The 144,179-nt window shown below is 42.4% G+C and overlaps 1 protein-coding gene and 1 long non-coding RNA gene across 2 annotated transcripts; one reads left to right on the forward strand and one right to left on the reverse strand.

Moving 5' to 3' along the window:
• Nucleotides 1-43,212: 43,212 nt before the first annotated feature.
• LOC120517259 lies at nt 43,213-49,982 on the reverse strand. The gene is made up of 3 exons (XR_005631003.1): nt 49,935-49,982; nt 48,605-48,776; nt 43,213-43,269 (listed from the first exon to the last, which is right to left on the reverse strand). It is a non-coding gene; the product is annotated as an uncharacterized LOC120517259 (long non-coding RNA).
• LOC120517257 (beta-1,4 N-acetylgalactosaminyltransferase 2-like) lies at nt 43,684-120,930 on the forward strand. The gene is made up of 12 exons (XM_039739458.1): nt 43,684-44,724; nt 62,354-62,488; nt 75,522-75,581; nt 77,087-77,206; nt 79,734-79,840; nt 84,599-84,636; nt 90,892-91,072; nt 99,465-99,551; nt 109,348-109,535; nt 111,523-111,666; nt 117,388-117,610; nt 120,218-120,930. Exons 1-12 carry the CDS (start codon nt 44,702-44,704, stop codon nt 120,415-120,417), a joined length of 1,506 nt encoding a protein of 501 aa, XP_039595392.1. The 5' UTR covers nt 43,684-44,701; the 3' UTR covers nt 120,418-120,930.
• The last annotated feature ends 23,249 nt before the right edge of the window (nt 120,931-144,179 follow it).

Raw genomic sequence — 144,179 nt, forward strand, 5'->3', positions numbered from 1 at the left:
TGTCGCCAAAGTGAAAGCGCCAAGAAAAGAGAAACTCACTTAACATGAGGCGAGCAAATCAGCAAAACGAAATCTCTCACTCGCTCAGCCGCTAATGCTAATACACAGCCGATGTGACTAATTGTTTGAAGTGCCAGAATCCAGCATGGCCTTACAGTGCTAGTACATTTTATAACGTGTTTGAAACCATAGATACAAATACGCACTGAAGTTATGTTATGTGTCTGGCATTCTGCAAATGTATAAATATGGGCACCTGAAAAGTAACGACTGATTCATAAAATATACCTCAAGCATGGCCATGAGAAAAATCGCGTTTTGTTTATTTGAAATTATCGTATGATCCGAAAAATTTAGGGAGGCTGTGAAAGAAGAACTCATGTCTTAACTTTAGATTAAAAATGATTTAAATGTCATCAGAACTTCCAACGTCAAAATTATAAATGACAAATGAAATCAGAAATTTATAAGCATTACTCAGGTGTTAATGTGACAGCAAAATAAATGCCAAAGTAACAACAAAACATGTAGTACTTGATAAGACATGAAGTTTTATTATTAATGTTTCGGTGAGAGTCCTTTTTAAAAAGTCAGGACCCATCGGGATTTCACAAATCTGATATCATCTCTTCATGGTGATTTATGGAGCCTGTTACTGATCTAAACGCAGGTCCTTCCTGGATGGGAAGCAAAAATGCGCTGCTCAAAAAAATGAAGGGAACACTTCAATCAGACATCGGATCTTGAAGAATAAAATATTCAAGTGGAAAATCTTTACTGAGTAAATGCGGTGTCCTTTGTTGAGAACAAAATGAGGTGACAATGGTCAATGGAAGCCAAAATGAAAAATTGAAAGTATAGGCTGATCCAACATGCATGAATTTCAGCACGGCAACTCCTAATGGTGTCTCAGGAGTGTGTATGACCGCCATGTGCCTGTATGGACCCCGATAAAGTCTGCTGTTGCTCCTGATGAGACGGCAAATGGTGTCCTGACAGATTTCCCTGCAGACCTACATCAGGGCATCAATGGACAGTCCGTGGCACTACTTGGTGGCATCAGATGCACTGATACTTAATGCTCCAGAGGTTCTCAGTTGGATTCAGGCAGGGGGGAATATGCAGGCCAGACAATGGCATCAATGTCTTCGTCACCTAGAAGCTGCCAACACACTCTGGTCTTATGAAGCCGGGCCTTGTCCTTCACAAGGAGGAACCCAGAGCCCACTGCACCAGCGTAAGGACTAACAATGGCTAAGCGGATTTCATCTCAGTACCTAACAGCAGTCAGGGGAGTGTTACCTAGCACATAGAGGTCTATGTGACCCTTCAAGGATGCGCCTCCCCAGACCATCACTGACCCACCACCAAACCGGTCATGCTGGATGATGTTGCAGGATGCATAACGTTCACCATGGTGTCTCCACGTCTGTCACATGTGCTCAGTGTGAACCTGCTCTCATCTGTGAAGATGACATGGCACCAATGCCAATCAAGCTGCATGGTGATGGGCTGTGGGCACCCATCTCAATAGAGGACTACAGGCCCTCATGCCACCCTCATGGAGTCTATTTGTGACAGTTTGGTCAGAAACATGCACACCAGTAGCCCCTTGGAGTTCATTTGGGTCTTCTCTGGCAGTGCCCCTCCTGTTCCTCCTTGCACAAATGAGCAGATACCAGTCCTACTGCTGAGCTGATGCTCTTTTATGGCCCTGATCAGCTCTCCTTGTGTAACGGCCCATCCCCTGGTATCTCCTCCATGATCTTGAGGCTGTGCTTGGAGACATGGCAAACCTTCTTGTGATGGCACATTATGGATGTGCCATCATAGAGGAGCTGGACTACCTGTGCAACCTGAATGGGCTGCAGAAATGGCCTCATGCTGCTGGTAGTGACAAAGGCTCTAGCAAAACCCAAAACTAGAGACGAATCAGTTGGGAAGGATAAGGAGTGAGCAATTCTCTGTGGCCACCATTCCCTTTTTAGGGGAAGTCTTGCTGTTGTTTTTCCAGGTCACCTGTTGTCACTTTCATTTGCACCGAAGCAGGTGGCGATGATTCATAATCAATTCTGCTCATTGAAGATTCAGTGACTTGGTGATGAACTGTTATGATTAAGCGTTCCCTTCAATCTAAATGAAATGAGAGTTGAAAAAACACAACTTAAAGCTGACAGAGGTGCCAGTCAACCACAGGGCACACATTCAAGTGAAAACCTGATGCTTCCTCTAAACAGTAATCAAACAATAAGTGGAAATTCTAGACTTGCACAATATCAGGAAGTATTAAAAAAAAATAGCACTGCCTCCAGTTCACCCTGGTAATGCCAGAACGTCCTGTTATCCCAGCTCAACAACAACATTTATTTCTTTAGCATATTCCATGCATGAGAGGGAACTCAAAGTGCTTTAGAAGATAACAAAGAAAACAAACCAAAAACAAAGTAAAACGAGACATAAATAACAATGAAAAGATAAAAATGTGTGTAAGCCGCCCTAATTCTGGGTGTTCATAAGAAACATGAGGATTTACTCCATGAGGTAGTCAAAATGTTCTCGATTTTAATAGAAATGAGTCCTTATCACCTTCTGATGGAGGTCCAAAGAGGGCTAGATTATGAATAAAGGATCAAGAAGCAAAAATAACCTCATATTCATAATCACTGACCATGAAATAGTCCAAAACGACACCCCCACGTGCCTGTGTTTGAAAGTTGTCACTTGTCATCCTCTGATAATCCCTGCCCATGAAAAGTTATGAGTTACAAAGAGTCACACGCTTGTGCTTTGTGCTTAACACTAGAATTACCAGAGCCTAAGGGAAAACTCATAAATCCGGCCCACCAAATGTATGTGTGTACTGTATAATATTAACAATAAGAGCAGGTCCCTACTGAAAACGGCAAATATATGAGACAGTGAGGATCGAACCAGGGACTCTTCATTACAAGTCAGCAAATCTTATTGCTACGCCACAGAAGCTGTTGTATCATCCTTGAACCTTTTGTGAAAGTGTTTATTTGATCTTTGGACTAAAGACTTCACACATTCCATAGTTTATGCCTACATTGTGTAACATTTATTACTAAAATATGAAAAAGTTTCTGTTTTAACAATGTGTTTACACAGATTACTGTAGCAACGGAACACACAAGAAATGCATGTGTTCCAAGTAATGATCTATTATTTCCACTCTAAAACTCCAGCACTTCACTCCCAGATAATCAATAAGGCATGAGCTGGGAGAACTTTGTGAACGTTCTGCGACGGTGGGGGGATGGAATAGCAGGCTGCTTGCTCCTTGTCTTAATTGGCACATTTACAGGACAAAAGACGCTGACAGAGAGGTGCGAACGGATTTAAGGTGGGCCGGATTTACGAGTTTTCTCGTAGGCTCTGGTAATTCTACAGTAGTGTTAAAGGCTCAGATAATGGTAATTTCCTGTTGGGACACAAGAGGGCACTGAAGGCTAACATTTTATCTCTACCTATCGCTCCAATGTTGTCTTTAATTAGTTATGTTAGTGAATTAATGGTGTTATTGGATGAGAACTACCCATCTTTCAACACTGATAAAACAGGGATGTTAATTATTGGAGGGAATGACACTGATCACAATAATATATTGTCATCATTTAACTCAGTTGGAATCATCATTAATTTTACTAAATCAGCCTGCAATCTTGGAGTTATCTTTGATTCTAGCATGCAATTTAAATTGCACATTACAAAATTGTCCAAATCATGTTTCTTCCATCTTAAACATGTTGGGAAATTAAGGTGTTCTCTAAATAAGTGGGATTCTGAGAAATTAATTGCATGCGTTTATTTCTAGTAGGATTGACTACTGCAATGCAGCGTTCACTGGATGTTCAAACTGTTGTTTGTACAGCTTCCAGTTAATCCAAAATGCTGCTGCAAGAATTATTACAAGAACAAGAAAATACGAACACATCACTCCAGTTCTTAAATCCTGGTTACGTTTAGAGCAGATTTCAAATCCTCTTCTTAACATTTAAAGTCTTAAATGGCAGAGGTCTGGCTTACTTGTCTGAACTTATCATGACATATAAACCAGAGGACACATTAAGATTGCAAGATCCTGATCTGCTTGTGATTCCAAGGATTAATAAAATAACAGTGGGAGGTCGAGCTTTTAGTAAAAGGACCCCTAAACTGTGGAGTGGTCTGCCTGCTCCTATAAGAGATGCCCCTTCGGTCTCCCGGCTGAAGACTCACGACTTCAGTTTAGCACACCTTGACTAGAGCTGCTGATTAACTGTACAGACTGCATCTCTGTTGTTAGTCATTAGCACAAAAACATAAGTAACACGATAGTTGTAATTTGTTACTCTCCTCACCTATTCTGTTTCTCTTCTCGGTACTCAAATGTGGTACTTGGTGCCAATGCCCACCTGCCAAGTTGTTTTGCCTGTCTAAGGTAAAGTCATCTCTGATGAAGGATCACAGGAATCGTCGGGTAGAGGGGTCCTTTCATTAGATTGGCTGGCCCAGCGCTGCCTCAGCTGTGGAATGGCCAATGGGGGAGGCAGCTTGATGGCTGAGGTCTCCAGGACTCTGAAAAAATCCAAATCGTATTATGTGATATCATCTGCTTATGAATTCTGCTCTGTACTTGCAATATTTTAATTGCACTATTATATTGTATTGAGGATTACTTGTGTTCTGTTCTTTGTATTTTATTGTATTGACCCATCTTTTTTGACACCCACTGCATGCCCATCCTACCTGAAAAGGGGTCTTTCTTTGAACTGCCTTTCCCAAGGTTTATTTCTTTTTTTTTTCCCCTGCAAGGGTTTTTCTTTGTCTTCTTAGAGAGTCAAGGCTGTGGGGCTGTCAAAAGGCAGGGCCTGTTAAAGCCCATTGTGGCTCTTGGGTGATTTTGGGCTACACAAAAATAAATTGTCATCTTCTTCTTTCAGCTGCTCCAGTTAGGCGTTGCCACAGTGGATCATCTTCTTCCATACCTTTCTGTCCTCGTCATCTTGTTCTGTTACACCCACCACCTTCATGTCCTCTCTCACAACCTCCTCTTAGGCTTTCCTCTTTTTCTCTTCCCTGGCAGCTCTATCCTTAGCATCCTTCCACCAATATACTCAGCATCTCTCCTCTGCACATGTCCACACCAACGCAATCTCGCCTCTCCCAACCGTCCAACTTGAGCTGACTCTCTAATGTCCTCATGTCCTCATTTCTAATCCTGTCCATCCTCGTCACACCCAATGCAAATCTTAGCATCTTTAACTCTGCCACCTCCAGCTCTGTGTCCTGTTTTCATCTCCAACCCATATAACATAGCTTGTCTCACTACCGTCCGGTAGACCTTCCCTTTCACTCTTGCTGATACCCGTCTGTCACAAATCACTCCTGACACTCTTCTCCACCCACTCCACCCTGCCTACACTCTCTTCTTCACTTCTCTTCCACACTCCCCATTACTCTGTTGTTCCCAAGTATTTAAATTCCTCCACCTTCGCCAAATCTACTCCTTGCATCCTCACCACTGACCTCCCTCTCATTCACACACATGTATTCTGTCGTGGTGGTCCTACTGAGCTTCATTCCTCTCCTCTCCTCTCATATCTCCACCTCTCCAGAGTCTCCTCAACCTGCTCCCTACTCTTGCTACAGATCACAATGTCATCAGCAAACATCACAGTCTACGGGGAGTCCTGTCTAATCTCGTCTGCCAACCTATCCATCACCATTGGAGATAAGAAAGTGCTCAGAGCCGATCCCTGATGTAATCCCACCTCCGTCACTCCTACCGCAGATCTCACCACGGTCACACTACCCTCATACATATCCTGTACAACTCTTATGTACTTTTCTTCCTTGCCTGACTTCCTCATACAATACCACAGCTCCTCTCAGTCACCCTGTCATTTGCTTTCTTCAGGTCCACAAAGACACAATGCAACTCCTTCTGGCCTTCTCTCTACTTCTCCATCAACATCATCAGAGCAAACTTCACATTTGTGGTGCCGTTTCTTGGCATGACACCATACTGCTGCTCACTAATCCTCACCTCACTTGTTAACCGAGCTTCCACTACTCTTTATGCATCTAAAATCTGGAATAGCTTGCCAATAGGAATTTGTCTGGCTAATAGGTTGGAGCACTTTAAAACACTGCTGAAAACACATTACTTTAACATGGCTTTCTCATAGCTTCATTTTAGTTTAATCCTGATGCTCTGTATACAGTAATCCCTCCTCGGTCGCGGGGGTTGCGTTCCAGAACCCGCAATAGGTGAAAATCCACGAAGTAGAAACCATATGTTTGTATAGTTATTTTAATATATTTTAAGCCCTTATAAACTCTCCCACCCTGTTAACATTATTAGAGCCCTCTAGACCTGAAATAACACCCTTTAGCCAAACGTTTAAACTGTGCTCCATGACAAGACAGAGATGACAGGTCTTTCTCACAATTAAAAGAATGCAAACATATCTTATCTTCAAAGGAGCGCCGTCAGGAGCAGAGAATGTCAGAGAGATAGAGAGAGCGTGACAGAAAAACAAACAATCAAAAAATCAATATGTGCCTTCAAGTATACAGAAGCACTGCGATAAAGCGCCATTTTGTAGAGGAGCCTCCGTGTCCTCTGTGCAAACAGCCCCTCTGCTCACACCCCCTCCGTCAGGCAGAGAGAGTGAGAAAGACAGAGAGAAGCAAACAAGCACCGCGCGGGAAGCATATCTTATAGCATTGAGGAGTTTTAGTTAATATGTAATACATGCTCTGATTGGGTAGCTTCTAAGCCAACCGCCAATAGCGTCCCTTGTATGAAATCAACTGGGCAATCAAACTGAGGAAGAATGTAACCTAAATTAAAAGACCCATTGTCCGCAGAAAGCGGCGAACCAGCGAAAAATCTGTGATATATGTTTAGATGTGCTTACATTTAAAATCCGCGATAGAGTGAAACCGCGAAAGTCGAAGCGCGATATAGCGAGGGATCACTGTATTCAATTAATTATCATTATTATTCATGGTGGCTCCAAAATCTGTACTTACCCCTACTCTCTCTTCTGTTCTTTTTCCGGTTTTCTGGGGTGGCGACCTGCGCCACCACCACCTGATCAAAGCACCGTGATGTCCCTACATTGACGGATTAAAGGCCAGAAGTCCACATGACTGTCATCATCAAATCCTTCCATGAGAACCCTGAACACCATGAGGGCTGATTGTGAGGTCATTGATGTTAGGTAGAATGCCTAGAGGGGCCTGGGTGGTCTCATGGCCTCAGACCCCCTGCAGATTTTATTTTTTTCTCCAGCAATCTGGAGTTTTTTTTTTTTTGTTTTTTATGTCCTCCCTGGCCATCGGACCTTACTTTTTTTCTATGTTAATTAGTATTCCCTTATTCTAATTTTTATTTTGTCTTTATTCTCTCTCTTCATCATGTAAAGCACTTTGAGCTGCATACTTTGTATGAAAATGTGCTATAGAAATAAATGTTGTATTTGTTGTTTCCCATAACTTCATGCTGTGGCTCATCAATTTTATTCCCTGTAGTTACTGCAGTCCTGCACATCCCCCTTATTCTTAAATATCAGCCCACCAGTACATTTCTTCTTCACTCCTCTGGCATCCTCTCACTTTCCAAGATTCCATTAAGCAATCTGGTTAAAAGCTCCACTGCCATCTCTCCTGAACACCTCCATGCTTCCATGGGCATGTCATCTGGACCAATGCCCTTTCCATTTTATATCCTCTTTATCGCTGTCCTTACTTCCTCCTTGCTAATCCGTTGCACTTCCTGATTCACTATCTCCACATCATCCAACCTCTTCTATCTCTCGTTCTCTTCATTTATCAGCCTCTCAAAATACTCTTTCAATCTGCTCAACACACTCTCCTCGCTTGTGAGAACGTTTCCATATTTATCCTTTATCACCCTAACCTGCTGCACATCTTTCCCAGCTCGACCCCTCTCTGTAGCCCACTGGTCCTTTTCTCCCTCTTTAGTGTCCAACCTCTCATACAACTCATCACACGCCTTTTTCTTTAGCCTTCGCCACCTCTCTCTTCACCTTGCGCCTTATCTCCTTGTACTCTTGTCTACTTTCTGCATCTCTCTGACTATCCCACTTCTTCTTCGCCATCCTCTTCCTCTGTATACTCTCCTGTATTTCCTCATTCCACCACCAGGTTTCCTTTTCCTCCTTCCTCTGTCCAGATGTCACACCCAGCGCCCTTCTTGCTGTCACCCTTACTACATTTGCTGTAGTTTCCCAGCTGTCTGGTGACTCTTCACTGCCACCCAGTGCCCGTCTCACCTCCTCCCTAAACTCAACCTTGCAGAATTCCTTTTTCAACTTCCACCATTTGATCCTTGGCTCTGCCCTCACTCTTTTCCTCTTCTTGATCTCCAACGTCATCCTACAGACCACCATCCTATGCTGCTTAACTACACTCTCCCCTGCCACCACTTTGCAGTCTTCAATCTCCTTCAGATCAGCTCTTCTGCATAGGATGTTATCTACCTGTGTGCATCTTCCTCCACTCTTATACGCAACCCTATGGTCCTCCCTCTTCTTAAAATACGTATTCACCACAGCCATGTCCATCCTTTTTGCAAAATCCACTATCCTCTGACCTTCTTCGTTCCTCTCCTTGACACCATACCTTCCCATCACCTCCTCGTCTCCTCTGTTCCCTTCACCAACATGTCCATTGAAATCCGCTCCAATCACCACTTTCTGTCCCTTGGGTACACTGTTCATCACTTCATCCAACTCACTCCAAAAATCTTCTTTCTCACCCACTGCACACCCAACTTGCGGGGCACATGCACTAACAACATTCACCATCACACCTCCAATTTCCAGCTTCATAATCATCACTCTGATAAGAGTAATTCCTTATCAACAGGAGACTCGCGTCTGCAACAATGTTTTCCTTTTCTTTTAACGCATTTATAACTCACATTTTCTTTACATTATCCGGGGTTTTCCTACAGCTCTTCACGGATGTTTGTGTTCCTTCTTACAAAAGTAATAAACACAATGAAAAGGAAACACCCAGTTATGTCTGTCCTGCAACTATAAAACGAAAACTCACAGGCGGTGGGAGTGAATTTAATTGGCTTCAAGACATTACAGTGCTAATAAAGCAAAACTATTTTCCACTGTTAAACTGCCATGGAAAAACAAAGAACATGTTTTTGTATTATAATGTGATTATAAAAATGGAACTCCCAAATGAAGCCTTTAAAGGAGTAAAAATACCCATAGTAGGATTCAGACTAATTGTCTGTTTTTGCACTGAATAACAATATCCTACACTGAAATGTTTTTTGTGAGATTTTTATTTAGAAGCACTAAAATTAAAATGTTTTTTCTTGGTTTTTAAAGCTGAAATTGTTGTGCATGGGGGCTTAAAAAGGGGATTTACAGCGTGCATAAGTATTCAGACCCCTTTTGTTGACTGCCTCTTGTTCTCTCTCCAACAATAAAGACTTTTTTGGGTCAGTATGGTCCAGTTGTTCAAACTGATTCTGGTCCATTCCTTCCAGCAGGTTTTCTCCATGTTGTTCAGCTCAAGTGGGCGACACTTGTACACCCCAATTTTTTAAATTGCATCACAGGTTGCATTATTGGAACTTCCCCGTTTGAACTTGGTTTGGCCTTGTGCTCTTTTGCTTGTATTTTCTTCTTACATACTTTGTTAAGGAAAAAATGTCTTTTCACATGACCTTTGGGGCACAGAGCACAGGGTCAGCCATTATACAATGCCAGGTCCGTGGCAAAGTGGGATTTTTTCAGAAAAGTTTAGTCCCAGATTGTGCAGGTGTGTATGAGCAGGCGACACTCCGGGGTTCACTGGGGGGCTTCACTGATCGCCCACTCGCATGCAAATGTGAGCAGATCAGCCAGGTGCCTCATTGACACCTCGGAGTGAGCAGAGGGTCACACCTGCACCCGATCAGCCAGGATATGACAGAAGGGAGAACAACAGAGAGACATGGAAAAAAGGGGCCGCAAGTGAAAACATGGCATCGGGCATCTGAGCGGTCGGCAGCCCCTAGGGAAGAGCAAGTGATTGGCGTTCCAGAGGTGGATCATCCCCACTGAAATTGGATGGAGGAGCGGATACGATGGTAGAGGTGCCCTCCTAGGGATCCCTAAGATGGTGGGTGGTGGAGGGACAGTCGGCTCAGAGCATCATGACGGACGCTGTAGGATGTTGTGACCATGGCTGCTGGTCTCCCCGCTGGGTACAAAATCCAGGCAGGGTGATTCGGGGAGACAAAGAGTGGAAGGTGCACTGGGCTCAGGAAGGATAAGTAAAATTACCCAATTATTGTATGGTTTTATTCCGTTTGTAATCTTCCGATTATTTATTTGATTTTAACTCACGGATGTCACTGATGCTATGGATCATTTATTTTAATTATTTAACAGATGGAGCACAGCACTTTTTGAACCCTTTTCACTGGTTTTAATAAAAGCACTGACACTTTTACACCAACCCCATGCTGAATATGTGTGTCCCCATTTGTCCGGCTCATCGAAGGTTACGGGTTCAAGAGGTTCCTGGAAGCCCCAGGGGATTGTGGGTCCGTTCCGGACTGTCAAACACACCTGGAGCAAGTTTCAGGTTAAGGGCCTTGCTCAAGCTTCTGGCAGTAATGGGATTTGAATCATTCCAGATACCAGTGCTGATCCATAGCCACAGAGCCACCACTCTGACTCCATTCTTCCGTCTAGTTTAACCAGATGTCAAGTCAAGCCAAGTGAGTTTGTCGTCACAACACCCATACAGCACATTGCGACATACAGTGGCATGAAATAAGGTTCACTAGGACTGCGGTGCAGCATATAAACAACACAAGACAGGTGCATGACAGGTAATTAACTATGTTATACTATAAATAAAATATAAAAAGTAAGTGAATAGACAGTAATAGTTTAAAATACTGTAAAGAGGAGACAAGGGAATGTCAAAGTGCTGAGGCACCACCCTGATGACCACATATAATTAGAATAGCTGAAAGCATGACATCTGCTCAACAAGCTGCGGATGCATCTTTTCAGATGAGAGCTCAAAACTGAACTGATCTAAAAATGGCTGAACTTCTGGTCCTATGGGTTCCAGGCAGGAAGAGGTGGGTCCAGCAGTGTGGACAACAGAAGTGACATCCATGATGGAACAGCCATCAATCTTCCATTCTGCATAGGGAGGGAGGGAGAGAGGGAGGAAGAAGGCAATAGACCACAGCGCCATCCCCTGGATCGGTGGGTAATTACCAACACTGCAACCCCCTAAGCTGACTCCCAAGCTCACATGCGTGACAATAATAATAAATAAATAATAACACAACAAAGTTACTACATATAAGTAAACTACTAGGAGCAGATCTGAGAGTGTAGGGGCAGCACAGAGCTCAGAGTCCACAAAGCCAAGGTGTAGAAGCTGGCAGAACTGGTTTTGGATCAAACTAAATAAGGAGAAGTCAGAAATCTTAGTGATTTGCAAAAATGGATATTAATGAGGGTATCAGAAATAAACTTAGATAGATAGCTACTTTATTCATTCATCCATCCATTATCCAACCCGCTATATCCTAACTACAGAGTCACGGGGGGTCTGCCGGAGCCAATTCCATCCCACACAGGGCGCAAGGTACAAACCGGATTCCAAAAAAGTTGGGACACTAAACAAATTGTGAATAAAAACTGAATGCAATGATGTGGAGATGGCAAATGTCAATATTTTATTTGTAATAGAACGTAGATGACAGATCAAACATTTAATCCGAGTAAATGTATCATTTTAAAGGAAAAATATGTTGATTCAAAATTTCACGGTGTCAACAAATCCCAAAAAGTTGGGACAAGTAGCAATAAGAGGCTGGAAAAAGTAAGTTTGAGCATAACGAAGAGCTGGAAGACCAATTAACATTAATTATGTCAATTGGCAACATGATTGGGTATAAAAAGAGCTTCTCAGAGTGGCAGTGTCTCTCAGAAGCCAAGATGGGGAGAGGATCACCAATTCCCACAATGTTGCGCAGAAAGATAGTGGAGCAATATCAGAAAGGTGTTACCCAACGTAAAATTGAAAAGACTTTGCATCTATCATCATCAACTGTGCATAACATCATCCGAAGATTCAGAGAATCTGGAACAATCTCTGTGCGTAAGGGTCAAGGCCGTAAAACCATACTGGATGCCCGTGATCTCCGGGCCCTTAAACGACACTGCACCACAAACAGGAATGCTACTGTAAAGGAAATCACAGAATGGGCTCAGGAATACTTCCAGAAACCATTGTCAGTGAACACAATCCACCGTGCCATCCGCCGTTGCCAGCTGAAACTCTACAGTGCAAAGAAGAAGCCATTTCTAAGCAAGATCCACAAGCTCAGGCGTTGTCACTGGGCCAGGGATCATTTAAAATGGAGTGTGGCAAAATGGAAGACTGTTCTGTGGTCAGACGAGTCATGATTTGAAGTTCTTTTTGGAAATCTGGGACGCCATGTCATCCGGACCAAAGAGGACAAGGACAACCCAAGTTGTTATCAACGCTCAGTTCAGAAGCCTGCATCTCTGATGGTATGGGGTTGCATGAGTGCGTGTGGCATGGGCAGCTTGCATGTCTGGAAAGGCACCATCAATGCAGAAAAATATATTCAGGTTCTAGAACAACATATGCTCCCATCCAGACGTCATCTCTTTCAGGGAAGACCCTGCATTTTTCAACAAGATAATGCCAGACCACATTCTGCATCAATCACAACATCATGGCTGCGTAGGAGAAGGATCCGGGTACTGAAATGGCCAGTCTGCAGTCCAGATCTTTCACCTATAGAGAACATTTGGCACATCATAAAGAGGAAGGTGCGACAAAGAAGGCCCAAGACGATTGAACAGTTAGAGGCCTGTATTAGACAAGAATGGGAGAGCATTCCTATTTCTAAACTTGAGAAACTGGTCTCCTCGGTCCCCAGATGTCTGTTGAGTGTTGTAAGAAGAAGGGGAGATGCCACACAGTGGTGAAAATGGCCTTGTCCCAACTTTTTGGGGATTTGTTGACACCATGAAATTCTGAATCAACATATTTTTCCCTTAAAATGATACATTTTCTCAGTTTAAACTTTTGTTCCGTGATTTATGTTCTATTCTGAATAAAATATTAGAAGTTGGCACCTCCACATCATTGCATTCAGTTTTTATTCACGATTTGTATAGTGTCCCAACGTTTTTGGAATCCGGTTTGTAGAAAAAAAAACCCAGGCAGGGCATCAGCCCACCGCAGACTTTAATTAATATTGTTTTTTATCAGTATGCTGCTGCTGGAGTATGTGAATTTCCCCTTGGGGATTAATAGAGTAATAAAAAAAAGCAGTGCAAATTAAAAAAAAAACTGCAAGGTGGAGAGTGTCAGGCAGGTATAACAGACAATAACTTTGAATAATGTTAACGTTTACCCCCCCGGGTGGAATTGAAGAGTCGCATAGTGTGGGGTCTCCTCGGTCTGTTGCTGAAGCTGCTCCTCTGTCTGGAGATGATCCTGTTCAGTGGATGCAGTGGATTCTCCATGATTGACAGGAGTCTGCTCAGCGCCCGTCGCTCTGCCACGGATGTCAAACTGTCCAGCTCTGTGCCCACAATAGAGACTGCCTTCCTCACCAGTTTGTCCAGGTGTGAGGTGTCCTTCTTCTTTATGCTGTCTACACCAGCGCGTAGAAGAGGGCGCTCGCCACAACCGTCTGATAGAACATCTGCAGCATCTTATTGCAGATGTTGAAGGACGCCAGCCTTCTAAGGAAGTATAGTCAGCTCTGTCCTCTCTTGCACAGATCATCAGTATTGGCAGTCCAGTCCAATTTATCATCCAGCTACACTCCCAGGTATTTATAGGTCTGTACCCTCTGCACAGTCACCTCTGATGATCACGGGGTCCATGAGGGGCCTGGGCCTCCTAAAATCCACCACCAGCTCCTTGGTTTTGCTGGTGTTCAGGTGTAAGTGGTTTGAGTCGCACCATTTAACAAAGTCCTTGATTAGGTTCCTATACTCCTCCTCCTGCCCACTCCTGATGCAGCCCACCATAGCAGTGTCGTCAGTGAACTTTTGCACGTGGCAGAACTCCGAGTTGTATTGGAAGTCTGATGTATGTTGGCTGAACAGGACCGGAGAAAGTCCAGTCCCCTGCGGCGCTCCTGTGCTGCTGACCACAATGTCAGACATGCAGTTCCCGAGACGCACATACTGAGGTCTGTGTGTAACGCACTCCTCTCAGGACCACCCAAAAAAAGACATCAATCGATTGCAACGTGTGCAGAATGCAGCTGCTAGAATCTCAACTAGGAAAAGCAAATCTGAGCACATCACGCCAGTCTGAGCGTCGTTACACTGGTTACCCGTACCATTTAGAATCGACTTTAAAATACTGCTAATGGTTGACAAAGCCTTCAATAATCTGCTCCATCCTTTATCTTGGATTGCCTGTCACCTTACCCTCCAAATCGTACCCTTAGATCATCAAATGAGGGTCTGCTTAGAATTCCATCCATCCACCCGTTTTCCAACCCGCTGAATCCAAACACAGGGTCATGGTGGGACTGCTGGAGCTAATCCCAGTCAACACAGGGTGCAAGGCAGGAACCAATCCCGGGCAGGGTGCCAACCCGCCGTAGGGCACACACACACGGGACAGTTTAGAATCGCCAATCCACCTAACCTGCATGTCTTTGGACTGTGGGAGGAAACCCACGCAGACACAGGGAGAACATGTTAACTCCACGCAGGGAGGACCTGGGAAGTGAACCCAGGTCTCTTAACTGTGAGGCAGCAGCACTACCCACTGCGCCACCGTGCCGCCCCCTGCTTAGAATTCCAAGATCTAAACTTAAAAGAAGTGGTGAGGTGGCCTTCTGCGTTATGCACCTAAAATCTGGAATACGAGCAGGGCACTTTAAAAAACTGATAAAAACTCGTTACTTTAACATGGCTTTCTCAGAGCTTCATTTTAGTGTAACCCTAATGTTCTGTATATGCATTGAATTATCATTTCTATCATGGCTCCACAATCTGTACTAACCCCTACTTTCTTTGCTGTTCTTTTTCTGTTTTTCTGTGTTGACGATCTGCACCACCACCACCACCACCACCACCTGATCAGGGTGCCATGCAGTCCTTACATTGATGGATTGAAGGCCAGATGTCCACATGACCAGCATCATCTAATTCTTCCACATGAAGCCTGAAAACCATTTATGTTAAGGGGCTGGGTGGTCTTGAAACCCCTGCAGATTTTGTTTTTTTTTTTTCTTCAGCCCTTTTTTTGTTTTTTCTGTCCTCCTGGCCATCGGACCTTACTTTATTCTTTGTTATTTAGTATTGTCTAATTTTATTTTTACATGCATTTATTTTTCTTTCTTCTTCTTGTAAAACACTTTGAGCTACATCATTTAAAAAAAAAAGTGCTATAAAAATAAATTTTGTCGTAGGGTGGTACCATACCTGCTGCAAGATGGAAGTCGGACAAAGAGACCATCGGAGGGGTAGGAACGGTCCTTCACAATGTAGTAGGCCTTGTGAATGCAGCGCTTTATAAAGATGTCTTTAATGGAGGGCAGGGAGGTCCCAATGATCTTTTCCACTGAGTGCACTATCTGGTCAAAGACACTGCAGTTCCTAAACCAGACGGTGATGCGGCTGGTCAGAATGCTCTCAATGGCGTCCCTGTCAAGTGGGGTGAGAATGAGGGGGAGATAGGCTTGCCATTCTTCTGCCATCCAAAGGAAGTAGAAATGCTGCTCGGCCCTCTTGGCTATGGAGGTGGTGGCAATTACTATACAGTAATTAATTAAGGTTAGCGGCCAGGGGTACATCAAGGACCAATTCCATCTCAGAGCCCTCAATGTACAGTGAGGTGTGGACAGCATGGGCCTTTGTGAAATCAACAATCATCTCTTTCATCATTTTGCTCATCTTCACCACATTAAGAGACAGATTGTTGCACTTGCAGTAATCTGCGAAACGTCATAACTCCATTCTGTCAGCTGACTCATTGCTGATGAGACCCACCGCCGTTGTGTGATCCACAATGATCGTGTTAGAGCTGTTCACAGCAATCGTGAGTCAGCAAGGTGAGAAGATGTGGGCTGAGGACACAGCTTTGGGGGGCACCAGTGCTCAGAGTGATGGTACTAGAGGTGGTATTTCCAACACAGGCAGACTGGGGTCTCCCTGTCAGAAAGTTCAGAAGTTGGGGGTCACCAGGGGTAGCTGCCTGGATTAATGATCCTTACTTTGACAGGGAAGTGCTTCTAATGGGCTTTGCCCTGGCACTGGAAGTTCTCCCGGGTCCAAGATAAAAGAAGCTACTCAACCAGGCGATTCAAAGTCGGGTGGAAGAGGACAAAGCTTGCCTGGAGGAGGGGAAGGAGAAAGACAAGAAGATAATAAGAATTGTGTTGAGTTTATGCAACTGTTTAAGCCATTTGTGCAAATAAAGCTATTATTTAAACCGTGATGTGTGTCTATGAGGTTATGCCTGATGCTTGGGTTGCTGCAATGCCCCATAATGGCCACGCTAGATTCATGGCCTATAACTTTTTCAGACTGTGTAAATGAATGCTGGAACTGAAAATCGCGGAGAAGTTATGTAATGTGACATGGCCCAAAATTGATATATAAATTAAATGTGATACATAAATGACACATAAAATCACCACAAAAAATTATAAAATTTACCAAAGTAGAACAGCCCACAACTACAATATAAAAGATGCCAGTGCGTAGCAGCAAATGTTCCAACATCGGATTAAAAAGAAACGTTAAAAAGCCTTTATCAACTCTTAAAAACAATGCATGAGGGTCTGTCTGGTCCGTTTGCTTATAACCTTATTTTGCTATTGTCATGAACTGGGAGTTTAAAGCACTAGAGCAGGGCTGTTAGACTCCAGTCCTGGAGGGCTGCAGTGGCTGCAGGTTTTCATTCTTACCATCTTCTTAATTAGTGACCACTTTTTGCTGCCGATTACGTCTTTTAATTAGCTTGACTCAGGCCCCTTATTTGTTTCTTTTTCCTTAATTAGCAGCCAAACACAAAACAGACCACCATATGACCAGCTCACCTGTGCCCATCACAAAATATCTGAAAATAAAGAAAGGTGAAGGTCTCAGTAAGGCTGATTTCTGAATCGGCTTCTCATTAAGAGATTGGTTGGAGTGAAATTGGTTGGAGTTTGAAGCCCCAGTTTAGCGGGTCATCTGTTGGCTCGTTTTCACGTCTCATTTCTGTTCTGTTGTCATTTAATGAAGAAAGGAAACAATTCAGAGGACTGAATCCTTAAAAAACAGGGCTATTAAAAGGAAGAGAAAAGGAGTTAATTAGCAGTGAAAACTGGTCACTGATTAGGAAAAAGTGTTAGAATGAAAACCTGCAGCCACTGCGGCGCTCCAGGCCTGGAGTTCGACACCCCAGCGCTAGAAAGTCCAAAAAAAAAACAAAAACGTCCACTAGATGGGGGAAATCCCATCAAAAACCCCAGCCAGACACAAAATGGGCCTCGTAGAATCTTTGTTTCCACAAACTTCCCAGGGGCTCGAAAGGGAACTCTGTGGAATTACAAAAGGCAAAAATGGAATTGCGTGTAACACAAAGGCAGTCAATCCAAAGCACACGAGTCCCAATGCAGATATTCAGATGTATACAAAAAGGAGCAAAATGGTCAAAAACCTGAAAATTCACAAAAAAAAGCACAGCAGATTGCACAAGAATTCACCAGCCCCTGAGAGCATTCACAATGAACCACCAGGGGCTGTAGAAGACCCTCCAGCTTTATACAGCAGCAGGCAGATCCTGGTAGTGATTGGCATCAATTGGGTGATTTCCCTCAAAGCCAATTGGCTGTTCCTGCTCTCTCAAAGCTCTGCAGAAGTGACCCACCCCTGGCACCGACGTTCTTCTCGTTCACTGCGGAGCCTTCTGACCACCTATCAACTACACCGACTCACACTATCGCTTGCACTCCTTGTCTTCTTTAAAGACTTTCACTCTTGATTTTCTCCCTGTTCTTTTCCTTTCTTCCTTCCTACTCTCCATCTCTCCATCCTACTCAGACTCTTTATCCTTTTGTAGGTGGATGTGCTTTATTTAAACAAGGGAACCAGTTGAGCCAATCATATTTGCATGTGGGCACTCAATCAACCAGTTTCTCCTTTGTTCACCCTGCAGCTACACAGTTTCTCGCTGGCACAAATCTGCACCCAGCAAGTCTGAGCCACGTTGTTTTTTTATTAAAAATTCCACACCACCACAAACCATGTGTGCCATGCAGGCCTGTTATTTTGATGGCATCATGCACGTAGGCTGTAGTCAAAATTGGAATTTGTGTCATTAGTCCAAAAAAAACACACACACGCACACATGCGTTGGCACACTCCACCCAAATCAGCAAACATAACTGTGAATCACTAGGACCAAGAAATTTCATAAAACATTCAAATCCAACACCTCTGGGGAGACTTAAAAATAAAATGTTGAAAGCATCTAATCCAGTTATTTCAACAGACTGCACGTTGGTGAGTTTTTAATTCCATAAACAAATAATCTCAACCATAACGCAACCCACTGTAATTATACGCTGCCCAGCTACAGTATGTTGGGCGTAATTAGCATTCAAATACTCTTAAAGGCAAAACTACCATTTAGAATAAATCCACACAAGGAAGTTAGAATATGCGACGTCTGCTTTTTAACTTTGGATTTTGTCTTGGTTTCCATATGATTGTGTTAGAAGGAAGGTTTTTTTTTTTACAATAATTACGCTTGGACTGTGATTTATAACAGAGTTTCTCGGCCTATTGGGGTCACGACCCACTTTTTCCCGTGTAGTCGAGCGCAACCCTCAGAGCAAGGTGGGGGAATCAAGCGTGATCGACAGAGCAATGACCCACTATGCAACCCGCTCTCAACCCACCACGACCCTCTACCATTAAAAACAAAAACAACTTCTGACCCACCAGCAGCCACCCATAATTATACCCATATAATAATTTTAGGGTAACATAGCATTCATCTTAAAGAAATAGCATAAAGGGTTCTTGAGGCTGATCCTCCAATTGGCTGTGAACCACCCAGTCTCACTGAGATTGCACAGGTGGTGAACCAGCTGAGGGTAGGGAAGGCTGCAGGGATCTGTGGTATCCGGGGTGAACTTCTCCAGGCTGGTGGTAAGGCTGTCCTCCTGGCATTGCAAACAATCTTTGCTTCCATTTGGGAGACTGGCATCATCACAACTGACTAGAAAACGGGACTCGTCATCCTTATCTGGAAAGGGAATGGTGATCGCCTGAACTGCAGTAACTACAGGGGGATTAACACTGCTCTCGGTGCCGGTTAAGGTCCTTGCTAGGGTCGTCCTCAATAGGATCCGTGATCATTTGCTCACCTACCAGCGACCGGAGCAGTCTGGTTTTATGCCTAAGAAATCTACCATCGACCGCATCCTGGCACAGAGGGTTCTCATGGAGCGCAAACGCGAATATCTGCAGAGTTTCTTTGCAGCCTTTATCGATTTTCATAAAGCGTTTGACTCAGTTGATTAAGCTGCCCTGTGAGACATCCTGAGGGTTTGTGGGATCCCCTCGAGGTTGCTGGATATCATGGCCGGCCTGTACACTGGTACTGTGAGTGCTGTGCAGAGTGGAGGCAGGACCTCTGTGTTTTTCCCAGTTGATTCTGGGGTTCGTCAGCGGTGTGTTCTGCTCCGACTCTGTTCAATGCTTGTATGGACTGGGTGTTGTGCAGGGTACTGGGGTCCAGCGGCTGTGGGGCATCTGTTGGTGAAGAAAGATTCACAGATCTTGACTTTGCTAACGATGCTGTGATCTTCACTAAGTCAATGGCGGCTCAGATCGGGGCGCTCGAGAGACTGAGTGAGGAGTCTGAGTGTCTGGGCTTGTGAGGGTCCTGATAAAAACCAACATCCAGGCCTTTAATGACCTCTTGGGCACGGCCATCAGCAGTGTGTCTGTCTGCAGAGAGAGTGTTGACCACGTTGAGTGGTTTACTTACCTTGACTGTGACATTCATGTCTCTGGTGACTCTTCCTATTAAGTCAGTAGACGGATTGGGAGAGCACTGGGGGGCCATGAGGTCGCTGGAAAGGAGTGTGTGGCGCTCCCGATATCTATGCAAAAGGACGAAGGTCCAAGTCTTTAGTGACCTGAGATGAAGACTGGACTCCTTCATGTGTGTCTCTCCGGAAAATCCTTGGGTACCGCTGGTTTGACTTTGTGTTGCTCACAGAGTCCCAAATGAGACACATTACCTGCACTGTGAGGGAGCGTCAGTTACAGCACTACGGCCATGTGGCGCGATTACCCGAGGGTGATCCAGCTCGTAAGATCCTCAGTGTTGGGGACCAGAATGGCTGGACCAGGCCAAGGGGTCACTCATGTAACATCTGGCTGCGGCAGATAGAGGGTCATTTCCGGAGGGTGGGACTGGACCACGTGTCTGCCTGGGGGGTTGCCAACCGGGATCCCGAGTTGTTTCATCGTGTAGTGGGTGCTGCAACGCAGTGTACCAGTGCCCGCCCCCCAACTTGAGTTGACTTGTTAGTAAATGTCAGAAACCTGTTCAGGCCCACCAGGAAACCAGATAAAGGTCAAGTGAACAACAAAATGCACACTGAAATATAACAATCAGTTTAGGAAAAATACTGAGATGGTCAAGTAAATAAAGAATGTACCAGAAGAAAGGTTGATGTAATATACAAAATGTACTGAAGGATGACTAAGAGATGACTAAGAAATGAGCAGATGTCCTATAAACTAAAATGGACACTTGCTATATGCACAGAAATTTCAAGGGTGGTGGTTCATCTCAAAGGTTTAAGAAGAACCAGAATGCAACAGACTTTTATTTTTTATATAAGTCATTTGGGTGTAAACCAACAAACCAATCAGAGCAAAATGTATGCATTGATTGACATTGTATGTAAATTCAACGGTTTATAAAATGCACCTCTATTCTTTGTTTCTCTGATCATTCAGACCATGCCGGAACTCAGCGTTTCTCAACCTTTAAGTATTTACGACCCGAGTGTTCATAACAGTTTTAATCGCGCCCCCCTAACGTTTTTTTGAAAGGAGCCCACTAATACCAATTTGCTGTTTATTAATTAATGATATATCATAGATGCATATTTTATTATACCTACTTAACTTTTATCGACATTTATCTAACTCTATATTTATTTTTCTAGTATCAGAATTTAGTTTAAGTTAATTTGCTTTGGTTTCAATAGATGGATTTTTCATATTTTTGATTCTTGTTTTCTTTTTTTCACATCTTCGCGCCCCCCCTTACTGTTACATCACACCCCCCTAAGGGAGCCCACCCCCACAGTTTGAGAACCACAGCCATAACGGAATGCTCCCTCCAAGGCATTTTGCCGATTTTTAATTAAAAGATACCATGAACAGCTTTTCTCCTTCCTGATTACTGAGTTGTCCTGTTACAGGATGTATCTACCTTTAATAAGATGTTACATTTCTACCACACAGGCCACCCAAAAGTGGGCTGTGACCGAGCGGTTGAGAAATACTGATTTATAATATAACTAGACATTAAGCCCGCTACAATAACGGGCGCTAGAACAGTAGTGCATAAACATTAGTAGGAACAGTCTGTATTAAATGGCAAGGGACCTTGTATGTGGCTGTAATATGCGTCACTGTATTGCGTGCCTTTCATTTTCTCTCTCAGTAATACTGGTTTGTATTTCCGTAAAATGCCTGTAATTTTGTCTGACAGTAATACAGTGGAACCTCGGCTCACGACCATAATTCGTTCCAAAACTCTGGTTGTAACCCGATTTAGTCGTGAACCGAAGTAATTTCCTCCATAGGATTGTATGTAAATAGAATTAATCTGTTCCAGACCGTATGAACTGTATGCAAATATTTTTTTTTAGTTTTTAAGCACAAATATAGTTAATTATACCATTGAATGCACAGCGTAATAGTAAATTAAATGTAAAAACATTGAATAACACTAAGAAAACCTTAAACAACAGAGAAAATTAACACTGCAAGAGTTTGCGCTATAGTCTTACGACCCGCTCGCTAAAAACACTTTTTTTTAATGAGTTTTAAGCACAGGGGAAAAAAATGAACATTTGAAAAATCCATAATTTAACAACCAACCAAGAAAAGTAACATTGCAACAATGCACGCGCGCGCCTGTGTGTGTGTCTCTCTCTCGCGGGCCTGTGTGTGTGTGTGTCTCTCTTAATCACGCGCCTCTGTGTCTGTGTGTGTGTGTGTCTTTCACGTCTGTGTGTCTGTCTATTTGTCTGTCACACACGCGCCTGTGTGTGTGTGTCTGTCTGTCTGTCTGTCACGCACCTTTGTCTGTGTGTCTGTCTGTCTCTCTTTCTCATGTGTGTGTGTGTGTCTCTTTCACGCCTGTGTGTGTGTGTGTGTGTGTGTGTGTGTGTGTCTCTGTCTCTTTCGCGCGCGCGTGTGTCTGTCTATTTGTCTGTCACACACACGTCCGCCTGTGTGTGTCTGTCTGTCTGTCTCATGCACGCCTGCGTGTGTGTGTCTGTCTGTCTGTCGCGCGCGTGCCTGTGTGTATGTGTGTGTCTGTCTCTCTCTCTCTCTCTCTCTCTTGTGTGTGTGTGTGTGTGTGTGTGTGTGTCTCTTTCACGCCTGTGTGTGTGTGTGTCTGTCTGTCTGTCGTGCACGCCTGTGTGTGTGTGTGTGTCTGTCTGTCTCACTGCACCTTTGTGTGCCTGTCTGTCTGTCTGACGCGCGCCAGTGTGTGTGTCTCTCTCTCTGCAGGGAATGCATAGGAAGAGACTGAACACGTGCCGTGTGGCCCCGCACATGCGCACTTCACCAGAAGACATCTGGAGTTTTATTAAAGAGGACAGCTATATTTTATGACTTTATATGCTAATTTGCTATTCTCTTATGCTAATAAAAAATGTTCCTTCTACATGATCAATGCTGTTGACGCCTCACAGAGTGGCTTCCATTTCTCTGGAAATATAATAAAATATATATAGATAAGTATTACCCACAATACCACCACACCTTCACAACATGTGAAACAATCAAACATGAGATGAGTGACAAGCCAAGATGAGAATAAGAAAGAGGGACAGAGGAAGGAATGACAGACGGGCATGAGAGTTGAAGGAACAGCAGTGCCACTTTGAAATGTTGAAGCGAAAATAATAGGCTCAAGGATGTGAAGATTTTTGGGGTGTTGTGGAAAGCGTGTCACTCGGGTGGGGTATACGAGGTATGACAATTCAATTCCCAGAATGCACTTTTAAAAAATATATACGTGGAATTGTACACTAGTGCCGCCTTCAAAGTACTCCCCCTGTGCATCTATACACGGTGACTTACAGGCATTCCCATTTCTGGAAGCAGGCCTGGAACTCATTTTCCCGAATGCTGTTGAGCAGCTGTCTCACATTCCGTTGGTATATTAGAAAATCTTTGTCCTTTCAGCAAAGCAACAGCCAGAAATCACAGGGAACTACGTTAGGTAAATAGGCATGATAATCTAATTGGGTAATTGCTGTTTTTGGCCAGAAAGTCTCTCCCAGTGAGCACATTGTCATGATGAACGATCCACTTGTCAGGCCATAATTTGAGTCTTCTTCTTCAAACAGAATCTTGTAACCTCTTCAGTACCTCTAAATAGCTTTGCTGGTTGGCTATTTAATAAATTCTTGGTGGACTATTCCCTTGTGATCGATGAAACACACCAGCATTGTCTTAAACTGTGAACACTTTTTTAGGGTGTGGTGAACCCGGAGGATTTCCATTACCATTCTCACCCATCTTTGAACCTCTTCAGCCACTCAAACACACTGGACGTTTTCACAGCATCTTCACCATGTGCCACTTGCAATAGTCCAAACGTTTCAGTAGCGCATTTGCTGAATTTCACACAAAATTTAATTTTAATACGTTGCTCTAAATTTCGATCACCTACAGTGCATCCGGAAACTATTCACAACACATCACTTTTTCCACATTTTGTTCTGTTACAGCCTTATTCCAAAATGGATTAAATTAATTTTTTCCCTCAGAATTCTACACACAACACCCCATAATGACAACGTGAAAAAAGTTTTCTTGAGGTTTTTGCAAATTTATTAAAAATAAAAAAACTGAGAGATCACATGTACATAAGTATTCACAGCCTTTGCCATGAAGCTCCAAATTGAGCTCAGGTGTATCCTGTTTCCCCTGATCATCCTTGAGATGTTTAATTAGAGTCCACCTGTGGTCAATTCAGTTGACTGGACATGATGTGGAAAGGCACACACCTGTCTATAGAAGGTCCCACAGTTGACAGTTCATGTCAGAGCACAAACCAAGCATGAAGTCAAAGGAATTGTCTGTAGACCTCCGAGACAGGATTGTCTCGAGGTACAAATCTGGGGAAGGTTACAGAAAAATGTCTGCTGCTTTGAAGGTCCCAATGAGCACAGTGGCCTCCATCATCCGTAAGTGGAAGAAGCTCAAAACCACCAGGACTCTTCCTAGAGCTGGCCAGCCATCTAAACTGAGCGATCGGGGGAGAAGGGCCTTAGTCAGGGAGCTAGGTGACCAAGAACCCGATGGTCACTCTGTCAGAGCTGCAGAGGTCCTCTGTGGAGAGAGGAGAACCTTCCAGAAGGACAATCATCTCTGCAGCAATCCACCAATCAGGCCTGTATGGTAGAGTGGCCAGACGGAAGCCACTCCTTAGTAAAAGGCACATGGCAGCCCACCTGGAGTTTTCCAAAAGGCACCTGAAGGACTCTCAGACCATGAGAAACAAAATTCTCTGGTCTGATGAGGCAAAGATTGAACTCTTTGGTGTGAACGCCAGGCGTCATGTTTGGAGGAAACCAGGCACCGGTCATCACCAGGCCAATACCATCCCTACAGTGAAGCATGGTGGTGGCAGCATCATGCTGTGGGGATGGAACTGGGAGCCTAGTCAGGATAAAGGGAAAGATGACTGCGGCAATGTACAGAGACATCCTGGATGAAAACCTGCTCCAGAGCGCTCTTGACCTCAGACTGGGGCGAAGGTTTGTCTTTCAGCAGGACAACGACCCTAAGCACACAGCCAAGATATCAAAGGAGTGGCTTCAGGACAACTCTGTGAATGTCCTTGAGTGGCCCAGCCAGAGCAGAGCCAGACTTGAATCCGATTGAACTTCTCTGGAGAGATCTTAAAATGGCTGTGCACCGACGCTTCACATCCAACTTGATGGAGCTTGAGAGGTGCCGCAAAGAGGAATGGGCGAAACTGGCCAAGGATAGGTGTGCCAAGCTTGTGGCATCATATTCAAAAAGACTTGAGGCTGGAATTGCTGCCAAAGGTACATCGACAAAGTATTGAGCAAAGGCTGTGAGTACTTATGTACATGGGATTTGTCAGTTTTTTTATTTTTAATAATTTTTTTTAAAAATCTCAAGTAAACTTTTTTCACGTTGTCATTATGGGGGTGTTGTGTGTAGAATTCTGAGGAAAAAAATGAATTTAATCAATTTTGGTATAAGGCTGTGACATAACAAAGTGTGGTAAAAGTGATGCGCTGTGAATACTTTCCGGATGCACTGTATTTTTAAGCCAAAGTGTACACGCCGATATCGATTACCTTCCCAATAGCTTACTAACACCTGTCTCTCTCTAACACGTTCAAACACGAATAGTCATGTGATTTCAATACAATTACATCACGGGTGACACTATGTGGCCATTCCGGGCATTAAATTGTCACACGTCATATGATATCCAGTTCCATGGTAGTGTTGTGTGCAAAATGCAGTTTCATTGCCCATGGACAACTGGTTGGCGCCTCATTGTGTTTTTGGGGTATGGCGGCATACGATGATACTAAATCTGTTAACAAAGAAGAGGTTATATTAAGTCTCACATGCCTCAGCAAAGAAGAATTCCTTCTTGTAACAACTTTTGAAAGTGGTCGATTACATTTCAGTCTACTGGACGTGTGAAGGACATGTTTGCTAAACTGTAAGAACACATGAAAAGTCAAAGGGCCGAGAGAGGCTACAGAGTGAAAATTTCGCTCTCCAGTCGTCGGCATTTCAAACTGGACTACTTACCAAACTCTTCATGAAAGCTCATCATATCACCCATAGCAAATAAAAATATCACATGAACGAATAATTAAAATTAAATTAGGACAGTACTCTCGATGCCAACTTACAGATCTGCACATACGAGGGTGGCAGATAAGCATACAAGCCTGGCACAACAACTTCATTGTATTTTGCCTTCAGAATAGAATCTGACTGCAGTTCAATCGATTCCATTTGGATATTCTCAGGCGCATTCTCAACGTTGTAAGAGTATGGTGACGTAAACAGTGCAAAGTTTATATTGTAAAATAAGCCGATATGCAAAAAGCCCTCTACCTACAGTAATTTTACAAACTCAAAATCACAAACATGTGTTAATAAACAACTCACCAATTCTCTCGCCCACTTCAGATCTTCAGCTGTAGTCTGCACTAACTGTTCATTACAATACAAGCACAAAATCACATAAAACGAGAGCAAAAAAACATGAAAATATGCGAGCTATTACTACTTGTGATGGTCAGTTCTGCCCAGTGGCCAGTCTCAGCAGCCCAGCCAGCAGTGTAGCCTGCCAGGCTGCAGCAGTTGCGACGTCGTGGCTCATTAACTTTGGTCAAGGCTTGTGAGTGGGAGGCAGTGTCATGCCTAGAGTATCAAGGAGCCGACGCCACAGCTGCAACTATACTAGCAAATGACGTTTCCGGTACCATAATGCCATGGGAAAATGCGTCGTTGTCAGAAGGCGGAAGTAAGAAAAGTCAATAAGTAACACCGAAGATGAAGAATGATTCCATCACAAACGATAGTAGTCATTTTCTACAAGTTTAGGATCTGTCATGCGGGCCGCACTGATTTCTGTTGCGGGCCGCGTGTTTTACACATCTGGTGTAGAGGGTAAAATGGAAGGGAGACAGGACGGTTCCCTGAGTTGGCCATTTCTGACACACAAACTGCTGTCTGTTGGTCAATTACACTGTAAAAAAATAATGTTAAATTTACAGTAAAGCACTGGCAGCGGGGTTGGCAGAATCCATCCATCCATCCATCCTCTTCCGCTTATCCGAGGTCGGGTCGCGGGGGCAGCAGCTTGAGCAGAGAGGCCCAGACTTCCCTCTCCCCGGCCACTTTTTCCAGCTCTTCCGGAACAATCCCAAGGCGTTCCCAGGCCAGCCGGGAGACATAGTCCATCCAGCGTGTCCTGGGTCTTCCCCAGGACCGTCTCCCGGTTGGACGTTCCCGGAACACCCCACCAGGGAAGCATCCAGGAGACATCCTGATCAGATGCCCGAGCCACCTCATTTGACTCCTCTCGAACCGCCACTTTATCATGGTGGAGGTGTTTGCGTGTCCCAACGATCCTAGGAGCTCTGTTGTCCGGGGCTTTATGCCACCCAAGGCAAACTGGTCCTAGGTGAGGGATGAAACAAAGAGCGGTTCAATAGACCTCCTATGACAAAAAAAAAAAAAATGTGGATGGCGTTTTCCCTCGCCCCGGACCTGGGTCACCGGGGCCCCCCTCTGGAGCCAGGCCTGGAGGTGGGGCTCGATGGCGAGCACCTGGTGGCCGGGCCTGCACCCATGGGGCTCGGCAGGGCACAGCCCGAAGAGGCAATGTGGGTCCCCCTTCTAATGGGCTCACCACCTATGGGAGGGGCCAAGGAGGTCGGGTGCAGTGTGAGTTGGGTGATGGCCGAAGGCGGGGACCTTGGTGGTCCGATCCTCGGCTACAGAAGCTGGCTCTTGGAATGGCAGAACTTCACCGTTAAAAAAAAAGGTGACGATATTTTTAGATCTATAAAAATGTTATTTTTACAATAAAAATATTCTGGCAGCTGGGTTTTCAGAATTTTAAAGTAATAATTAAGGAGACAGTATGTTTAGGTCTACGGTATAACTTTGGAGTAACTTTTCTTTACAACACATTCCAACAGAAGGGAATGTTTATCCATAACCAGAAATCCATGCACTAAAATAAATATGACAATCAATAAACCATTACAACGCATGGTCAGGATCAAACCCCAGTACGCAGTTTGCATCAGTAAAGAAACAACAATGAATAACAAGCAAGTATCATTGAATTATACACATTGAAAACAATTCAATTTTTAAGAAAGTTATGGCACATTGTCTAGTGGAGAAGTAAAGTTTGCTTTTGTGGTGTATGTTGTCCTACAGGTTTGCCAGCTTATTGGATACAACCCACCATAAATCCGTTCCAAAACCTCAAACAATCTTCAGCACGCAGGGAAAAACAAGTTGGCTAACTCTGTTGAAGTTTTTTTCCCTTCAGTTCAAATGTATGCGGATCACCAGACCAATAGGGCTTAAAAGTGGGCGTGTCCTTATGCAAATATCATAACTTTATTGTTACAGAAACAGGGCTTTGCCGTCTTACAGTTGTTTACCTTCGCTATTTCACGGCTTTACTGTGTAAAATAAACAGAGATTTGTTCAGTGTAACTATAATGTAGGATTAAACGGTATGAATCATATTTTGAAGGTCGAAAAATATTGATCTTAGAGAACTTGGCTGTAAAAAATAATGAAATGTATTGTTTAAGATATACAGGTAATTTTCAGTAGAACATAAGGTAACGTTCCTTTTTTTCAAAAAAGGTATTTTACTTTCACCATTTACAGTATTTTTACCGTTAAATTTACTGATATTTTTTTACAGTGTAGTCCATCACCCAGAAGATGGTGACAGCACTTGAGCTGTTTCCTCAGTCAGCTAGGCAGAATGGTGTTAAAAGCCCTGGAAAAATCAAAGAACATGATGCCAATTGTGGGTCCGGCTTCATCCGAGTGGGAGTAGGCTCTGTAGAGCGTGGAGATCAGAGCTTCCTCTACATCTGTATGTGTATGATTGGCAAACTGCAGAAGATACAGGTGTCCAGAAACCAGGGGCTCGGAGCTGTGCCAGGACCAGTCTCTCAAAGGTCTTCACAATGTATGAAGTCACATCGACTGGTCTAAAGTCCTTTGGATCACTGGAATGCCCTTTCATTAGCACTGGGACCACACAGGATGTTTTTCACAAGAAATTCAGGGAAATTAACGATTCTACTCAACTTTTTTTTAACTCGGTTTATTGAATTGTTAAAAGAAAACTGAGATATGCTGAACAGTTTACACTTTCATTTAGAAGGTTGTATTATTAAAAGTGGCGCTCATTTGAAAAGTGTCATTTTTAGAAAATACTGTTATTTAAGATCATTTTTCCGTTAACGACTTTATCCTTTATCTGGCGCCATGTGTCAGATAAGTAGATCAAGAGCGGTGTTTGGGGGTGGTAAGTGGGGTGACCCCCCCCCAGTCCCCACACCTAAGGAGGCCCCGCTTTTGAGGTCCGCGTGTCCCAGTTCGAGTGGATTTGTCAAGTTATATTCTCCAGTATATACAGTATATATATGAGAGGCTTCTAAGAGGAACCCTTTTAAAATCCCTCTTCAAGGTCAAATTCTGTATGTGTACGTCTTTGAAAACATTCCATAGTCCGAATATTAAGGCACACAAACACGTATTGCTAATGATAACCGGCTGGCATGGCATCAACTTGAGTTATGACTGTGACATCCTGCATATCGAGATTTAGAGTGTACTTGCAATTTGGATACTATTTCTAGAAGAGGCCCTGCTAATTTCCGCATGGCACCGCATCGCATTTCACACTGTCGTGGCACTGTCATGAATTATGAATTGCACTTTTTTAATAGATTACTTGGGCCCTGCTCGCTTTGCTCGCCAATCCCCACCCTCCGGTCTGCGCGACGTGCCAGCCACTTTGTGTCTCTGCCGCTCGCGTATGTGGATTTCACTTTCACCAAACAACAAATCTTTTAATTCTCGCGGGTACGCCTCTTCATTGGGTAGAAACACTGCTTTTCCCTGATGGCAACACGAATTAGACGAACTACAAGTCTCCGACTTAAACTTTAAAGCCGAACAATATCTACATACTTCTGTCATATCACCGATGTCCATATATTTGATCTTAGGGCTGTTCAATATAACGATATATATCGGATGACAATATGAAAACGGCTATCGCTGCACATTACGCTATCGTTTGTTTCGTGGTGTCGCAAAATAAACTGTTTACGGCAATATTTTTTTCATTGTTTTGATGGCCACCACGTGGATGCAGACACACTAGCATAGCTGATGAAGACGAGGCAACAGCAGGTAGCTCCACACAGAAGGACCTTGTTCCTAAACGAGGGGCTACCTCTGTAGTATGGAGATAGTTTGGATTTGAAGAGTCTGACACGGACCAGAAAACGGTACTGTGCAAATTATGCTGCAAACCGATCGCTACCACAGACTCCAACACGACAAACCTCTTCTACCACCTCTGCAAAAAGCACGTGAGCGAGCATGCAGATAGTTTACAACTGAGAGGCAGGCCACGTAGGATATTACAGTTGTAAAGGTACTATTTAAACGAGCATGTTAAAAGCTTGGAAGATTAATTGCTACCAAAACAATTTGCTTAAGGCATAATTTTCCCTGCAGCGTTTGCTGTCAGCGTTAATCTTGTTAAAATTACTGTAGCGTCTTCCAGACGTAATGACGATCCGAGACGGTTACTTGGTTAGTTCCCTCTTTATTAAACACAAACAAAAATGGTTGCTGTTGGCCACAACCACGCCGAACAGACAGCAATCCAAAACAAACTCTCTTAGCTAGGGGCGACAAGATCGTCGTCCACTCCACCTTTTTCACAGCGCTTTCCCCTCCCGCCTCGGCCCCATCCCTCCGGAACCTCCTTTACCTTCCACTCTATTACAGTCCATCAGAAATAACAGAGACAACAGAATAAATAACTGAGAGGGATGTAAATCACAGAACACAAACCGCAGAACAGAACTCTACAATAAAGAACAGAAAGCTACATTACGTTTACGCCACAACTGCATTAACACGGCAAATCTCCGTTAACGAGTAACCGCGGATCGCCCCGTGCTTGGGGCTGGACGGCATCAACACGCTAGCGCCGTCCAGTCCCACGCGGCGCATCAGCTGTAACTCATTAACGGAGATTTGCCACACTACGATGTGCAAATTAACATTTTACTAGAATGTAGCCTAAAAAATATTATATTTAATATTATATATTTAATATATTTTTGTCGTAAGCCTTATTGCTGCTACAGTTTGAAGTACAATGTGTACATTTGGTTTTGACAGTTAATGTTAGACTTGTATTTATTTTGTTTAAAGGGTTTATTGGCCTTATATACTTTAGTTGTTAGTGCTTTGATCCTTTTATATTTAATATATGTTGTGAGAGTTATTGCTGCTACAGTTCACATTTTGTTTATGTCAGGCATTTTATATAGCAGTATTTTATACTGGGCCTTTAGTAATTTGTTTTTGAAAAGTGTTTTATATTTGATACATTAACATTTTATGTTTACATTCTAAGTCAAACATTTGCTCAAATGTTCTAAATAAAAGAACAGAAATAATTACAAGTTGAGTACTTCTCATTTTTGATTTTTTTAATTTAAATGAAAAAAAAAGGAGTGGTGATTATATAAACTATTCACTGAATACAAAGAAAATGTACTATATCGTGATATCGGGATATGAAATGAAATATCGGGATATGAAATGAAATATCGGGATATAAGATTTTGGTCATATCGCACAGCCCTATTTGATCTCTTTTCACTGTTGTCGTGGCGAAAAATTCATCATCAGAAGGCTTTTTACCTAAAAATAAAGGCTATTAGGACTCGAGATAGACAGACAGAGTTTTAAGGCTTTATTGCAAACCACACGGACTCAACCCATTTCGGCCGAATGAGATTGAGCGACGATCATTACAGCAATTGAAGTAGTTTTTATAACAATTTCTTATCATTTTACCTCATTCAATTAGCTCATTCTGCACCTCGTTTTACTGTTCATTATTCCTCTTGGTGTCTGTTCGGCTTATTTTGATTGGTCTAAGACTGGGTGGATGGCTTCCTTTTACCACCTTTGGGCTATACAGTAATCCCACCTCAATCGCGGGGGTTGCGTTCCAGAACCCCCCGCGATAGATGAAAATCCGCAAAGTAGAAACCATGTTTGTATAGTTATTTTTATATATTTTAAGCCCTTATAAACTCTCCCACCCTGTTAACATTATTAGAGCCCTCTAGACATGAAATAACACCCTTTAGTCAAAAGTCTAAACTGTGCTCCATTACAAGACAGAGATGACAGTTCTTTCTCACAATTAAAAGAATGCAAACATATCTTATCTTCAAAAGAGCGCCGTCAGGAGCAGAGAATGTCAGAGAGAGCGCTCGCTAAGGAAAGCAAACAATCAAAAAATCAATACGTGCTTTTAAGTATACAGAAGCACCTCGATAAAGCGGCATTTTGTAGAGGAGCGTCCGTGTCCTCTGTGCAAACAGCCCCTCTGCTCACACCCCCTCCGTCAGGCAGAGAAAGTGAGAAAGATAGAGAGCAGCGATGGGTCGTTCTTGAACGATTCGTTCATTTTGAATGAATCTGTAATGTGACTCGGGAAGAACGAGTCGTCTCGTGGGAGTGATTCGTTCAGTCGCGCAAGTGCATTTGCGCAACTTCTTATAGTTTCTGTATTGGAATTGATTCACCTGTTTCGAGTCTTCGGGTTTTTAGAGTCGTTCATTCATCACGTGACAGCCCCATAAGCTTAACCTATGCAGTCTGAGCCGGAAAGAGAATTGAACGAAATAACTCGAAAAATGATTTGTTCATTTTGCTGAACGAGACTCAAAGATCCGAGTCAGTAAAATGATCCGAACTTCCCATCACTAATTATTAGAGAGAAGCAAACAAGCACCGCGCAGGAAGCATATCTTATATCATTGAGGAGTTTTAGTCAATATGTAATGCATGCTCTGATTGGGTAGCTTCTCAGCCATCCGCCAATAGCGTCCCTTGTATGAAATCAACTGGGCAATCAAACTGAGGAAGCATGTTGTTGTATTCCTCCTGTATTCCACTTTAAGAGGTATCTAATTCCGTTTAATAACCACCGGCTCACACACGGGTTCTTACTCAAAACAGCGTCCTTTTATTGTTTTACTCTCCACACTTCTTCACACACTTCTTTTCACTTATATTTCCGGTTCCCATAATACCTTTCCACATCACCTGACCTATGACATGTTAATCATGGATATGACATCCCCCCTTTACTTGGCATTAGACTTCTATTAGAAACAGTAATAAAATAGAATGAAACTGGGTTGCATGCACATCCATTAAACTAATCAGCATTACAGCTTAACCAAACATAAATTCCTTATTACACAGATAAACATTGAAAAGAGCAGATTTTTTTTTTCAAAATCATGAATAGCATTAAAGTGTTGACTTTGTCAATCTTATGCATCATATGTCAATCATTCACAAACATAGTCAGAAAGTCTACTAGGTTCTCGCTTAACTCTTTGCGGTCTAATCAGTATTTCTGCATGTCTCTGTTTATCAGAGTCCTTTTCTGTTTGCGGAGTTATCTGTTCTCTTCTCTCTTCATTAGCATCTGTGTCTGTAGATCTCTGTGTTGCCTCCTCTTCATGTAGTGTTTCGGGAATTTGTCCTTGTAATTCATATTTCTTGACAAAAGTAGTATTTCTCGTATATTGTGCTCCGTTTGGTGACTCTACTATGACTTTGTCTCCTGTTTTGCTGATGATTTTATGTGGCGTCGTACTGAATGTTGTTGAGAACTTGTCAGTCTTGTCTTGTCTCAAGAGTACAGTATCACCAACATTGACTTCTGATTGTCGTGCCCCTCTGCGCCGATCTGCATACATTTTGCTCTTTGCTTTTTTCTCTGAGTCATGATCATATAGTTCCTGATCAGCTTGCGTCTCTAAAAGTTCTGGCAGTTTTCCTCTTATCTTTCGATTAAAAAGTAATTCAGCAGGACTTTTACCAGTTGTTGCATGGACGATGCTTCTGTACACCATCACATATTTCCGCAATTCTCTTTTCCAGTCTAATCCTTCAGCTTGAGCAATCCTAATTCTTTTCATAAGTGATGCATTTTGACGTTCAACTTCTCCATTGGCTTGAGCATATTTTGGTGTGGTTTTATATGTGATTCCATTTTCATCACAGAAACGTTTGAATTGTTCTGATCTAAATTGAGGTCCGTTATCTGATTTGCATGTAATCGGTAGTCCGTGTCTGCTAAAGATTGTTTCCATGCTGTCTATGACTTTTTCTGTTGTAGTGGTAGTCAAGATATCATATTCGTAGTATCGACTGAAGTAGTCTATTATTACCAGAATGGAGTGGTTTGACGGGAGAGGTCCTAGAATATCTACTGCGATATCCCGCCAAGGTCCATCAGGTAGTTGTGTCGATCTCAGTAATTCAGGTGGATCAGGCTTAGCCACTATCTGACAACCGTGGCAGGCCTTGCAATGTCTTTCGGCTGCTCTATCCATGCCCGGCCACCATACTTTTGATCTGAGATGTTGCTTTGTTCCTACGATACCTAAATGTCCTTCATGAGCTAATACAAGTGCTCGTGCTCGTAGTACCTGGGGTAATATTATTCGTGTACTTCTCAGAACAAGATATCCAATTGTGCATAGTTCATTTGCAATAATCGCATACTGTTTGCACTTTTCAAAATGTCCAGTCTCTATAGCCTTGCGCACCTCACATAATTCTGGATCAGTGGCTGATGCTTCCTCCACTTCTCTGGTGGTCAGTGCTTTTGGAGTTGCATTCACTGCTACAAATCGTACATATTCCTCAGCTCCATGTTTGTGTTCAATATGTTTCACTGTATTTGTCAGCAGTCGTGACAACGAATCAGCAATATTATTCTTCCCTGCAATGTGGATCACTTTGAATTCATATGGTTGCAATCGAAGAACCCATCGCTCAATCCGTGCACATGGTTTGGATCGGGGACCATATACACTGTGTGCACAATTATTAGGCAAGTGAGTATTTTGACCATATCATCATTTTTAATGCATATATTCCAACTCCAAGCTGTATTAACTTGAATGCTTATTGGATTTAAGCACGTCAGGTGATGTGTATTTGTGTAATGAGGGAGGGTGTGGCCTAAGGAGATCAACACCCTATATCAAGGTGTGCAGAATTATTAGGCAGCTAGTTTTCCTCAGGCAAAATGGGCCAAAAAAGATTTAACTGACTCTGAAAAGTCAAAAATTGTAAAAAGTCTTTCAGAGGGATGCAGCACTTTTGGAATTGCTAAGATATTGGTGTGTGATCACAGAACCATCAAACATTTTGTTGCAAATAGTCAACAGGGTCGCAAGAAACGTGTTGAGAACAAAAGACGCAAATTAGCTGCCAAAGATTTGAGAAGAATCAAACGTGAAGCTACCAGGAACCCATTATCCTCCAGTACTTTCATATTCCAGAGCTGCAACCTACCTGGAGTGCCCAGAAGTACAAGGTGTTCAGTGCTCAAAGACATGGCCAAGGTAAGGAGGGCTGAAACCCAACCACCACTGAACAAGAAACATAAGTTGAAACGTCAAAACTGGGCCAAGAAATATCTGAAGACAGATTTTTTCAAAGGTTTTATGGACCGATGAGATGAGAGTGACTCTTGATGGACCAGATGGATGGACCTGTGGATCAGTAATGGGCACAGAGCTCCACTCCAACGTGGAGGTGGGGTACTGGTATGAGCTGGTATTTTTAAAGATGAGCTAGTTGGACCTTTTGCATTGAAGATGAACTCAAAATCAACTCCCAAACCTACTGCCAGTTTTTCGAAGACACTTTCTTCAAACAGTGATACAGGAAAAAGACCATGATTTTTATGCAGGCCAATGCTCCATCACTTGCATCGAAGTTCTCCACTGCGTGGCCAGCCAGTAAAGGCCTTAAAGATGAAGGAATAATGACATGGCCCCTTCCTCATCTGACCTAAACCCTATCGAGAACTTGTGGGCACTTCTTAAACGCTAGATTTACGGGGGAGAAAAACAATACACCTCTCTGAAGAGTGTCTGGGAGGCTGTAGTCACTGCTCCACAAAAAGCTGATCGTCAACAGATCAAGAAACTGACAGACTCCATGAATGGAAAGGCTTATGACTGTTATTGGAAAGAAGGGTGGCTATATTGGTCATTGATTGATTGATTGATTGATTTTGAAATGTCAGAGATGTTTCTTTGTAAATTTTGAGGTGTTTGTTTATTATTCTCACTATAACAGATGAAAAGAAACAAGTGAGATGGGAAAATTTTCATTTTTCCTTTAGTTGCATAATAAATCTGCACACTAATAATTGCCTAATACACATATGTATTCCCCTGATGATGTTCACACTCACATTTCCGTTGTGAAACATTCAGGTTTCAGGTTTATTAACATTTTGGATTGACTGATAGCATTGTGTTTGTTCCATATTAAAATGAATCCTCAAAAATACAACTTACCTAATAATTCTGCACTCCCTGTATTATCTCCAACGGCTTATGATCTGTGACTAGGTCAAATTTTCTCCCATAGATATATAGATGTAGTCTTTCGCAGGCCCATACTAAGCCTAGCGCCTCTCTCTCTGTCTGAGAATATTTGCGTTCGCAGTCAGTTAAACTGCGGCTTACATAGCACACTGGAACATTAATTCCTTTTTGGTTTTGTACTAGTACTGCACCTAATCCCACCGGACTTGCATCAACTATCACTTGTGTTGGCGCATCTTTGCTGAAGTAAGCTAGAGTTGTAGTTTTACCTAATTCTGCCTTAAGAGCATTGAAAGCTTGTTTCTGTTCTGGCCCAAATCTGAACGGTGTGTCTTTCCTTGTCAGGCGTCTCAGTGGTTCTGACATGGTTGCAAATTGTGGAATAAATCTGCTGCTATAACCCACAAGCCCAAGGAAGCTACGCACCTCAGTCGCATTCTCTGGCTCCCGTGCTTCAGTTACAGCTCGCACTCTCTCCTTTGTCGGTCCAATTCCTTTTTCCGACAATAGGATTCCCATAAAAATCAGCTTGTCCATGTTGAATTGACATTTTTCTGGGTTCAGCGTTAATCCTGTTTCTCTGAGCCTTACTATGACTGCGTGAAGTCGTCTGTCATGTGTCTCTTGGTCTTGTGGGTGTATGATTACATCGTCTGATACATTCTCGGCACCTTCAATTCCAGCTAGAGCATTAGCTATTTCATGCCGATACTGTTCACTAGCAGATGATACTCCAAATAATAGTCTTTTATATCTGTACACTCCATTATGAACTGCAAATGTGGTAATTTCACGTGATTCAGGGGTCAGCTCAAGTTGGTGGTAACCCCATTTCAGGTCTAACTTGCTGAATATGGTTGAGCCATTCATGCCCTGGAGCAGCTCATCCACAGTAGGGATTGGAAAACGTTCTCTCACTATGGCTTCGTTAGCCCGTCTCATATCTAAGCAAAGACGAACATCATTCCCTGGCTTTGGGACGATCACCACTGGATTCACCCATGGGGTAGGTCCGTTCACAGGTTCGATGATGTCTAAGTCTATTAACTCCTTTATCCTGGATTCCACTGCCCTTCTGAGGTTGAAGGGTATGCGTCCAAGTGGTTGAGCTACAGGTCTCACCTCTGGGTTAATGTGTAGCTGGACTTGTCTCGTTCTCAGCTTTCCTACTCCTTCGAACACGTTAGGGTACTGCGGTTGAAGTGCTTGTTTAATGTCGGTTAATGTGGAAATGTTGGCACCTATTTTCAAAACTCCCAAGCGCATCGCTCTTTCTTTCCCCAGTAGTGGTTCACCATTACCTCTGATTACAATGAACTCAGCCTGTTCAGTCTTATCTCCTATTGAAATTTGACATGTGAATGCACCTTTTACAGACAATGGCTGGCTGGAAGAATATGAATAAAGTTTCCTTTCTGCCTTCGGGATATAAGAATGACATTTAATATGTTCTGACTTCAGCTTTTCCCACGTGTTTTCTCCCATTACATTGTTTGTAGCACCTGAGTCAATCAACATTTTTATGTTCACTCCTCCAACACAGAAGGTAAGTCTCTCTGGCATGTCACCTTCATTATTATTAAATGCAAAATCCTCATGTGCATCGACAGTGTTTACATTTTGTTTTGTGTTTGAATCTTTTGTGCGGCACATTTTTGCATAATGGTCTTTTCCATGGCACTTGTGACATATCTGTCCACGTGCTGGGCATTTCGGATCTCGCCCTATGTGGTCAGTGTTTCCACATCTGTAGCATTTTCCATCATTTTTATTGTCTCTATTTTGTTTTCTTTTTACCTTTTCATTTCTGCATTTTTCCCCCCTTTTCTTTCTGGAAAATTCGGCTGACCGACTCTGTGGTCGCTTTTACTGTGTGTGACATGGTCGACATTTGCTCCTCGATGCTCTCACAGCGCGACGCTATTTCTAATGCACAAGCTAGCGTTAAGTTACGTCCTTCTTCCAAAAGTTTTCTGCGCACATATTCAGACGTTCCTTTACTTAAAATTGCATCCCTGATCGGATTGTCTGAGTCGTCACCGTAACCACAGTCTTTCACTACTTGCCGCAGGCGTGTGGCAAACTGCTGTACTGTCTCATCCAGCTACTGGTGTAGCTTTTGAAATGCGTGTCTCGCTAACGCTGAATTAATTTGAGGTACAAAGTATGTATTCAAAGCATCGACTGCCTTTTGGTAGTCTGTTAGCTCACTCGTGTCCGGCAAAGTTGAGAAGATATCCTGCACGTCCACTCCGGCCATATGTAGTAGAAGCGCGCGTCTCCTTTGCTTCGTAACACCGGTTGTATCTTCGTTTATTATGAGCCCTTTACCGTCCGCATATAGCTCAAACGACATCTTTTCCATCTGGAACCTAGCGTGGCTGGATCCGTGTAGCATGCGAAGTTCTGGATCCAGGATTTCTCCATACTAATTGACTAACTGATCCAACTAGTAAAATTAAAGTACTCCTCGTCGCCAATGTTGTATTCCTCCTGTATTCCACTTTAAGAGGTATCTAATTCCGTTTAATAACCACCGGCTCACACACGGGTTCTTACTCAAAACAGCGTCCTTTTATTGTTTTACTCTCCACACTTCTTCACACACTTCTTTACACTTATATTTCCGGTTCCCATAATACCTTTCCACATCACCTGACCTATGACATGTTAATCATGGATATGACACATGTAACCTAAATTAAAAGACCCACTGTCCGCAGAAAGCGGCGAACCAGCGAAAAATCCATGATATATATTTAGATGTGCTTACATTTAAAATCTGCGATAGAGTGAAGCCGCAAAAGTCAAAGCGCGATATAGCAAGGGATTACTGTACACAGAAACACACCGATCTATCCCATGGAAGTGCGCCCTGACTTACTGATATTGAAAAATAAACAGAAACACGTCAATCTATCCCATAGAAGTGCACCCCATGTCGTCCTCTCCCAGTCCTCCTCTCTGGACTCCAGCGCTTAGAGACAGACAAAACTGCCATCCATTTTCCAACCTGCTGAATCCGAACACAGGGTCACGGGGGTCTGCTGGAGCCAATCCCAGCCAACACAGGGCACAAGGCAGGAACTAATTCTGGGCAGTGTGCCAACCCACCACAGGACACACACACATACCAAGCACACACTTTAGGGACAATTTAGAATCGCCAATGCACCTAACCTGCATGTCTTTGGACACGGGGAGAACATGCAAACTCCACGCAGGGAGGACCCGTGAAGCGAACCCAGGTCTCCTAACTGCGAGGCAGCATCGCCACCCACTGCGCCACCGTGCCGCCCAAAACTGCCACATTGTATTTTTTTTTTTTTTTTAAATTCCCAGTACTTGATAGTAGAAGACATGAAGAAAACAGCTTTGCTTCTTTCCACTTTTTAACTGCGTCGAGCTGTAAACCGCATTCAGCGGCAACGGGTCGAAAGAACAAAGTGGATGCTGGGAGGCGCGGTTTAAATTTGAATCGCGTGGGATGTGTTGTTCAGACGGCAATGTGAAAATAACACCTTTAAGCCATCCACCTGTACCGTTGTTGTCTCTTATTTCTGGCGCAAATCCACATTCAACTCATTATCTACAGAACATTACGAAATACAACTCGTGTTTTCAGATGGCATCGTTTGACAGCACGGCTCCTACCGAACAGTCTAGGCTTATGCCGACATTTAAAATACCGGGACAAATCCCCCCCCCCAAAAAAAAAAATGTATTGGGGACCTTCAGGAACCGTCAACATCGACAGAAAGAGTCAGCGTACACAGAGAAAGTGAGACAGAAGCAGACCGAGAGAGAAGGCTCGCTGATCAACGTATACGACAATCACAATTGAGGGCCTCACAAACACCCGAAATACGTGCTGAACAGAATCGGATGCGACGGATGCAGTCTTCACAGGCTACAACGTCACACAGGCGTCATTTGTTTGAAACGGAAATTGCCTATGACCACGCGAAACAGAAATTATGTATGACTAGAGAATATAATACAGGAACTAATCACTTTGTTTGTGACGCCATTTTTATATCGTCTTTACGAATTGTTATTATTTGTGTGAGAGTTACTTTACTGATATTGAAAAGAAGTAAACACAAACACGCCGATCTATCCCATAGAAGTGCGCCCCGCGTCGCCCTCTCCCAGCCCACCTCTCTCGACTCTAAACCGTCCGCCGCCAGGTGCGTTCTGACTGAGAAGTTTTATTTATTCGTCCATGTCACTGTCGCGGAAACTGAAACATTGTAACTTTTTTTAAATTGCTACTACTTGATAGTAGAAGAGATGAGAAAATCGGCTTTGCGTCTTTCTACTTTTTAACGGCACCGAGCTGTAGAAGACCACCTTCAGCGGCGAAGGGTCGTGACAACAAATTGGACACTGGAAGGCGCGGAATGTCGGGCTGCTCCGTTTCTCACTTTCTTTTCGCACCGTTTGTGACACTTGGAGTGCCCCGTCGGCTCCTTGGACAGTGGAAATCTTGGCGAATGAGTGTGATCGGCGCCATCGAAGCAAAACCCTCTTTGTAAATTGCGCTTCATGACTACTTACTCTCCCTTGAGGTGAGTTCAGGTCACTAAAACCCCACAACATTCAAGGTTGCTTTTGTGATGAATTCTTTTAAGAAGATGGACGGTTTACATCTAAGAAGATGTACCGACCTCCTCATGTAAAGTTTTGGACTTGGGAATTGTTTGGACCTTCTGCCCTTTAAGCACAGAACGGCAGCGTCCACATTTCTCAGAATAATTTTTCTCTTAAATCACAGGCACGTAGTGCAACGTTGTCAGGCAGAAATTTTCAGGATCACATAGAAAATGTAATTTCTATACCACAGCGGTCGTGTAGCGCCTTTCACAAGGGATCTGCTACCGAGAGATGATCCAAATACATTTCAGCTGCTGTTAGTGCTACTTACCTGTCGTGTTATAGCGCCTTTAAAATGTACTTTACCCGAAAGCACTCCAGTACTGCTCAATGTATCTTTTAAATGTTAATGTTTTATTGTTTAATAATTTATATACTAATTTATTTTTTTTCCTTGCAGTCAGTGAGCGAAGCCACTGGGTTATCAACTAGTAAAATATAAAAAAAAAAATAAATAAATAAAAAGAGGAATAACCTTGGAGGTCACTCATCACCCTGAAAGCGGACAGTAGACGTCACGTAGTATATGTGTACCAGCTTTTAGGTAAATAGGACAAACGGTTTGCGAGCTACAGGTGATTTAAAATACTGGACAGACAAACTGACAGCCACGGTATTGCGTATTATGTAAGAAGACTAGCTGATTACCCAGTGCCTTCTCTCACTGAGTGCAAGGGAAAAAAATAAAATGTAGTATATAAATTATTAAACAGTAAAACATTAACATGTAAGAAGTAAAGATACATTGAGCACTACTGGAGTGCTTTCAGGTAAAGTACATTTTAAAGGCACTCTAACACAACAGGTAAGTAGCACTAACGGGAGCTTAAATGTATTTGGATCGTCTCTCGGTAGCTGATCCCTTGTGAAAGGCGCTACACGACCACTGCGGTATAGAAATTACATTTTCTATGTGATCCTCCAAATTTCTGCCTGACAACGTTGCACTTCGTGCCTGTGATTTAAAAGAAAACTTATTCTGAGAAATGTGGACGCTGCCGTTCCGTGCTTAACGGGCAGAAGGTCCAAACAATTCCCAAGTTCAATACTTTACATGAAGAGGTCGGTACATCTTCTTAGATGTGAACCCTACATGTTGTTAAAAGAATTCGTCACAAAAGCAACCTTGAATGTCGCGTGGTTTTAGTGACGCGAATTCACCTTAAGGGGCAGTGGGTAGTCGTGCAGCGCAATTTACAAAAAGAGTCTTGCTTCGATGGCGTCGATCACACTCATTCGTAAAGATTTCCATTCTCCCAGGAGCCGATGGGGCACTCCAAGTGCCACAAACAGTGCGAGAGGAGAAGACGCTGCCCGAAACTGCGAAGCTCTCGACCCGGTGGAGCAGCCCGACATTCCACGTCTCCCAGCGTCCACTTTGTTCTCACGACCCCTCGTCGCTGAAGGCGGTGTTATCTTTACATTGTTTACAGCGCGGCGCAGTTAAAAAGTAGAAAGACGCAAAGCCGATTTCCTCATCTCTTCTACTATCAAGTAGTGGCAATTTTAAAAAGTTACAATGTGACAGTTTACGCGACAGTCACGTGGACGAATAAATAAAACTTCTCAGTCAGAACGCACCTGGCGGCGGACGGCTCAGCGCTGGAGTCCAGAAAGGAGGGCTGGGAGAGGGCGACGCGGGGCGCACTTCTATGGGATAGATCGGCTTGTTTGTATTTATTTCTTTTCAATATCGGCAAAATAACTCTCACACAAATAACAATTCGTAAAGACGATATGAAAATGACATCCACAAACGAAGTGATCAGTTCCTGTATTATAATATGTTCCGTGGTCATACGTAATTTCCGTTTCGCGTGGTCATACGTTAATTACCGTTTCAAACGCGAACAGAATTTTATATAGATAGAGAAAATAATTGTGTGTATATATTTATATATATATATATATATAGATAGCATACAGTGTCACTGAATAAAAAGTGAATACATAAAGAAATAAGCAACAAAAAGATTTCATGCTGTCATTATTTATTTATTGGCGATAATGTGTAGGGCTACGTCACCATGCATCTGTAAAAGAAAAAAAAAAGTTTAAATATTATTTCCATGCTGGTGAGAAGTGCACAGCCAAAAAAATAACATTTACATTTTCCCCATGTATCGATATTTTGTATCTATACGTTTTATCTGAAATATTCCTCCATACGCACTCTTTCTGGAGATATGCATAGAAAAGACACAAGCACCAGGCTTCAAACAGTAGCAGTCCTGTTCAGCAACCAAACGTGAGTTAACAGCAAATATCCCGAGTTCCAGAGTCAACCTCCAAGGCAAAGTAAAGTACAGTGTTGCACGCTTAATTGCAATATCATAAAAGTAACTTCTGGAACACTAACTTTTGTCATCAGTTGCAAAATAAAACCTATTTGCGGAATGCATCATCACTAAACTGCCTTGGGTAATCGGTGTTAAAACGGGGGTTCTGCCACAAGTACACACGACTACAGTGCATCCGAGAAATGGAAAAGCATGCACAAGGGAGATTATTCAAATATGGTATTTCAACTTTTTGTGACGCGATGAAGTGTAGGGCGGTGGCTTGACAAGACGGATGCTACGGAGACGCCTAATTTACCGACGAGTAACAGTAGCGGTATTCTGTGTCCCATGCGGCTGGGTTTCCAACTTTCCTGTTGGAAGAAGAAAATGAAGAGCGGCTTAAAACGCCTGCTGTTCTCTAAGCGTCACACGTCTAAGCTCTCATTTTGAACAATCATTTATCTGATCGTTAACTTTTAGTCCGTTTTTTATTCGTAGTAAACCCGCCCATGAAAAGAGTCAGCAGCAATTTAAACATCGTCACGGCGACAGAAACCTACAATTGTCCGCTTTTCCTACTCTGTGCAAGAGAGAAGGGGGAAGAGAGGTTGGGCGCATGCGCTGATATCACGTTGCCGCACCCAGCACACGCCGAATCACCTGGATTGGGACGTGAGTGAAGCGGGAGACATCATAGCACCAAACTGAATTAGTGGGGGTTTTGTTTTTATTTCACTTTGGGTGTAGTGACAATCCTGCGACAAACCCCCAAGTTTTCCTAGTAAATTGAACCACCTGCTTGCAGGGCTGGATACAGATTAAAGTCATCCCCAGGACCACTCTGTGTGAGAAGTGCTATTAATTTGACACCACCCAAAAACGCACCCCTAAAGAATAAAGCGACGTCATGTGCTGATCGCTGAACATTGAGGAGGTTGTATAAAAAAATAAGAACAACGGGTTTAAGAGGGTTATGTTTCGAGATTTTATCGATTGATATGACACGTCAAAGAAAAGATAAGCAATGAGATGCGAAATGCTTGCAAATATCAATCAGGACAGGTGTGGCAACGTGAAGCGGAACTGCGACTCATTTACCTGTTTGAAATCTGAAGCGAACATCTTTTGTCGGTCTCTGTGAAGGACATCGAGGCTGAGGCTGTGAGGTGACACCTGAAAAGCAATGAGCTGCCTCCGAGTCTACAGGTAACTTTTTTCTTTCTTTCTTTCTTTTTTTGTTTTTATATCTCCGGATTTCAGAATTCAACAATCTGATTTCAGTTGTTACGAACCAACTCAGATTGTGTTAACTGGCATCCACAGTTTTGTAGATATTTTGTCCTTTGTTCTTTTGGCTTTGTTTGCCGATCGGTACTTTTCTATTCTCGTGACGCACGGTTCAAAATCGGACAATCTACCCCTACCCAAATCCTAAACATAACCTCACAAACCGGGTAGCAACAGTAAACTGGGCTCTAATCTTAATAAAAGAACCCTCCGGAACCGAACCCTAATATTAAAATTAATCTCTAAAATTCTAAGGCTGCAGGCACCGGGCGCTTTAATTTGCGTCACGATAAAAGTTTCTTTTATTATTATTATTATTATTATTTTTATTATTTGTCAGTTTACTTCCAAGAAACTCGGTCAGCTTGTTCATTTGGCACCAACTTTTTAATTGAAAATATTGTGTGATGGGGCGGCACGGTGGCGCAGTAGGTGGCGCTGCTGCCTCGCAATTAGGAGACCCGGGCCCTCCCTGCGTGGAGTTTGCTTGTTCTCCCCGTGTCTGCGTGGGTTTCCTCCCACAGTCCAAAGACATACAGGTTAGGTGCATTGGCAATCCTCAATTGTCCCTAATCTGGGTGTGTGCCCTGTGGTGGGCTGGTGCCCTGCCCGGGGTTTGTTTCCTGCCTTGCACCCTGTGTTGGCTGGGATTGGCTCCAGCAGACCCCCGTGACCCTGTGGTTGGGATATAGCGGGTTGGATAATGGATGGATATTGTGTAATGATTTTAAAGCAGCCGATACGGAGTAGCAATACAGGGAATTACATTTACATCACAACGTAGTGTAGTGAGTTGTCAACTTCTAGTTGTGACAGATTTAATTAATTGAAATTTCTGTCTGTCTGTCTATCTATCTACTATATAGTGCCTTTCAGCAATGCAGCTTACACCATTCCATGTAATGCATGTCCAGCAGTATACGTGGGACAAACATCTAAAACACGCATACATATGTGAATTTCCCCTTGGGATTAATAAAGTATCTATCTATCTATCTGTCTGTCTATCTATCATACACAGCGATGCCACCAGAAAGAAACACAGTCTCTGATTTACACACATTCAATTTCCACCGGACAGACGTTTAACTGGGACACTGTGAAAGTAGTAAGAGTGCCACCTGGCCGAATCGTTGCTCGCTAAGGAAAATGCCATTAACAGACACTTGGACTTGAACCCAGAATATAAAGGCTTAAAAAGAACATCTAAATAATAAAAAATAATTTATGGCCAACATCTTCCAAAGCTCACCTAATATCTCTCGCTATCTATCTTTTTATTGCAGTGTATGGATTTCAGGTAATGGTTAAACATTCACTGCTATTGTAGTGTGCTTAAGGGAAAAAAAATTGCTATAAAGTTATACTGTAGAACTAAAATATTGTCACCTTTTATACAGTGAAATTCTGGCAGCTTTTTATTTCACTGTAAATTTTACCACCATATGTATATAATTACATAATATACTAGCTGTCTCCCATGGCTCTCCCCACGTATCAGTGATTCAGGACAGTGAGGACGGCCCTGCTCGGCTCCCCACTCTTCCCGCTCCCCTCGGTCCGCAGTCTCTGTCTTGGATTAGCACGAGTATATATCGCTCCTGCAAGCAAACTATGATTCTTAGTGCAATGAGAGAAGTCGCCAAATCACCCGGAATATTGAAGCAAATTATAGAAAAAAACCCGATCTAAACCCGTTAAATAGTTCTCTAGTGAAAATGACAGACAGGCAGACTTTGGACTGTATATACTGTATTTAGAGTTGTGCTATAAGGAGTTTCACACTTTGTGAAGTCATCATTAAACAGAAGGACATTCGTTTTCCTGCAGGCATAATAATGTCTGATATTCTGGCGCATCGTGCTGGCACTGCCACCTCACAACAAGGAGGCCAGTTTTCAAGCCCCAGGTGCCCTCCTGGCATGGAGTTTGCATGTTCTCCCCGTGTACTCATGAAGCTCCTCTCACAGTCCGATGATGTACAGTTTCGGAGGACTGATGGTGCGAAGTTGGCCCCTTTGTGTTCACTAGGGATTGTACTTGCTGAATGCCCACTGCTTGCTGAGATAGGCTATAACTTCTCCATGAATAGAGCCAGACTGGGTAGCTTATTCAGGCCGGAAATCCCCAAGTCTAACCCCGGCCACGCAATATACAGTACATAAGTTTTCTTGTGCCGGCACAGGCTCAAAAAAAAACCCAACAAACGCCATTTTGCCTTGTAATTCTTAACAACGAGGAGGCAGTAGTTTCAGCTTTTACGCACACATTTCACTCTTAAATATTAATTTCAAGACAACCTCTGAGAAAGCGTGGAACACTTCACAAATAAATGAACCATGTAGTTCTATAATATTTATATCAAAACAAATGTGCAAAAAGCACTGAACCATAAAATGTAGTTGTTAAGTGGAATCCCCAGTGCAGAGATTATGTCTGCAGTTTCCACTGGGAGACCTGAATTTCCACAACCGAGCCGTCGCCAGTTATTGGATGGTGATGCCGAATGCTCTTTCACAAAGTTTGAAGTGTTGGTCAAAAAAAAAGACCACTTTGAATTTCTTCAAAAGTGTCTCCGTGCCACAAAATTCTGCCAAGCATTTTTAAAGAATGCACTTAGTAAATAAAAAAAAAAAAATGAAACATTTCATGGTAGCCTATTACTCTGTGATCATAACGCTAAGGTTTAACTGTCGGAGCGCGAGAGACACACTTTACAAGTATTAAAATGAAGTAAAAAAACATGACCCGCTCACGAACACACGTATCAGGAAATAAAGAACAACAGGTCCGTTTAAAAACAGAATCATTCCACTCGCGTTTCCTTAATGAAAAAAATTAAATAAAACATTTCGTATAACCGATTCAGTCAGCCTCTCATCCTAGCGCTAAGGTTTAAATGTCGGAGCGCGAGAGACGCACTTTAAAAAAAAAAAAAGTTACAATAAAGTAAAATACCCATTCATGAACAAACTTATGAGATAAAGAACGCCAGGTACATTTGAAAACACAAATCATTCCACTCACATACGTGTTTAATTAATAAAAAAAATTAAATAAAGCATTTCGTGTAGCTGATTAAGGGACAAATGAACAAAAAAAAAGTTAAAAATGTGACCATACGCTACACCTCATTAAAATTTGAAACAAAAATATCATCTCATTTTAGCGCTCCTGTTTAACCGTCAGAGCGCGCGCACTCTAAAAACTGCTGTTTTGAGCCAACAAAAAAAAATTAACGCAACGCTCTGCATCCAGCTTTTTAAGTTACTACAACGTCTGGTTAAAATTACGTAGAACCAACCCACAACATTGAGTAACTGGAAAAGGTTTTTCCTTCAGATCTTAAATTGCTTTTAAGCACCATCAGCTTAAAAAAAATATAGGGTTGATGTCACATAATTAAAGTTAGCAGGCAATTAGCTAAACCACATCTTGATAGTTCAAGAGCAACAACAAAACGCAGCCTAGTGATATTCCAATATGACTGTTCACCAGTAATGCACTACGCTGGGCTTTAGCTTGAATGTGTTGACTGCTGTTTAGTACCTGGCGAGCTCACTCTTGGGAGGTTAACAGATAATTCAACCTTAAACTAGGGAGGCATCCATCCAAAATATTCAGTATCAGTTGCTGGGTCACTCAAATGGCATTGCCACAGCAAGGACCGGTGATCTGCTTCTATGTGGAGAACCACTAAACTCAGCAGGACTGAAAACACTTTGCAATTAACTGTCTAAAGCATGCCAAGCAAATGTTGACTTTTAAATAAGTTTTAAATAAGAGTGTACAATCTCACCTGTGTTGCATCAAATAAAGCAGGCCATCGGTCAATGATGTCTTTAATTGCAGGGGCCTGCAAAGAGAGAAGGTTTTGCCCATTTTCTCTGCAACCACAACACAATTATCCCTCTTCATCACTTCATATAAGAGGTTCACTCTTTCCTTCTCCAAACTTCCACTTGTTTCACCTTTGAGGATAAGGTGGTAGATAATTTACTTTTTGTTTTTTTAACATTTTACAAGGGGGGCGTCGAATAAATGAACAAGACATCAAAATTGTCTTTCAAATTTAAATTTGCAAGCATATAATCATAATGAATGCATTATAACTAAAATTTAAAATAAAACATTTCTAAGGCATAGATCTAATGACTAATATGTGACTGCTTTAAAGTACACAGCCTGTCCAGGTTTGGTTTGATATTCGAGATACGACACTCTGAGCTCCTTTTGAAGTTTGTTTCTATGACGAGCGCCACTGCTGCTGCTTTTATAGTCGCGTATTTTCAATCCAGAAAGTTCGAGACGTATCGGTGTCTGTCGCGAACATTCGGGTAACAGTAGCTCAGGTGATAATACGGCGCGACTGCATCACCTTGGCAGTGTAGCCAATACCACCAAATTGAGTGAAATAATTTACTGCGTATTGGGTTATTTTCGTGATACAACTAACAGCGGCATAATTTTTGTCGAAAATACGTTCGTCTTGCGCAGATTGACTTCATCGGTGTCCTCGTTTACGAGATTTTTAAAAATGAAAACATATTTAATCTTTTCTTTACATAAAATAAATTAAATAAGAGTAAATAATTTATTCATTGTTTTGGGGATTTGAATTACTACCAAAAAACGCACAAGGATATTTAACAGTCATTAAGGCACTTTAAAAAAAAAAATTGCAAATATTTCATCGAAGTTAGCCGAACACATGCAAATCTTAGGGAACTAAAAATGATAGGACACCGCACGAGTATCAAACCTTTTGTTAGTTGTATCACGGGTTATTCTTATCTATTTTATATTATGCAGGGGGCTCAGATTTATTCCAGGTAGAAAAGAGGGGGGGCTGGCGCATAATACGAAAGTTTGAGAACCGCTGTCTTAGAGCAAAGTAAATTATTAACTTGAAATGGCTCCTCTATTACTTAGCTTTTACCTGCTCATCTGCCTAAGGTTAGTTAGACAGCCATTACATTAGCCTGCCTGACTCCGTAGCTTAACCTCCACAGACGTAAAGTAACGTTAGTCCTGTCAGCATTACGCAAATAATAATGAAGGATTACTGAGGGAGGAATTAAGTACTATTCACATTTGACAGCAATTAAAATATCTCCTATATCACTCACCGTAGTTGTTTGTTTCACTAGCAGTATGGCGTTACGATCTTGTCACAGCATGAGGGAGGAGCTTCTTGCCCACTCATGAAACGGAGAAATTAAGTAGCCATAACATTATATTAGGTTAGACGAACTTGAATATTGCTTTTCAATAAATGAAAAAAGGAATTTGAGTTTAGATTACTTTCAAGTCTAAACTAAAGTATGTACTAATAAAATTCTTTCACGTCAACACACTAAATCATGTTTTCAAATTAAAATGTTTAATAAAATCATTGAACTTGAATTTTTAACCTAATATAATGCATTTGGTTAAGTGGTGGTTAGAGGTCCCTTGAATTGCGAGACGCACGCGAGTTCAGAACTTGACATGAACAAAAACAAGAAACCCTCAAACGTTTGACCGAAAGGATTTGTGCCCACCACAGAGGAATAACGCCTGCTCGTTTTCCAGTATAATAACAATATATCATTTCACCGTTAGATAGATATGAAGTTATCTATCTATCTATCTATCTATCTATCTATCTATCTATCTATCTATCTATCTATCTATCTGGTTGCTGTGAATGCCAGGCAGCAGACCACCGAGAAAGCCCCCACTGGTTGTAAACGTCAATCTGCCTGTGACCCTTCTCTGGACAGGTTGGCTTAGAAAATGGACTGATGGATTGTTATTTGATTAGGAGAATTTTTTTTTTTTGTTTTTTTTTTGGTATGTCTTATTTATCTATCTATCTATCTATTCATTCTGTGGCATTGTGTTGCAGCAGTTCAAGTCCTGGGTGCTCATGGCATTTGCACATTCTCTCTGGGTGCTTATGGTTTTCTTTCCAAGGTCCAAAGACATGCCGGTCCAATGAATTGATTGGCCAGGAGTTGGTTCCACAATGTTTGTTTTTGCCCTGTGGTGGGCTGGCGCCCAGTCGAGGGAACATTCCTACCTTGAGCTTGATGCGTAGGCCTGCTCTGCTTAACTCTTTGAGGGCTGACTATTTTTCCAAAATAACTCTGAAAAGCACACAATGCAGTGAGTTCACCGAGAAATCAACATAAAACATCTGTTGCTACATACTGTGGTTGCTGTTGGCGCCTGTTTGGCATCTCTGGCACATGCAGGGAATCGAGGTCAAATCGACAAAGCTACTTAACTTTCCTTCAAGCAAACAGAGTTGAAATACAACATAAAGGGCAAGTTTTGTTGCAGTTTACAGCTGATTACCGTCCTCTACCCCCGAATTTCGACAAAAGTCAACATCAGCCCTGAAAGAGTTAAGCAGGCTCAAAAAATGGATGGATATTTTTGTGTGTGTCAGAATTCTTATTATTTTTTGCTTGTAATGTATTTATTATTGGGCAGCACCCGGCCTCAGTATTAGCGCTGCCGCCTTACAGTAAAGGAGGCTCTGCTGTTCCCTGCATGGACTTTGTTTGTTCTCTCCATGTCTCAGTGGGTTTCCTCTCATGGTCCTGAGAGACCAACAGGTTGGCTGAATGGCCATTGCTTATTTGGCCTATATGTGTGTGTGTGTGTGTGTGTGCGCACGCTCACCTCAGAAAGGACTGGCACTCTGTCCAAGTGTTGTTCCTGCCTTGCACCCTATGATTGCTGAGAAAGACTCCAGCTGTCCACGAGACCCTGTTCATGAGAAGTGGGAGAGAAAACTGCAGAATGGATTGTTGATTTGGGATTAATAAAGTATCTATCTATCTATGACAGGGTGAGCCAAAATGAAGTAGCACGTTTCTCAACGTCATTGAGCGAGGTAGAGGCAGCCGAGTGGGTTGGGGTTGGGGGGATCCTTTGATAGACGATCCCTTGTAGTTTTCAGTTGGCCACATGCCTTGGTCTGGTGCGCACTGTGCTTTCGCTGTCGAAGTGTTCCTCAAAATCAACAAATCCATCATCACCACGCAACACGCCTTCCGAACGCACTTCAGCATTCCTCCTGACAGTGACGTCCCAAATCAGAAAACAATTCTAAATTAAGAAGGACAGGTGCAGCATTGAACAGAAAATCTCCAGGCCGTCCTCGGATCGTACAAACGCCTGTAAACATCCAAGCTAAGGACATTTATTTGCAGTCTCCTTGATGTTCAGCGCACTTCGGCATTTCCAACACGTCTCTGATTTTGCATGAGGACCTTAATTTCCATCTATGCAAAATGATGTCAGTGGAGGAACTTGCTGAGAGAGACTGGAAGAGCCATAGAGAGAGTTGTGTGCCAACATTCTGCAAACCGTTCATCGAGATGTAATCGTCATGTGCAGTGACGAGGCTCATTTCCATTCGAATGGTTGCGTAAATAAGCATAACTTTTGCTATTGGGCTGAAACCAACCCTCGTGAACTTCATCAGAGACGCCTGCACAGTAAGCACGTATGTTACAGTTGGGTGCACTGTTGCACAATTTGGCATTGTAGGCCCTTAGTTTTTTGAGGAGGGGGGAGCAACGGTCGCCGTCACTTCAGAATGTGACATTCAAATGCCAGAGAACTGGAAGAAATGGATGTGGTGGATACCTGGAGCATACGACGTGCGTGGAGATCCATGCAAGTTTTATGGGAGATGTTTCCAGGAAAGCTGATCTCCCAGCGTGGAGACTTTGGGTGGCCTTCACGTTCGCCTGATCTTGCTCCGTGCGATTTCTGTCTCAAGTTGAAGGTCTACACACACCAACCTCAAAAACCTTGAAGCCCTCAAGGACGCCATTCGCCACAAAATCACCAGCTATTCCCCTTGAAATGGCCGAATGAGTCATGCAAGCATTCAGAAATCATCTCGAAGTGTGTATCGCTAATGATGGCCACCACCTTGAAGACATTGTGAAAAAAAATCTATTTTGTATACCCTTCCTTGTGTTATCTTCTTCATCTTCTTTCGGCTGCTCCCGTTAGGGGTCGCCACAGCGGATCATCTTCTACCATATCTTTCAGCCCTTTACATCTTGCTTTGTCAACCCCAGCACCTGCATGTCCTCTTTCAACAACAACAACATTTATTTCTATAGCACATTTTCATACAAACAGTAGCTCAAAGCGCTTTACATAATGAAGAATAGAAAAATAAAAGACACAGTAAGAAAATAAAATAAGTCAACATTAACATAGAATAAGAGTAGGGTCCAATGGCCAGGGGGGACAGAAAAAACAAAAAAACTCCAGACGGCTGGAGAAAAAAATAAAATCTGTAGGGATTCCAGACCACGAGACCACCCAGTCCCCTCTGGGCATTCTACCGAACATAAATGAAACAGTCCTCTTTGGATTTAGGGTTCTCACGGAAAGACTTGAAAATGATGGTCACGTAGACTTCTGCCTTTTAATCAATCCATCATTGTTGGAGCATCATGATGCACCACATCCATAAACCTTCTCTTAGGCCTTCCTCTTCTCCTCTTCCCTGGCAGCTCAATCCTTAGTACCTTTCTTCCAGTATACCCCTCATCTCTCCTCTGCTCATGTCCAAACCAACACACTGTCGCCTCTCTGACTTTGAGCTGACCCTCTAATGTCCTCATTTCTAATCCTGTCCATCCTCTTCACACCCAATGCAAATCGTAGCATCTTTAACTCTGCCACCTCCAGCTCTGTCTCCTGTGCCACCGTCTCCAGCCCATATAACACAGCTGGTCTCACTACCGTCCTGTAGACCTTCCCTGTCACTCTTGCTGATACCCGTCTGTCTCAAATCACTCCTGACACTCTTCTCCACCCACTCCACCTGCCTGCACTCTCTTCTTCACTTCTCTTCCTCAATCTCCATTACTCTGTACTGTTGATCCCAAGTATTTAAAGTCATCAAAAAGTATTTAAACTTATTCTTGTAGAATAAATGTTTGAAATGTGGCACTTCTTTTTGGCTCACCCTGCATTGTAATTTCAAATACAAGTCCGTCTTGTGTCTTAGTAAGGTCTTGTGTTTAAACTCCACAACCAGCAATTTGCAACCAAACCCACCAACTTCAATGTCAGCAGACACGTAATTTGTTGTTGTTTCAATACAAACAGACGTAGAGATCTGAAATAAGATTACGGCTTTGTCTGCGGTACGTAATAATGAGGTGCCAGGTTGTTTTGGAAACTTCGGCATCTGACAACCACATCCTTGTATCATTGAGTAAGAGTATTTCCATTCCCAGCCCCACATGCCTTTGAACAGTAGGAACAAAAAACTTTAAACCAGTAGATTTATTTTACCCCCATATGATGAAGATTTTTTTGAGGTTATGGAAACTGATTTATGGTGGCTTCTGTCTGAAAAGCTGGCACACCTGTAGGACGCCATACACCACAAAAGCAAACTTCACTTCTCCACCAGACAATGTGTAATAACTTCTTTAAACCTTGAATTCTTTTCAAAATATAGAAGTAACTGGAATAACATGTTTGCTCTTGGTTGTCATCTTACTGATGCAAATTCTGTGGTATTATTTGATTGTGACTTCTTTTGGTTTAATGATTGCCATTTTTATTGTAGGGTTTGGATTTCAGGTAATGGTTAAACATTCACTGCTATTGTAATGTGCTGTAAAGGAAAAACGTTTTTTGCAATAAAGTTATACTGTACAGTAGAACTATAAATGTTATCACCTTTTTTACGGTGAAATTCTAGCAGCTGTTTTTTACAATCTTTTTTATATACAGTATATATAAATATAATTACATAACGTACTAGCTGTCCCCCATGGTTCTGCCCACATAGCAGTTAAGCAGGACACAACCACATCCTTGTATCACTGAGTAAGAGGGTATCCATTGCCAGCAATGCAGGAACGAGGAAGAACTTCCCAGGGCTGTAATTTATAATGTTATGCTAGTAATGTTTTTCTATGTGCCTTATCCTGTATACTTTTTTTTATAAAAAGCACATTGAACATATAATTTGGAATTTAAGACCTGACGGGAGTGTTTTTTACATTGGGGGAAAAAAACAGAAACCCCTTCTGGAAAAAAAAGGGTTAGGTGGGTTCCAATACATGGGAATCCATTTTAGGGCAATGAGTCTCAATCTCTGTCCCGGAACCTTTTATTGGCTGCCCCCAAGTTTCTCTTATGGAATCAGAATCACATTTATTGGCCAAGTCTACTCACGTACAAGGCATCTGACTTTTTTTTTTTTCCGTGACTCTCCAGAAATTATTACAGGACAGGATTATGGTGTGGAACTAAATCAGCAGCCCCTGCTGTCAAATGGACTCCCTCAGCTGTCGCAGGACGCACATCTGCTGCTAGGCCATTTTTGTGCTGGTCTTCCATTTCCAGTTCCTTGTGATTGTGGAGCCCAGAAACATGAAGGCTTCCACAACTGATACAATATTGTGACGTGCGCAGAGGGGAATTAATGTTTATGGGGTCTTAGGTCATTGCCATATGCCAGAATGTTCTGACTGAGGCGGTACGTTGGCGCAGTGGTAGTGCAGCTGCCTCGCCATAAAGAGACCCGGGTTCACTTCTCTGGTCTTCCCTGCGTGGAGTCTGCATGTCCTCCCCGTGTCTGCATGGGTTTCCTCCCACAGTCCAAAGACATGCAGGTTAGGTCCCGAGTGAGTGAGTGAGTGTGTGTGTGCCCTGCGGTGGGCTGGCGCCCTACACAGGGTTTGTTCCTGCCTTGCGCCCTGCACTGGCTGGGATTGGCTATAATGGATGGTTGTTCTGACTGGATTGAAGGATCAGCTTCTCAGCCCCTCTTCTGAGTGTCGCATACTCCTTACTTTCCTCGGCTTTGTTGTCTCTTCCCTAATTCTGCATTCAGAATAGTCCTGCAGTCAGACAAAATGTAATGTATATACCCTGCAAATTTTTAAAATCGGAAATTTAATTTTACACTTTTAGAGGGTATATCTCGGGATCTACCAGTAACTAACACCAGTATGGTGTTGTGTCAACTCTGGTAAGTGTTGACATGTAACACTTACTGTATCTCTGCATTCTTAACAGTGAATTGGAGTTTAAGTCACCTCAATGACACAGTCAACCTTTATGAAAGGACAAGCGTCTGTGATAGATTATTAATCCCCAAGGGGAAATTCACATACAGTACTCCAGTAGCAGCATACTGATAAGAACAATAATAAAGAGTGAGAACAATGCAGTGCAAGTTAAAAAATGGAAGGAGGAGAGTACGAGGCAGATATAACAGTCTATAATCTTGTGTGGTGTTAAAGTTTACCCCCACCAGGTGGAATTAAAGAGTCGCATAGTGTGGTGGAGGAACGATCTGCTCTGACATTCCGACAGACGGCACATCACAGACCTTTGTAGGAATGTGTTGCATTTGTCATTCCAACAGATGGTGAATCACAAACAATTCGCACTGCTTTCCAATAATATCAACCTGCAGAGCTGCACGTCACCACAGGTCTGTGCCAGAAGTTTTGGGGCAGGAGTTAAAGTTAGGGGTTTGTACGGTTTGCCAGAACTATAAACGGTTAAGATTAGGGGTTAGTGTTGTTAGGGTTTAGTGTGGTTTGTGTGTCTATCAATTTGATTTGTGCCAATCTATAAACTTCTTTCACCAAACTGCTGGAGATGTGTGGTGACGACAATTCCATCCTAAAACTTGTGGTCAAAAATTGCTGGCGTAGACCTGTGGTGACGTATGGTGCTGTGGCTCTGCAGGTGGAGGGATCCCCCTGCTTTTATGAATTCCATAACAAATGGCATATAACAGAGGCATGTGCATTGCATTTTTCATTCCAACAGACGGAACATCACAAACATTTTTAAAACTGTATTTTTTTTACTACAAATGTTTGTGATGTACCATCTGTTGGAATGAAAAACACATTGCATTTTATTACAACATGCATTTCAAAATGCATCCCAATAGATGGCGCACTGCAAATGTTAACGCTGATGTCTGTGTTGATAAATTTCAACCCATCTTGTAGATGGGTAGCACAGCTAGAGGTGATATATAAGGTTTACAGCTTCACCTCTTTGGGACATCTTTCTATGAGAAAAGTCTGGATGAGAACGGGCTATCCAACCCAAAAAAGCTTGCCAGTCTTGTCCAATTAATTCTTCCAAAATAACATTAAGCCAAGTTTTGAAAGTCCTGAAAGTCCTCCTGTCTACCGCACTGCTTACTCCATGTGTCTGTGGTTCTCTGTGTGAAGGAAAACTTCCTAATGTTTGTGTGAAATTCACCCTTAAGTCTTCAACGGTGTCCATGTGTTCTTGATGACCTCATCTTAAAGTCACCATCTCGATCCACTGCATTAATTCCCTTCATCATTTTAAACACTTCACTCAGGTCTCCTCTTCATCTTTTTCTTTAACTGTAAAGGCTCAGCTCTTTTAATCTTCCCTCATAACTCATCCCCTGCAGACCTCAATCAGTCCAGCTGCTCTTCTCTGGACCTTCTCTTGTGCTGTTATGTCCTTTTTGTAGCCTGGAGACCCAAACTGCACTCAGTTCTCCAGATGAGGCCTCACCAGTATGTTATAAAGCTTGAGCAGAACCTCATGTGACTTGTACTCCACACATCAAGGCGCTATATAACCTGACATTCTGTTAGCCTTCTTACTGACTTCTGAACACTGTCTTGCAGGTAATAGCGCCGAGTCCAGTGCGACTCCTAAATTCTTCTCATGAGGTGGACTCTTGATTTTCAGACCTCCCATTGTATATTCAAATGTAACATTTTTAGCTCCTATATGTAATACTTTACATTTACTTAAAAATAAACTCCCTTGACTTGTACTCCACTCATCATGGCGCTATACTGTATAACCTAACATCCTATTAGATATTATGATCACTTCTGTCCTCTTCCTACACATAGTGGCCTGGTCACTGTCTGTGACTCCCTGGTCCGTCTCAATGGAGACCCAAACTGCACCCAGGACTCCAGATGAGGCCTCACCAGTGTGTTTGAGCAGAACCTCCTGTGACTTGTACTCCACACGTCAAGGCGCTATATAACGTGACATTCTGTTAGCCTTCTTACTGACTTCTGAACACTGTCTGCCAGTGCATAGTGTCGCGTCCACTACAACTCCTAAATTCTTCTCGTAAGGTGAACTTTAGGGTTGCAAAAATGACAGTCGACTCTGGATGGATTGATGGGTCTATCATGGGATGCCCCGTTTGAAGTTCATTCTCTCATGTGTCAATCCTGCCAGGATAGGCTCTGCTGCCCAACCACCCTGGATTAGATTATGTTGGTTTAAGAGTGTTTGATTGATGATCTGTTTGTCATTTCTTTTTTAGCTGTATAGGCAGAGTTGCCTGTAACATTGTCTAATCACTGCTTGCAACATTTTAGTGTGGTATGTTTTATTTATTCAACTATGTATTCATTTATTCCTTTTTATGTTTACAACAGATTAGAGTTCAGTTGTGGGGGTGTCACAGTTGGACCACACGTCCTCTAAAATGTCCCCAATTTAACCTCTTCATTTGTCAACAGAGACCGTACTGAGATTATTATCGTAAATTCCCCTTGGTATTAATAAACTATCCTATCTATCTATCTATCTATCTATCTATCTATCTATCTATCTATCTATCTATCTATCTATCTATCTATCTATCTATCTATCTATCTATCTATCTATCTATCTATCTATCTATCTATACAACAATCAGATAGGGGAGCGGGTACAACATTCTATTCACTCATAAACCTTAATCATAAATTTCCTGAAACGTGCTTAAAGCTGAAGCAAAGCAATCAAATATCAGTGAGGCATTTACGCCAAATGCAACCTAGATGGATAGCAGAACTTCTCAATGTGCCTAGTGGTCCAGTGAAGGCCTTCCTACGTTACGCAGTGAGATGATCGCCGTTCCCTGCAGTGGCTGGGGTAGAAACCTAACCCTAACCCTAATCTATATACATCAGACTTCCAATATGACTCGGAGTCCTGCCACGTGCAAAAGTTTGCTGATGACACTGCTATTGTGGGCTGCATCAGGAGTGGGCAGGAGGAGGAGTACAGGAAGTTAATCAAAGACTTTGTTAAATGGTGCGACTCAAACCACTTACACCTTAACACCAGCAAGACCAAGGAGCTGGTGGTGGATTTTAGGAGGCCCAGGCCCCTCATGGACCCCATGATCATCAGAGGTGACTGTGTGCAGAGGGTGCAGACCTATAAATATCTGGGAGTGCAGCTGGATGACAAATTGGACTGGACTGCCAATACTGATGCTCTATGTAAGAAAGGTCAGAGCAGACTATACTTTCTGAGAAGGTTGGCATCCTTCAACATCTGCAGTAAGATGCTGCAGATGTTCTACCAGACGGTTGTGGCGAGTGCCCTCTTCTACGCAGTGGTGTGCTGGGGTGGCAGCATAAAGATGAAAGACGCCTCACGCCTGGACAAACTTGTTAAGAAGGCAGGCTCTATTGTAGGCACGGAGCTGGACAGTTTAACATCTGTGGCAGAGTGATGGGCACTAAGCAAACTCCTGTCAATCATGAAGAATCCACTGCATCCACTGAACAGGATCATCTCCAGGCAGAGGAATAGCTTTAGTGACAGACTTTTGTCACTGTCTTGCTCCACTGACAGACTGAGGAGATCGTTCCTCCTCCACACTATGCGACTCTTCAATTCCACCCAGGGGAGTAAATGCTAATTTTAATTTTATTTTTATTTTTTTCATTTTAAATTACTATTTAATTTAATATTGTTTCTTTGTATCCGTATACTGCTGCTGGATTATGTGAATTTCCCCTTGGGATTAATAAAGTATCTATCTAATCTAATCTAATCTATCTGTTTGCTCTGGTATTGGTGTCTTTATTGTACTTCTCTATGCCATTTTAGGCCCAATGAGGCGTCAAGAGGAGGGGCCGCCACCCTGGAATAATCCAGTCCAGGTCCAAAATTGTGTCAATTCTTCCATTAGTCAATGTTTTATCTGTGACAAGAGTGCCCCAGGGCATACCTCATGCTTTTACACCTTTGACCGACGCTAACCTCAAACATTCCTCTTTACCGGTTCTAGCTGGTCTTACAATACAGCAAATCTTATAACCGAGTAAATTTCACAAGAATGACATCTGATTGGATGAATGACTTCTGAACGCTTCAGAATCACTTCTAGTATTTTAGACTCGCTGGCACGAGAAAGCCCCCACTTAAAATATACAGTTCATTGAGGTTTTTGGGGGGGTTCCCCCTATTAAGAACCAAAAAAAAAACACATTATATTGTGCAAAAAATGACATTCTTATGTTAAAGAGTAAACCAATAGGTGTCTTCAGAAAAAATGCTCCGAAGGGCTTGAAGTTGTGCAGGCCACAGCTGATCTCTAATGGGATATAAATCGGTGTGGTTCACAAAAGTTTGAATAATGGGAATTGGTTATATAACCACGTGGAGTGTTGTTTCATGCTATTTTAAGGTTGCTAATCGCAACTAGGGTGGCACGGTGATGCACTGGGTAGCATTGCTGCCTCGCAGTTAGTACACCCGGGTTCGCTTCCCGGGTCCTCCCTGCTTGGATTTCCTCCGTGTACTCCGGTTTCCTCCCACAATCCAAAGACCTGCAGGTTAAGTGCATTGGCGATCCTAAATTGTCCCTGGTGTGTGCTTGGTGTGTGTGTGTGTGCCCTGCAGTGGGCTGGCGCCTTGCCCAGGGTTTGTTTCCTGCCTTGCACCCTGTGTTGGCTGGGGTTGGCTCCAGCAGACCCCTCGTAGTTAGGATATAGCGGGTTGGATAATGAATAGATAATCGCAACTATGATCACATTTTTGATACAGTGGAACCTCGGTTTGCGAGCATAATTCGTTCTGGAAACGTGCTTGTAATCCAAAGCACTCGTATATCAAAGCGAATTTCCCAATAAGAAATAATGGAAACTTAGATAATTCTTTTCACAACCCACAAATATTTATATAAAAATGATTAATACGAGATATAAAGTAAAAATACATAAATCAAATTAACCTGCACTTTACCTTTGAACAGAATCATGGCTGGTGTGAGGAAGATAAGAGAGGGGAGGAGGAGGAAGAGGGTTATTATGTAGGGTGACTTTCATTCGAACTAACAGAATCCCTGCTATCTATTGTCTCACTGGAATATTTTTCTTTTTTTGCGACTTTAACAAGGTAAACTATCCAATGACAGTTGCTTTTGCCTGAAGAGTCACTACACTTGGACACAAAATAAAAAAAAAAAAACTTTACGCAGTGTAAGGTTTCTAAACTGTTTTGGGATTTCACCCCCAACGGGACAACACGTGGAAGAGCGTCCCGAAGCAGCCGCAGGCTCCCAGCACTGTAGCAGTTCGCCGTAAAAGTGAATCAGAAAAGGTTATGGTCCAGCTATAAGCGCCTGCCGTCGATGGGTGATGCAAGGAACGTTAGAAATGTAAGAGCACAGTATTACTTCGCCATTAACCTGGTCACGGCCCTGTCTGATTGCTGTGTCTCTGTATAGTTAGTGGCAGATCCCGCTACAATAAATAACCGTGCTGTCCCTGTTTCACGCTGAATAAAGCTGGTGTTGCTAAAATACTGAGACTCAACCTCGTGTTTTAGGGTGCAAGACAGGGACTCATAGAGTACACACAGGTGGTCACCATGCTATAATAAACAGTATATGCTCATACGGATGTTGACTATATGAGTGAGGCACGCCGACTGAGAACGAGCACGGGCGACGATTACCCACAATCCCCACGTGATGCTCAGCGGACAAAGTGTATACGGACTACTCGTATTGCAAGACCTCACTTGTTTATCAAGTTAAAATTTGTTAAAAATTTTAGCTCGTCTTGCAAAACACTCGCAGACCAAGTTGCTCGCAATCCAAGGTTTCATTGTACTGTATTTGATTCTTTACTGGTGGTCTTAGCCCTCTATGATCCAGAAGGTTGAAAATGGCAAATTTCAAACATAGGCATGTTGGGTATCGTTTTAGATTAATTTAAGGTCAGTGATACAAATATGATTTTATTTTTGATCCTTTACAAGTGATCTAGCCCCCATGGTCCTCCATCCGAGGTCGACAAATGACAAATTTCTATTAAATCGAGAATATTTACAGTTTAAATATTTAAATTAAAGTACACATTTGAATATCTCAGATATTTGACACAACTATTCATGTTCATTATGTAGTTCTAACTCAAATTAAGTTAATCCTTACATTTTATATGAAAACCCTGAATTAGGCCAGCTTACACTAACTCAGACTTTTTGCTCATTGAAGTACAATTAATCCTAAAGTTTCCGTTTTTTTTTTTCTTTCTATCACTGCTGTATTATGCGTCTAATGAATACATGCATAAGATGTGCAGCAAATAAATTATTTATAGACCGTCTCTATATCAAATGTGAAAGGTGCGGGGCAGCAGTTGACTGCTCAAAACAGATCTCCTTTATCAAATAATGGAGGTGCTATCACTCAGATAAAGCCTGGAACAAAAATTTTGATGTTTTGCTTTTTCCCATATTGTAGCCTGAAGAACGTTTTCCTGCTTTTCCTGGTCCTCTTCGTTCTTGGGATTGTCTGCATCTACTCTCATAACATACTCTACTTGGTTAAGCCTGTGGATGGCGCTGATAAATGGGCATCTCCAAGTTCTTCTGAAACGTAAGTGTGTTTGATATCAACTTTATTAACCTCCGGAGCTGTTTACACATTTGGGGCAGGATGAATTAGTGAGGGGTAATTAATGTGGCGCCATGACAGTCCTCACTATTGCAGTGTACTTTTATGTATCTCCTTCTTTGGAAAGTTCTGTCTAAATACTTCAGCCTAATTCAATTGATTCAAATGATCAACCTTTACAACATCTTCAAATGCCGATTCGATTACGGATCTTATATGACCCAATTTTAACACCTTTTTTTTTTAGGTGCCCTGAGCGTTAGATTTTTACTTTGTGCTCCTCGCCCACTATAACCAATTGTCTAGTGGGGCAGAGAAACAGCTTTAGATTCGTCAAAAATTTCAATCTCCAGTTTTCGACATATCATGGCATTTTAGGGTGCCCTGATATCGAAAACATCGATATCTCAATGATGGGTGTGTGTCAGTCTATGTGTGTGTGTCTGTGTGTCGCAGTTTCTTGAGGATGGTCCAGAGCTAAAATGGCTGTCCAAATACTTCAGCCTAATTCTATTGATTCAAATGATCAACCCTTACAACATCTCCAAACGCCGATTCGATTACGGATCTTATATGACCCAATTTTGACACTTCTTTTTAGGTGCCCTGAGCGTTAGATTTTTTGCTTTTCTCCCCTTGCCCACCATAACCGATTGTCTAGTGGGGCAGAGCAAAAGCTTTAGACTCGTCAAAAATTTCAATTTACTGCTTTCCCGACATATCTCGACATTTTAGGGTCCCTTGATACCAAAAAAACATCGATATCTCGATGATGAGTGTGTGACAGTCTGTGTGTGTGTCACAGTTTCTCGAGGATGGTGCAGAGCAAAAATGGCTGGATGGAAAAATACCAAACTCGAAACTTAAGCCTGTTATAAGATGATGATGTGCTGATTAGTTTTTGAGTCAAATCGTATAAGAGAAAGAGGCCCTCTAGAAGAACCCTCAAATACAGTAATTCTGCAATTAATTATGAATTCTTCTCATCAATTGTTATCGTAATGACATATTTTATGATCAGAAAGGTCAGCATCAGAGCGGTCAATAATTACTGAAATGTTACACAATAGTTCGAGGAACTTGGTTCCTGGGGCCCAAATGGTCATTTCCCAATTTTTTTTTTTTATCACCCAATCCTGTTTTTATGTAGCTCCCATATAGTATATGTATGGCCGACATCTTGCCGGGGGCAACAGGAGGGGACGCTCACACCAAACAATTTCTATTGGTGATTATATCCTGAGCCATTCAGTCTATTAGTTGTGTTTTGTTAAATCAGTGGCATGTACTCAAAAGGGCTCCTGATGCCAAAGGTGAAGGCCATCAAAGTTTAATGCTGACCACACGCTTTGGTGCCACCCCCCAAATTCTGTCCCCAACAATACTAGGTATCCAAGTGGGCTTTGACCAGCAACACTCCCATGTCCTAAAATATAGAAACTACAAATCTCCAGACTCTGTGGTTTATTCAATTTGTTTCTCATTTCAAAAATCTATTCTATATATATGTGGGTAAATGAAAAATTAAAGGCAATCAGTTTGAAAATAATGCAGTAGATAGAAACTGGGGCAATACAACACATTTGTGATGGCTTATGGGTAACTTGAATATGCACAGTGCAGCACTCTGCCGTTAGTCTAGTTAAAGCCAAGGTCACATGAAACATGGACGCTCCACTGTGGGATTGCACTGTTATTGATGTGCTGTCTATGTAGTGAGATTTCTTTGGGGAGAGGAAGTGAAACCTGTAGAGATTCAACAAAGGGTTTTGCTTGTGCAGATCAGTAAACTGTTGGGGTAGCCATCTTGACTGAACTTTACGGTACCCTCAAGTCATCGCACATTATGGCGTGTGCAGATCCATAGCTGATATCCAAACACAGCAACAGCGGACAACATAATCCGTCAGCCTTCTCTGATGAAGGCATTTGCCTTAGCGATGTGGGTTTGTGTGCACGATGTTGATGGCCAACCAGATCGAGCTTTGTAGGTTATACTTGTTCTTCCTGCTTTAAGCTTTTCTACTCATTCATACACTTTTTGTGAGTCCTGCTGTTCTCACTTCTTTATGGAGCCAACATCCTTCTGTGAATTTCAGCAGGTTTCACTCCTACTACCCAAAGAAATTTCACCTTGGTGTGTTGTTCCACAATGTGCAATCCCACAGCAGAGCGTCCATGTTCGTTTGAATCTGGCTTCAACTAAAGTAACAGGAGAGCACTGCACTGTGCATGCTCAGATTACCCATAAGCCTTTGTCAATGTGTTGTATTGCATCAGCTTCTGTGGATTGTGGTTACCATGTAATTTTCAAATCACATTTATTTTTTGATTTTGCGTCTGTCCATCATATAGTGCCTTTCATCTGTCTCTCTCTCTCTCTCTCTCTCTCTCTCTCTCTCTCTCTCTCTCTCTCTCTCTCAGCAATAGGGAGCCGGACTGGGCCATCCTCACTCTTGCACCAGTCTCCGTCACCATGTGTTGGAGCGCACCTTGCCTCCACTTGGCTTGCGATACCCGTTTGTTCAGCAGAAATTATCATCTACAGATTAACGTTTGACGTTTTTGAGAGGGAAAGAGATCAGAGCTACATGTGTACCTGTGCATTTGCATCACGGCCATGTGCTCTTCTCGCCACGCGGGGGACGATGAGATAAGTGTGGCCATGTTTGACATTGGAGCATACCTACCTATAGTGTGTGTATGTGTATATATATATATATATATATGTATATATGTGTATATATATATATATATGTATATATATGTATATATATATATATATATATATATATATATGTATATATGTGTATATATATATGTATATATGTGTATATATATATATATATATATATATATATATATATATATATATATATATATATATATATATATATATATATTAGCAGCTGGAGATCCACAAAGGGAGAAAATGAATCACGTATCATAAAGTAGTTTTTATTCCTGAGCTTTCAACCCCTACCAGGGGTCTTCATCAGTGGATAATTCTTAGACTTACAAGAGTCAAAGGCAATATATAGCAATACCTTACAGGGGGAGGGGGGGGGTTTGTTGGGAGTAATGATGCTGCTGTCATTCTGTAGCGATCCACAAGTGAACAAAAAACCCTACGATCGCTACAGAATGACAGCAGCATCATCATCATCACACCAGCCGACAAAGGAGGTGCAACTGTCGTTTTAGACAAAGAACAATACACCACAGCTATAGAAGAAATGCTTTCTGACACTAACACTTATCAACAGCTGAGTAAAGACCCAACGAAAACCACACGATAGAATAAACACTGCTCTGACCAAACTCCGGAATAACAACCACCTGGATGCACAGAATTATTACAAAATGAAATCCAACGATGCTATCTGCCCTGAATTTTACGGACTCCCGAAAATACATAAAACACCACTGAAATTCAGACCAGTGGTCAGCCTAATAGGCGGACCATCCTACAACTTATCAAAAAGACTTTTCCAATTACTCAAACATCTAACTTTTGATTCAGAATATTCTGTGAACAGCGCTGAGTTGGCATTACAACGCTTAAAAGATTTATCCGTGGAGGAAACCATGGTCTCTTTTGACGTTGTGTCGCTATACACCATGATACCGATTCATCTAGCCACAGAAACACTTTTAATGAAACTGGAAAGTGACCCCACTATAGAAACAAGAACTAAGCTATCGATTAAAGACATACTACACCTAATATCACTCTACCAAAAAACTCACTTTCATTTTAACGGCAAATACTATACTCAGAAAGAAGGCATGCCAATGGGATCGCCGTTATCAGGACTTCTAGCAGAACGGGTAATGCAGCGATTTGAAAACGTGGCTCTATCTCAGTTCACACCCAAAATTTGGATACGCTATGTGGACGACACATTCGTCATAATAAAAAATGATCAGCTGAATGAATTCTACAAGCACATCAACCCAATATTCCCTGCAATCCAATTCACAATGGAGAAAGAAATTAACCGACACATCAGCTTCCTGGACATCTACATTGAAAGAAGTAATGACGCCACCCTGACTACTAGTGTTTACCGTAAAGAATGCTATGCAGACAAGATATTGCACTTCGCCAGCAACCACCCGATATCTCATAAACGGAGCTGTGTTAAAACTCTATTCAGAAGAGTCCACACCCATTGTAATACGAAGGAAACAAAAATGAAAGACAGACGCTATCTCTTCCACCTTTTCATTTCAAACGGATACTCGAAAACATTCATTAAGCGAAGCCTACACAGAAGACGCCAAAAAACTCAACAAACAATTGACTCGAATCATAACCACCACTTATCACCACAATGTGTCTGAAGGTGCTGCACGCATCCTGGCCAAGTCAGGTGTCAGAATAGCACACAAACCCACGAACAATCTGCGCACGGTTCTCTTTAATGCTAAAAACAAGAAATCGACAGCAGAAACACGAAACGCAGTTTATAGCATTCCATGCAGTTCGTGCTCAGCGGTATACATAGGACAAACTTCAAAAAGAATCGCAACACGTATACAGGAACACCGCAACGCCGTCAGAAGAAAGGACGCACTGTCATTGATCTATAAGCATACTAAATCAACAGCACATACATTTATTTGGGATGATGTACAAGTAAAATTTAAAGCCAATAATAAAAGTGCCAGAGAGCTGGCTGAATCCTGGTTATCAAATGAGAACGCCATCAACAGACACTTGGACATAAATCCAGCATATACAAACTTAAGAAGAACTTATTCTTAATAAACAAGACTTTACTCCCAACAACCCCACCGTAAGGTATTGCTATATATTGCCTTTGACTCTTTTAAGTCTAAACATTATCCTCTGATGAAGACCCCTGGTAGGGGTTGAAAGCTCAGGAATAAAAACTACTTTATGATACGTGATTCATTTTCTCCCTTTGTGGATCTCCAGCTGCTAATATGCAAACCGTATCACAGACCTTCTCATATATATATATATATATATATATATATATATATATATATATATATATATATACAGTAATCCCTCGATATATCGCGCTTCGACTTTTGCGGCTTCACTCCATCCCGGATTTTAAATGTATGCATATCTAAATATATATCATGGATTTTTCGCTGGTTCGCGGATTTCTGCGGACAATGGGTCTTTTAATTTATGGTACATGCTTCCTCAGTTTGTTTGCCCAGTTGATTTCATACAAGGGACGCTATTGGCGGATGGCTTAGAAGCTACCCAATCGGAGCATATATTACGTATTAAATAAAACTCCTCAATGATATACGATATGCTTCCTGTGCGGTGCTTGGTTGTTTGTTTTTCTCTGTCTCTCTCACTCTCTCTGACGTTCTCTGCGCCTGACGGAGGGGCTGTGAGCAGAGGGGCTGTGAGCAGAGGGGCTGTTTGCCTAGAGGATACGGATGCTACTCTAAAAAATGCTGAAAGACTACCTTCACATTGTTCCCTTGTCAACCTGTCAAGTATCCAACTCTCGGGTGGGCAAAGTCAGTCCTGGAGGGCCACAGTGGTTGCAGATTTTTGTTCCAACCCAGTTGCTTAATTACAAACCAATCCTTGTCAATTTATTTAATTTCATGGCTTGCTAGTGCTTTAACTGTGCCATGTCAAGTCATTCTCATGTCCTAAAATAGATAAGTAATTCTCAGTGCTTCACTTTTTTCTCTTAACTTTCCTTCCAAGTATTTAATTAAACCCAATAATGCATGATAAATACACACACAGGTGTAAATGGTAACAAGCTAAATGGAGAAATGCTGGTCACTTTTGCCATTTGCATGTTATTACTAATTAGGAGCAATTAAAAACCAAGAATACAGTTGTTTAAGACTAAAATAAGCAATAAGGGTTCATAATCTTAACGAGCGAGACAACGAAAGTGAAGCAGACGTGTTACTGGAGCAATAAGTGCTTCTTATTAAGCAAATGGGGTTGGAACAAAAACCTGCGGCCCTCCAGGACTGAATCTGCCCACCCCTGATCCAACCCATCACAAGCAGTTTGTTATCTGAGTCTCACATATTGCCATTACAATCTTGGCAACCTGTCTGTTTTGTATTTGTATTTGTTAAGCCCCTGTGGTTCTTTTGTTGTTGCTTTAATGTTACTCAGCCATCTTCATTGCTTTCATTAATTATCTTCTGGCTTCCTTCAGTAATGTAATTAAACATTCTTTAATTTTTAATTACTGTCAGATGAGGTCATCACTTGGGGTCTGTATGAAGGTGCAGGTGACAGTTATGCCTGCTCTAAGGCCTCAGGTTTTTTTTTCCTTTGTTCACCTGCTCCCCTCAGTCTGTTGTTGCAATTTTTCTGTTGTGGTGGTGTTTGTTTGTTTGTTTGTTTATTCATTTATTTATTTATTTATTTGTTTTTACTTTTTGGCCTGGTTAAGACTTACACTTTGTTTAGATCTTGCTTTCCTTTTTTTCAAATCTATTATTATTATTATTATTATTATTTTATATGCTAGCCGAGTGATGATGAATCCACTTTCTTTTCACAAGAATCATGGACACCGGTGTCATGGACAGGGCCATCTAACACATATTATAATTATAATTATAATTGTCAAATTAAGTTTTGTATCTTTCGGGGTGTGGGAGGAAAATGGACAACAAAGTGGTGAGAACGGACCATGATTAGGTGTAGGATTTGTACCCAGGATGCTTCATACATCAGGCATCGGGGCTGAACACTTTTTTCAAAACTGCAGGCCAGTCTAAAGAAATGATGCCGACTACATAGACGTTTCATTTGTGTGAAGGTCACCAGGGTCCATTGATCGGACACTGCCAAGGTGATGAGGTAAGCTATACTGTACATACTTAATGTAACAAGTTGTGAGTGGTGACAGAAACAAGGAGATGGCCTTTTCAAGGTTGCTAGGCTCACCCACAGTGACAAAGGCCCTATATCTACAATTCTAGATCATGTGACAGCTGAGCTGCTAAGAGAGCTGGTTTGGGGACCTAATTACAAAGCCAACCAGTCCAGTCAGGTTGAAGGAGATAAAGGGATAGGACACAATGGGGTAATAATACTCAAGTTGATGAGGACAACGGCTGACAATTAGCAAGTCTGGTTAGACCTGCTCATTCTCATACAATTACAATTGTTTTGAACGCAATTTAAGTCAAAATGTAAGCAACCAAAATGAACGCACTATCCACAAATGGAACTGCATTTCTAGTAAGATGTGAAAGAGTTTATTTATCTGCAGAATCTTTCAAAACCAGAGTGTTTCAAAGTTTTTATGGCGTCAGGGTCTTCAACCTCCTTATTGGATGTCTACGTAGAAATGAAGAGAAGAGGAGGCAACCTCCTTGGGGTTTCCATCTTGTTAAAGTTTTTTTGGCACTGAGGTAAAGTAGGGTGGGGGGGGCGTCAAATTGATGATCCCCCCCCCTTAGGACTCCCAGCACTTTGATTTCTGCATATAACATCAAGGCAAGGGGGTGGGTGCCCCTTGGTGTTTCACATTTAAAACGCAGACCAAACATTAAGGGGTTTACTCCACTTAAACTCTTCTGTCCCAATTGCTGCTGTTCAAAAGTGTAGTTCTAGGTGATTTGCTGTTAACTCTTCCGCCTGTGCTGTTCTTTATTCCATTACGTTGGAGTTTTACTGGGCCGGTAAGTAAGTACAGATGTGGACAGATTTGTCGGTCCACTTCTAGCTCATTGCAAAAGTGATGACATGAAAAGTGATTGTCCCCTGTGTACCTGCGTGCCTTATAAGATGTCATCAAGTAAAGCAAATCAAGCATGCAAGGAGTGCAAGTGTTGCTTCTTCTACAGAGATCTTCTAAAATGGCCTGGACACATTTGTTGGGACCCCTAGAAAAGATTCTAAATAATTGTATTTGAGGGATTTTTTTTTTTTCAAACTGGCTGTTTTCTTGAATTCATATCACAAACGTCTCCAGTCATGCAATCGGTCATTCGGCCGATTTAAATGGAGAAGAGTCGTCACTCTGCTGTTTGTCATCATCGTGTGTCCCACACTGAACATGGACCAGAGAAAGCAAAGGAGAGAGTTGTCTGAGAAGACCTGAAAAAAATGATAGACCAGCATGTGAAAGACAAAGGCTAGAAGACCATCTTCAAACAGCTTGATGTTCCTGTGACCACAGTTTCAAATATTAGTAAGAAGAAGAAGGTCCATGAGACTGTAACCAACCTCCCTGGACATGGCCACCAAGAGGAAAATCAACCCCAGAATGGGCGGAAGGGTAGTGAGAATGACAGACGCAAAGCCAAGGGCAACTTCCAAAGAGATACCAGCTGAACTCTAAGGTCGAGATCCATCAGTGTCTGATTGCACAGTGCATCACTTTTTTAGTCACAGTGGGCTCAATAGAAGAAGACACGTGAAAATGTCATTGACAAGCCTGAATGCCTTTGGCAGACAAAACTGGAGCTTTTTAGCAAATCACATCAGCTCTATGTCCACAGACGAACAAATGAAACTTTCAAAGAAAAGGCCACCATAGCAACAGTGAAGCATGGAGGAGGCTCGGTTATGTTTTGAGGCTGCTTTGCTGCATCTGGCCCTGGTGTGTCTTGAGTCTGTGCTGGGGAACAATGAAATCTCAAGAATATCGAGACATTCTGGACTGAAACGTACTGCCCAGAGTCAGAAAGCTCTGTCTCAAATCGCAAGTCATGGACTCTTCAACAGGAGCCAAAACACCCAGGAATGGCTAAGAAGAAAACATGGAACTACTCTGAGTGGGCCTTCTGTGAGCCCTGATTTGAATCCCATCAAACATTTATGGAAAGAACTGGAACATGGAGTGTGGAAAAGACCCCCTTCAAATCTGACCCTCCTGGCACAATTTGATCAGGATTAGTGAGCCAAACTACCTGTGGACAGGTGCAGAAGTTTCATGGAGAGCTCCAAGAATCGCTTGTTGGCAGGGACTGCAAACTCTAAAGGTTTTGCAACAACATATTAGGTGAAGGGTCTCATCGTTTTTGTCCATTACATTTTTATTTGTGTAATTTATTTGAAATATTCTGTTGAATCAAAACTCAAAGTCTGATTTTTGTCGAATACAAAATAAGCAATGATAGGCGCCAATGGCTTTGGTCAGTTTTGAGTTATTTCAGAGACAATTGTGGGGTCTTCTTTTTTTGTGGAGGGGTACCAACACATTTCTTCACTGTCGGCAATGTCCGTTACCTCCATATCAGTCAGGTACTATGTGCCAGCTTACTATGGCTTGCTGTCCATTATTGATGTTGCATCGTATATCACGCCTGAACGTATGTATTCACATAGAGAGAATTCTGAACAAGCGTGTGTGTCATGCAAGTGTGTGAATTGAAGTAAACATTGGTGCGGAAAAATGAATTTGTATTAAATTGGCTTGGCTACTGCTAGCATTGAGCAGAGCACATAACACTCGGTCAGTCACCCATCGTAATCGCATCGCAGCAGTAAGATCTGAAAGAAGCCGTAGTTTTTCCAAAACAAGACATGTATTATCGTGACATTTCCCTCTACATATCCTTAACCTGTTTTCTTCAGGGATAGGTGTGCTCATCAGGTTTGTTACCAGGTTGGTCGCACCTTAAGATTAACCTACACATACACAGATACACGCATACATACAGAACTTCAACAGTGCCCACACACACACACAGCTGGTTAATCTCATGCACTTTTAACCACGCAAGTGCCTTAGGAATAACACATACAAAACTTGTCAGTCTCTTAGCACTTCAAGAGATTTACTTATTATCGGCACGAACAACATACAATGTTTTAAATATACCTCAAACCTAAATATTCGGTTTCTAGAAATACATTTAAACATACAAAAGCTCAACATCCTTGGCTATCAGCCATTTATCATCCAAGAATGCCTTACTTTACGTACTGTTCCCTACTATTGGGTGGGGCTCTCACCCTCAGCCCTTAATAAACCTCGTAGCACAGAGTGTATGGCAAACTTCCGACTGCCCCAGGTGCTCTTTAAAATATCTACAGTACTTTATTACTTCAATCACTCCAGATATGAAGACAAAGTATGTAAAATTAAAATCAGCGTGATATTTATTACACGAATAATAATACCAAATAGAACAAAGAATAATAGAAAATAAGATTGATAGTAAAGTCTGGATATAGTCTTTAGGAAAAGCTTCCAAAAAAATAAAGATATCAAGGATGAATGTCCCAGGGCAGTGTTGATCCAGCTCTCGAAGTTTTTCATGAGATGCTTTGCTGACGATCATACTGAAATGGCCGCACATTGCTGGCTCCCTCCTCTGACATCACTCTCTTCTTCTGACGCTCTTAATTTATTATAAAATTTCCATGGGAGTTTTGCAATACGTGATTGTTAGATATTCAGATTGGCTAGCTATCAATATATCAGACTCTTTAAACTATTTGAATATGTCCGTGTTCCCAAGCAATAAAGTTTTTGATGTTTTAAGAGCCTTCCTTTCCCAAACTGTAAACCAATTTAGTCCTGGTGCCCTTCCCTTCACAAGTGATTAAATCATCAATAAAGTTTGGGGCATCTCCTGAATTCCTGCTCAGTTCAAACAAATGGTACTGTGTTTGAGGAAAACTGCCCATGGAAGTGTCCTGTATTAAGTTCATCTGTTGCTTTGTCTTGAGCAAAATAAAATGAAAATATTGACAAAAAATCTGCTGATTTTGCACCTCACAATAAGACATAAGCTTGAATAAGCGTTTTCATTGAAAATGTTTCATTAATTATCTGTACTTCCATTTCATTTTCTACTTGTATTTATTTAATGTGACACACATGGTACGTCCCCTGCTCTTGGCAGCTCTTTGGAATCGGTTGACACCTCTGCAGTATTTGACCCTCGAATTAGCACATGGGTCATATAGAAATGTGTGAAAAAGTAAGTGCACCCCAAGAAATGTGTTTTCTATTTTAATATATGCGGACATTTCAATTAGAACACTCTAGATGAGAACAGGCCATTCAGCCCAACAAAGCTCGCCAGCCCTGTCCACTTGTTTCCTCCAAGAAAACATCAAGTCGAGTTTTGAAAGTCCCTAACGTCTTACTGTCTACCACACTACTTGGTTGCTTATTCCAAGTGTCTATCGTTCTTTGTGTAAAGAAAAACTTTCTAATGTTTGTGCGAAATTTACCCTTAAGTTTCCAACTGTGTCCCCGTGTTCTTGATGAGCTCATTTTAAAATACAAGTCTCGATCCACTGGACTGATTCACTTCATAATTTTAAACACTTCAATCATGTCACCTCTTAATGTTCTTTTGCTTAAACTGTAAAGGCTCAGCTCTTTCAATCTTTCCTCATAATTCAACCCCTGTAGACCTGGAATCAGCCTAGTCGCTCTTCATTTCTCTTCAATTCATTTAAACAGGATCTTTGGAGCATAAATCAATACAAAATTGACTTTGTAATAGTTTATTTAACCAAAACTGGGCAGATATATAATTTTCCTCTGCAGAAAAAGTCAGTCCACCCTTGGCTGTAATAGCTGGAATTTCCTCTTCAAGTCTGCGTTTCCTGTTTAGCGTTTCCTGACATCGACTGGCCAAACTTTTTTTTTTTTTTTCTTCCTTTCTTCTATGCATAATTCTTTCAGGTGTGTGATGTCTGAGGGGCGTCTTGCGTAACCAGACCATTTCAAATTCCTCCACAGCATCTCAATGGGATTTGGAACCGGGCTTTGACTTGGCCATTTCAGAGCCACCCCATTTCTTTCCTTTCCACCAATTCTTGGTGGATTTACTGGTATGTTTAGGGTCGTTGTTATGTTGCAAGGTCCACTTCGGTTGTGTTTCAGTCTTCTGAAACTCTATCCTCAATCACCCTCTGGTACAATGAAGAATCTCTAGTGGATTCTGTGATGGTGAGTTGCTCCAGCCTTAATGCAGCAAAGTAGCCCCAAACTAGAATATGTCCACCACCATGCTTTGCAGTTGGGATCATGCTTTTCTGGACAAACACTGTCTCTGGTTTTCTTCAAATATGTCTTCTGGTATCATAGCCAAATAATTCTGTCTTTGCCTTGTCTGTTCCAGAAGTCGTGGTTGGGTAAACTTTAGTCTTGTCCTGATGGTCTTCTGGGTTTCCTCCTAGTACACCTCACAATGTTGGTCCAATTTGAGGAGCCTCTTCCTACAGGTAGACTTGAGCAGTCTGGCGTACAAAATGACAAATGTGAGCAAAGAAAACCATTAATGACAAGAGCAACCTGAAGGTCCTGTGATGACATTCTGGACTTCTTAGAGATGTCTTTAAGCATCTTCCATTCTGGTCTTTGGGATAATTTTTTGCAGGGGTAGTCTGGTCTGGACAAGAAGGCAGCTGTTTAAAAATTCTCAACTCATGCAAGTGATCTTCCAGAAAGGGAAATGGTTAATTCCCAGTTTTTTGGAGATCTTTATAAATCCTTTCCCTGAATTCTAGGCAGATATAATCCTTTCAGTTTTGGCATGGTGATAACACACACTTCAACAACAAAGAGCAAACCAAACTAAATGTCTGAGGTTTAAATGAGATGGCTTCTGGCAAGATCCTCTCTAGTGATGCTCTGATCTTTAGCACCTGATTCTAGTTGTAGGTATTAGAGGTAGCCATAGATGTAGGAGTGCACTTACTTTCTTCATGTAGGAAATGTGCATTTGTTTATTTCAGTATACAGTGGACTATAAAATGTAACTGACATGACATTTGTGATATTATCTCACCTTTACCAATGGGTACTATTTAAATGAAGATCTCATCTTGGTATATCCAATTATATTAAAAAAAAAAAAAATCACACATTTCATGGGGGGCACTTACTTTTTCACATAACAATGACCAAGCGTGACACACTCAACTCCACGTAATCCAGATCATGGCAGGGGTGAGGGAGCCTATCCCAGCTGCACTGCGCGCAAGACAGGAAACTGCCTCTGGCATTGATGCCGTCCAGTTTATTTATTTATGTTTGTTTTTCTGTATTTTTTTTTTTAGAAATGAAGTCAAAGGAAGAGAAGATGACCTGAACTTTATTCAACCAACATTAAGAAAACGGTAAGAGGAACTGAGAATTACAAGAAACACTAACACAGTGACTTTGGCATTGACATAGAAAGCTGCTGCTTGAAACCTGACCCTTTATTTTGAGACCACAGGGGGTCGTTCCACCTCCTAGTATAGAAATCCGAAAATTACTGCACTGCGCACTTGGAATGTGTAATTTGCACTGGAAAATATGCAAAGTGCATTGGAAAACTTTTAATGTCAGTCATGTTCATGATCATTTGCAATAATCAACCAAAAAGAGAGCTGGTACTCCTCCATGATCCTGGAAGACGTTGGAGTGAGTCATGTAGGGCTATTTCTAGCGGCCCTAAAAGGTATGCCAATATTGGACCTTCCATCCCTCTTCCCAAAATGGTCCGTTTGGTCACTTAACTCGCTTATGTTATGATGTTGATGTTGGCAAACTAATAATACAACCTGGATTATTATCGGGTATCTTGCTTAGACTAATAGGTGGCACTGGTTTAGTCTGGTTCAACATGGCATTTTATTTTGGCCACTATGTCTTCTCCTTCATCCGCTGATGAAAAAATGGCAGAGAGACTTTGTTAGCTCTATTCTTGTCTTCCCTGATGTACCTCCAAGACCAGTGGGATAAGCCGACCACCTACTTCATATCAATCCTATTCAACCCCAACTCAGTCCTGCAGTCCAGCTCCCATTCTAGTTGCAGCCTGTATTCCCCCAGGGAAGCTTGCATGACCAGTAAATTTCCTCTTTGGAATTTCACTTAGCAAAGGTCTTATCTAATACTGTAAACGGACTGGCTTAAACATTGTGACTGAGTGCAGTAATGACACCTCTGAATTTTGGGGAGCCAACCGGGTCGTCCTATTTATTGTCCAGAGACAGCAAATCAAAATTAGATTAAAAAAAAATTATATTTGTAGGGGTTTGTCCCTTAAGCGGGAATGTCTTGAAAAATGAACCAAGGGAGTCGCTTTAGTGGAGCTCCATCTGATGGGTTGCTTTCACCAGTAACGACGCCTTCTTCCAGGACATCCGGGATCTTATGGGCAACTTCTCAGTATTGTGGAAGAAGAAGGAGATGGCAGTGTTAGGGGACCTGCCCCCTCTGGTTGCGATGGGTTATTACATATCTCAACCAAGCCTCCGAGGAGGAGCTCTAACGCACATGTGTGATAAGATAAAATAAAAATATAAAGACAACATTACAAAGACAATCTATAAGAGAGAGAGAGAGGTTAGGAGCATCCGCTGATACAGCGCATTGCCACAACCACCACATGACAAACCAACTCAGGATCCCAGATTAGGACCTGAGTGCAGTCATGCAATGGGTGACACCTCAGCACCACACTATAGTTCAGATGGAATGGAACACTGGGAGGTTTTTTATGGACGCTGGAGTGCCAATTCTGCCACCAACCTGCCCCCCAGGTTTTTCCCAGCAGGTTGGAGAGGCCTAAAAACCAAACCAGACCAAAATAATACCAAATTTCTGAATTATGTTTTGCCTTTTCTTCCTACAGGGTTCCCTGCACGTGCCGACAAGTACCTAAAGTGTATGATCTGCCAGCTGTCTTGAAAGAGGAAGAGAGAAGCCGCATACAAGCAAGGAGGACGGCCGAGTTTAAAAAGCATCTGTCCAGGTAAGCTGTTCTGTTTACAGTCGTCTCTCTTATTGACGTTTCTGTAATGACTTGTGTAGCACGTCCTAGTTTTGCCTTCCAAGTTTCAGCCCTGTGCCTGACAAAGGGGGGGAATGGGGGCTGTAGCCTACACCCTGGGCTAATGAATGAAGCTGCTCCTACCATTCTGTACAACCTGCAGTCCTCCATTTGTGATAGAAAGAAAAGAGGGTTATCACATCACCAAGTCTTAGCTATAGCAACATGGAGTGGCCGACACAGACGTTTTAATTCTCAATTAAAATAATCCGGGATGTAGTCCCAACAGCCAGCTTCTTGTAGCCGAGGATTGCACCCAACCTCCTTGGCCCCACTACAGGTGGTGAGCCTATGGGAAGGGGGATCCACATTGACTCTATGGGCTGTGCCCAGCCGAGCCCCATGGGTGCAGGCCTGGCCACCAGGCGCTCGGCAATCGAGCCCCACCTCCAGGCCTGGCTCCAGAGGAGTGCCTTGGTGACCTGCGTCTGGGTAAGGGAAAATGCCATCCAAATTTCTTAATCATCGTAGGAGGTTTTCTGAACCGCTCTTTGTCTCGTCCTTCACCTAGGACAGCATTTCTCAACCTTTAAGTATTTGCGACCCGAGTTTTCATAACAGTTTTAATTGCGCCCCCTAACGTTTTTTTGAAAGGAGCCCACTAATACCAATTTGTTTTTATTTAATTAATGATATATCATAGATGCAGATTTTATTATACCTACTTAACTTTTATCGACATTTATCTAACTCTACATTTATTTTTCTAGTATCAGAATGTAGTTTAAGTTCATTTGTTTTGGTTTCAATAGGACAAAAGTTTCAAAAGGGAATTAATCCAGCGGATCAAGACTGTGACTTTAAAATGAGTTCATCAAGAACACGGGGACACAGTTGGAAACTTGTGAAGTGTAAATTTCACACAAATATCAGGAAGTTTTTCCTTACACAAAGAACGATAGACACTTGGAATAAGCTACCAAGTAGTGTGGTAGACAGTAAGACGTTAGGGACTTTCAAAACTCGACTGGCGAGCTTTGTTGGGCTGAATGGCCTGTTCTCGTCCAGAGTGTTCTAATGTTCCAATAACCAGGACACTCGGGCAACTGATCACCTCCTGGACGCCTCTCTGGTGAGGTGTTCCGGGCACGTCTAACCAGGAGGAGGCCCCAGGGAAGACCCAGAACACGCTGGAGGGACTATGTCTCTCGGCTGGCCTGGGAACACCTCGGGATTCCCCCAGAAGAGCTAGTGGAAGTGGCCAGGGAGAGGGAAGTCTGGGCATCTCTGCTCAAACTGCTGCCCCCGCGACCCGATCTCGGATAAGCGGAAGAGGATGGATGGATGGAAGGGCTGTAGTGGGGGAAAATGATCTGCAACCGTAACAGGTTTTACAACACGTTTAAGACGGTGCTTGAAGTGGAGTCAAATTACTGGTGGCACTCTTATTATGGCAAGAGCAGGGAGGGGGGTCCTTCCCAGGAAAGTATAGCATGCCACCAACCTCAAGAGCTAATTTAAGGACAGAATGACAGAAAAGTCAGCAGCCGTCACCAGGGACAACTCGATGAACCAAAGACACAGCGCTACTGATGTGTGAGTGCAAAGGGTGTGTGTTTTAAAGCAAATGAACGATAATTAACTGTGTAAATGTGGGTGCTCTGAGACTATCAAAAGATAGTGTGTTAAATAAAAATGAACTTTTGTCCCGTTCCCTTCTGAGATGCTGCAACGCTTCATTTGAAATGAATAGATTCTTTTTGTGCCTCGCAACCCGTAATTAAAGTTTACATGTCTTCGCCCAAGTAATTTTGAGAGACGTATTGCAATTTCTGCTTTCATGTTTTTCTCATTTACTGTTGCGTATCTAAAACTGCATTTTGATGATTATGATCAAATGGTCTTTTAATAGAGCGGTCAAATAAATATAACGTAAACAGCTCAGGCTTGTTTTGTTCTTTCAAACTTTGATAATAAAAACTGAAACTGCTTAGTTCGGATTTTAATAAGGGATCTAAAAGGTCCAGCCGTTCAGATTATTAAACCGGCTTTGACAGGACAGTGGCTAATTTCATTCCGCGGTTTCCGCAGCTCAGGGACCAGTTGAAAAGCAAATGGAAAGTTGGGAAAGGCTGACATTTGAAGTCTAATAGCCTTTCTCCTGCTGTTAAAGCCATTTGTGTTTACCGTTGTCAGGGTTGCGTCCCACGTTTCTAGGGGCGTGGTCTCCAGGGTCCTTTCTTCTGCACTGTGTCTTATCCAATTACAGATAAAACCTTTTTGAATTCTCTTTGTGATTATTTTTCGTGTCTTGCATGGTTTTCCACTTCTTGCCTAATTACTGACTGTGATTTTTGCCTCTCATCTGGATTTCAGTCGCTTTGTTTTATTCTCATTTGTTTTTGCTGTTTACACACATTTCCCGGTTTAACACAAGTAACTAGATATCTGTTCTCCTGCTGAGTCAGGACAGGCAGCCACTTGTCTCATTGTCTTTGTCTTTCCACAGGGAAGCTTCTCCGCTGGACTCGCTTTTAGTAGCCCTGCCAAACTCTCCTCTCAGGTATCCCATCCAAGGAGTGCAAGTGACGCCCCTCCAGACCATCTCCATCCCAGGTACAATACAATAATACAATACAGTTTATTTTTGTATAGCCCAAAATCACACAGGAAGTGCCGCAATGGGCTTTAACAGGCCCTGCCTTTTGACAGCCCCCCAGCCTTGACTCTCTGAGAAGACAAGGAAAATCTCCCAAAAAAAACCTTGTAAGGAAAAATGGAAGAAACCTCGGGAAAGGCAGTTCAAAGAGAGACCCCTTTCCCGGTAGGTTGGGCGTGCAGTGGGTGTCAAAAAGTAGGGGGTCAATACAATACAAGACACAGAACAGAACAATTCCTTGAGACAGCATAATAATAAAAATTTTAGAAGTACGGTTTAACAGTAGATGATATGACATAATTAGGTTTGGATATTTTTAGAGTCCTGGAGACCTCATCCATCTAGCTGCCTCCCCATTTGGCCATGCCACGGCTGAAACGTTGCTCCGATGAAAGGACCCCTCTTTCCCATGATTCCTGTGATCCTCCATCAGGGATGACTTTACCATAGGCAGGCAAACAACTTGGCAGGTGGGCCGTGGCACCAATTGCCACATTTGGGTACCGAGAAAAGAAACAGAATAGGTGAGGGTTAGTATTCAAATATAATTATCATGTTACTTATGTTATAGTGCTAATGACTAACAACAGAGATGCAGTCTGTACAGTTAATCAGCAGCTCTAGTCAGGGTGTGCTAAACTGAAGTAGTGAGTCTTAAAAGCTGAGACCAAAGGGGCATCTCTTATAGTAGTAGGCAGACGACTCCACAGTTTAGGGGCCCTGTAACTAAAAGCTCGACCTCCCACTGTTATTTTATTAATCCTTGGAATCCTAAGCAGACCGGCATCTTGAGATCTTAATGTGCGCTCAGGTTTGTAAGTCATGATAAGTTCAGACAAGTAAGCGGACCTTGGCCATTTAATGCTTTATATGTTAAAAGGAGGATTTTGAAATCTGCCCTAAACTTAACTGGGAGCCAGTGTAAAGATTTAAGAACTGGGGTTATGTGTTCATATTTTCTTGTTCTTGTAATAATTCTTGCAGCGGCATTTTGGATTAACTGGAGGCTGAATAAAGAACAGTTTGAACAGCCAGTGAACACCGCATTGCAGTAGTCAATCCTACTAGAGATAAATGCATGAATTAATTTCTCACAATCCTGTTTATTTAGAAAGCGCCTTAATTTCCTAACATTTTTAAGATGGAAAAAACGTGTTTTGGACGACTTTGTAATATGCGCTTTAAATGACATGCTAGAGTCAAAGATAACTCCTAGATTGCGGGCTGATTCAGTAAAATTAATTGGGATTCCAACTGAGTTAAATGACGACAAAATATTGCTGTGATCAGCGTCATTCCCTCCAACAATTAACATCTCTGTTTTATCTGTATTTAAAGACAAGTAGTTCTCATTCATCCATTCCTTTAATTCACTAACACAACTAATTAAAGACAACATCGGAGAAACTTCATTTGATTTAAAAGAAAAATATAACTGGGTGTCATCTGCGTACGAGTGAAAATTAACATTATGTTTCCTAATGAGAGATCCCAGTGGAAGCCTGTAACACCAAACCATGCTAACCCTAACCCTGACGGTGGTAACCTTACAACATAGTTGCTTTCATTCAGATGTGTTATCGCCTTCAATTTACACGTGCTTCGTTTCTATTTGTCATGTGTGTTGATGAAGGCATGGTGATACGTTATGTTGAGCTCCTGCCTCGCATATCCAGCATCCTGGGTTTTAAACCTATGCCTGGTCAGTTAAACGTGTCAATTTCTCACAGTGTCGGCACATCACCAAAGGAGCAGGTTGGATTAACTGGTGATTCCAAATTGGCCAAATGTGGGGGAGTGCATCTCACACCGAGTGCTACAAGGATAGGCCCCAGCCCCACCGTTACCCTAACTGGATTAAGACAGGAGGGTTTGAGAATGTTACGCGTCTTAATGGGCATCTATTATTATTTTTGCTTTGCGCCCTGCCCCATCATAACCTTTCGTCTATGGGGGAAGATTCGTCAAAAATTTTAACTCGAGTTTTCAACGGATCTCAATGTTTTAGGGTCCTCTGATACCAAAAACATTGATATCTCGATGATGGCTGTCTGTTGCCTATTATGAGATGACGATGTGCTGAAGTTTTTGAGCCAAATCGTGCAAGAGAAAGAGGCACTTCAGAGGAGCCCTCAGATACCGCAATTCTGCAATGAATTCTGAATTCTTCTCGTCACTTGCTATCATCATGACCTATTTTATGATCAAAAAGATGAGCATCAGAACGGTCAATAATTCCTGAAATGTTATCGAATAGTTTGGGTAAATTGGTTTCTGGGCCGCAAAGCCTACTGACGCTCCTGTCCGAATTTTTTCTTTCTTTCTAATGTTCCATTTCCTTTTTTAACATTGACTACAAATATTATACATTCTGTATATAGAGTGCCTTCAGAAAGCTTTCAGACCCCCACATGTTTGACACATTTTGTTATGTCACGGTCTCATTTTTAAATTATTTAGCTTCATATTTTCATTAATAAATCAACACTGGACAATCCAGAATGACAAAGTGAAAGCACCCATTTGAGGAAGTTGTGAGAAATTTATTAAAAACAAAAACCTGAAGCTTATTGCCTAATGAGGCCACACTGGCACACTATTATGCAATTCCTAGTCATACCCTCCACAGTTTAACATGCAAGGTGAGCACAAAAACAATTTCAAACTGATGAAATTCCTGAATGCCATGTCACAATCACCACTCCGAACTGTGAGCACCCTCATGCTCTGACCCAGTCGTCTGGCCATAATAATTTGGCCCTTATCAAAGTCACTCAGGCCTTTACACCTGCCCATATCTTCTGTATTCACAGAAAGACAATGTTGTCAGTGACAGCGCCCCCTCTCATTCCTGGCTGGTAATGCTTACTACTCCCTTAGAGTCTGAAAGGTGCTACCAATGCTTATGTGTGCGAAAACAGTCATATTGGGGGAAGCGTAGCTGCACCCCAGACACAACTACACAAACACAGTCCCAGGTTCAAATACAAGGTAATTTTATTTACAACAGTCCCTTAATTGGCTTCCAAATCCTCATCTCCAGATAGCACAGTGTAACAAGAGGTTTTCCAAAGTAGTCGCGTCCACCTCTTCCAGACTCTGTGACTACTGAGGCAGAAAAAAACGGTTTCTTTTATGCTGGACCCAGGGGTACTTCTGGGGCCATACAGCTGCATGTAAGAAGCACTTCCAGGTCAGGCGGAAGCCCTTTCAACGAAGATTTAATGGTGTCCTGCAGCTCCCTCTAGTGGCACCCAAGAACCACCATAAGAGCTGACCTCTGTGACTACAATTTCCAGCATTCCCTGCAGGTATCCATATGGGAGTTCCACTATTGGGATGCTGTCATCATGTGCAATGGGGGAAGAACGTAGCACTGGGAAGTGGCCTCCCACTCTCCTTCTGAGCAGGCCTGTGTCCTGTCCTGGTCCATTCTTGTCCATTCATTATGGCTTTTCTTCCTGACGAGGAACCACTCTATATATAGGTCAATATGTCAATCCATGTCTGTTTTTCTATTACAGCCTCCCGTCCTGGCAAGGAATCTGCTTCTGTCCCGATCAAGACACTGGACCATTTAGCATGGTATCCAACTACATAGAATAGAATAATATGTCCTGCACCCACAGAACTCGCCACTCAAGGCCTTTTTCTTCAGATCTCCTGTTACTTTTTCCATCCACATCCACATGTCCCTACTGCTTCATTTTGCTTCAACCTCGTACTCTCCCAGATAGCTCTCCAACTTTTGTTGGACCTCTGATTGTATTATTTCATATTCTGTCCTTTTTTTTTTTTTTGTAACTCCACACGTCCATCTCCATCTCCACATTTTCATTTCTGCCACATCTGACTTCTTCTCCTGCATGTCCCTTTAGTGCCCAAGTCTCCACTCCACACATCATTGCTGGTTGTACCACTGTCTCAAGTGTATATTGAACTTGATAATTGCCAATACTGGTGTCATGTTTCAACCAACATGTCTCCCCTGGCTGGGGTTTAAAATGTCATTTCTTGTTGGTTTTTCAATTTTATGCAATTTATTTGTATTAACGTTTATTTCATTTATTATGCACATGTTTCTGACTGTATGTTGGAAAAGGGGAAGGGCTTTGATTATGTCCCTTGTGCCACAAGGGGTGGGGCCACCTGCCCATCACCTACAGTAATTTAAGGGAGGGGCCTCCCTGTGATTCTCTGCGGTTCATTGAATGCGCTAGGAGTGGAGAGTTGTTGTGATTTTTGCAATGCTTAGTTATTGCTTTTCGGTTTTCTCGTATATTGAACCCCTGCTCTGTTTTTGACTTCATATTGGGACTGCGATGATTGATATTTTTTGAACCTCTGCTCTGCTTTTGACCCTTTTTTTTGGGGGGGGATTTTGTATTTGATTACTATGTTATGCCTTGCCTTTTCTAGGCTTCTCCTTGTACTCTTCAGAGCTTTGGGGCTTGCATAGCCTTTGTGAAAATTAAATAATATTTTATCAATATTCTGTCATCTCAGCCCTTTTTAGTTCTTGTTGGGGTATTTTGACAGCGTTTCTCCCTTCTAGTGGGCAACTTTGGAAGTGTTTTGGCAGCTGTGCTTTCAGAACTGGAGCAGCCGCCTTTGGTTTCATGGGCGCCGGGCGCATTGTAACTAAAATATCAGCAGATTGAGTGACTAATGAGTGGTTAACTCCAGTGGTATTTCTCTTATTTTCTCACCCCCAGAACTCAGTGTGCATCCACCTTTCAGAAAACACTACAAGGTCAGTCATCTCATGCTGTTCTGTATTGCCATGAAAATATGAAGCAGATTAAATTGTTTTGCCTCTTTGTGTACACAACTTATAGAAGCTTGTCTGAAAGGACATGAGGTTAGAATTTAACAAATGTTCACTGATTGATGTTTAAGGGGGTACTCAAAATCAATCAATTTTTTTGTTCATTTATAAGTTCTTGACAACGGTGCCTGATACTTTGTAGTGCAGAGGTAATAAATGTTTAGAAATGACTGGTAATATCTATCATATAAGTTGATAATCTTATATTAATGTCTATAATTAATCTTATACACATGTATTTTAACTAATATATTTAATTTTTAAAATGGGGAGGTGCGATAAACCAGTTCTTCCATGGGTCACATTTAAGTCTGACCGGATTAAACCAGTAACCAGTCAGTCAGTCATTTTCCAACCCGCTATATCCTAACACAGGGTCACGGGGATCTGCTGTAGCCAATCCCAGCCAGCACTGGGCGCAAGGAAGAAACAAATCCCAGGCAGGGTGCCAGCCCACCGCAGGGCACACACCCACACACCAAGCACACGCTAGGGACAATTTAGGATCGCCAATGCACCTAACTAGCATGTCTTTGGACTGTGGGAGGAACCCCACACAGACACGGGGAGAACATGCAAACTCCATGCAGGGAGGACCCGGGAAGCGAACCCAGGTCTCCTTAACCAGAAAGAGCAAAAAGATGATTTGTGCCTGCAGCTGTCTGGACATTAACTGAAGCTAAAATACATGAATGGACAAGTGGTTTGTACTGACCAGCGCTGGACTGGGTGGAGTCGGGTGGAGTTGTGTTTGAGGGTGGACTGAGAAGCTGAAATAAAATAAACAGCCCCCACTAGTCCAAGAGGAGTGTCAAGGACTACAGAACTAGCATAAATTGAGTCTCTCCATCATTCCACCATCCAAAGGTGATGCTTGAGAAGAGACAACAACAACAACATTTATTTCTATAGCACATTTTTATACAAATAATGTCGCTCAAAGTGCTTTACATGATGAAGAAAGAGAAAAAAAGACACAGTAAGAATTAAAATAAGACAACACTCATTAACATAGAGTAAAAGTAAGGTCCGATGGCCAGGGAGGACAGAAAAATAAAAAAAAACTCCAGACGGTTGGAGAAAAAATAAAATCTGCAGGGGTTCCAGACCATGAGACCACCTGACCAGCCCCCTCTAGGCATTCTACCTAACATCAATGACCTCACAATCTGTCCTCATGGTATTCAGGTTTCTCATGGAAGGACTTGATGATGATGGTCATGTGGACTTCTGGCCTTTAATCCATCAATGTAGGAACATCACCTGAGACCAATCAACATACTAAGACTTACAGCCACCTGGTAATCTATGCACATTGAATATTTAAGATGAACTGCCGATTGTTCAGATCCTAATTTTTTCCCAACTTTCTTTTTACTCTGCTTATATTTTGAGCTCAATTGGAAACCTTAAGTTGAATAAAAAGTCTTCCCTTGCCTCCAGCCTCTAAATGCCCAGGGGGAAGTATTGAACTAGAGTAGCTACCAATCCTGACAGTGACCAGGCTGGTAAGCGTACACGCAGAAGGGCTAAAGATCGGATCTGGAGCTTTCTGTTCAGAGCTACATAATAAAGAGTGTTACAATCAGGGTCACCATAGGGCAGTCAGTTTCCGGATGCAATTAAGAGAGCAAACCCCACAGCAAAAGTGGATTAACAAGAAAATCGCTGAGTTAAACATCTGAATATATGCTAAAAATTACTGAAATTTCTTTGCATCCAAAATATGAAATATAAAATAACTGAAGACACAAAAAGGACAGCTGATTAAATAATAAAATCAATTTAAAGGTAAAAAAATGACTCACTGATTGTGAAACTGCTTGGAACCAAAACCCTGCAGCTACAGTGAAGTGCCAGGACTGAACTTGAGAACCACAGCTATAAAGGATGCCCAGAACCAGTGAGAATGGCAGAAGGCAATTTGGGGGCAACTGACCAACATGGGTAAACCTGGAATGTTGTTGTTAAACCAGTGATGATGATGATATGCTTGATAATGCTGCAGTGGTTACAACAACAACATTTGTTTCTAGAGCACATTTTCATACAGATGGTGTCGCTCAAAGTGCTTTACAAAATAAATAAGAAAACCGAATTATAGAACACTAATTAACATAGAATAAAAGTAAGGTCCGATGGCCAGGGAGGACAGAAAAAACAAAAATAAACTCCAGACAGCTGGAGAAAAACAATAAAATCTGCAGGGGGTTTGAGGCCACAAGACCACCCAGCCCCATCTAGGCATTCTACCTAACATCAATGACCTCGATCAGTCCTCATGGTATTCAGGGTTCACATGGAAGAACTTGATGATGACAGTCATGTGGACTTCTGGCCTTCAATCCATCAATGGTGGGACATCACGGTGCTTTGATCAGGTGGTGGTGGCACAGATCACGACCAGAGAAAACTGGAAAAATAACAGAAGAGAAAGTAGGGGTTTGTACGGATTACAGAGCCACCTGCAATGACATTGATAATTAAATGCATATATAGAGTATCTATATACATATATACAGGTGTATATATATATATATATATATATATATATATATATATATATATAATTCACTAAGGCAAGACGCCCATGGAAAGCACGCCGAAAGGGGCGTGGATTCACTAAGCCGCCAACAAGTAAGATGCCCATGGAGCACGAAGGAAGGAGCCACGCCCACCAACTCTAAGACAATTGGATACGACAACAACTCGCAGAACCACGCCCACCAACTCAGACGCAATGACACAGGAAAAACGGCGTTATTTATGTTCGTCTGTCGTAGAGTCCACATGCACCTCTGAGCCACGTTGACTGTTCAGAGACATGTTTCTCGCGGAAGTGAATCGCCATATGCAGTGTCTAAAACAGTTTGCGAGGGGTATCCCATGGGATCCTTAAAACAATCCTTTAAAACTGAGGTTAAAACCCAATGAAGGAAGCAGTCTTTAAAAACCAATAAGCCCTGTGCCTCTGTTTCATTACCGTCTCACCTGCTTCACCAGTGCAGGCCCTGCAACAGTCGAAACGCTCTGTCAGCAGCTGACCTTCTCTGTGCCTGACCGGTTCACACACAGGCAGCGCCAGAGACCGAAGGAGGCACACACAAAGGCAGCTGGTGGGCGGGTCTCCGTGAGTTTCTCTTGCGAGTGGGCACATGACCAGGCGGTGTGTATGCTTCGAGAACGAGGGTGGACACGGCAGGACTATCTAAGAACAGGCATGTTTGTCACAGATGTAAATCGCTGTATGCAGCATATAAAACAGTTTGTTTGTCGCGGATGTGAATCGCTGTATGCAGCGTGTAAAACAGTTTCCGAGAGGTTTCCCATGGTCTTACAGTTGGTGGGCGGGTCTCTGTTGGTTGCTCTTGCGAGCGGGCACATGACCAGGCAGTGTGTATGCTTCGAGTGCGAGGGTGGACGCGACAAGACCATCTAGGAAAAATCATGTCGCGGATGTGAATCGCTGTATGCAGTGTGTAAAACAGTTTGTTTGTCTCGGATGTGAATCGCTGTATGCGGCGTGTAGAACAGTTTCCGAGGGGTGTCCCATGGTCTTACAGGTTGGTGGGCGGGTCTCTGTTGGTTGCTCTTGCGAGCGGGCACATGACCAGACAGTGTGTATGCTTCGAGAGCATGGGTGGCCGCGGCAGCACCATCTAAGAAGAATCATATTTGTCGTGGATGTGAATTGCTGTATGCGGCGTGTAAAACGCTGTATTGTATGTTGCCCTCTCCAGAGTTACATCTTTTCATTCACCTACAGTCGTATCCTCAAAACCAACCCCATTTGGACAACTGTGTCTTTCAGGAAGTGTTCACCCATCAATACATAATTATGCAGCGTATGCTACGCCGCGGGTTGGCTAGTTAGGATTAAACTAAAATGAAGCTAAAAGAAAACCATGTTAAAATAATGAGTTTTTAGCAGTTTTATTAAAGTGCTCCACTGTATTAGCCTGGCGAATTTCTATCGGTCTGCTATTCCAGATTTTAGGTGCATAACCGCAGAAGGCCGCCTCACCACTTACTGTAAGTTTAGCTCTTGGAATTCTAAGCAGACCCTCATTTGAAGATCTAAGGTTACGATTTGGAGTGTAAGGTGAGAGACATTCTGAGATATAAGATGGAGCAGATTATTAAAGGCTTTGTAAACTATAAGCAGTATTTTAACGTCAATTCTAAATGACACAGGTAACCAATGTAGTGACATCCAAACTGGAGAGATGTGCTCAGATACTGCCTCAAGAGACCAGCATCCTGGGTTTGTCTGATCGTCTCATGTCTCTGTGGGGTTTCCTTCATCCACATCCCCAAAGACACCCATGCTAGGTGGGCTGGCAACTTTTCATTGGCCTCAAGTGGGTGTGCGTGAGTGGGACCTGAGACAGACTGGCACCCCCTTCTAAGGCTGATTCTTGTCTTGGGCCCAGTATTTCTAAGGTGGGCTCAGCACCGTCACTAGCTTTTTTGTGACAGTGAAAATGCTGTTTGTGCTCAAACACAAAAGCAATTGCTATACATATGTCGCATGGAAGGGCGAGTTGGGGGAGTGCGATTCAAGTCAGACGTTGGATCAAAGAGAGGTTGACCCCTTTGGAGTTTCAAGTGTGATGCAACAAAGCCATTAGATCAGTCTTCCCCCATCAACATTAGACTAGAGATTATTTGTATATATAATTCAATTAATTCACCTGTCTGGGCACCTGCATGGTACAATATGGGACTGTCGAAGATGATGTCCCGGCAAAACTTGATAAAGCAGCAGACATTTTCTGGGAAATACACAGTATGTGGAAATCACCCACGCAAACACTAAACTTGAAGATTCAACTTGGACAAGTCAATCGTTTTTCCCACCAGTGCAACAGGGTCCGTGACAGTGAAAATAGCTTGTAAACTAGATGTGCTCCATCAAAGATGCCTCCGGAGAATCCTTAAGGTCACATGTTTGGATCACATGACAAAAAAAGAAATACTGAACCAAACAAAGGTAGAGAGTCTAGAGGACCTAATGGAAGAACACAGATGCAACTTTGCAGGGTACATCTTTCGGCTGACCAAAAACCATCCCACTGAGGGACAGCAGAGGAGGGGAACGTCCCAGGAAGACTTGGAGAGCAGCACAACAACAAAACCTCCAAGCTTGCAGCATAAATTAGGAAGAAGCAAGTCATCTGGCCACGGATGGAGCCTGATGGTCATCTCTTGCAGTTCTATGCCTCACTAGGAGCAGGAGGAACTAAGGATGTCTGTGATGGTTGACAAAAATGTCACCCACCAAAGGCTCTGGAGTCCTACGTGACCAGCTACTTCACCAGTATGGTAGAGCTGACACTGGCTGGGTAGGCTTTGCCTCCCCTTGACCCTGCTTTGAATTACTGTGTATACTCGCGTATAAGTCGGGTCTTGAAACCTGGAAAATTGATCATAAAATCAGACTGCGACTTATATGCTCATTCAAAAATACTACACTTAAGTTTTTTTTATATCATCTTGCCTCCTCCAATCTCACACCAGTTTCTCAGACACATCGAATTTTGTTGCAGTAGTGCAGTTACTAACTTCTTTCGCCACTTCAACGACATTTAATTTAAAACAAGCTTCCTATTTTCTTCTGATCGAACGCTCCATCGTAGATAAGGGATGCTGTTATGATAAAGGTGTATGAGGGTGTGATGTACAAAAAAAACACAAAACAGTGCAATACATAGGAAAAAAATGGCTGTGTTCTCCATGGTTACTCTCTCAGGTGGGTTTTAGCATATCATAATCTCTTGGACCAATAGCGTGAGTTTCCCGCATTCGACTTATACGACCCACATTATAAGAGACCAGAAATTAATACGGTAAAATCAAGTCCCGACTTATCCACGGGAGAACTTAAACGCGAGTTAATACGATAAGTGTTGTTGAGAAGATTTTCTATTAAAGTTCTAGTCGTAGTTCTGTTGTGCAATTCTAACCTCATCAAGCACATGGTCACTAGCAATTTGACTTTTTGGGGAGTTTGTGAGTGTTATTTTAATTCGCTTTACCAGTATAATATTAAACTGTTTGAGGTCATGTTATTTTATTGCTTGTTACCTATTTTGTATTGTACTTCCCTGCAGAAGGGAACCATTTTATGTGTTGATAGTGAACAATTCCCAATTAACATGTCTCTTTTGTGGTTGTCAGGTGTCATTGAAAGCTAATCTGGGGATTTTTCACATCAGTTCCACAAATGAAGAAAATGAGGTGGCTGGAGATAAAGAAAGTGAAATTAACATAATGGCCTCAACGAAGGAAAAGCTGAACACCATACTGAAGAGCATCACCTACACCAGCACGGTCTACAGGGTGAACACGGCTGATCTGGGTACAGAAGCTCCAATTCCAAATCCCAAATTAGATGAGATCTTTTTCTAAGTTTTTATTTTTTGTTTTTAATTTATATTATAATTTTAATTTATAATTTATATTATAGTATATTTATATACCTCTGAAAGGTCATGTATCTCTAATGAGACAATAAAAAAAATAATTTGTTCCACGGACATTTCCGACCGTTCTCGGAGAGCACCTGCTAGTAACATGTGAAACCATCCCTGTTCTGAGTGTTCTGGTTATTAAATATCTGTCACGTTTTTTTACAGAGGTTTGGTAGCCTGTCCACGGTTTTCAATCCATATTTGACACCATCTTTTGAGATTCAGTGCTAGTTTAAAGTCACGAAAATTATTTCACACAATTTCTGATGCCACTTTGAATTCATATTGGATGTGGCCTTTGTTTTTTTTAGTCCTGTTGTTAGGATATAGCTCCTGGTTGCCGATGGTCACAATTTCTGTTGTCATTGACCTGACTGGTTTAAACTGTGGTGGTGATGACCTTTACTTTCCCAGATTGAGGATAATACAACTCTTTGTCTACATTCGTATTGCAACCCTCATTGATCAATTCCCATTTTCTTGCTCCGATGGGATTTTCCTGTCTTGACAGTTCACATTCATAAGTACACAGGACCGGGATATCTAACTATAACATGAACACATCTGTCTTCTGAAGCGGCATACATGCGCACATTGATACCTTTGTGCACGAGTCATTTGTGCCGCGAACAACATTATTTGTAAAATGACTTGTGGTGTTAAAACCAACAAAAATGGATGTGCTAGTAGATAGAGAATGCATCACTTTTGCTCTGCAAACATTTTGTCAGCATACAGGATTAGGTCAAGAAGGCAAGAAAAAAAGACAGACGGTTAGCCTTTGCTGTTTCCTCAACGATTGTGGGTACGAGAAAGGAGCCAGCAATAGTGGAACCGTGAGTGTCGTCACAGCTGTAGCTCTTGTCCTCGTCATTACTTAGGAAAACAAGGCTACCTCTCCAAAGGATTTTGCCACATAACCTCTTTACGTGCCATTTAAGATCACCACCAGCCATCCCCTTTTTCCCTCTTGTACTGCCCAAAGCTCTTCATTCATTTGTGCCCCGAAAACGTCCTTCTTCACAGTCTGCATCCTTTCTGCTTCCTTACAGCCCACTTGAGGGCCACACACACAAATATTAACTACAGCCTCGACAAGGCCCAGCTTGACACTCCTAATCCTATTATTCCTCCTATTTTCACCGACAAGACTATCCTTAAGTTCTTTGAATGTGACTATCACTACACCATTTCCCCCTTTGCGCATTTGCTCCACTGTACAACTTAAAGCCTCCTCCCAATTCTCTTGCCTCTCTTCCATCTTGTTCCCTGCACATACAACACTTACACCTTTTCTTCTTTCTATCTAATCTGCCAGCCCTCTTCCTTTCCCGGTCTTTGAGTTCATCAACAACACGGGGTCACAGTTGGAAAGCTGGACACTTGGAATAAGCTGCCAAGTAGTGTGGTTGATAGTAAAATTTTAGGGGCTTTCAAAACTTGACTTGATGTTTTTTTGAAAGAAATAAGTGGACAGGACTGGCAAGCTTTGTTGGGCTGAATGGCCTTTTCTCGTCCAGATTGTTCTAATGTTCAGATGTTCTAATTCTCCTAACATTTAGTGTCCCCACTCTTACCCTTTTCTTTCCCCTCCCCTGTCTTTCGCCAAGCCCGCCCTTGGCACAGTAGCCCAGGTTCACTTCCCATAGGGTTCGGGTAAGCCCCCTACGCATTATCTACGGGGTACGCCTTGCCACTTTCTGAAGCTGATTGGACTGATTCCATCATTAAAGTTTTATCTAAAGTTTTAGAGCTGGATGGTCCTTCCTGTTTCCAACCCTCTCTGTTTATCTGGGCTTGGGACCAGCACCAAGTTGGACTGACTTGCTCCACCTGGTGATTAGATTGTTACTTTTCAGTAAAGCTGCTTTTAGCTAATGTGGTACCCGGATGGGAGTGGTACCCAGCCGGGATGCCCAAGAAGACTGGAGGAGGGCTTGTGCCTCCTCCAGACCTCAAGGGGGCGACCACCCTGGGGGCTGCAGGTAATGACCTGGGAAGCTCGACCTTGTTGGGACCCGCGGTTACCGCCAGGGGGACCCCAATACCTGGAAGACCCTGGACCTCAGCACTTCCGTCACACCAGGAAGTGCTGGGGGGGAAGGAAAAGGAACAGGGACACCTGGAGTGCTTCCGGGGAGACAGCTAGCACTTCCGCCACACTGGGGCATGTCAGTTGGTGACTGCTGGGAACACACCTGGAGCACATCCGGGTACTTATTTAAAGGGGCCGCCTCCCTTTAGAGGGGGACAAGAGTCGGATGGAAGTTTTACAACATCGCGAGGAAGACAAGATGGCGGTCTGAAGAGTGGAAAGGCATTGTGTTGTGTGGCCAGGACTTTGGGGACTGTGGAGTTGTGAGCATTGACTTTTGTAAATAAGAATGAAAAAAATAAACGTGTGTTGGGTGACATGAGCGTGTCTGCCTGTCTGTGTCCAGGTCAACGTTCACAATGGCGCTCTCGTCCTCCTGGTGTGGCGGCATTGCTGGCTCTTCTGGTTGCAGCGTCTCCTTACCGGCAGCTCTCCCAGCCACTGCTGCATTCGCAAAGCGCTGTGGTTCGACGTGCAGTTGCCATCCGTGTGGACCCGGGCAGCCCCTGCCTGCAAAACACAAAACAAGCTCAGCCCTCCCAGGCTGGCTGCCGGCACACAGGGACCGTAGTTCCCAGATCCCGTCTGACCGAAGCGCCACGCCGTCCCAGATGCCTTCAGCAGCAACACACTCACAGGAGCCCGCTGCACTCCTCAAACGCCCGTCAGTGTTTTCCCGCACCAGGTAGGTTATCGACCACGTTCCAGTGGTGGTCTGGAGGTTTTCTCCCTTTCTCTGGGCTGTGAGCACTCCACACCCTCTAAACGTGTGCGGGGGTGCCTGCTGCACCGGGCCATCCACAAAATATTTGTTTGGGGGTCCCCGTCTTGGAACAGACGGATCGCCCCACGTTGGGCACCATTGTGAATGTTGACCCGGACACAGACAGGCAGACACGCTCGTGTCACCCAACACACGTTTATTTTTCATTCTTATTTATAAAAGTCAATGCTCGCAACTCCACAGTCCCCAAAGTCCTGGCCACACAACACAATGCCTTTCCACTCTTTAGACCGCCTCCTTGTCTTCCTCAAGACGTCGTCCAACTTCCACCCGACTCTTGTCCCCCTCTGAAGGGAGGCGGCCCCTTTAAATAAGTACCTGGATGTGCTCCAGGTGTGTTTACAGCAATCTCCCAACCAGTGTGGCAGAAGTGCCGGCTGTCTCCCTGGAAGCACTCCGGGTGTCCCTGTTACCCCCAGCACTTCCTGGTGTGACGGAAGTGCTGAGATCCAGGGTCTTCCAGGTATTGGGGGTCCCCCTGGCAGTAACCACTGGTCCCTACAGGGTCCAGCTACCCAGCTCTTTACCCACGGCCCCCAGGGCACAAGCCCTTCTCCAGTGGTCTTGGGTGTTCCGGCTGGGTACCAACCCCATCCGGTTACCACACTAAATACGGTAACATGCTGACTACAAAGTCCCAAGCACACGTTTCATATCCTCTCTTACAAGGAAATACACACTGGTTAGTTTATTCGAACATAAACTTCTACATAGTCTCTGATAGTTTCAACAACATTTTAGCATTTGTTTTTAACTTTTGTGTATCTTCCCATATTTTTCATTTACAGTATATTTGCATGTATCCCACTGTCTCTATCACCCTATGAGTCAGCAATCTAATCACTTCTCCCAGATTTCTCCCCAGTAAAGGCACTGCCCTGTTCCTGCAGTCCAGTCTTTGTCACACAGTTGCTGCATCTTATCTGAATGACCCTACAATAACCCTAATGTTCACACACAACTTGAATATTACATGTCTCATTACACAAAATATAAAAGGCACAATTGTTTAGTCGATATAGGTACCTCTCTGAGCGTATGCTTTGTTGCTTCCTCATAGAAATCCAGCCTGTTCCTGAAACATGATCTCGCCATCTGAATCCATGCTGACTGACACGCATGTTGCCGACGTGTGATATTCGATCTTTTCTTTAATAACTGGAGAGCTGTAGCCAACAAACAGATCCCGGACAAGTGGGCGTTCAAGAGAAACAAGACGGGCCAAAGAGATTATGCCATCTACTGACATCTTTGGTCAATATGCACACGTGATAGCAGGGCAGCAGACGTATAGCAGTGTAGTCTCGTGGGGCCAGATGTGATTCTCAAATGAGAATACATGACAGAGGACAAGCCGTTTAAAAATAGCAATGAAATACTGCGCCACAGGGGCTTCTTCCTAAAATACCCAGCCCACCATTTCTCCAGTCCGTGCATTTTAAATCTGCCACTGGGGTTTCAGGGAGTGGGCAGAAGAAACTGAACAGAAGACTTGACGCTGAAAGAACATTAAAAGCTACATTCAAGAGCTCAATAGCACAAGGAAACTAAAGCTTAATAATTAATTTCCACATTTGTTTTTCTTTCTATTTTTGCCCGTGCTGTCGGCTCACCTCTCTTTTTCTCGGTCGGATTTTGGCTCTTTTTGTTCCTACTTTCTTTTTTTTTTTTCTTTTTCTTCGCTTTGACTTTCACTATGAAGTCATTTGTTGTACAAGTTCAACTTGATTGTATGCAATGTTTTTTTCAAATAAAATAGTTACAAAAAAAAGTTTACTCACATAAACATAGACCACGGCAGCAACTGGGCTCCACACGTTTGAGAAGTGCCTCTGCCTGCTCTGTCATTTTGACTATTGCACCATCCATCCCATCCAGTATCCAACTCACTATATCCTAACTACAGGGTCACGGAGGTCTGCTGGAGCCAATCCCAGCCAACACAGGGTGCAAGGCAGGAAACAAACCCTGGGAAGAGCGCCAGCCCACCGCAGGACGCACACACACACCAAGCACACACTAGGGACAATTTAGGATCACCAATGCAACTAACCTGCATGTCTTTGGACTGTGGGAGGAAACCGGAGCACCCGGAGAAAACTGCAGACGCGGGGAGAACATGCAAACTTCACGCAGGGAGGACCCGGGAAGCAAACCCGAGTCTAACTGTGAGGCAACTATTGCACCACTAGATGACATTACAACAGCAAACAGAGTTTAGATAAGCCTTGTGATCTACAGATATACAACGTGTTAAAACACAGCAGTTATTTTGGCATGGTCTATTTGCATTTCATAATGTTACATTTCTTTAGTTATTCATTTCGACGTGCAGTCTGGAGGTGGATGTTGTGCATTGTCTCCTGTTTTACTAGAGTCGTTAGGCAGATTTGTTGATTCAGATGTTCTGTGCACTGAAACAATCATCTCCCGTGGCTCCTGTGTTATCAGCTCTCATAATGCCAGTCCTTTTGAAAATGGGCCTTGGGGGGAACACACCTTTTACTTTAAATTCTTTGAAGCTTATATTGACTCCTACACTATCGCCGTAACACTGCACCTTCCACAGCATATCATTCACGTTGGTTCAGGTGAACCTGGTCTCATCTGTGAAAAGCACAGGGCACCAGTGGTGGACCTGCCAATTCTGGTATTCTACGGCAAATGCCAATCGAGCTCCATGGGGTCCACTAGAGGACATCGGGCCCTCAGGCCACCCTCATGAAGTCTGTTTCTGATTGTTTGGTCAGAGACATTCACACCAGTGGCCTGCCTGCATGAGGTCATTTTGTAGACTCTGCCAGTGCACATTCTGTTCCTTCTTGCCCAAAGGAGCAGATACCGGTGGGTCCTACTGATGGGTTAAGGACCTTCTACGAGGGGCCCTGTCCAGCTCTCCTAGAGTAACTGCCTGCCTGTCTCCTGAAATCTCCTCCATGCCCTTGAGACTGTGCTGGGAGACACAGCCAACCTTCTGTCAATGGCACGTATTGATCAGCCTGCAATCCTGGAGAAGTTGGACTACCTCACTGACTACATCAGCTTCTGTATGGACATTGTAGTTCCAGTAAGAATGGTACGCTGCTATGCTAATAACAAGCCATGGATTACAAGTGACATCAAGGGCCTTTTGAACCAGAAGAAAAGGGCTTTTAAAGTTGGTGATCAGCATGAGCTCAAGCACGTGCAGAAGGAACTCCGAGTCCAGCTCAGGGTGGCAAAGGAGCAGTACAGGAGAAAGCTGGACAAGAAGTTGCAGAACAACAGCAAGAAGGAAGTTTGGGATGGGTTGAAGATCATCACTGGCTGCAGCTCGAAGCGGGGTGCCACCTTCGAGAGAGATGTGGAGAGAGCAAACCAAATGAACAACTTCTTTAACAGGTTTGGCCACCCTAACCCACTCTCACCTTGGAGTACTGCGCTCTCCACCCATCCTTCTGCTGATACCAGCATAAGAGAGACACCCCCACCCACAATTACAGCAGCCCAGGTAAGCAGAGTGCTGAGGAGACTTCGTGCCAGCAAAGCAGTAGGTCCAGGTGGAGTATCGCCACGACTGCTGAAGGCCTGTCGGTGTGCTGGAGCTGGGGAGTCCTCTACAGTGCATCTTCAACCTGAGTCTGAAACAGGGGAGAGTCCTGAGGCTTTGGAAAACATCTTGTATCACCCCAGTCCCAAAAGTATCACGTCCAAGTGAGTTGAATGACTTCCAGCCTGTTGCTCTGATGTCACATGTGATGAAGTCCATGGAGCAGATGCTGCTTCACCACCTGAGGCCACAGGTCTGCCATGCCGTCGGACCCTCTGCAGTTCACATACCAGGAGAAGGTGGGAGCAGAGGATGCCATCATCTACATGCTACACCGATGCCTCTCCCACTTGGACAAAGGCAGTGGTGCTGTAAGAATTATGTTCCTGGACTTCTCTAGCGCCATCCAACCTCTGCTCCTCAGGGACAAGTTGACAGATATGGGAGTAGATTCACACCTGGTGGCATGGATCATGGACTATCTTACAGACAGACCTCAGTATGTGCGTCTCGGGAACTGCAGGTCTGACATTGTGGTCAGCAGCACAGCAGCGCCGCAGGGGACTGGACTTTCTCCAGTCCTGTTCAGCCAACATACATCAGACTTCCAATACAACTCGGAGTCCTGCCACGTGCAAAAGTTCACTGATGACACTGCTATCGTGGGCTGCATCAGGAGTGGGCAGGAGGAGGAGTACAGGAACCTAATCAAGGACTTTGTTAAATGGTGTGACTCAAACCACCTACAACTGAACACCAGCAAGACCAAGGAGCTGGTGGTGGATTTTACGAGGCCCAGGCCCCTCATGGACCCCGTGATTATCAGAGGTGATACCTGGGAGTGCAGCTGGATGATAAACTGGACTGGACTGCCAATACTGATGCTCTGTGCAAGAGAGGGCAGAGCCGACTATACTTCCTTAGAAGGCTGGCGTCCTTCAACATCTGCAATAAGATGCTGCAGATGTTCCATCAGACGGTTGTGGTGTGCGCCCTCTTCTATGCGGTGGTGTGCTGGGGAGGCAGCATAAAGAAGAGGGACGCCTCACGCCTGGACAAACTGGTGAGGAAGGCAGGCTCTATAGTAGGCACAGAGCTGGACAGTTTGACATCCATGGCAGAGCAACGGGCACTGAACAGGAGTATGGGAATTTCCCCTTGGGGTTAATAAAGTATCTATCTGTCTGTCTGTCTGTGCGTGCCAGCTCTGTAGGGTCCAGGTGGAGCGTTGTTAAAAACGATAATTCAATACATATACAGAACATCAGGGTTACACTAAAATGATGCTTTAAAAAAAACATGTTACAATAATGGGGTTTTAGCAGTTTTTTTAAAGTGATCCACCATATTAGCCTTTTATGTTATGGTTCTTCATTTAGCTTTACAATTTTTTTTTATTTTTTTTTAACGAATAGATTAAATCATTTATTTTAAAATCACTTCAGGGAAAACAACTTAAACATAGAAAATACAAACGGGAAGAAAAATGGCAAATCTTAAATTTTAATTCTAACCCTGTCAAGTTTGTGATCACTGGCCGTCTGGTTCATAGAAAACATAGAGTTCTTTTTAAAGCATGCCAGTCACGTCAATGACGTTACATGAAGTATAGTTATTACAATTCTCCCACACCCATGGTTGTTTGGCCTGTTCTTGCTTTAAATAGATAAGGAATTATGAAACAAAACAAGATGGGGCAGAGAGGGAGGGAGGGAGGGAGGTGAATGTTCTGGGATGTCTGTTACCAATGCAACTGCTGCAGTGTGTGTGTTTGCCAGCGATCAGAGGCACAGAGCCATCTTTTGTAAGGAAGAAATTAAATCTGTACAGTTTTCTGACTGTCTCTTTCACTCTTATTTTGTGTCTCTACAGTTTGGTTTACTTTTGAAAACTACACTGCAGTTTTTCCCATTTTAATAAGACAGCACACCATTCCAAAGTTGAATGATCCCGGAGAAGGTAAGTCAGTTATGTATTTAACACTAACTTTGTTACACGGCTTCGTCCATTGAATTTCCTACGATAATGGGCCTAATCAGATGTATCAGAAATGCCATGTAACTCACCAAGTGTACTTTGGTATAGCATATTTGGTAAGCTTCTATTACCAGGGGATCATGTTATTACTTCAGTTTACTGGACCTCCTTAGTCTTGAACATCCATTCATTAATTCATTCATTTTCCACTGCTTATCCAAAACTGGGTCGCGGAGACAACAGTCTTAGCATTGAGAAGCCCATGTGTCTCTCTTCCCAGCCACACTTGCCATCTCGTGCTATGGGATCCCAAGGTGTTCCCAAGCCATCTGGGTGATACAATCCTCCTAGTGAGGGCTGGGTCTTCCCCCGGCTGTTTGTGCCCATAAAACCTCTGTAGGTAGGGGTCTGGGAGGCTTCTGTATCAGATACTTGTAACGGTTAAATTTGAACCCTACTCCAGTGTGCACCTGGCATGTGTCTGAGTCTCATATCTTTCTGAGCTTATGCTTAAAAGCTGACGACGTTATTTTATTATTCACCATGATACAGTCATATGAAAAAGTTTGGGAACCCCTCTTCATTATTTGGATTTTTGTTTCTCATTGGATGAGCTTTCAAACAACAACAACAGCATTTATTTATATAGCACATTTTCATACAAAAAAATGTAGCTCAAAGTGCTTTACATAATGAAGAATAGAAAAATAAGAGACACAGTAAGAAAATAAAATAAGTCAACATTAATTAACATAGAATAAGAGTAAGGTCCAATGGCCAGGGGGGACAGAAAAAACAAAAAAACTCCACACGGCCGGAGAAAAACAAATAAAATCTGCAGGGATTCCAGGCCATGAGACCGCCCAGTCCCCTCTGGGCATTCTACCTAACATAAATGAAACAGTCCTCTTTGTATTTATGGTTTTCACGGAAGGATTTGATGATGATGATGATGATCATGTGGACTTCTGGCTTTTAGTCCATCAATGCTGGGGCATCATGAAGCTTTGAGTAGGTTGGTGGTGGCGCAGGCCGCCACCACAGAGAAACCGGAAAAAGAAACAGAAGAGAGAGTAGGGGTCAGTACGGATTTTAGAGCCTCCATGATTAGTTATTATGATGAATTGAACATACAGAGCATCAGGATTAAGTTAAAGTGAAGTTATAAAAAGGCCATGTTAAAGTAATGTGTTTTCAGCAGTGTTTTAAAGTGCTCTACTGTATTAGCCAGGCGAATTCCTATTGGCAGGCTATTCCAGATTTTAGGTGCATAGCAGCAGAAGGCCACCTCACCACTTCTTTTAAGTTTAGCTTTTGGAATTCTAGGGAGACATTCATTTGATGATCTAAGGTTTGGAATATTGGGTGTCAGACATTCCGATATATAAGATGGGGCGAGATTATTTAAGGCTTTATAAACCATAAGCAGAGTTTTAAAGTCATTCCTGAATGACACAAGTAACCAGTGTAGTGACATCAAAACTTGAGAAATGAAGATAAGTCGCACATCCTGACAAAAGAGAGAGAGAGCTTTGTCTGTGGTCGATTGTGTCTTTTGAGCTTCTCAAATCCATCCTTCTTTTTGTCTGAAAAGGCACGGAATAGAACAGCCGAGTCCTGCTATGTCAGGTTTGGTTTGTGCATGTACAAGATTGATACACACATTGATATGTGAAAACTGAGAAAGGAGAAATGTGTTCATATTTTCTTTTCCTAGTTAGGATTCTAGCAGCTCCATTCTGCACTCGTTGCAAGTGATTGATGTCTTTCTTGGGTGGTCCTGAGAGGAGTGCGTTACAGTAATCTAGTCGACTGAAAACAAACGCGTGAACTAATTTCTCAGCATCTTTCAATGATATAAGAGGTCTAACTTTAGCTATATTTCTTAAGTGAAAAAATGCTGCCCTAGTGGTCTGATGAATATGCGATTTAAAATTCAGGTTACAGTCAACGGTTACCCCTAAGTTTTTTACATCCGTCTTAACTTCTAATCCTAATGCGTCAAGTTTAGTTCTGATAACCTCACTGAATCCATTATTGCCAATCAATAAATTTCAGTTTTCTCTTTATTTAACTTGAGAAAATTACTATTCATCCATTCAGAAATACCAGTAAGACATTGTGTTAGTGAATCGAGAGAGTCGGGGTCATCAGGTGCTATTGATAAGTACAGCTGTGTGTCATCAGCATAGCTGTGGTAGCTCACGTTGTAACCTGAGATAATCTGACCTAACGGAAGCATGTAGATTGAGAAGAGCAGCGGACCCAGGATAGAGCCTTGTGGAACACCATATAGAATATCATGTGTCTTTGAGATTTGATTACCACAACTAACAAAGAATTTTCTCCCTGCCAGGTAGGATTCAAACCAATTTAAGACACTGCCAGAGAGGCCCACCCATTGACTAAGGCGATTTCTAAGAATATTGTGATCAATGGTGTCAAATGCGCACTCAGATCTAAGAGGATGAGAACAGATAAATGGCCTCTGTCTGCATTTACCCGCAAGTCATTTACTACTTTAACGAGTGCAGTTTCTGTGCTGTGATTTGTTCTAAAACCTGACTGAAATTTATCAAGAATAGCATGTTTATTGAGGTGGTCATTTAACTGCATAATGACTGCCTTCTCTAGAATTTTACTTAAGAAGGGCAGGTTAGAGATGGGTCTAAAATTTTCAAAGCAGAGGGTCAAGATTATTTTTCTTGAGCAGGGTTTAACTACAGCAGTCTTAAGACAGTCTGGAAGACCCCGTATCTAATGACGAATTTACTATGTCAAGAATATTATCAATTAGCGCCTGATACTTCTTTGAAAAACCTTGTTGGTATTGGGTCAAGGACGCAGGTGGAGGGTTTCAGTTGAGAGATTATTCTATGTAATTCAGGTAAATCTATCCTGGTGAAAGAATTTAATTTGTTTATAATGGAGTACTGGGGCTTAGGAGGTTCCAGTGTTGGGGAGATATACTATATTATCTCTAATATCATTAATTTTTGATTGAAAAATACAGCAATGTTCTCACAGGTTTCACTGAAAGTATTATGGGGCATTCCTTTGTGTTACCTGGGTTTAGCAGACGATCAATTGTAGAAAATAAGACTCTGGGATTACTAGCATTGTTATTTATAATCTTAGAGAAATAGCAGCGCCTCTCAAGACGGACAGTGTTATTGTATTCTGTTATTTTAACCTTCAATAGATAGATAGATAGATATCTCATAATGGATAGTTAGATTAGTTTTCCTCCATTTACGCTCAGCTCTACGACATGTTCTCTTTAAATCAGACACTCTTTGGGTCTTCCAAGGTATAACAATGCTAGAAGATTTTTTAATTGTCTTTTCAGGTGCAACTATGTCAACAGCAGCTCTTACTTTAGAATTAAAGTTTTCCACTTTACTATTTACATCATCCTGCTATTATAGCTGGCACTATAACGGACTGATTGCTTAGAATGTTTGTAAGTTTTAAAGCTGCTGATGAGTCAAAGAAGCGTTTTTTAACAATATGCTTCTCATGAATGTTTTCTATCATTATTTCTATATTAAATAGTAGAAGAAAGTGGTCTGATAGACCAATATCAATGATCTGCTTCACATCAACTTTAGTCCTTTGGTGATAATTAAGTCTAACGTATGACCTGCTTTATGTGTAGGCTGATTAACGAGCTGTCTCAAATCAAAAGAGTCCAGGAGGTTCATAAATTCCTTTACTTTTAGGTCACACTGATTATCGATATGAAAGTTAAAGTCGCCTACAATTAAGAGTGTGTCATAATTCGTAATTAAAATTGACATTAGGTCTGAGAATTCCTCAATGAAAGACGCGTTAAATTTAGGAGGTCTATACACGGATAACACGAGAACGTGAGAAACTCCATGAATAACAATGGCGAGATACTCAAAGGACTTAAATTCACCAAAACTAACATCTTTACATTTTAATCGGCTCGAGTAAATGTTTGAAAAGGGAAAAAAGGGGGGCGGATTGGCAAAGTACCAGCTTCCTTTTAATATCTGACATGCCTTATAGAAACAGTAGTATTTCAGCAGTAACATTACGTTTATTGGATTAACAGAAAATATGCAATATGCATCATAACAAAATTAGACAGATGCATAAATGTGGGCACCCAACAGAGATATGACATCAATACTTAGCTGAGCCTCCTTTTGCTCCTTTGAGCTTCTCGACGCTGTCCTCCTATAGCCTGTGATGAGTGTCTGGATTCTGGACGTTGGTATTTCTGACCATTCTTCATACACAATCTCTCCAGTTCAGTTCAATTTGATGGACAGCCTGCTTCAAATCATCCCATAGATTTCCGATGATATTCAAGTCAGGGGACTGTGATGGCCATTCCAGAACATTGTACTTCTCCCTCTGCATGAATGCCTTTGTAGATTTCCAACTGTGTTTTGGGTCCTTGTGTTGTTGGAATATCTAACCCCTTCGTAACTTCACCTTTGTGACTGATGCTTGAACATTATCCTAAAGAATTTGTCGATATTGGGTTGAATTCCTCCGACCCTCGACTTTAACAAGGGCCCCAGTCCCTGAACTAGCCACACAGCCCCACAGCATGATGGGACCTCCACCACATTTGACAGCAGGTAGCTGGTGTTTTTCTTGGAATGCGATGTTCTTCTTCCACCATGCAAAGCTCTTTTTGTTCTGACCAGATAACTCCATTTTTGTCTCATCAGTCCAAAGCACTTTGTTCCAAAATGAATCTGGCTTGTCTAAATGAGTATTTGCATACAGCAAGCGACTCTGTTTGTGGTGCGAGTGCAGAAAGGGCTTCTTTCTCATCACCCTGCCATGCAGTTGTTCTTTGTGCGAATCGCTCTGAATTGTAGAACGATGTACAGACACTCCATCTGCAGCGAGATGTTCTCGCAGGTCTTTGGAGGTGATCTGTGTGTTGTCTGTCACCATTCTCACAATCCTGTCATATGCCGCTCCTGTATTTTTCTTGGCCTGCCAGACCTGAGTTGGTTTAATAGTAACTGTGCCTGTGGCCTTCCATTTCCTGATTCCATTCCTTGCAGTTGAAACTGACAGTTTAAACCTCTGAGATGGCTTTTTGTAGCCTTCACCTAAACCATGAGACTGAACAATCTTTGTTTTCTGATCTTTGGAGAGTCGCTTTGAGGATCCCTTGCTGTCAGTCGCTCTTCCGAGGAGAGTCAAAGGGAAGGAAGCACAACTTGCAACTGACCACCTTAAACACATTTTCTCATGATCGGATCCCATGTACAAACTAAAAATGAGCCTTTGAGTCCATCCTAGCTAAGAGCCTATTCCAAAACACACTGTATTACAGATATAGCTAAGCTACAGGGAGATTCACTCAAAAGAGTCCCCAAATATTCTGTTATAACTCCCGTTAGGATGAAGCAATCTGAACCCAAAACAATCCACTCTATACCTTGACATATGTGTAATTGATTGCATTACATGCGATGCTGGAGTTGGTTTCTGTTTTCTGCTAGACACATTTTGACGCGGCTCACCATGTTCCTGAACGTATCGGCAAGCGTCTCGGAGTGGAAGAGCAGCAATTTCACGTTGGAAGTTTTCCTTCAGATCTTCCACAGTGTGAGGCTTGTTCTGATAGACTTTTTCTTTGGGGCCTTTTCTTTGAGCAGACCTCAAAGGAAAAAGTCTAGTGGTGTTAGATCTGGCGACTGTGGTGGTCAAAGTGTTGCCGAAGAAGGACTCGATTTCTGCCATGCTCCTTGCCGATGTGTGACACACTGCTCCATCTTGCTGGAAGTAACCTTCTGTTAACTCATGCTCATCCAGTTGATTCTGAAATCTGTTAGATGAATTGGGAGAGAGAAGTGCTGGCTAGGAAGATCACGGATTCTCGGCAGCGTTTGACGCAGATGGCAGCTCGTTAGCAAACATTCTAAACAATTAAGACACATTTACGCCACATTAGCACTATTATTATCAGCATTATTATTATTATTTTCAGCATTAATATTATCATTATCATCAGCATTAATAATATTATTATTATTATTAGCATTATTATACATATATTTTTATTTACTTATTTATTGCTTTATTTTTATTTTTATATATATATATATATATTTATTTTTTTCAGATTAAATTATACATTTATTTACTTAACTAACTCACATGAAGGCATGGGTCCTCGGCGGGGTGGGTCGCCCTTGGGTCCTGGGCTGCTGGGTTCCGGGCCTGGCCGACTCGGGGGTGAGCGGCTGCGGGTGGGCCTGAGGGCTTGCCGTTGATATCTCCCGGGACTCTGCCGGCTGCTGGTTGTGGCCCCCCGGGGTGATCCTCTGCGCCTCTCGAGTGGGGGTTGGGGCTTCTCTGGTGACGGCTTTCCTGGGGTCTCTGCGCTCTGGGGTGACCACTGGATCTCTGGGCTTGGAACTCCCTCCATCTTCCGACGTTTTGGGGGCAGGTCTGTGGCCCTTCACACTCACTATTGGATGCTCCTATAGAGAAACCTTACACATACAAGCGTGCGTACGCACACAGGTGCTCACATGGTGCTTTCATAAGTATGACTTGGACATCTTCAGCACATGACCTAAGGTTGTGGTTGGCCCTAAATGCCTTAGTAATAATTACTGGATGATTGTCAGCAAACATTTTTACTTTTATATATTTTCATGTAGCTGATGCAGCAATGTTTTTGTCTTGTGGTTTTTTTTTCCCCCCCTCTCTTTCTGCAGGTCTAGAAGCGGATTCTGGTTCATTTATTGTTTATTCTATACGAAACCCCCGCCTTCCCCCTTTATCTCCATCTCTTCCTTCTCTCTCTTCTTTTTCTTTCACTTTTGTCTCCGTGTCCGGTTCGAATCTTAAAAACATCTGAAAATATTTTTAATAAAGTTTTGGTATCAGGCGTGATGTCAGCAGAAGCTGTAACGCCCCACCTGAGAGAAAAACTGAAGGCTAGTCACCAGCATTTAGACATCAATTCTGATTGCTTCACAGCTGAACAGGACACTGTAAAAAAAAAGATGAATTTGTGACCTAACAGGTTTGCACCATGAAGACACACTGCTCAATACTGTACACTGCCATCCTGATGAGAAGTCGAGTGACTGAGTGAAGGGGTACGGGTGGGATGCACCCAGAAGTTAGCAAACGGAGGTTAAATGCCACAGCAGCTGTCCAGCGCCTACCTCATTGCTCTGACGCAGGGGCGTCCCGGCTTGTTCAAAGTTCCATATACTGAGGAGGACATTGCACATTGTTTCGTTCAGATTGCTTCATTCTAGCAAGAGTTATTACAGAACATTCGGGGCCTCTTTAGAGTGAATCACCCTGTATTTTATATATAGCTATTCAAATTAGGGTGGCACGGTGGCACAGTGGTAGCGCTACTGCCTCGCAGTAAGAAGAAAGGGTTCGCTTCCCGGGTCCTCCCTGTGTGGAGTTTGCATGTTCTCCCCGTGTCTGCGTGAGTTTCCTCTTACAGTCCAAAGACATGCAGGTTAGGTGCATCAGCGATCTTAAATTGTCCCGTGTGTGTTTGTGTGTGTGTGCCCTGCAGTGGGCTGGCTCCCTGCGCCCTGTGTTGGCTGGGATTGGCTCCAACAAACCCCCATGACCCTGTGTCAGGATATAGCGTGTTGGATAATGACTGACTGACTGACTGATTATTCAAATTAAGCAAACTCCAATATAGTATGACTTTAAGTTAAAGTATTAACTTTCTAAGATTGGCTCTTACATTTCCGGCCCCTAATTGATTATACAGGAGCAGAGACAGCTGCTATATTTTTGTGCAAATACAAGCACACATTCCTCCTTTCACTCATTACCTGAAGCTCATGACTCACCACAGGTGAAATCACGTTGTTCAAATCCAGTGAGACAAAAATGCTAACCTCAGTGCCGTCATGCCACAGGCCCCTTGTTTTTCACTGGCACTTACTAGTCCTACATTTCTGTAACCTTATGCTGTGTTATGCTGTAGGAAGTCGGAAATTTTTGAGTTCCTAATAGGAAGTTTCAACTGAAACTCAACCCCACAAGTCAGATTTACATCCATCCATCCATTATCCAACCTACTACAGTGGAACCTCGAGATACAAGTTTAATTCGTTCCAGCACTGAGCTCGTATAGCGAATTTCTCGTATCTAGAACAAACGTCCCCATTGAAAATAATGGAAATCCAGTTAATCCATTCCTCACCCCCAAAACTATCAACATGAAAATCAATTTTCCTAACAAATAACACTGATAAATAATATATACAAGTGGAACCTCAGTTTGTGAGTAACTTGGTTTACGAGTGTTTTGCAAGACGAGCTAAATTTTTTAATTAATTTTGACTTAATAAACGAGCGATGTCTTGCAATACGAGCAGTATGGATACACTTTGTCTGCTGAGCGTCATGTGATCATAACTGAGCTGATGGTTCTTCTCGCTCGCGCGCTCTCTCTCTCTCTCTCTCTCTCCTTATCTCTCTCACTCGCGCCTCTCTCTCTCTCCTCTTGAGGGCAATCGTCTCCTATTCTCCGTCTGCATGTCCGCGATATTTTTGGATACGCTTCTACGGCGAACTGCTACAGCGAAACAATGAAATCACAAACGCGTAGATCCTCACGCTACGGGAGAACAAGGAACACTGATTGAGCTGACGGGCAGGCAGCGTCAGCTTGGGTGAATCCCCGAGTCGAGGCAGATTGGGAAACGCGTCACGCATACCCACAGCCTGGCTCGTGGCTCGTTCACCGAGCCAATGGTCGTATTTAGATCCGAATTTTTCGCTCATACTTTCCTCGTATCTTGAATTTCTTGTATACAGAGCTGTTCGTATCTCGAGCTTCCACTGTATATCCTAACTACAGGGTCACAGGAGTCTGCAGGAGCCAATCCCAGCCAACACAGGGCGCAAGGCAGGAAACAAACCCCGGGCAGGGAGCCAGCCCACTGCAGGGCACACACACACCCACCAAGCACACACTAGGGACAATTTAGGATCGCCGATGCACCTAACCTGCACGTCTTTGGACCGTGGGAGGAAACTGGAGTACCCGGAGCTAACCCACTCAGACAAGGGGAGAACATGCAAACTCCACACAGGGAAGACCCTGTGCTACCACTACCCCACCATGCTGCCCACAGTGAATTTAATTTGGCTTTTTTTGATACCGATTAACAGTAAAAGACTTTTTAATGTCAAAATGAAAACAGAGCTCTGCAAAATGGTCTAAATTAATGACAAAATATAAAACACAAAGTGTCTGATGTCCAAAGTATTCACCCCAATTGAAAAGACACCCTTAAGTCCTCAGTGGTGCTACCACTGCGCCACCGTGCTGCCCACCAAGTCAGATTTCCTACTTGGAAATGTCATGAGATCCTTGTCAACCCCAACCTCAAAATCCAAGATGGCTGCACCGCACATCAACAGAAGCAAAAGCTATAGGATTCTGCTGTTTATTAGCACTTCTGTCTACGTGTCTTATTAAATTATTGGTACTGTCCAACGTCTATCTGTGGTGTTTGAATTCCCAAAATATCACATCACGCAGTGTTCGGTAATTGTCCATATTCCGAAAGAGCAAGCACAACAGTGGTTTTCCTACAGGTGTCCATATTGTTTCTTCATATTTTTAACTGGACTACGGTCAACTTGGGTGCGACGTTATTCTCATTGTGTCATTGCTGAACTTCTGTGATAAATGAAACACAACAACAGTATCGTTTGATCGCCAGGTTACCATTTTGGTTATAGCGCACTGTTTCAGACATGTCTTTCAATTGCACAGGTTCAAATATCAGCTCTCTGGTTACCATCACCACCAAAACCTTTCTCAGATATGCTCAGCTGAAGAAGTTGATTGCCAGTGTTCGCCAGTTCTACCCAGAAATCAAAATCATCGTTGCTGACGACAGTTTCAAACCTCAGACGGTCGACGAGCCCAATGTGGAGCATTATATAATGCCACCTGGTAAGGTAAGTCAAGGAAAGCAAAGTTTGTTTTTTGTTGAAAATGGCTCTCCGTAATGCCCTGAGCAAAGCCTTTCTCAAGGAATGGTGTCCATTGTTGGTCATGTGACTTTGGAACTCTGTAAACGGGTGTCTGAAACGTCTTCATTCTGGGTAAGAAAGCAGTATGTCTAGACGTGATGTTATTTTGGAAGAACTGAGAGGATTGGGACGGTGACCAGAGTGGCCTGTTCACGTCCAGATTGTTCTAATGATAATAATAATAATACATTTTATTTATAGGGCACTTTACATTAGCAGTAAATCTCAAACTGCTACATAAAAAGTTAAACAAAGACAAAGCAAGATAAAACAACAATAATTTTAGCATTTTTGTTAATATGCTTTCTTAAATAGAAAATTCTTTAGCTGTTTTTTAAAACAGTCCACAATCGGCTGTGTTCTTAGGCTCTCTGGTAGGCCATTCCAGATCCGTGGAGCAGCGGCTGCAAAGGCTCGGTCACCCATTGTATGAAGTTTGGTCACAGGGGGACGAAGGCGATGGGTATTTGCAACATGGATGTTTCTTGCAGTGGATTGTAGTATTAGGAGTTCCTTCAGATATTGTGGAGCATTTCCATGGATATACTGGTGAATGAGCAGACAGAGTTTGTATTCGATACGGTGGTGGATAGGGAGCCAATAAAGTGACTGAAGGATTGGTGAAGTGTGTTCATATTTCCGCACCCTCATCAGGATTCTTGCAGTACTATTTAGAATTTGTTGGAGCTTTTGAAGGCTTTTGCTGGGGATCCCGATAAGGAGTGCATTACAATAATCCAGCCTGGATGAAACAAAGGCATGAAGCAGTTTGTCGGACGGAGTTTGGCTATATTTCGGAGATGAAAGAATGCAATTTTACAAAGGTGATGGACATGTGCCTCAAATGTCAGATGGGAGTCTAACTTGACACCCAGATGTGTAACAGAAGGAGAGAGGGTAATAGTATGGTCAGAAAAGGAAATGCAATTTACAGAGGAATGAAGTTGATGGGGGATGCCAATTAAAAGAGCTTCAGTTTTAGTGCTGTTCATCTTGAGGAAGTTCTTGGACGTACAGACCTCAGTCTCATCCAAGCAGGAGGAAAGAGTTGATGAAGGTGTAAGAGAAGTCAAATCCAGTCTCACATAGAGCTGCGTATCATCGGCATAACAGTGGAATGAAACTCTATGCTTGTGGATGATGTGGCCCAGGGGTAGCATATAGATATTAAAAAGGGTCGGCCCAAGGACTGATCCTTGTGGGACCCCACAGGTGACAGTGTGGGTACGAGATTAAGCGTCCCCCAGGGCCACATACTCAGCCCTATCAGTAAGATAGGACTCGAACCACTCCAAAGCAAAGCCAGAAAGTCCAATCATATAGTGAAGACGATGAAGGAGAACATTATGATCTACCATGTCAAATGCAGCTGTGATGTCCAGGAGGATAAGGAGTGATGGAGAGCCGTGGTCAGCAGCCATCAGGAGGTCATTGGTGACTCTGACCAGGGCTGTCTCTGTGCTGTGAGAAGTTCGGAAACCAGACTGAAATTTTTCAAACAGATTGAATTTTTTGAGGTGATCCTGAAGCTGAACCAAAACAACGTTCTCCAAAACCTTAGACAAAAATGGAAGGCTGGAGATTAGACCATAGTTTTCTAACGCTTCAGGATCCAAAGAGGATTTTTTTAAAGTGTGGTCTAATAATTGCAGTTTTCAAGGCCAGTGGGACTAATGGTCTACAAAGTTGTTCTACCAGATATCCTGCTCACTAGATGGGATGTCAGCCTTGCATTGGGCTAAATTTCATGAAAAGTGAAGGAGACCCGTCTCAGCTTCAAATGCTGTCATTCCAGTTCCTATCTCAATATAGCAAGCCTTGCAGTTTAGAGAACAATCAAAACATTGTCTTTGTTTCCTGTTTCTTTCTGGGAATTCTAACTTTCTCTCTGTCTCTCAATCCTACTCGAAAGGGATGGTTTGCTGGCAGAAACCTTGCAGTCTCTCAAGTGACCACAAAGTACTTTTTATGGGTGGATGATGACTTCTTATTTACTGAAAATACCAAAATCGAACACATGGTCCAGGTTATGGAAGACATGCCGGAATTAGATGTGGTGAGTGGAATTTGTGGACAGGCTATACTAAGTACTGATAACTTCTTTTTTTTTTTTATTTCCCAATTTCCCGTTGAAAAGCCATTTTTAAATTTGCAACCTCATCTGCCCAAAAATGGAGAAACATTTGGTGCAACTTCAACTATGATTTTGTTTACTGTGCCAGTTTTACCTCGAGGGAGGTCACTTCAGCTTGTATAATTTTTTTATTCTTTCTTTCATTCATTACACAGCTGCTTTTGTTGGCAAAACAGTGAAACATCTGTATTTGTGTGTACTGAAGCAGATACGGGATGGGGCAGGGACAGAGTTCTGAGGATTAGCATATAATGAAGTTGCAATATTTGATGTGTATTTACTTATTCAGTTCACTAATAGTGATATTTTTACTAACTACGAGGGACGTTCAAAAAGATTCCACACTTTTTTCTGTCTCTATTTATTAAGAATTTCAAAAACAAATGACATCACTGTCACAAGCTGTCTACTAAAGCAGATGGCCTGCTAGTAGTTTGGGACCGGCCAGGACTGAGAGGGTAATAAGAGAGGCACAAGAGAGGCAGATGTTCAAAAAAAAAAAAAAAATAAAAAGGTAATTATATTATTCCACGATAGAGTAGAAAGAAAAAAAAGATAAACACAGTTGCTGATGTAAAAGGACGCACAAAAAAACGTATAAATAATCCTGTGACAAGACAAAATCGAATCTATCTGTCTATTGTGACAGCAGGGGTTGCTGTTGACCCCTGACCCCGCAGACAACACGTTCAGACACCAGGTAAAAGTATCAGAAATGTATTTAATTTTCCAATAATGTGCACAAAGCACCTCCACCTTCACAATACTTCCAATTATCAATCGATAATAACAATAACACAATCCTCCTCTCCACCCAACAGCTCTGTTACACTTCCTCCCAACTCCGGCTCAGTCTGCTGGGTTTCCCATAGTCCTTTTTATAGTCCATGACCCGGAAGTGCTTCTGTTCTTCACTTCCTGGTCAGATGAAATCTTCTCATTTTCTCCAGCCAGGAAGTACTTCATTTCTTCCATCCCCATGATTAGGGAGTACTTCCGGGCTATAATAAAAACACTCGCTGCAGCGTCCCCACAGTATCCAGCAGGGCTGTGTAGCCAGACTCCATTGTCCAGGATGCCCTGCGGGAATTCGGGCCACCTCCATGTTGCAGGGAGGACTTCATCTGGCGGCGTGGGGGGTATTAGCCGGGATAAACTGTCGGCCATCTTTTACACTATTATAAAAAAAAAATCTTGGGGAGGGAGACTAGGGAGACGAGACGTGATCTTCTCTGAAGACAATTTGAAATCCTGTGAGAGACAATTTTAACTTGCTCCCAGCTCTTAAAACAATGACAAGCGACAAGCGAAACACGCAGCTCTCCAGCAGTAGAAAGCCTGCAGATGATCTGACTGCTTCTCCCTGCATGCGTTCAGCTCACCCTAACCCCGCAACGCGAGCAGCAAAGATGCGAAGTGGCAAAAGGACAGCTGCTGTACAGGCTTTAAAATGATCGGGCAGCGCGACAAGCAGAACAGGCCGCTCGCCGGCAGCAACAAGCCAGCAGATGATCCGACCGCTTCTCCTTACACGCGTTCAGCTACCCTAACCCCACAACGCGAGCGGCAGAGACGCGAAGTGGCAAAAGAACAGCTGCTGTACAGGCTTTGAAATGATCGGGCAGGGCGACAAGCAGAACAGGCAGCTCGCCGTCAGCAACAAGCCAGCAGATGATCCGACTGCTTCTCCTTAGCGTCTGTTCAGCAAACACAACGCGAGCGCCATTATACGTCTTGTGATAAAAAAACAGATGTAACCACACCCGGGTCTGGAAATAAAGGACAACTATTATTTTTACAAAAGTTTTAAAGTAAAAGTGAAAATAATGCATATGTAACAATCACTTTAAATTGTATATCTGGTAAACCAAACCCAGGGGTTGGCGAGCAGGGGGCAGAGCACCGTAGTTATGAAGAAAAAAAAAATAAAGAAAAGACAAAAAATAGAAATTGGAAAACACAGAGGCTCTTACCCAAATATATATGTACAGTCAATTCCAGTCCATGTAAGGGCATCAGCAGCTTTAACATAAAACAAAACTGGACTCTGTTTCAGTCCGGGTCAAAAGTACAACTCCTCAAAAAAAACAAAATCTCAGGAGCCATTTTTGGTCCTCAGGAGCCTAACACACTCCTTTACATCAACCAGCAGCTCAGCCACCAGGCACCTATCAAGTCTGGCGTGCCTCACACTACCTAACCCTTCTTAATTCTCTCCGAACGATCGTTCCCCCATCTTGCAGCCACTACTGTACTTATAAAGCCTTTTCCATTACCAGGGTCGGCTTGCCTAAACATAAGGAGATACCATTTCAGGCCTGCCGGGGAAATCCAACACTTCAAGTACAAATCAAAATATCAGACAAAAAAAATATACATCATAAAACAATAAACAGCAAAAACATTTATACCTGACCTCGAGGTTACTGAGATACAAATGGAAGCATTACAGTACACCTACACTACTACTAATCCAACATGGACTCCCCCTACAGCTGTCTTTTGACCTTCCCAGGCACCCGTGACTGCGTTTAGCTTCGGCGCCACCTTTAAAACACCAGTCGGTAAAAGTGGTATGTTACGGGCAAGGCTTGCAGCCGAAACAAATGGTGGAATATCCGAAAAAAAAACACGAAACAAACGACCTGATGGTAAGTCCAAAAACCTTGTTAAAGTAAAAAATGTTTTTTCTTTTTTTCCGTTGTAAACTCGCTGGTATATTGCTCATTGCAGTTCAAACCTACAACTTATTGAGAGTCTTGCCCCAGTATCTATCTGTACTAGAGTGTATTAGCATCACGGTGAGCATCGCAATTACTTTTCTACATAGTCACTTTCCTTTGCCATGCAATTTTCCCAGCGTCGTACCAACTTTTTAATGCCATCAGCAAAAAAATGTTTTTGCTTGAGCGCGTAGCCACTAATGCACCGCTGCTTTCACTTCATCATCACATGAAAATTTTCTTCACCTTAAAGCTTCATTGAGCCGTCCAAAAAGGTGAAAATCAGATGGCGCTAAATCCGAACTATAATTGGGGTGTTCCAGTTCAATTCACTCATAGACGACTCTACGAGAGAGAACTTGATCCCCATACTGAGCACACATGCGGAGATGGATTTCTGCTCCTGGCACACCTTCTGCCCACATAAAGCGTATAACAGAACGCTGTTTTGTCTTTGGTGAAGTTTATAAGTTTCGCAGCCATCTTGACCACAGGGTGACAGCTCTTATACTAAACTGCAAGGGCAGCTGGTTTGCCAGACAGAACTAGAGGAAGTGGAGTCTGTGGACGAACCAGACAAGGGTAAGAGAGGTTTTCCCTTTCTAGGGATGTATAGGGGGCATCCCATCAGCCCCTGTCTTGGCACGCAGCATTCAGTGAAAAGCCTTTGGACTGCCTCCCATGCACACGTGTGTGACGAGGCCTACCTTACATTTTCAGGCCTTGTTTCCGAGTCTGTGGACCTGAATGTATAACATTAAGAGCAAACCTTGCGGAAACTTCAAACAGATTTTCTTTTCACAAAGTGTACGGCAGCCAGGAGGACTTTGAAGTCCTTAGAAACTCGCTTGGATGTCATTTTAGAGGAATCTGGTGAAACGTCCAGAGTGCTCTGCATCCATCAGACTAGTTACGACCATTTTCGAACATTTCAATCCACTCTTAGACGATTCTTCAAGAGAGAACTTTATCCCCATACTGAACACATTTCTGCCCACAAGAAGCGTATGACAGACCATTGTTTCTCTTAGGTGGAGTTTATAAGTCTCGCAGCCATCTTCACCCCTGGGTTGACAACTCTTATACTAAACTGCAAGGGCAGCCCGCTCGCCTGACAAAACTAGTCACATGACACTCTCAGGCACGACCAATTACTACTCCTCCCACCTTCATCGTTTCCACCGAAAACATAAAAGTGCAGAAACTTTTTGAATGTTCCTCATACATTAACTGTTGAAGGTTGGTAATAGAATCAGTTTTAAAACGGGTTGATATTTGACCGACGTGTACCCTTCAGTGTTCCCCCGATGCCTTTCTCTCGGTATCCTGATGAGTCTCAGCCTCTCTTGACTGGCACTTCCTCCCTCAACTGCATTCAAAGACAGGTAATAAAATCAATTTTAAAATGTTTGATATCTCTTGATGTACCCTTCAGAGTTCCTCCTATGTTGGCATCCTCATGTGTCTCTTGCCCAGCGCTTCCTTCCTTGATTGTGTTCCCAAAAATGCCTGTTTCTCAGACTCTCTGTCATTTTGATGTGTGTTGCTCGGCTAATGTTCACTTTTCAACTACCACCATTTATAGACGGACCCCAATCACCCTCTGTGAAAGCATCATTTGCATTCTTCCAAATATTACCTGTCTTTGAAGGCGACTCTGGTTGTGTCTCGTTAGTATTTAGAAATTTATCATCACTTGCTATGTTATTCACTTTATTGACTTTGAAATGCTCCATTTTAATTACTCTCTTGTAAACATTTAAAAAAATAATTGTGACAATCAGAAATTGAACTTCATACTCCTAATGTATTGTGTCATCATACCTACCTCTTAATCTACCAAAGTCAAACTGACTATTCAGACCAAAGTCAAACTGACCAATCAGATTACTCAGAGGGACTGGACACATATACCAAAGTCAAACTGACCAATCAGACAAAGTCAAACCGACTAATCAGATTGCTTGGAGGGACTGGACACATCTACCAAAGTCTAACTGACCAATCAGACTTATGACAAACTGACCAATCAGATTGCTCAAAGGGACTGGACACATCTACCAAAGTCAAACTGACCAATCAGACAAAGTCAAACCGACTAATCAGATTGCTCAGAGGGTCTGGACACATCTACCAAAGTCAAACTGACCAATCTGAAAAAGCCAAACTAACCAATCAGATTGCTCGGAGCGACTGGACATATCTACCAAAGTCAAACTGACCAATCAGACTTATGACAGACTGACCAATCAGATTACTCGGAGGGACTGGACACACACACACACACATACACAGACAGTAGCATTTTATTATATACTATATTTATTCAATATGGTAGTAATGATATTGTTAATTTATTCATCACCTCAAAGCCATTCTGTTATAATTTTTTGGTGTTGCCATTTCAGTTCATGCAATTCACAGCCAAAAGCATTTTAGTGCTTTGAGGTTCTCAGTTTACTTAGTGTCGACATTGCTATGACTGCATCTTGTCAGATGATGACGATGGCAGAGGAAATCACAATAATCTGATGCCAGTTGAGACACAGTGGGCACCAGCATCCTGTTGTTGGATTGTTGTTGTTTTTTTTTTGTTTGTTTTTTTTTGTGAACTTGCACATCTCGCTATTCATTAGCAAAAGAAGGGGAGACCTCATTAGTTGGAGAAGTTCATGCAAACAAACTTTCAAGAAGTCTGATCATAGAGACTTCAACAGGAAATGCTGAGGTGTGAATGGTCATTAAGACGATAAGGAGGAAAGGAAGCACCTGATATTGCACCATAGTTTTCAGATCGGTGCCCGTCTTCAAATATTTCCTCAAAAGGCCTTGAATGGTACAGAATGTTTTTACCTGAAAAACAGAAACCAGGTATCTGTTTTATTTTATTATTATTTTCTTTTCTTCTTGCACCTTCCAGGTTGGCGGTTCTGTTGATGGAAACACTTTCCAGTTCCGTCTGTTCTATGAACAGGGTGATGAAGAGGGGGGCTGCTTACACCAACAATATGGACATTTTCAGACAATTCCAAAATTCCCCCACTGCACACTCTCAAGTGGAGTTGTCAACTTTTTTCTGGCTCGCACGGATCAAATTCAGAAAGTGGGCTTTGACCCAAAATTAAACCGTGTGGCACATTCAGGTATGTATGTACGTATTCTTCTATAATGCCACTGTGAAGTCGTATATTGAAGGGGGAAGTAATGTTATGCAATTTGATGGGATTTCCACACTGGGACGTCTTATCAGCAGTATAGACCCCCGGGCAAAGCAGTGCACTGCAGCTCCTTACCTACACAACCACTCAGCAAGTCACAACAAACACAGATTAACATGGGGCCCCGGGCACCTGCCCAACGTGCCCATGCGTTAAGACGGCCCTGTTTCCACACTCTTAAAACGAAAGGTGTTAACTTGATTTTTCAAGAAGATGCCATAGAGCAGGGGTGGGTAACGTCATTCCTGGAGGGCCGCAGTGGCTGCAGGTTTTTGTTCCAACCCAGTTGCTTAATAAGAAGCACTTATTGCTCAAGTGACACTTCGGCTTCACTTTAGTGGTCTCGCTCATTAAGATTTTGAACCCTTATTGCTTATTTTAGTCTTAAACAGCTGGAGTCTTGGTTTTTAACTTCTCCTTATTAACAATAAGATGCAAATGACAAAAGAAACCAGCATTTCTCCATTTAGCTTGTTTCCATTTACAGCCGTGTGTATTTACTGTGCACTGTTTGGTTTACTTAAATACTCGGAAGGAGAGTGAAGAGAAAAAAGTGAAGGATTGAGAATTGCTCCTCCATTTTAGACTTCAAATCGTTTGGATAAGTGTTGTGGTGTGTTGTGCATACAAGTTGATAAATGTTTTGTATGTCTTTATTTGTAACTTATAACACTAATGTCTATCATTGATAAGAACAGCAATGGTTTGAAAGTTAAGTGATTTCCTCCTAAAATTAACGTTCCTGTATTGCCTGTGTTCAAAGACGAGAAGTTCTCATCCATCCACTCCATTAACTCACTAGCACATCTACTTAAGGACGGAGAAATGTCATTTGGTCTAAAAGAAAGGTTTAACTGGGCGTCGTACAGTATCTGCAACATCTGCAAAATTAACATTATGTTTTCTAATGACAGATCCCAGACAGCAATGAGATCAGAAAGAAATATAATGGAGACATTTTCTTTTGTCTCCTGTTTCTCATATTTTTCTCCTGAGGAAAAAAATAAAAATCCCCCTCACAAGGGTCTCCTCTTGAGCTTCAGCAGAAATCTCGGCAAAGTCACACAATGGGCTTGGATCGTCCAAGTACTTTTTTGATGTTTCTTTTTGCGATCTCAAAGTATCTGCATTGTGTGTTCAGCCACATATACAGCACAATAATAACATATATGGACAGTTGTTTGTGGTGATAAAAGACTTGACTGCGATTACAAAACTGTAGTCTTTGCTTTTCAATCATACTGTTAGTTTGCTCTAATTTATATTGCTGCACTCCAACTAGATCTGACTCCTTCCAGAAGAAAAGGGTGGCATAGTGGTTAAGACTTTGGACTTTAAGTCCCACTACTGACACCACTGTGTTGTAGCGGCACTACTGGATAATGAAACTTGAACTCCCAGCAGTCCCTGCAATGGCTCTGCTGAGGGTACAAGGACTGTTGAGGAGAAGGAGGCCAGTTCTACTTCTACTTCTTCTTCTTCTTCTTCTTTTTCTTTCGGCTGCTACTATTAGGGGTTGAAACAGCTGATCATCTTCTTCCATACTGTCATGTCTTTTGCATCTTGTTCTGTTACCCCCACCACCTGCATGTCCTCTCTCACCACATCCATAAACCTCCTCTTAGGCCTTCCTCTTCTCATCCTACCTGGCAGCTCTATCTTTAGTACCCTTCTCTCATTATGCCTCTCATCTCTCCTCTGCACATGTCCAAACCAACGCAATCTCGCCTCTCTGACTTTGTCTCCCAGCCGTCAAACTTGAGCTGACCCTCTAATGTCCTCATTTCTAATCCTGTCCCTCCTCGTCACATCCAATGCAAATCTTAGCATCTTTATCTCTGCCACCTCCAGCTCTGTCTCATGTGCCACCGTCTCCAGCCCATATAACACAGCTGGTCTCCCTACCGTCCTGTAGACCTTCCCTTTCACTCTTGTTGTCACTCCTGACACTCTTCTCCACCCACTCCACCCTGCCTGCACTCTCTTCTTCACTTCTCTTCCACACTCCCCATTATTCTGTACTGTTGATCCCAAGTGTTTAAACTCCTCCACCTTCACCAACTCTACTCCATGTATCCTCACCACTCCACTGACCTCCCTCTCATTCACACACATGTATTCTGTCTTGGTGGTCCTACTGACCTTCATTCCTCTCCTCTCATCTCTCCACCTCTTCAGGGTCTCCTCAACCTGCTCCCTTACTCTTACTACAGATCACAATGTCATCAGCGGACTCCTGTCTAATCTCGTCTGTCAACCTGTCCATCACCATTGGAGATAAGAAAGGGCTCAGTTACTGTAAGTCTCGCAAGCCATCAAAGACCAACCTTTGCACAGTAAAATTTTCCTATTGGCTTTTCATAGAATAAAATGATCATTCGTCAAGCAACGGTTCTACGATGAACCACACAACCCACTAAAGTGGCACATTTCAGAGTGCAAGTCGAGATTTGTGGGCCAGAATCCTGACCACATTGCTGAACTTTGCATTGGCCTCCTACTCACCCAACTCCTTTATGTTTTAATCTTTAGAGTTTTTCATTGACGGGCTAGGAAGCTTGCTGGTAGCCTCTTGTCAAGGAGTGACGATAGCTCATCAGAGGCGAGAAGAAGTCGAACCAAACGTCCAAGCAGAATACAGAAAATTCAGAGAAAACACTCAAGCGCAGGTCAATATGAAGCTGTTGCTGCACTACTTCAAAAACCAGCTGAAATGCTACTCCAGAGAATGAAGCCGAATACTGAAGCTGAAACCAAAGGACTTCTTGAAATGAATAAACAAGAACATTGTTGCCAAATGGACTGATCAGTCCCGAAGGAAATGACCCTGTGGTTCATCTCTCTGTTGAGGGCCACCGTGATGGAGTTTTGTCAGTTTTTTTTTTTCCCAGCATCCCTCTTGGTGGTGGTGATTTGTGTTTTCTTTCCCGGTAAGCTCCCTGCTTCTTAATCTGTTATGTCTGTACATAAAGTCTTTTGCATACCGTATACTGTACAGAAAACTCTGTAAATGATTGTTAAATTATTTTTACATTATTTGAAAAATATTCTTATGTTGCTTTTTAGTTTTATCTTGGAATCGTATTAATGAGTTTTATAGGCAAGGTGTTACAGTGGTTGCAAATGGATCCAGCAGTGTGGCGTCTGCGTGGGCTCTCTTTGCCGGTGTGGATTTTCCTACATGGCTTTCACAAAAGGGAAAAATGAAAAAAAAAAATAAATGAAAATTCTGCAGTAAAATAAAACAGGTTACTGTTATGATTTCAATATTGATAATAGCTTTCAGACATTAGTAGCCATACTAACATGATACAGGAGCAAAAAACCGATAGCCTCCAACCCACCCCAGTCCCACAGCTGCTACCTTCTCCCATCCATTAACACACAAGCTTCTCTGCTCTGCCACACTCCCTAAATCATAAAGAGGCTGTGCAGGGGAGTTCAGTTTGTCCCCCACGTCGTGTCCAGCACATTTTGAATTAGAATTAGAACAATCTAGACGAGAACAGGCCATTCAGCCCAACAAAGCTCGCCAGTCCTATCCACTTGCTTCCTCCAAGAAAACATCAAGTCGAGTTTTGAAAGTCCCTAACGTCTTACTGTCTACCACACTACTTGGTCGCTTATTCCAAGTGTCTATCGTTCTTTGTGTAAAGAAAAACTTCCTAATGTTTGTGCGAAATTTACCCTTAACAAGTTTCCAACTGTGTCCCCGTGTTCTTAATGAACTCATTTTAAAATACAAGTCTCGATCCACTGTACTAATTCACTTCATCATTTTAAACACTTTAATCATGTCACCTCTTAATCTTCTTTTGCTTAAACTGTAAAGGCTCAGCTCTTTTAATCTTTCCTCATAATTCAACCCCTGTAGCCCCTCAATCAGCCTAGTCGCTCTTCTCTGGACCTTTTCTAGTGCTGTTATGTCCTTTTTGTAGCCTGGAGACCAGAACTGCACACAGGACTAAAGATGAGGCCTCACCAGTGTGTTATAAAGGTTGAGCAGAACCTCCTGTGACTTGTACTCCACAGATCAAGGCGCTATATAACCTGACATTCTGTTAGCCTTCTTAATGGCTTCTGAACACTGTTTGGAAGTTGATAGCTTGGAGTCCACTATGACTCCTAAATTCTTCTCGTAAGGTGTACTCTCGATTTTCCGACCACCCATTGTGTATTCAAACCTAATATTTTTACTTCCTATGTGTAATACTTTACATTTACTGACATTAAATTTCATCTGCCACAAATCTGCCCAAGCCCGTATGCTATAAAAGTCCTTCTGTGATGATATAACGGATTCCAAATTATCTGCTAATCCATCTTTCTTGGTATCATCTGCAAACTTAACCAGCTTGTTACTTATATTCCTATCTAAATCATTTATAGATATTAAAAATAGCAGCGGCCCCCGCACTGCCCCCTGCTGGTCACCACTCTTAACATCGGCCAGTTCTGATGAGGTTCCTCGCACCATCACCCTCTGCTTTCTGTGTCTGAGCCAATTCTGCACCCATCTAAAAACATCACCCTGAACTCCCACTTCTTTTAACTTGATGCCCAACCTCTCATGTGGCACCTTATCAAATGCTTTCTGATATCGAATGATTTTCATTCATACTAGCTGTGCTACTCATCTAAGCTGGGCTGAAATCTAAGTAATCAGCATTAACATTTTCAGTGCACCATCAATTATAATGTATTTTGTAATGCATGTAATAATAAAATTAATTGCATTAGCGCCTCCAACAGAAGGCACATCACAAACATTTGTAGTAATAAAATAACATTACTACAAATGTTTGCGATTTCAAAATCTGTTAGAAGAACAAATGCACTGCATTTTATTAACTGCAAATGTTTCGCGTACCATCTGCGGAAAAGAAAAACCACTATGCATATGTCTCTGTCATATGCTGTTTGGTATGGGATTCGTAAACACAATGGTAACTTTTGTGATGTGCCATCTGTTGGAATGGCAAATGCAGTGCATATGTCTCTGTTGTCTTTTCAACAGAGGGTGCATTAATGTTGTCTTTTCAACAGATGGTGCATCACAAACATTTGTTGTAATAAAATGCATTGTATTTGTCTTTCCAACAGTTGGCACATCACAAACATTAGCAATACTTTTAGGAATGCCATACCAAATGACATATGACAGAGATATAAGCATTGCATTTGTCTTTCCAACAGATGGTGCATCACAAACATCACCACTGCTTTTACAATTACCTTACCAAATAATAAAATAAAATAGCATTACTACAAATATATGTGATGCAAAATCTGTTGGAATAACAAATGCAATGCATTTTATTAACTACAAATGTTTGCGATGCACCATCTGTTGGAAAGACAAATGCAATGCTTATGTCTCTGTCATATGTCATTTAATATGGCATTCCTAAAAGTATTGCTAATGTTTGTGATGTGCCATCTGTTGGAAAGTCAAATGCAATGCATATGTCTCTGTTATGTGCCATTTGGTATGGGATTCATAAAAGCAGTGTTAATGTTTGAAATGCACCATCTGGTGGAATGAAAGGCATACTGTCTAGGCGGACACACAGATATGTCTCCATTGACTAAGGCAGATATACATTTGAAGAGCTTGTCATACCCCTCAGAGTTCTAATCAGGCCAATAAGAGACTGATTGTGAGGTGTTTGAAATCTATTATTCACTTGTGGTTACATAATTAACTAAGTACTGGTACCTTATTGTTTTTTTTTTTGGTATTTTTTCAGTACTGGTTACTGTACACACCTAACTGAAATGTTATATCATATTAAAGGCATTTGACAGATAAGTTAAAAGGAGTTCCACCAAAAAAGCACCTTGAAACTAAGACTAATTTAACTCGGGACATGTCCATTTCCTTCTGATCTGTTGACCCTCACTACCTGCTTGCTTTTATTTATTTATTTATTTATTTATTTATTTATTTATTTATTTATTTTCTTTTGTCACCCTTTCTGTGCTGACCCATCCTGCCCTGCCCTCAAAAATGGGCCAAGGTGCACTCCTCAAAACACCAGGACATTAGTCATAATCTGACAAGCATGATCGTGTCTTCCTACAAGTATTTGTATGTGTTTTATCTTCACCACATTTCATTTCCTTTATTGCCACAACCTACGTCGCAAGTTTTTCATCTAATCAGCCAAGCTGGGCCACTAAAAACTAACCTGAAATAGCATAGGCATGACTGTATGAAAGATGAAAAAGGCTTGGCGCACTCTTAAGAAACAGATCTCATATTAAACCAACATTTACACACGGAGCCCTGAGAGATAAGCTGCCCACCATCCTTCAATAGTAAGCCGTGTCCAATGCAACGCGTTAATCGATACAGTGCATCTGGAAAGTATTCCCAGCGCATCACTTTTTCCACATTTTGTTATGTTACAGCCTTATTCCAAAATGGATTAAATTCATTTTTTTCCTCAGAATTCTACACACAACACCCCATAATGACAACATGAAAAAAGTTTACTTGAGGTTTTTGCAAATTTATTAAAATAAAAAAACTAAGAAATCCCATGTACATAAGTATTCACAGCCTTTGCTCAGTACTTTGTTGATGCACCTTTGGCAGCAATTCCAGCCTCAAGTCTTTTTGAATATGATGCCACAAGCTTGGCATACCTATCCTTGGCCAGTTTCGCCCATTCCTCTTTGCAGCACCTCTCAAGCTCCATCAGGTTGGATGGGAAGCGTCGGTGCACAGCCATTTTAAGATCTCTCCAGAGATGTTCAATCGGATTCAAGTCTGGGCTCTGTCTGGGCCACTCAAGGACATTCACAGAGTTGTCCTGAAGCCACTCCTTTGATATCTTGGCTGTGTGCTTAGGGTCGTTGTCCTGCTGAAAGATGAACCATCGCCCCAGTCTGAGGTCAAGAGCGCTCTGGAGCAGGTTTTCATCCAGGATGTCTCTCTACATTGCTGCAGTCATCTTTCCCTTTATCCTGACTAGTCTCCCAGTTCATGCCCCCCACAGCATGATGCTGCCACCACCATGCTTCACTGTAGGGATGGTATTGGCCTGGTGATGAGCGGTGCCTGGTTTCCTCCAAACGTGAGGCCTGGCATTCACATCAAAGAGTTCAATCTTTGCCTCATCAGACCAGAGAATTTTGTTTCTCATGGTCTGAGAGTCCTTCAGGTACCTTTTGGTAAACTCCAGGTGGGCTGCCATGTGCCTTTTACTAAGGAGTGGCTTCCGTCTGGCCACTCTACCATACAGGCCTGATTGGTGGATTGCTGCAGAGATGGTTGTCCTTCTGGAAGGTTCTCCTCTCTCCACAGAGGACAGCTGGAGCTCTGACAGAGTGACCATCAGGTTCTTGGTCACCTCCCTGACTACGGCCCTTCTCCCCTGATCTCTCAGTTTAGATGGCCGGCCAGCTCTAGGAAGAGTCCTGGTGGTTTCGAACTTCTTCCACTTACGGATGATGGAGGCCACTGTGATCATTGGGACCTTCAAAGCAGCAGAACCTTTTCTGTAACCGTCCCCAGATTTGTGTCTCGAGACAATCCTGTCTCGGAGGTCTACAGACAATTCCTTTGACTTCATGCTTGGTTTGTGCTCTGACATGAACTGTCAACTGTGGGACCTTCTATAGACAGGTGTGTGCCTTTCCAAATCATGTCCAGTCAACTGAATTGACCACAGGTGGACTCCAATTAAACATCTCAAGGATGATCAGGGGAAACAGGATGCACCTGAGCTCAATTTGGAGCTTCATGGCAAAGGCTGTGAATACTTATGTACATGTGCTTTCGCAATTTTTTTATTTTTAATAAATTTGAAAAAAATTCAAGTAAACTTTTTTTCACATTGTCATTATGGGGTGTTGTGTGTAGAATTCTGAGGAAAAAAATGAATTTAATCAATTTTGGAATGAGGCTGTAACATAAGAAAATGTGGAAAAACTGATGCGCTGTGAATACTTTCTGGATGCACTGTTCTGCCTGATTGACAGCCTTTGAGACGTTAATAATTAAACACGCTTAATGTCTCTCATTATTTAAAGCTCCTATACTGTTAGCCGTTGTTATATACTGACCAGTAACTACGCACTGCATGGTAATGTACAGTGAATACACTTGGCTTGATCATTCGTAGATTTCCTCGTCTTTCTCTGTCCGTTTAGCATTCGTCTGCTCAGAGGTTGATGTCCTTGCTCCTTCCTGAGCAGCTCTTGTTCTCTCCATCCCAGCGTCCCACTTCTTCTCTTCTTTCGTCGGCATCTTTTCACGTTAAAACTGATTAAGTCAATTACTGAGTACATTTTCCTTAATTTTTCACTTAAGCTGGCACTTAAGTCTTCAATCTACCACAAAAATGATTTAAGATATGAAGAGGTAGGGGACATGATGGAGAAGGTGTTAGGGATGAGAACGGGCCTGTACACATGCGCCGCACGGCCGCCCTGTTGTGCTGGCAAGAGTTGACTCTACAATAAAATAACATTAAAACAAAAAGACAAATAACCTTGGAGGTCAATCATCACCCCGAAATCAGATAGAAGACGTCACGTAGTACATGTGTACCAAATTTCAGGTCAATAGTTCAAATGGTTTTGTGAGCCACAGGTGATTTAAAATCCTGTACAGACAAATGAACAGCCACGGTATAGTGTATTATATAAGAAGATTACCCAAAACATTATGACCACCGGCCTAATGCAGGAACGGATGTCTATTAACAATGAAATTAAGCTGACCAGACAAAACATGAAACTCCTTTGGTTCGTTGTGCAATGAAATAAAAATCAAAGTACATTTAAGAATCCTTTTCCTTTTTAAAAAAGCGGACACCAAAAGACCCCTACTACAAACCCTGAACTTAAGGTTCATGGGGGTAAGGCTAGGTACACCAAGGTCCCTAATCTTAAAATTTAGATTAGGTTCCTAATTTTAAAATAGTGTAAGGGTACCTAATCTTGAAGTTGAACCCCGGTGTATACTGATGGCATCTTCTTTTTGAACAAGACCCCTTTTTTGTTTTATTTTTTTAATTTGCATTTCCCATACCCTCCCAACTTGCTGATCTGAGACTTCATCATTCTGGGTAGGAAAGCAGGAAATCTCAACGTGATGTTATTTTGAAAGAATTAAGTGGAAAGGAGTGGCGAGTTTCGTTGGGATGAGTGGCCTGTTCACCTCCAGATTGTTTTAATGGTCCTCAAAAAATCAAAAGTGAATACAGTGATCCCTCGCTATATCACGCTTCGACTTTCGCGGCTTCACTCTATCGCGATTTTTTTCTCATACACGGTTACGTCACTACGCATGCACTTTCTGAGAACTTTTATCTAAGCCCTACGATGGCTCCTAAACGTGCTGCTTTTTCTAAGCCTTCTGATATTAAAACTAAGTGCCGGAGGAAGATGCTTACTATCCAGGAGAAGGTGAAACTCTTGGATATGATTAAAGATGGCAATACCCTACAAAAGCCTCCTCACGCATATGAAAAGACAGCACCAGCAACTGCCTATCATGATGTTCTTCAGCCGCACACCCAGACACCCACTGCCTACTCCTTCAGCGGAAGAAGACAACAACGCACCTGCTGAAGATACTGCACCACCTCTGAAGACTCTCCTACTGAGGTCGTGCCTTCATAGGTTAGTGGTTGTGTGTAATTAAATGTACAGTACAATAATCTACTAGATAAAAGCGTTCGGGATTGTCCTTCCGTCCCGTGAGTGCAAAGTGTATTCCGCTTATCACAGACTTACTACTTGCGGCTTGAGGTACGAAGCGACGCGATGTGAGCAGAGTTCTGGTGTCGTCACCGTTCCCTTGCTTTTGTGTGAGATGCGCTGGAAAAATAGACAAAATGATGTCTCTGGAAATAATTAATGTTGATGGAGTACAAATGCCTCACCGCGTAGTAAATATCAGGCGAGATGGTGCTTGCTTATTCTCATCTATAGCTTATTTAGTGCATGAAACTCCGTCTTTAGCGGTACAGATTCGGGCTGACATTGTACGACTTTGGACACGCACTCGAGGGGATAAAAAAAAACGTAGGTTTTCGGGAGATGTTATGAATGGGCACTTTGATGTTCTCATTCCCTACACTTACATGCCTGATGTACACATGGAACGCACAAAAATTGAGGATAAAAGTCGGTCGCCTTAAAAGGTGAGTGCGCCTAGTAATATAATATTTGTAACGTCTAATATGTCTTATTTTCTCTTATTTTGTCTAATATATTGGGTAATACGAGTGTAATGGTGACCAAAGGGTGTTATTTCATGTCTAGAGGGCTCTAATAATGTTTAAAAAAACGTATTTAGAAGGTCGTAAACAGGTTTTCTATACTCTAACTGCGAAAATATTCGATTTATAAATAAAGAATCCTACTTCGCGAAAATTCATTTAGCACGGAAGAGTCTGGAATGGATTAACCGCGATAAATGAGGGTTCACTGTACAGGCAGTCCCCGGGTTGCGTACGAGATAGGGACTGTAGGTTTGTACTTAAGTTGAATTTGTATGTAAATCGGAACAGGTCCATTATATTAATAAATGCTATTGTTGACCGACTGTACCCAAGTGCTCTGCCAATGAATGATGGAGTTTCACTTCTCTCTGACCTTTTTATTATTTGTACTTTATTTTCAATGGTGATGGTTTTTCTCTTCTTTACTGTATCACCAGCACTGGCATCAGATTTGTGTTTCAGAGACATTGTTGAAGGGTGAAGACAAAAGGTTAAGATGAGCTCTTCTGCACGGCACTGTACACGCTATCACAGCAGGAAGGCACCCGTCGTCAATACGTCTGATGTACTGACAAGAGACAACTTCCTGCTATGTGCGTAACAGAACAAGCAGGCTTGTTATTGAGAATGAATGGGGGCGGCGAGGGAGGGTTCACTACCTGCCCACCACACAGTCACCTCCACTACAGTAAGCTGCCTGCAGCGTCCACCCACCGAGACCGAACACGGTGCGCCCAAAGACGGGTAGTGAATCGCCCAACCCCAATTCAACAGGAAGCCATCCGAGGCACACCACAATGCTACCCCCGCCTCCCCATTCACCCTCCGTTTAGCCACAACCGGGTCACGCGCTTGCAGCATTACCAGCCGTGTGTGCTGGGTGGGCAGTAAAACGCCTCCCTCCACTCCATCCAGCCTGCATCCAGTTAGGAGCAGTAGCCGCTGCAGCGTAGTGGGCGGGCACCAAACCATCGTCCTGCACACGAGCAATAGCTGTGGCCCCGGTGACTATGGACCACGGGTCACCGCTTGCCGCTGGGAGCCGCCCGAGGGACACTACACTGCGTGGGCAGCGAAATCGCCCCCTCCCTAAACCAAACCCCCAACCCACCCCCCCTTCCAGCAACCGCTTGCAGCATCTCCAGGCCATAGATGACAGAGCGGCAGTTACTGAGGCGCATGCGTCGCAGCTGTGGCCTCGTTCGTAAATCTTAGGTCGATGTCTGTAACCTGGGGACTACCAGTACTATGCAAGCACATTTTTTGTGCAGAGACTGCTTCCTCTGAGTTACAAATACAGTAAAGAGGGCCTATTGATCAGCAGCAGCGTCCCTCGTACAACTGGTTATACACGGTCAGATTACAATCAAATGCATTTTGAGATTACATTCCTTGAGATTGTTTCCCTGATTGCATAACTTTGAGGTTTCATTGCCACCTACGATATTGAAAATGCAATACATTTTAATAACGTAAGGAGCGCCGAGATAGAAAGAGAGAGAGAGAGACAAACAGGTGGAGTTGTCGATTCAGAGTTGTTAATGTAGCACTGAAGAATTCAGCAACCCCGGCAAAGGCAGCCAATGTGAAACGTCCCTGCTTTTTGGGGGCAGGGGGAACACCTTGAAAACAAAACAATTACACCTTTTGTACTAAAACATTAGGGCCGAGTGGTGTCTCTGAGGTTGAGGATCTGCGCTGGTGTCCGGAAGGTTTCCGATTTGAATACTGCCAAAAGAGAGCCTACTCTGCTCCAGGGGGCGCTGTACAATAGCTGATCCTGCGCTGTTACTCTAAGGGGTATGTAAAAACGAACAAATTCCCAATACAAGAAATTGTATAGGGAGCGCTGCTGCCTCGCAGTTAGGAGACCTGGGTTCACTTCCCTGGTCCTCCCTGCGTGGAGTTTGCATGTTCTTCCCGTGTCTGTGTGGGTTTCCTCCCTCAGTCCAAAGACATGCAGGTCAGGTGCATTGGCGATCCTAAATTGTCCCTAGTGTGTGCTTGGTGTGTGTGTGCGCCCTGCCCAGGGTTTGTTCCTGTCTTGAGCCCTTTGTTGGCTGGGATTGGATCCAGCAGACCCCCCGTGACCCTGTGTTAGGATATAGCGGGTTGGAAAATGGATGGATGGATATTAAAGGGGGGAAAAAGTCACAAAACTCTTCTCTTTCATGCATGCGCTCCTTCCAGTATGCAGGTGCCACCTCACAGCCTCTCCTCCAGAAAGCAGATAATGTAAATACACAAGTTAGAAAACGTCAGCATGGTGTGACATTCAGGTGCTTTCGGGGACTTAGTTAACTGATTTGCATGTTACATTTTTTTTTTTAGTCACTATAGGGGACTCTGCCCCCTTCTCCCTTCACTCGCCCCCTAAACGATAGTCACCTCGCAGAACTGCCGCTTGCCAATGGGGAAGCGTAAGTAAAATTTAAACTGATTGTAATTTTCATGCGAATTGTTACATATACATAATAGAACTAACTATACATTTCGTGTAAAGTGCGATACTTTTGGACATATGGATTTGTTTCCATTATTGGCTCTGGAATTTCTAACACGCCCAATCGTTTAACTCTTTCGATCTCATGTTGCATTGCTTCTCCGTGGTCATAAATATAAACCTGACCTACTTGTTGTTTCTTTGAAATTAAACTTGTAGTTGCTTTAATTGTTGCGGGATCACAGATTCTCATAGCGTATGGCCCTGAGTCGTGTAAATCTACATTTTGAGCATTGAATGATGCGAACGCAAACAGAATATTGTAGATTCGGATATTTTGCTTGTAGTGTTTGTGGATTTCACATTCACCAAATTTTAATTCTGGCGGATGCGCTTCTTCATTGGAAAGAAACACTCGTTTTCCCCGATGGCAACACGAATTAGATCTACAAGTCTCTGACTTAAACTTTAAAACTGAGCAAGATCTACATACTTCTGTCATATCACCTGTGTCCATATATTTGATCTCTTTTCGCTGTTCCGTTATTTCACCGAGTCATAATTTCCGTTTGTTAGCACTAATCCGATCTTTACCATCAGTTTCATAATATCTAACTTGCTCTGTATGTTTATCGCACCAACGTTTTTGAACCTTTTTACAACGTTCTACTTTGTCTTCTGCTCTTCGTCTTTTATTTCTGACCCTACTTAGACCTGCTAGGTTTTTCAGTTCCACTTGGTTCTGGGCCGGGAAATTATCTCTCGCGTGACTTGAAATTATATCCGAGAAAGTCTTGTCCCCCGATTTTCTTTTATAATAGAGAGATTTCAGTAAAGGTCCAGTTGTCACAATGTTGCTTAGAAACAGCCCCCTCCAAAAGTATTGGAACAGCAAGGCCAATGGATTTGTTTTTGCTGTGCGCTGAAGACATTTGTGTGGCAGATCAAAAGATGAACATGAGGAGAGAGTTCGGAGTTTCAGCTTCTTTCCCTGCTATTTCCATCAAAGTTAACCTGTGAGAGTCCAGACAGATAGCGGAGAGCGCAGCAGGTCCCTTCTCCATGGAACACCGGTGCTTTGCTCTGTTATATTTCAGCCGGGGTTCCTCCCCTGGCTGAGGTTCCAGTCCTTGTTTAACATCCTTTATGTTCATTTTTACTTTTGTAAATTGCAGTATCTTCCGGATATAGTAAAGTCGGATATAATAAAAAAATCGGATACAGTATAGTAAAATTATTTTGTGGCAATAGCATCTGACTATAGAAATGTGTGTATTTTTATCGTTTATTATAAAATTGGCTATAATAAAAAAAATCGGTGATGATCATTTTTTTTTTTTCAATCAGCTGAAGGAAAAGTAAACAAAAACGCAATCGGCTGATAAAAATTTGCTGTCCGCATGGCACTTGCTGCTTGCTGTGCAGTTAAGCCTTCAAGCTTCAAGCTAAGACATGCGATTGAGAGAAACTCCAGACGCTGAACACGGGAGGACGCGATTACGGCGTGCGGGTGTGTGTGTGCGTGTTGTGTGATAAGATGTTAGGCATGAAAAGTGGGGAAGACGCTGTCATTACTGTTCCCCGGCACAAAAGTTGGGGAGGGGCTGCCCCCGTCAACCGCCCTCTCCAGACGTCGTTAGAAAAAAAAAGCACGTAATGTGCGCGTGCGCATCTTGTCGTTTGAAACCTTCTTCTGCTGAGGATTTTTGTAATTTAGAAATGTGCAATTTTCTATTAATGACACGCCAAGCACTCTTGATCATTTTTAACACGCGACTGATTGCCTTTCTCATATACTGAATGTTGTATTGCTACATTACTGCATATGGATCTGTTGTCATCTGAACGCTACAAAGAAAATGAGCTAAATTGTCACTTCAGTTACTGTTTCCCTTGAATTGTACGAGTCGATTATGGCAGTGGGAACAAGTCAGTACAGCTGCGTAAAGTGTGCAGTTTTATAAAGTCAGGGTCCGTGTATTGCATTTCATTTTTGAAAAATCGGCTGTAATAAAATCTGGTCATAATACATTTTTTTTTCTGCCGTGTTTCTGGCTTGCGCACTACGCTAGCAGGCAGTTCATTTTGAATATGCTTAGGAGTGGTGAGGTCAGAGGCGGCCGTAGGGGTATGCAGGGCCTATGGCTGACCAACCTCATGCGGGGCCGGTTACGTCAAACGCTGTTACTGGTATGAGTGGACTGTATAAACCTGCGCACAAATTTAATAAAACATAATGTTAACGTACACTGGATGTTCTTATTACAGTATTCAGCTAAACACGTGGACTTTATCAAAATATAACTGGAGAATATAACTTGACAAATCCTCTCGAACGAGACACGCAGACCTCAAAAACGGGCCCCCCTTAGACAGGGCGCCTGGGTCGCCCCACTTGCCACCCCCAAACGTTGCTCTTGGGTGAGGTCTTGTACATTTTGTAAATTTTATGTGCCCTGTGATTTTTGACTTTGCTATGGGAATTTGTTTGATTTGGACTGCCTTCTTGTGACAGACAGTTCAGTTTATTTTTCCACACTTTAACTCAAATTTCAAAATCAAAATACAGGTATGCCACTTTTTTTTTATTGATTTTATTAAAATCACAAGATTCCATAGAAATAAATACATTTTTACAAACATAAGATCGAAAACGAATCTTTTTTTTGTGAAGAAGTCTTTCATTTTATAAAAAGATTCGGTACTTGCCCTTATTACTAGTCAGAGTTTGGTGGCGATGCCCCCCTCTAGTGGGCATTACTGGAAGTGTTTGATAGTACATGCTTTGAAACTCTTTAGCGCTGTAAACTTAATGGAACTGCTGGGTTACGAAATTCTTTTTTTGATTAACAGTACAAACCATAAGGTTAAATGCTGCATGTCTGTGTTTCGTGACAGGAACTTAACTCACATGCAACAAACATGAAAAATGTTTGAAAACAATGCAACAGTAAATGGTCGCTAGAAAAACAAAGATCAGATTTGGTGTTTTAATAGGATTACAACTAAGTGAACTGCAATTCAGTAGGCTGTACGCTGCGAGTTTCGTGTCTGCAGTTCACTACACAAACAGATTCTTTCGGTGAACTTACTGCAAGTCAACTGTCTGCACTTTATGAACAAACTCGCAATGTGTGACGATGCGGGTTCTCTTCCCTGCTCCCTTCGTTCGTTTGGGAGCCCTGAACCCAACACCGGTGATAATGTCACCGAGATGAGCTGACAAATGGGGATAAATCTCACATGAAACCAGGGGATCTATTTAAAAAAAAAAAGTGCTTAATTGCTTTTATTAATACAATCTTCCAAACAGTGCTTCAAGTTCCAATAAATAAATTCCGTATAACAAGTGTCCAGTGGGGTTAAAACCATCAATAAATAAATCCTTTAAAATCTGAGGTTAAAAATGCAGTCTCTCACTCCCTTGTTATTCTCCGGCGCACCTCCATCACTCTCTCTCCCCGGCTCACCATTACTCGCAGCCAGCGGAGACCCAACAGCCACGAGCTCCTAATTCAGTCAACCTCGCCTTGGCCTCCAAACGGACGTCACTGTCAGACTGTCGAGGTTGGCTCTCTTTCCGTGATCTTTCGCTCACCCGTAGTCGCTCCTCAGATCCAACGGGAGGACATCTCTTTGCTCACCCCACTCGCTAATTTTCAGTGGGACGAACTAGCCCCAAGATCGCCACCATCTAACGGTCTTTCGCGGGGCCCCAGCTCCCTCTGCCTCTGCCTCTGCCTTCCATTGCAGCCTTTTTTCTTTCTCCCCACACCTATCCATCCGTCTATATATATATATATATATATATATATATATATATATATATATATATATATATATACACACACACACACGGCCGGCGCCTTGGGCGCAGCGTCTTAATTACACACCACAGAAAGCCAATGAGGCAAACAGGCGACTCGCTCCAATCACTTTATTAATCTCCCCGCAGTCGTGCAATCGCGCCCACGGAGAACGACACAGCTATACGGATTTAAAAACCTGACCTTTTTTCGGAAGCCGCGGACCCGCTATACCACACAATGGTTCTCCCGATCTGTAGGGGGGCATACAGGATCATTTAATCAGCCCGTGTACTCAGACAGTCATAGTCATAGACATAGAATTACTAGACGCCGCATGACCAGCAGCATCGTACACCAACGTCACTGCCATATTGCGAGTGGCACAGCTGTGGAGTGAAGTAATGGATACACGCATGTGCTGCTTGGGATTGTACAAACCGCTGTACGCTCCAAACCAGATCCCGGGGGGATTACATTTCATAGGTAAGGCTAAACAATTGTTTTGGTTATATTTAGCATTAGAAAATCCCGTTTTAAAATCTTAATTTTAGCTACGCCAGGCTAAGATAGCAAAGCTATGCATTTATGTGCTCAAGTGGGCCTCCAAACAACGTTTTGACTAAACGTATTTAGTCACTATGTACAGTAGATTGTTGTTAGCTGTTAATATTTCTCAAACTTTGAAGGTTTCCCAAAGAAATCCACCTCAGGAAGCAGTGGGAGGACAGGTAGCCCCTAGATGGGATTTTGAGAAAGCTGTCCTGTGACGTGTGCCCTGCTAGTTTGGTGACAGGTGCTGTACTGGCATCATATGATCAAAGCTACCACTCGCTCACTTTAAAAAACAAAGAAGGTCTGATGATTCCTTCTGAGGGTCCAGTCAAGGTGGTCAAAGTAGCTGAACGTGTTCTCCGACAGTCGATGTGAGGGCAGGCTGTGTATCTTTGATCAGTCAGTTTGTTCAGGCTGAGATTGGTTCAGATGATGCGTTTTTTTTTTCTCAAGGATCACATGGAGGAAACACAGTTTGAAATTGACAGCCATCATTTTATGCTATCTATCTATCTATCTATCTATCTATCTATCTATCTATCTATCTATCTATCTATCTATCTATCTATCTATCTATCTATCTATCTATCTATCTATCTATCTAAAATTTGTTATTGAATCGAGCTGACGAATATGAGAGAGAAGAGAATTCCCGAGTTGAGGAGCACAATGAGAGACGCTCGAGCTCCCATAGCACTGAGTCTGATGTGCGGTACAGAAAGTCGAGCTGCAGATGAGGATCTGAGTGAGTGAGAGGAGTGCCAGTCTGGAGGAGATCAGCGAGGTTGTGGGGAGTTTTAAATGTTCACAGCGGGATTGTGTATCGTATTCAGTAGTGAACAGCGAGCCAGTGAAGTTGAGAGAGAGAATCGGTGTGATGTGTTCAGTGGATTTACAACAGCAGGTTATTATCCTGGCAGCAGAATTTTAAAGAAGTTGTAAGCGATGGATACGTTTTTGTGGGATGCCAGCTAGAATAGCATTACAGTAATCTGTACGTGAGGTGACTCGGGCATTGACCGATACTTCAGTACTGTGTTGAGTAAGAACAGGACGAAGTCTAGAAATGTTTCGGAGAAGGAAGAAGGCAGTCCGAGAAATGTTACTTAGATGGGAGGAATTGTTTAATAATGATAACAATAATAATAGTAATTATTATCATTATTGTAATTATCATTATAATCTATACTAATAAAAGGCAAAGCCCTCACTCACTCACTCACTGACTCATCACTAATTCTCCAACTTCCCGTGTGGGTGGAAGGCTGAAATTTGGCAGGTTCATTCCTTACAGCTTCCTTACAAAAGTTGGGCAGGTTTTATATCGAAATTCTACGCGTAATGGTCATAACTGGAAGCAGTTTTTCTCCATTTACTGTAATGGAGATGAGCTTCAACGCCGGGGGGAGTTTATGTGACATCATCACGCCTCCCGTAATCACGCAGTACATAGAAAACCAGGAAGACCTCAAAAAAGCACTGAAGAAAACATGCATTATATAATTGAGAAGGCAGCGAAACAATAAGAAGCGAGCGAGTGACATATACAACCATATTCATGAGTTCTGCTACTTCGGAAACAAAGCACGATGTAAACCTACACTTTAAATTAAGTTCATAGACAGGCTGCCGCTGGCGTTTGTAATTTAGTGCCTGCCCATATAAGGCCGTCCGTCAGCGGCAATCCAATAGCAAACTGCCACTAAATATTCACGGGTGAAGGACTGTGCTTATGGAGAGGAAGATGAGATGGTCAGGGTGGTGTTTGACACAAACTCAGCGAAACTGCGAGAGAAAGTTTTAAGTGCCAGGACTAAGGTAACATTAAATACAGCCATGGACATAGCACGAGATGGCACCAGCACAGCTGGGAACCTTCGATGCATGTACACGAGCGGCTCCGTGAACTGGCAGTGCACAGATAAAAGCAACAGTTCCAAAGAGCTGAACAAAACCGAATTACACAATTGAAAAGGCAGCAAAAATATGAAGCGTCTGATAAGCATATTCATAAATCCAGCTACTGCGGAAACAAAGCACACGTGGAAAAAGTCAATGTCCGCTAAAGGAAGACAGTGTAAAAAACCCGTGCATGCAGTGTGTCAGGTCTCAGATAAAGAAGAAGGCGAGCTGTTTATTGATGCAGTAAGAAGCGAATCGATGAATGAAACCTGTCATCTTTACAGCGATTGACAAACACGGAATGTAACTTGAACACAACACATCCTACAAATACGAACCTGATTGAAAGAAATAATGATAATCAAATCCTTGATGACAGCAACACTCAGTAACACTCACAAAACAAATACTGTATATTGACAGTCATGTTACGTTATTTTTAAAATGTTCCTTTTCTTTTCTAGCTTTTTAACACACTACTTCTCGCTGCGATACGGGTATATATATATATATATATATATATATATATCCCGATCTACATACTCGAATAATGGATACTTTATTAGCCATCAATGATTGTTTTGGTAAAGCCATACTCAGTGTATTCATTAGATGAGCGGTAAAAAGTAAGAGCGAGGGAGGATGACTTATTGAGGCATGCAGGCTGTAGTGGCGTCAACTCTATCTGAATTGCGATCACATTTGAAAAAATATATCTTTTCAAGTTCTATTTAGTCCATATGTGTCAAACTCAAGGGCGCGGGCCACATCCGGCCCGGCGTGTAATTATATCCGGCCCGAGATCATTTTATATACTGTATTATTGTTATTAAAGCCGGGTATATGAAGCGCTGGTAACACAATAAACTACAGATCCCATAATGCAGCGCTTCAGCTGCCTTGCCGAACACTTACGCGTTAATCAAGTCTAGCTTATGATGCTGCAAGTTATTCGAAGCTAGCTCACACGATGCTGAGAGAAAAGTTGATTCTGAAAATAGAGCCTTTAAAACCGATGGGAGGCTGAGTATATGTTTACTGAACCCGTGTGTCTCATTTGTGGAGCTAATGTGGCTGGAATTACAGAATTTAATCTAAGGCGGCACTATGAGACAAAACATCAGGGTAACCTGAATGCAATGCAGAAGATACAGAAAAGCATAATTAAATAAGAATCTGACACTTCAGCGGACGTTTTACCCGTGCACAATCACAAAGTGATTTCAAGTGAAGCTGCTTTTATGGGAGACACAAATGCACCAGTGCACTTGCCCCACTTTCCCTGTTGCCAAGTAATGTTAAACCAAGTCGTCACTACGGTGTTCCCAAATCGCACTTTGCTGATAAACTGGCGCACTGAGTTTGCACTTTGGTGACTTTGAAGAACAAAAAAAGTCCGTCTACATGCGGCTCGAAACTTGTGCATGTTTGGTAGCACATATCTGTGTGAGAAGCTCTTCTCAGTGATAAAGACTAACAAAACAGCACACAGGAGTCGCCTCACTGATGAGCACCTGCAATCCATCCTGAGAATCTCCACAACACAGAACCTCACACCAAACAGAAACGAACCTGTGCCAAAAAGATGCCAGGCGTCCAGCTCTAAAATGACATATGAGCAAAGACAACTGAATGATTTGATTTGTTATTGCTGAAAGGAACACATTTTATTTATATTTCCAGGTTTTGTTATGCAGCATGTTCATATTTGAATTTGTATAATTTTGACAGGATATATTTTTATGGAGAGCAAAATCTTTTGGGATATTTAAAATCTAAGTTTATTTTTTATATAAAATTACATAAGAGTAAAGAAATTTGAATGTTTGTTCTTTTAACGTTTACTTTATTTCTAACTTGTATAATTTAGACAGGATATATTTTTATGGAGAGCAAAATATTATAAGTTCTTTAAGGTTTGAGTTGATTTATTCAGAATAATATTCCTGTCTGTTTTACCATTCCTACCAAAGATATTTCTGTCGACTAAATAAAAATTCCTTCTATTTAAAATTTAAATAGAACTTGAACAAATACGATAGTTCATAATATCCACGCAGACTTGCGTAAGAGCGGGAGTTATCCGTTTTAACAAGCAGCGTATTGCACTGATCTGAAATAGCTGTGTGTGTATATATGTAGATATGTATGTATATGTATATATATGTTTATATATGTGTGTGTGTGTATGTATATATATATGTATATGTGTGTATGTATATGTGTGTGTGTATATGTATGTGTATATATATGTATATATGTGTATATGTATATATATATATATATATATATATATATATATATATATACTAATAAAAGGCAAAGCCCTCACTCACTCACTCACTCACTGACTCATCACTAATTCTCCAACTTCCCGTGTAGGTAGAAGGCTGAAATTTGGCAGGCTCATTCCTTACAGCTTCCTTACTAAAGTTGGGCAGGTTTCATTTCGAAATTCTACGCCTAATGGTCATAACTGGCAGGTATTTTTCTCCATTAACTGTAATGGAGTTGAGCTGGAATGACGTGGGGGCGGAGTTTCGTGTGACATCATCACGCCTCCCACGTAATCACGTGAACTGACTGTCAACGCACTACGTAGAAAACCAGGAAGACCTCCAAAAGCGCTTAAGAAAACATGCATTATATAATTGAGAAGGCAGCGAAACAATAAGAAGCGGCGAGTGACATATACTACCATATTCATGAGTGCTGCTACCTCGAGAGAAAGCAAGGTGTAAACCTAAACTTTAAATTAAGTTCATAGACAGGCTACCGCTGGCGTTTCACATGCCCACAGGTAATGCGGGATACAAGTTTAATGAGAGGACGCAGGATATAAACGAGAGTTTTGATCACTTTGTAACTAAGTTAAAATTGCAGGTGAACGGCTGTGCTTATGCAAATTCGAGACTGTGTTTGTGGGGATTGACAGTTAAAGGCGGGTGGGGGAGTCACGTCATCATCTCCCCTCCCACCTCATTTCGCTCTGAGCTGAGCTGCGCGGCTAACGCTGTCTTCCGAAGCAACTTCCTCAGACTGCCACCAAATACTCACAGAAAAATCCACAAATTAATACACACGCTATCTCTAGAGTTTCTACACACTGAATCCTCCAGGCACTACTTACAAAAGGTCACATTGACAATCGTGTTACGTTATTTTTAAAATCTTTCCTTTTCTTAGCACAAGCACAGCTGAGAAGCTTCGATGCATGTGCTCCATAACGCGTTAAAAAATAATGCATTTTATCACACTTTGCATTACAAGCAAAGGGGAGCTTTTGTCAATGCATGATTTCCTGGTACACCGATTACATTGATCAGCATCCCAATTCATTTTACCCTCGCACCACCTTAGTTTGAGAAGAAGTATGAAAAAATATGAGGTTAACACAGAAAAACAGATCACCAATTCAAGCTTTATGAATAATAGATTCGCCATCAATAATTGTTTTGGTAAAGCCATCCTCCTTCAATTTTATAATTTTTCCACCACTAGCCATGATTAAATGAACGGTAAAAAAGTAAGAGCAAAGCGAGGGTTTAGGCAGGCATATATATGACAGCAACACTCATGACAATGTCAGTCATGTTACGTTATTATTAAAATGTTTCCTTTTCTTTTTCATTACTTCTTTAACACACTACTTCTCCGCTGCGAGGCGCGGGTATTTTGCTATATATTGTAGCGTCTTCCCAGACGTAATGACGATCCGAGACGGTCACTTGGTTAGTCCCTTCTTTATTAATAAAAAAACGGTTGCTGTTGGCCGCAACCACGCCGAACAGGCAGAACTCAAAAAACAATCTCACAGCGAGAGCGACATGACCGAACATCTCTCCTGTCTCCACCCTCCTCCTTCCAACCCAGCGCCCCCGCCTCGGCTCCACCCCATCCCTCCGGAACCTCCTTTACTTTCCAATCTATTACAGTCCATGAGAAATAACAGGGACAACAGAATAAATAACTGAGAGGGATGCAAATCACAGAACACAAACTGCAAAACAGAACTCTACAATAAAGAACAGAACGCTACAATATATATATGAATGACCTCCAAAGAGCGCTGAGACTTTTGATATCATGAACGTGTCTGCAAAAACTGGGGTCTCCTGCCCAGCAAAAGTCGAGCAGCCAGCGCGCGTGCATAGCTGTGCCGGCCTTTGAGACGCTGACTGGGCTTCTGCTTTAAGTCAAAGTGAGCACTTTTAATTTTTTTCATCCTCCCCTGCGCTATAGCCCAGACAAGTGCAAACACGGGACCCCTTTTCTACACCACGGCAAAATAATATTAAGGCGATTCACACTTTCTTTTGCACGTATACGATTATGAGATCCTCAACTCGGATTATGAAGACGCACAGGAGTGGAGGGCTGACAGTGCCATCACAGCCGATTAATGGCGGGGACGTCTCACCAGTCTACACAAGACCCACCCCAAGACTGTCCCCAAAAGGCGATCATAACGTCAGCGAACACATCTCTATACTATATAAAAGAAAAAGCAACTTTCCTTTCTTTACACCTTTTTCCTTTTATCCCAAACCAAAGCCTTTCTCTCTTAACACTGCAGAGGACACAAAACTAATTTTCTTTAAATGCCGGTAAGGCACATTACCAGAGGCACAAATTTGAACGTTCACATAGAAAATGTAATTTCAATGTACCTGTACTTCTTAAAACGTTAATGTTTTACTGTTTAATAACTTATAGACTATAATTTATTATTTTTCCCTTGCACTCAGTGACCAAACCTATACACACACATATAGACACATACAAACATACACACAAGTATATGTATGTGTATATATATATACACACACACACATATACATACATACATATATATAATTTGTGTGTGTGTATGTATGTATGTGTGTGTATATATGATGTAGATAGGTATGTATATATATATATATATATATATATAGATATGTAGATATGAAGATATGTATGTGTATATATGTGTATATATATATATATATATATATATGTATGTATGTGTGTGTGGATTCAGCGGGTTAGAAAATGGATGGATGTATGTGTGTGTGTGTGTGTGTGTGTGTGTGTGTGTATGTGTGTGTGTATATATATGACAGCAGCAATCCAAGCTTTGAGAAAACAGTAAAAAGGAGGCGTGTCAGACGTCGTGGTACATTTTCTGATGCAGCTGCGAAAACAACTTTGTGCGCTGCGCCAAATACACAAAACAATTACTTTGACAATCATGTTACATTATTTTTAAAATGTTTCCTTTTCTTTTTCATAACTTCTTTAACACATGACATCGCTGTGAAGCGCGGGTATTTTGCTATATATATATATATATATATATATATATATATATATATATCACAGCGACACTCATATATATACAGTGGTGTGAAAAACTATTTGCCCCCTTCCTGATTTCTTATTCTTTTGCATGTTTGTCACACAAAATGTTTCTGATCATCAAACACATTTAACCATTAGTCAAATATAACACAAGTAAACACAAAATGCAGCTTTTAAATGATGGTTTTATTATTTAGGAGAAAAAATCCAAACCTACATGGTCCTGTGTGAAAAAGTAATTGCCCCTGAACCTAATAACTGGTTGGGCCACCCTTAGCAGCAATAACTGCAATCAAACGTTTGTGATAACTTGCAATGAGTCTTTTACAGAGCTCTGGAGGAATTCTGGCCCACTCATCTTTGCAGAATTGTTGTAATTCAGCTTTATTTGAGGGTTTTCTAGCATGAACCGCCTTTTTAAGGTCATGCCATAGCATCTCAATTGGATTCAGGTCAGGACTTTGACTAGGCCCCTCCAAAGTCTTCATTTTGTTTTCTTCAGCCATTCAGAGGTGGATTTGCTGGTGTGTTTTGGGTCATTGTCCTGTTGCAGCACCCAAGATCGCTTCAGCTTGAGTTGTGAACAGATGGCGGACATTCTCCTTCAGGATTTTTTGGTAGACAGTAGAATTCATGGTTCCATCTATCACAGCAAGCCTTCCAGGTCCTGAAGCAGCAAAACAACCCCAGACCATCACACTACCACCACCATATTTTACTGTTGGTATGATGTTGTTTTTCTGAAATGCTGTGTTCCTTTTACGCCAGATGTAACGGGACATTTGCCTTCCAGAAAGTTCAACTTTTGTCTCATCAGTCCACAAGGTATTTTCCCAAAAGTCTTGGCAATCATTGAGATGTTTCTTAGCAAAATTGAGACGAGCCCTAATGTTCTTTTTGCTTAACAGTGGTTTGCGTCTTGGAAATCTGCCATGCAGGCCGTTTTTGCCCAGTCTCTTTCTTATGGTGGAGTCGTGAACACTGACCTTAATTGAGGCAAGTGAGGCCTGCAGTTCTTTAGAAGTTGTCCTGGGGTCTTTTGTGACCTCTCGGATGAGTCGTCTCTGCGCTCTTGGGGTAATTTTGGTCGGCAGGCCACTCCTGGGAAGGTTCACCACTGTTCCATGTTTTTGCCATTTGTGGATAATGGCTCTCACTGTGGTTCGCTGGAGTCCCAAAGCTTTAGAAATGGCTTTATAACCTTTACCAGACTGATACATCTCAATTACTTCTGTTCTCATTTGTTCCTGAATTTCTTTGGATCTTGGCATGATGTCTAGCTTTTGAGGTGCTTTTGGTCTACTTCTCTGTGTCAGGAAGCTCTGGGGGTGGCTACGGAAATTGAACTCAGGTGTGATACACCACAGTTAGGTTATTTTTTAACAAGGGGGCAATTACTTTTTCACACAGGGCCATGTAGGTTTGGATTTTTTCTCCTAAATAATAAAAACCATCATTTAAAAACTGCATTTTGTGTTTACTTGTGTTATATTTGACTAACGGTTAAATGTGTTTGATGATCAGAAACATTTTGTGTGACAAACATGCAAAAGAATAAGAAATCTGGAAGGGGGCAAATAGTTTTTCACACCACTGTATATATATAGATAAATAGATATGAGAACAACATATATATATATATATATATATAGAGAGAGAGAGAGAGAGAGAGAGAGAGAGAGAGAGAGAGAGAGAGAGAGAGAGAGAGAGAGAGAGAGAGAGAGAGAGAGAGAGAGAGAGAGAGATATGAGAACAACACTCATATCAATGACAAAACAATTACATTGACAATCATGTTACGTTATTTTCAAAATGTTTCCTTTTCTTTTTCATTGCTTCTTTAACACACTACTTCTCCGCTGCGAAGCGCGGGTATTTTGCTAGTATTTAATAATTGCCATTATTAATGTATAAATGGATATAAATAACTGCATTTAAACAATTCGCCAAAATCTGTTGTATGTAAACGATACTGTTTAAAACGTTATTGTTTTTTCATCAGAAAACCCGGTTTCCACATCTTCCTGTATTAGTTTAAATGGCACTTTTGCCACTCGCAATATGGCGGACACACTGCCGTATCGTGTCGACTGGGCAACACCGTGAATGCGGCGTCTCTCTATATATGTCTATGGTCATAGTCACTCAGTCAGAGTGAACCGACCAATGGCCAGGTGCGTGGTGTCATCAACTAAGTCAGTCAT

Source organism: Polypterus senegalus, chromosome 17, assembly GCF_016835505.1.
Source record: "Polypterus senegalus isolate Bchr_013 chromosome 17, ASM1683550v1, whole genome shotgun sequence".
NCBI lineage: Eukaryota > Metazoa > Chordata > Cladistia > Polypteriformes > Polypteridae > Polypterus > Polypterus senegalus.

Coding starts and splice junctions, on each gene's coding strand:
- LOC120517257 (XM_039739458.1), top strand. CDS start 44,702: ATGAGCTGCCTCCGAGTCTACAG. Junction 62,489..75,521: donor TCTCCAAGTTCTTCTGAAAC/GTAAGTGTGTTT, acceptor TTTTTTTTTTAG/AAATGAAGTCAAAGGAAGAG. Junction 91,073..99,464: donor GGTGAACACGGCTGATCTGG/GTACAGAAGCTC, acceptor GTGTCTCTACAG/TTTGGTTTACTTTTGAAAAC.